General features: G+C 39.0%; 1 protein-coding gene across 2 annotated transcripts; it reads left to right on the top strand.

Annotated features, from left to right (window-relative positions):
- Positions 1–22816: 22816 nt before the first annotated feature.
- Positions 22817–137718, top strand: g6pd (glucose-6-phosphate dehydrogenase). Of its 2 annotated transcripts, none has more exons than XM_051933644.1 (13): positions 22817–22947; positions 24088–24224; positions 56889–56926; positions 66054–66162; positions 68317–68534; positions 91303–91461; positions 91579–91704; positions 92005–92098; positions 103591–103777; positions 104195–104430; positions 118347–118423; positions 131945–132037; positions 134755–137718. In XM_051933644.1, the coding sequence occupies exons 1-13, from the start codon at positions 22902–22904 to the stop codon at positions 134843–134845; spliced, it is 1611 nt and encodes a 536-aa protein (XP_051789604.1). In that variant the 5' UTR covers positions 22817–22901; the 3' UTR covers positions 134846–137718. The 2 variants fall into 2 exon arrangements, with proteins under 2 accessions (XP_051789604.1, XP_028669262.1); XM_028813429.2 differs by lacking the exon at positions 22817–22947 and adding an exon at positions 22954–23102.
- The last annotated feature ends 6461 nt before the right edge of the window (positions 137719–144179 follow it).

The following is a 144179-nucleotide window of genomic DNA, read 5'->3' as shown; positions in this document are numbered from 1 at the left end:
CCAAACTGGCCATGTTTGAATATGATTTTGAGTGAGCCTACAAGTAGCCATTGTGATGGACTGACACCTTATCCAGGTCTGATTCCTTCCTTGTAGCCTATGTTGCTGGAATATGTTTATTATACACAACATCTTTCATACTGAGTGAAGTAGTGGTGCAGTGGTTAATGCCAGCACTGGATCCCATCTATATGGAATTTGCATATTCTCCCAGTGGCTGGATGGGTTTCCTCCAACACCCCTTATATAAGACATTAGGTTTATTGTTGACTCTAGGTATGTGCATTCATGTCTCTTGTGATGAACTGTTGTCCCATGCAAGGTTACTTCCTGCCTTGTTGCCAATAATCAAGTTTAGTTAGGCTCTGGCCGCTGCTCTTCTGAATTAAATTAAATGGCTTTGAAAATGGATGGATGAATAGATGATATTTTAAATTGATTTCAATCATGTGTCTAAGTAATCAAAGCAGTAATACAAAATGCTGCAGTGTGATTCACAAAAAAATGGCTGGGGTGGTGTTTAAACCAGTTTTCCATTTCAATAGAGGGCAGCACAAACGTGGTGTAGACATATTTTCTCTGTGAGGTTTTCTGTGCTTCCTAGCAGAACCCAGAAGTCATTCTTAGTTATGTAAGACTGGCAACAGAAGTACTTCTGGGATCAGACCTTAAAATGACCTCTTCTTCACTCACAGCCCAGAAGCCTCATGTATAATCAAGCGAACACACAAAAATGTTGCTTACGCTTGTTTCCACACTCACTTCGAGATGTACAAAACTAAACTAGGCATGACGCTACGCACATTTCTGCTTGGTTTTGTAAGTGGGCGGCACCCAGCATCAATGCAGTGCTGTTTGTGTGGTTTCCCTTTCTTTTTTAGATTCACAAAATTGTAAGTTATCTGTATGATATAACATATAACATAGGTGACAGCGGGTACCTGCTGAAGACGTGGCTTCTCACCCTGCTCGCCAAACCACTGACTGAACAATAGCGACGTTATAATGACCTCCACTCTCAGGCTCTGGTGGTGGTAATTTGCTGGCTACAAGTGTCTTGCCAATAATTGCAGAAGCTGACAAATGGTGTGAGCCTCATAATTCTTCTACCTCCTCTAGTGATGTTGACACTCAGATGGTGGGCTGTGACTTTACTTTGATTACTTTGATAGCAGACCACTTCTTTTTTATCTTGGACTCGGTGCCATTTTCTGAACTTGAAATTCTGAGTGCCTCCACCACGTTATGCCACTCCATCAATTTTCTTTTGTTGTTTGTATCATTGCTTAAGTCACCATTAAATTCTTCCTGGCCTCCACTTCACTGAGCAGGACTTCCATTTCGCATTTGGTGAAATGCTTCTTTTGTACATGTGCTCTTGCCATTGTCTTTTAACAAAATACTGAACGAGAAGGGTTATTGATAGTGATTTGCATATTCAAATTGGCAAATTTCTGTGAGGAGACAGGGTGGGGCTGTAGCCTCATGCACTTGCGTTTAATTTCATGTTGATTGGGATTTATAAAGGGAAAGTGTGTAGAACTTTGCTTACGCAGTTTTATGTAAATTAATTTTCTGTGTGCATGCACATTTCTGCTTTTGTCAGTACGCCATGTTTTAGTGTGAATTCTATGTAGAGAAAAGCCAAGCAAAATGACACCTTTTATTGGCTAACTGGAAAGATTACAATATGCAAGCTTTCGAGGCAACTCAGGCCCCTTCTTCAGGCAAGATGTAAGGCATTCAGGAGGCCCCAGGTGAACATGTAGTCATGAGGAAATCAAAGGATAAGGCTAATTTGGAGTGGAGAAAATGGAGGTCAAAGAGGCTAATTTGGACTGGAGAAAATGGAACTCAAAATAAGACAAGGATGGTTAAGGAGGTGAGAAGATGTCTTGTAGGTGCTAGGTAGGGCACCTTTGTGTTTAGTTAAGGTGAAGGGGCATAGTGTTTGTTGTTTTCCACTGTGTAAATTACCTGTTTATTATCTTTCTGTGAAAACATTCTGGTATTGTCATTACTTCATCAATCTTTTTTGTTATTTGGACTTTGGTCAGGTCTGGTGGTTGTTCCGGATACACTGTGTGCTCCTATCAATTACATTAGGGACACCATAAATCTAATGTTCACTGGATGTGTGTAGCACTCCTGTAATAGTTTGCAATTTAATTTTATGTTCTGTGTTGCTGCTAGGGTAAGTCAGTTTCCTTTCAAGGTTCTTTCTACAGTATGTACTAGATAGTACAGTAGATATTTAAAGGGGAAAATGTAAATTAAGTAGTTACTATACATTAAATGCAGCAACAGAAGTTTTAATTTGATGGAAATGCTCAGGAGACACTTCAAAGGAACGGATACCCTAGGATGGTTAGAGAAAAAATTTGGGAGGTTCAGTGTGTATAACTTCTCTCAACAGTGCTCTCCTGGTGTGAGTGTTATACAGGTAACAGGCTGAGTGTGGCAGAGTAACATTCCCCATCTTTAGGTGCTATCAGGGACTTTAAAAATTAAAACATCTTGGAGTAGTGTTTGGCTAGGTTTACCACTGGCCATTATTGGGTGACCACTGACTCAGGTAATACATCTGAAAACATTGGAGATATTTTGTTTACAGTTTCAGTAGGTGGTAAATGGAGGAAGCATTTAAGGTGCAAAATCACAAGAGGTAAAAGAGAGTTTAAGGAGATGAGACAGCCTCCGTTGTCACAGTGAGTGACTGCACTGTTCGAGAAAGGCTTTGTAAATTATACAACCCTTTTTATTCACTACCCCCCCATAGAGTTTGTATGTGTGAGACAGAAAAGGAGCAGGAGACCTTCAGACCATTACACAGTCTGTACAAAAAGTCTTCTTCCCCTTTTTATATTTGAAATGGGTGCAATAGTCATCAGAAGGAACCTTTGATCACAGCACTTCCAAATTTGCTGTCTGTCCCTTGGCATATACTTTTTAACATATTTTAATTATCCAATAATACTGACATAATTGGTCTTATTGGAATTATCTTTATAAGGATTTTGTAATTTGTGTTTAATGTGTTTGTAACAAGCACCTGACTTACAACTTACATCTGCAAATATGTGGTGGATGTATTTGATGTAATACACATTACAATTACAGTTCATAAAACCAAAAAAGAATTAATACTGTTTTTTGGTTTCCAAGCTGGAAAGTCTTTAAAAGACTACAATCATTTCCTTTTAACAGCACGTTCGTTACTACATCATGGCTGCTTTCTGGGCTTAGATTGATTTGCTGCCCATTCCTGCATTTTGTTGGTTTTACTTTTAACTTTAGCCTCACCCTTCTACAACACTTCACAAAAATATTCAGCTGAATCTAGTTATTTCATATTCTGTAACTTTAAAAATTGTGTATACATTTTTTAAACAAAATCGAAAACTGAAATCAAAAGATAAAAATTAATTTTTTAGTCAATTAATCCAAATGATGACTTCTGGAAGCCAGATGGTGCCTAGGGAAGACCTTTTGCAAAGCAGGCAAGAATCTTTTGAAGTGCAGGAAAGGTCTGCAATGATCACAAACTGTATTTAGGTAATGCAGCTTAACTAAACCTGGTGCATGAAATCTTCAGATTCTTGTCAATCTATCACATAAAATAACCTTCATTTCTCCAATAATTGATTGGCATTTAAACATAATTAAGTTTACCTTTAGGATACTGTTGAACATAGGGATTTGCAGACATATGTAAATAATAAACTAAAAATCTGTCATTTCAAGCAGCAATGTAATTTGCAACAATAGTAATGTCTTAGCTGTATTTTAGAATCAATTTTACGTTATGATAATAAGTGTCAGTTTCTAAGAAAAACATTAAACTGTCTGGGCAATTTCAAACTTCCAGATACTAGTATATGTGTATATAAAGTCACACAGGCATGTGGCGAATCTGTAAACTCTACACAGGCTGTGACTCAAATACAGAACTCTGGAGTTGTCAGGCAAGAGCACTATCAACTGTACCACCATTTTAAAAAAATGACATTTATTTAAATGTGATTGGAGCCTATAAATGGGAATTGGGCTAACGGTCAAACTAATGGGCTTAACTTCACAAACCATAAAGATAATGCTGTTTTGCTTATCTTGTTATACATTGCTGCAGTTACTTTCAAGGACATATTAATCTGGCTTAATATTAATATTCAGTTCATGATAGCAGAATGCCAGGGCCCTATTCTATAGCAGCAATGTGCACAAGACAGAAACAGATCCAGAACAGATTTCCATCCAGGGTATACACAGACACATATGTTTACACATTGGTGGTAATTTTGACTCACTAACATGGCTTTAAACCATGAAATAAAACTTACATTTTCAGTTGAAGGCCACAGAACACAGATAACAATCATAAGTCAAGTCAAGTGCAGCAAGGTGGCATAATTTTGGACTGTGCTGGAATGCTGCATCTACAGTCAGGTCTATAAATATTTGGACAGAGATAACTTTTTTCTAATTTTGGCTCTGTACATTACCACAATGAATTTCAAATGAAACAACTCAGATGCAGTTGAAGTGCAGACTTTCAGCTTTAATTCAGTGGGGTGAACAAAACGATTGCATAAAAATGTGAGGCAGCTAAAGCATTTTTTAACACAATCTCTCCATTTCAAGGACTCAAAAGTAATTGGACAAATTAAATAACTGGAAATAAAATGTTCATTTCTAATACTTGGTTGAAAACCCTTTGCTGGCAATGACAGCCTGAAGTCTTGAACTCATGGACATCACCAGATGCTGGGTTTCCTCCTTTTTAATGCTCTGCCAGGCTTTTACTGCAGCAGCTTTCAGTTGCTGTTTGTTTGTGGGCCTTTCTGTCTGAAGTTTAGTCTTCAACAAGTGAAATGCATGCTCAATTGGGTTAAGATCAGGTGACTGACTTGGCCATTCAAGAATCTTCCACTTCTTTGCTTCAATAAACTCCTGGGTTGCTTTGGCTGTATGTTTTGGGTCATTGTCCATCTGTATCATGAAACGCCACCCAATCAATTTGACTGCATTTAGCTGGATTTGAGCAGACAGTATGTCTCTGAACACCTCAGAATTCATTCAGCTGCTTCTGTCCTATGTCACATCATCAATAAACACTAGTGTCCCAGTGCCACTGGCAGACATGCACGCCCAAGCCATCACACTGCCTCCACCGTGTTTTACAGATGATGTGGTATGCTTTGGATAATGAGCTGTTCCACGCCTTCTCCATACTTTTTTCTTGCCATCATTCTGGTAGAGGTTGATCTTGGTTTCATCTGTCCAAAGAACTGTGCTGGCTTTTTTAGATGTTCTTTAGCAAAGTCCAATCTAGCTTTTCTATTCTTGAGGCTTATGAGTGGCTTGCACCTTGCAGTGCACCCTCTGTATTTACTTTCATGCAGTCTTCTCTTTATGGTAGACTTGGATATCGATACGCCTACCCCTGGAGAGTGTTGTTCACTTGGTTGGCTGTTGTGAAGGGGTTTCTCTTCACTACGGAAATGATTCTGCGATCATCCACCACTGTTGTCTTCCATGGACGTCCAGGTCTTTTTGTGTTGCTGAGTTCACCAGTGCTTGCTTTCTTTCTCAGGATGTACCAAACTGTAGATTTTGCCACTCATAATATTGTAGCAATTTCTTAGATGGGTTTTTTCTGTTTTCACAGCTTAAGGATGGCTTCTTTCACCTGCATGGAGAGCTCCTTTGACCGCATGTTGTCTGTTCACAGCAAAATCTTCCACATGCAAGCACCAGACCTCAAATCAACTCCAGGCCTTTTATCTGCTTAATTGATAATAATAATAATTCATATAATGACATAACGACGGACTTGCCCACACCTGCCCATGAAACAGCCTTTGAGTCAATTGTCCAATTACTTTTGAGCCCTTGAAATGGAGAGATTGTGTTAAAAAATGCTTTAGTTGCCTCACATTTTTATGTAATCGTTTTGTTCACCCCACTGAATTGAAGCTGAAAGTCTGCACTTCAACTGCATCTGAGTTGTTTCATTTAAAATTCATTGTGGTAATGTACAGAACCAAAATTAGAAAAACGTTGTCTCTGTCCAAATATTTATGGACCTAACTGTATACTGTATCTAACTGGTTCTACATTTATATTTGAATTACATATATTTCTATTTTAATCTAAAATATACTGCACATCACATCTTTACTAAAATTGTTTCCAATAACAGTACTACAGTAGTGGCCAAACGTTTTGGCAGTGACACAAATATTGTGTTTTGCAAACTTTGCTGCTTCAGCTTTTTCGGCTTATTTTTTTTTGTACATGTTTATATGTTATACTGAAGAACAATTATAAACATTTTATAAGTTTGAAAAATTTTATTGACAAATACATCAAATTTATGTAAAAAGTCAATATTTACAGTGTTGACCCTTCTTCATCATAAATTCTGCAATTCGCTCTGGCATGCTGGATATCAGCTTCTGGGCTAAATTCTGACTGATGTTGATCCATTCTTGCCTTTTTAGTGCTTGGAGTTGATCACAATTTGTGGGCTTCTGCTTGCCCACCTGATTTTTGAGAATTGACCACAGGTTCTCAATGGGTTTAAGACCTGGGGAGTTTCCTGGCCATGGGTCTTAACATTCAATGTTATGATCTCCGAGCCACTTCGTTATCACTTTTGCCTTGTAGCATGGTGCTCCATCATGCTGGAAAATACATCATCACCAAATTGTGCCTGGATTGTTGGGAGAAGTTGCTCTTGGAGGACATTTTGATACCATTCTTTATTTATGGCAGTGTTCTTGGGCAAAATTGTGAGTGGGCCCACTCCCTTGGATTAGAAGCAACCCCACACATGGATTGTCTCAGGATGCTTTTTATGCCTTTTATACATGCAAGTCACTTTCCTGCAAAGACTAGTGTGCACGTAGAAAAGAACTGAAAATCTCATACTGACCTTTAAGTATTTTGCACACTGCACTTTGACATTCATCTATATTACTAAACCACAGTTAATTTATGCGCGGCGGACGCACCGAAGTGCATGCGCACTGCAGCGTGGTGCCCCACAGTCAAACACAGCGGCTTCGCTTTAGTTACAACGCGCTTCACACACACCAGAAGCAAAGACATCATGGCTCCACAATGAAAGAGCTCAACTAACGGAAATACAAAACGAGCCCGTATGGATAAACAAAATTAACTGTGGTTTAGTAATATAGATAGGGTTATTGAATTAAATGGAAACTTTACCATGCCTATGACCTGTGAACTAAACCTGCGGTAAAGCGTGCATGCCAGGTTCTACAGCCGCCCGGACGTGACCGCCCACACCACCACATATACGACGACACAGCCATAAAAAAACAAAAACGAGACTGCATGAAGAAAGACAATAACAGAACCGCGCTGAAATGAACTGTCCCAGGACGCACCCACCCTCCATGATATTTCATCACGCAGTGGCTTCCCACCGAGGCGCATACGTACTGTGCTCCACTCTGCCAGCAGTCGGTGTCAGCAAAGGCAACGGAATCACGTCTCCACAAAACGAAACCGCCATAGTACAGATATGCTTATTTAATTAAATGACATTTCCCCAGACGCACCCACCCTCCATGATATGTCATCCGTCCAAATATCGGACAGAACAGAAACTGATTGCCATTCTTGGATTTACGATTCTCTAGAGAATCGCGGGATTACTTGTTCTTTGATATCCTTCTGCTGTGAAACATTCTGACCTGTCATTGTTTACACATATCTTAAACAACTATTATCATACACTGATAATTTCTGTATTATCTATATCAATTATTTTATTATAGTACATATTTATTGACTATATTCATGTATCTAGATTGCATAATACCATATATTGCATCAATGTTCATATTGCTTACTACACGTCAATATTGCTACTTTTTTGTCTTGTCTTTGCACAATGTCTTGTTTGTGTTTTCATTTTAATTCTATTTTTAATTTAATTTTAATTTTTTATTTGCACTTTATGTTGTTACACTGTGGACCCTGAGCTTCGCAATTTCATCTATCTGTATACTTGTATATGGTTCGCTTTGACTTTTGACTTTGTTGGCACAACACAGGTCTCATGATAGAGTTCGCCTTTTTCCTTCTATGGACAATAGATTTTCCAGATGTCCCATACAGTTGGAAGGAGGATTTATTCAAAAAAATAACTTTGCACCAGTCTTCTGCTGTCCAATCCTTGTACTTCCTGTAGAAGTTCAGTCTGTCCTTGGTGTTTTTCTTGGAAAGAAATGCATTCTTTGCTCCCCTTCTTGACACAAGACCATTATCCAAAAGTCTTTGGCTCTCTGTGTGAGCAGATGCACTCACACCCACCTGCCAATATTGAGCAAGCTCTGTACTGGTGGCAATGAGATTCTGTAGCTGACTCTTCAAGAGGAGATGGTCCTGGCACTCGCTGGACACCTTTAACTGATCATTTTGAGCCAGGGCCAAAATAAGTGTAAATGAATTTTTGTGATAAAGTTAACTTTTTATGCTATTAAACCTCTTTGCAATGAGTTAATGTGCATGTGATCACTCCGCACAATAATATAAAAACAATGTGAATTGCCATCACAAAAACTGAAGTCGTAAATTTTGCAAAACACATCATTTTGAGTTAATGTGCATGTGATCACTCCGCACAATAATATAAAAACAATGTGAATTGCCATCACAAAAACTGAAGTCGTAAATTTTGCAAAACACATCATTTGTGTCACTGCCAAAACTTCTATCCACTACTGTAGACAGTTACAGTAAGTGACTTGATCAGACTGACAAAGTGAGCCAGTGGAGGAAGATGAATTTTTAGCCTTATAATTAAGAGTCCAGTTTATTCTCCACTAGGCCACAATGCCTATAAAAATTACAGTGCATGTGTTGAAATTACAAATAAGTTTAATTGTATTGGAATGTGAACATATTTTTTTAAGGAGGAGCCATCCTTCTGCATTTTTCATACCTTTCTCTTCCCTGGTTTCAGTTTGGGATTTATAGTTAGGAAAAAATGTATTTACCAAATAAGTAAAAAGGAAAGAAATGAGACACAAGTAATAAAGCTGACTGCAAATTAATATATAATCGTATTACTGTACAGTATTTAGTTCAGGAAGACCAGAATTTATCTGGGAAAGCCAAGGGGTTCACTTCTTAACAGTGACACCTTACAGCGTTTAAAATTCAATTCCGAGTCAAGCCACTTAACTGAATAAAATCAATGGTTTCTCCCATTATGTCAATATGCAGTTTCTCCATGTGTTGTATCGACCCCCACCCCCACCCCACATTTCACAATACAAGATGGTTAGATTAATTAGTGACTCTGTTTTAGCCTTTTAAAGGAATGGTCCCTGTTGTGATGGTTTGGCTTCCCTTCCGGGGTTGTTTCTTGCCTGCCACTTTTTTTAATAAAAAACATTTTTAGTGAAAGGGATGAATAGGTAATACTGTACTTTAAACCCAGAAACAAAAAAAGTCATCTTTTCATTTAATAAACAGTTTTTCATGTCTTTTGGCATACTATTTCATTAAAGTGCAAAAGGCAGTGTTTTTGATTTTTTTGGTTGATTGTTTGTCAATTTCATGCAAGGAAATGCTGTCAATAATAATAAAAATTCTACTCTAAACAAATCACATTGTTTTGTAAGCCATCCTTTTTGAAAACTGTCACCGTAAGTTCGGCTTCTGTAAAATTATCCCCAGATTCAGAATACATTGTTTTTGAATGCTGTAACTTGCAGTCTTTGAATTCTCCCATATTAATTTACTCTCTTGAATGTTGTAGCAAACTGGAGTCCCCTTTAAAGTGCCATTTTTCTGTTCATACATTTAACCAAAAAAGTCAAAATTCCCAAATTGACAAATGTGCACAAACACATCACAGTTTAATATACAGTAAATTTATAGTATAAAGTTGCATTTGCTGTCCATTGTGTTGAAAACAAACTTACATTAAATTTTACAGTTTGCAACGAGAAAATAATACACTTTGTGACTATGCTTTCTTAAGAGAGATTCAGCTATAACTCTGCATAGTAAGGTATACGTAAAAATAATTTACTTTAAGACTTACATACAATAAAGGTGAGCAGTCCTTTCAGTTTGCCCGAGTGAATTCCTGCATCAGCTTTCAAGGTCATGTGTTATGTTCAGATTTAATTGCATTGCACAGCTCAGCAAGAAGGGTGAGCAAAACCTAATAACATAATCATCTTTTAAAAACATATCAATGACAAATCTAATACTTAAGAGGCTTCCAGTGTTTCCCGCATTCCATTTTCATTGATTTCCAGACCTGCTTATTCAAATACAGGAATATGAGAAGCCAAAAGGTATATTGTGGGAACACTCTGGGACATTTTTGTTTCAATCTAATTTAGGCATTAAGTGCATTGTTATTATTTTTTGATATGCATAAATGTAGCAAGGGTGGCTTACAAAAGAAGTGATTAGCACTCCTTACTCATAACACAGTGTTGGGTTCAAATCCTAATCCAGAAATTTTCACAACCTCCTCCCATTGAATATGAGAGGAGAGTATCTGTATCACAAAGATGTGTTTATTAAGTTGATGGGTGATTCTAAGTTGATTGGTGTGGTATGTGTGGAATGCAATATTCTGGAATTCCATCCAGGATTGGTTTGTGCTTTGCAGCACATGTTGCTGAGACATACATTTTTCCAGGTAACCTTGTAATGGAGATGGTAAGTCCAAAATATGAAGGATGTACAGTCTGTATATTTACATGCTCCTTTGCAAGTGCACATAAGTTCTCCTTCTTATTAAAAAATGTAGAAAAAAAAAGTTTAACAATAATTCTAAGTTAGTGCTGCTGCAATCTATTTGTAGTCTACACATTTTCCCTGTATATCTGCATTTGGTTTCCTATTCCATTAGGTTAAATACCAACTCAGTATTGCTAAAATGAGTGTGTATGTTAGTGAGTAGATCCTGCAATAAACTGGAAACCTGCCCAAAGCTGTTTTTTGTGCCTTACACTGGATAGGCTGTGGCCAAAGACCCTGAATAGGATTAAGATGGTTTAAAGATTAAGTTACTGATACATTTTGTAATAGTGGATCCTCTAATATTGATTAAAGTGTGAAGATTTATGTTGTGTAGGTGTCCTGATGGGGTACAAATTTCAGACAACTGTGGATATAAAACAGCCCTGACAGAAGTACAACGGTAGGCACCTGAAGGTACATCCAATATCAGGCCAGGATGGTGCACTGAATACTACTATGCCCCAGAAGTAATTATGCTTGGGCACATTACTAGACTCTATCCTTCCTGCTGCTTCTGGCAAAATCTCCCTCCTCCTTCACGTCAAAGAAAAAACTGTGATACTTTAAGCATCTATAAACATCAACATGTAACACTTCAATTTATATTCTGGAGAAAAGAGAGAGTGTGTTACCTATGGTAATAGGGATGCTGCAGTTTTTTTGGATGGTGCCTTTTTGGACATAGTGGAGACAGTGAAGTTTACCTGATGGCATTTTGTTGGATTGTAACATGGAAAATGACACCTGGCACTTTAATGAAGATCCCAGAGGAAACAGCCCTATTCATAAGACCAGTCCACTGCAGGACTCACTTGCACACACACAACATGCTCACACTCACACAGAGTCAATCTGGAATTGCTAATTAACCAAACATTTAGTCTTTGGTGATGGGTAAAGAAAACCAAAGAGCCTGATAAAAAAACCCATGCTGACATATCAAGATCTTGCAAGCTCAACAGAGATAACCAGCTGTGGGATTCAAACTCAGGTTGTTGGATCAACGTATAAAGCATCAATGTTAACAACTGCAGCACTGTGCAACCATGGCTGAAACAAAACTCAGCTGGTTTCTGGGGATGACTACAATTGTTTTTGAGTTCTTATGTACTGAATAAGGTTGTTTGCCCATGCACCCACCAGAATGTACCACACAGTTTGCTGTATTCTGCTTGACCACAGGTATTTTATTCTCTTTCCAGTTTTCTCTTTCGCCTGTTTAGGTCAAGTATTCCTGTCAGCCAGTGGATCATCTGTCCTCTAACATCCCAGTACAATATTATGGTTTTGAATCGAGACCACAACTCTCTCTTACCCATATCAGTGCTGCTTCCACAAAGCCTGAAAAGATGCTGAGTACACCACCACAGATGATGCCCTTCTTCCTACACTAACAAGATAAAATTCACCATTACTACCTGTGCATGCTCCCCTTTCTCTCCAAAAAGTCTTCCTGGGTCTTGCCTCTACCGTATGCCACCCTTTACAGTTTTAATGTCCTTCAGCCGACCTTCATAGCCATATCATTTTAGAATTCTTTTTCTTCTTTCCCCCCCGAAAAAACTCACACTCAGATTTCTGTCCATGCTTTTGGGGTAGCAGAACTTGTTAGTATTGCAAAGGTTTCTGCAGCTGGCAACTGTTTGTCAAAAGCAAGGGAACCATTTAGGAAACACAGGATATCCCACACATACATATTATCCACTAATGAGATGGAAAAAAAAGGCAAAAAAAGTATTTTGCATAAAAGTGTGAAAATGTTTGCTGTGATAAGGGATGGAATATTCTGTCTGGACGTGCAGGGTCCATACAGCAGGAATAAAAGAGTTGTACCCTGTTGTACAATGTTTCAGCAGCACTTTAAAGGTCAATCAGCCAACCAGGTGCTGGGGATTCAGATGCCTCAATTCAGAGTGAGTGAAAAGTCAATGAAGGATGGTAAGAGCTTCTAAGACCTACTGGCTGCTTTAGAAGAGAGACAGGCACCATAGAGGTATGGTAGGAGGCCAGAAACTCTCCAGCCTCTTACAAGGAAAACTGCCCTGGTGAGAAAAAAATAATAATAGCAGCCTTCTGCCTTTCTTCATACCCAACCTGCTCTAACTATTTTATATTCCTATACTTCAATATTTATATTCATTTCAGCTGCCTTTCTTGCACATAAATTGCTGCATGTGATGTATTTTGTGATGTATTTCACTTTAATATTTTTTTAGAATTTAGTAGTAAATTCAATGGTAAACGTAATAAGGCCATCTTTCATTAGTTTGACACACCAGTTACTGAGCTTGCCTCTATACCTCAAGAATCTGAATTAGATTCTTTACTGGGTTACTGATCCACAAGGGAATTCTCCAGTTTCTCCCATGTCAATCTGTTTGGTTAACTAGCCATGCCAGCTTGAACCAATGTGAATAGTAAGAGTCTGAACACTGCTACTGCTACTCCATCCATGACTGCTTCCTACTTTGCTATCTGCCTTTTCATGAAACAAATGCACTAGGAAGTTATTCTTTGTCTCTTTTCATTCATAATATAACTAAATGTTTTGCTTCAATTTCTGTTATCCATGTATCTTTCTGTCCTCCATGCTTCTTAATATTATTTTTCACTTCTCATCTTGCTTATTTTACAGTCTAGTTTATTTGCCTCATGTTTGCTATGAGCTACACTATTTGTCACAAGACTCCCTGTAGACATGGCTATGAAGTCTGAAAAAAAGCCACTTCTTTTATCATGCCTTCCAGTCAAGCATGTAATGGAAACACATGGGAGGTGTAACATAATTGACTCTATACTACACAAAAACAACAACCATTGCAGAGGCCTAATGACTCCATGTAATCACAATGGTTATCACACGTGGCTATCCAATTTTTCTGGAGCACCAACATTTAATATTTTACTTTCCTTTCAACTGTGGCAACTTTAAGATACCAATTTTCAAGTGCCTGCTCATCTCATACTCACCTCTCAACTTTAAATTGAACAAGGCAGGTACTGGCTTTTTCAAAAATTGTAACGAATTCATTATAGAATTTTAGTTTGCAGAAAATGTTTTGAGGGGACTACTCTGTATTACTCTGATACATCTTTGTACACATATTATAATCATCACCTATTTTTATGTTTTAAAATATCAACAATCACTGCTCCATGGCTACTATATTTGCCTATTAAACTTAAGTATCTATGACTCTTTTTATAGGCTTCACAATCACAATGAACTTTACTAAAACAAAATAAAATATGTAAGTAGAATATTTTCAACTTCGCCCCCTTGAACCTTTGCATAGGAGGCATCACGTCTATTTTCTAGTCTTACTTCAAGCTAACTATATAAATAAATCACCCAAATATGGAATTGTGCCCATTGTCCAGTCAGGTGTCTCCTGGTCATCTCACTTATATGGCTCCACAGCAATCAGTCCTTTTTGGTTCCTGTTTCCCTGTAAGGGACCCTAGCACTCCCTTTCTGAGCTTGGCTCTACTTCTTTAGCAGCTCAGTTTTATAAAAATTTAACAAAGATGTGTGTTTCATATATAATATTGTATTTTTCTTTGTGCACTAAAAGAATTTTGCTTGCTTATTTCTTTCTAAGCATTTCGTTCATGTGACCAACAGTACAGTCATCCAGTTGCAGATATGACACAATCCATATTACTAACCGAGAATGCTAAACCGGATGGACGCAGGGACATCCGGCCATGGGCCGTAGCCGCAAAAAGACGTACTGCGCAGGCGCCCCAAGAAATGAGGCGCCGCGAGAGGTGGACAAGACCACAGAAAAAAGGAGTCAAACGCAGGCGACGCACACAGCGCCGCATGAGCAAAACACACACACAAAAGCAACGGACGGGACACACACAAAGAGGACGATTCAACAAGCCCCTGGCACACAAAAAAAAAGAGCCCGCAAACCCCCCCCGCCCCCACACACACACACACACAAGCAACGGATGGGACACACACAAAGAGGAGGATTTAATCCCATTGCACACGAAACGGGACGCACACAAAGAGGAGGATTCAACAAGCCACAAGCACACAAAAAAAAGAAGCCGCGAGCACCACACAAAGCCAATTGGACACGAAACGGGACAGACTACGGACATAGCACACGAAACGTACACAAAAACGACGATTCAGACCCACGACCACAGTAACATAAATAACAAATGACACACAAAGCCCCATTTCTAAATGAACCGTCCGTATTAAACATACGTCATCTCAACACGTTCTCAATATGCAGCGTATGTAGATGTCATTGCAATGAGGCACTATTAACCGTTCAACCACAGAAAAGGCTCCATATTAACAGTGAGTGCGATCCTTCTTAGTACTTATCCATATTTCTCACGCTCAAGAACAAACAAGTCATGAATTCACGATCACAGGTACAAAACGATACCGCTCGGATAACGGGACCAAACACAATTCACACTATGCAGCATAGGTGGATCTCATTACAATAAGGCACTATTAACCGTTCAACCGCAGAAAAGTCTCCATATTAACAGTGAGTGCAATACTCCTTATTACTTATCCATATTTCTAGAAGAAAAAATGTCTCGGCTCCAAAAACGCAAAGCTCAACTAAAGCTTCTAACTAATGATGTACCTAAAAGTTAAAACTTTATGAACTGCATTAGATCCTACAATAGTTCATTTGCTTTTGCATCTACCGGAGTAAATATCAGGCCACCAAAAGGCAATGGCCCATACTGCTTTCGCATATGTGCACAAATACTGCATCGCATTGGAACAGTGCACCCTGAAACAAATCAACAACGCAAATATGCACAAATCTACATCCTAGATCCACATGACGCAATCTATCAATCAAAGTGCTGCATCGCAACAGGCACGGATTCAAAACAAAACACCTCCCGTCTCAGACATACGTTAACGGCAAGGAAGGCTACAACGGGCGTCTCACACAGCACAGGCAAATCGATTACAGCTCCAAAACAACACGTCCCAAATACTACACATGCAACAACGCGCCTCTCAAATGGCACAAGCAAAACATACACCAGGAAAATTCATTCGGATTAATGAATGTCATTTGCAATCATTGTCATTCAGTTCAATTCCCTGAAGAAACAACTGGCAATACTGTACAAGTAATACATTTACACGTTGTTGTCAAAAGGGTCAAATTAGAAGCTTCTGTAGATATTCAGGATATGAATGTAAAGGAGGCAGTCTAACTAACGATGTACCTGAAAGTGAAATCTTTATGAACTGCATTAGATCCTACAAATCGGTATCCAATATGAACATTAACGGTGGCACTGCACGTGACATCCGTCTTGCAAAAATGTTAATTATTGATGAATGTACAATGGCATCCAGTCACTTACTCAACACCATTCATAAACTTCTACAAACATTTATGAATAATAATATTCGCTTTGGAGGAAAGGTACTTTTATTAGGAGGAGATTTTAGACAGTGCTTAGCTATTCTTCCACATGCCATGTGCTCAGCTATTGTTCAGTGCACCTTAAAATATGCAGACAATTGGCATTGCTTTCAAAAGATACAGTTAGTAAAAAAGATACGATGTCCAGAACCAGATCATAACAATTGCTTATTACAACTGGGAGATGGTACACTCACCAATACAGATGGACTTCACCCACATATTATTACAATTCCTCAAGCCTTTATCTGCGACGACTTAGTTACAGACAGATTTGGAACAGCAATCTCATTAGACCAAATACCCCTTTAAACACAACGCACTATATTATGTCCAAAAAATATTAATGTGAAAAACATAAATACCCAAGTCATTCCATTACTTCCTGGAGAGACACAACTCTCTAAGCTCTGACAAACTTGACTCTGATCACAACAATAACCATCTTCATTAACATTACAAGTTCTGACCTGGAATTACCTTTTACACTTAAACGGCGTGTACAAAGAAATTTTCCAATAAACCTTTACACTGTGCAACACACTTTATTGTTTGCTTTCTATTTGCATCATCTACACCTTCACACTATTCTATATCTCATTCATACATCACGCTCTTTGTCATTCCCAACACCAGGGGTTGGCGAGCGAAGCGAGCAGGGGGCGGAGCCCCCTAGTAAGTCAGAATAGATTATTGTTTGCAATTATGTTTAAACCCTGATAAAATTACAGGAAAAGTAAAGATAGTGATGTCTTAATAAGCAAGTGAATTCAATTAATGTACATAAAAAGGAAAGGGTGACTTACAGCCACAAATTATGTGCCAGAGAATCAGTATGTTAAATGTGTTGTGTGAGATAACAAGAGTATGGGTGTGTGATTGGGGACTCTTTTGGAATTACTCAGCTCATGGTTATGCTTGACCTCAAGAGCCAAAGAAGATACAGATAAAGAAAAGCGTTCTTGTTGAAAATAAACACTTCATTTCTTTAGTCTTTGCTTTGACCTTGGCTGCAGCAGTATTAGGAACTGAATATTCTTTTACTGCACACATGGTCAACATAAAAAGAAAATATGAGTGAACTTATTGCAGGAGCAGTATCATGACCACTGCACACTTAATGTTTTTGCTAAAGGTGCTTCTTTGCTTTAATGTGCAAGGACTAGTGTCAGGGGATGGTTCTAGTGAGACACCCAGGTATTCTCTCTGTATATAAAGGGATATGCCATCCATCTGTCCGGCGTCTGTACCCCTGCCCTGGCATAATGTCATCCAGCATCTATCTACAAGGAGGTGGCAGTGTCCAGTGAACAAAAGCAAGTGACTAGTGGCATATGTCCAACAAAGAAAAGCAACTAGAAGCACAAAAAAAGAGGGATGCAATTCATATCCGGTGAACAGAGGTTCATAAATGCACAAACAGATGAACTTACTATTGTACCATTAAGCCCGTTTTAATAATAATATTGCCACATGCCAGACCAAGTTCCTTTATGAATCTCAAATCTACTTAAAACTGTGCATGTAAATGCAAATAATGTATAAAACCATGCTTAATTCCACTCTAAAACTTTGCTCAGAGATAAAAGGCAAAAATAATGTATACACAAAAAAAAAAATCAGATTTATAAACAATAATAACACCACATGCCAGGACAAATTCTTTTACAAATCTCAAATCTACTTAAAACAATGCATGTGTGCATGCACTTATTGCGAGTTTCTGTCACTGCCTGCCTGTAATCATATATGCCACAAAAATTGCCTTTTTGAATATTCACAATCTAATCACCATATGAATTTGCCCATATTCCTGATCCGCCTCTGTAATACAAACTATGGAAGAACACAGGAACAAAATGGAAGAAAATAAAACTGTAATGAATTTAAACATGAGCTATTACTGACTGACTGACCATTCTTTTCACTGGTCTCTCTGCAGGAGTCACAAATAAAAGATAAAAACAACAGTGTGTGCAGCTGACTGGAGAGAGCAATAGCAATGTGCAATTAGAGCCCAGACATCACCAGCAAACATCAGAACAGCAAGATATTCAGAGAATTCTTTTTGAACAAAAATAATTTTAACAAGTAAATATTAATGTTGCAATACTAGTCTCTTTATAGTCAACGTTCAACATCCAAATGTCTTAGAATTGCCACTGCACTAAAGTTTCAGAACTATGCTTTGCAGTACAGCACAAACCATCACAATAGAGCAAACCTTTGTGGGGCTTTGTGACCCTGAAGTCTACTTCACACACTACTATTTGATAAAATAAAAAGGTTGAGCCACACAACAATGTTAATGACACATTTAGTATATTAATTGAATGAAAGTGCTTTTTGTTTACAGATCATTATGTGATGGTACCTTTATTGCAACATGTATGCAGTCAGTTGCACAGATTACATTAGAAAAAATCAGCTCAGTTGCACAGATTACATTAGAAAAAATCAGCAATTAATGACACATTTAGTATATTAATTGAATGAAAGTGCTTTTTGTTTACAGATCATTATGTGATGGTACCTTTATTGCAACATGTATGCAGTCAGTTGCACAGATTACATTAGAAAAAATCAGCAATCACTGAAAATTGACCTTTGCTCTCAAGTTGCTCACCCTTACTGTAAGGGCATTGCATAAATCTGGGTAGCATCTTAATTATATTATCCCATACAGATGGCATGACAAGGCTCTGGGATGACTGTCAGATTACTGACCAGCCAGCCAGTTCACACTGAAAAGCACACATCACCAAATACCCTACGGCTATTAAAACCTATAAGGGAACAGGGATTGTGTGATTTCTGCATGATAGTTTCTGTAATATAGGCTCCAATTCAGTACACAACTCAGATGGTTCATCATCATGAGTAAAAAAATCATCCAAATGCCTTAACATGTCATTGGCGATATCCTCCAAAAGAGCTAACACTGCCTTTGCCACTTACAGTATATTGTACAACACACAGTACACTCTTTTAAGTGACAAAATAGACAAGCTATACATATAGGCTACATACTAAAAGCTATTAGAATTAAGTGCATGAATTAGACATTATTACCTATCAACACTAAATACATCTGTATTCAGAGAACATGTTGGTTAACTGTAATATATTGTAATTAATTTGAGGATATCAGAAAGTTACAGAAATGTCTTTGAAATGTGCAATAAAATAAGATTTTCTCACTTAATTGTTCTACTGCCTAGAGTCACTTAAATGCCAATACCAAAAAAGTCTGTGTAGGCCTTATAAATCGCTGAAAACTGACAAAACTTTAAACTAGTTTCCATGCCAGGTTTGTGTTTTATAAATCCTGACTTTTGCATAACAAATGGCTTACGCATGATTCCAGGCATAAACACATTTTATTCATGAGGCACTTGGTTCAAAAGTTCTGCTTTTTTGTGCAGCAGTTAACTGGAAAATTGATTTCTGTGTTTTTAACTGGTATTCTTATCCTTACTGCTTAATTTTCAAATCCACCACTCTACAGTCATGTCAATGTTATTTACTTATTTTTTAATATTGGAGTACCTTCAGTCCATCTCTGATCCAAGATTTCACTGTTGGACCAGGGTGGTCTTTTTATTGATACTAGGAGCTAACAGGAAACAAGTTTGAGTATAGCAAAGATAGATAGATAGATAGATAGATAGATAGATAGATAGATAGATAGATACTTTATTAATCCCAATGGGAAATTCACATTCTCCAGCAGCAGCATAATGATACAATAAATAATATTAAATTAAAGAATGATAATAATGCAGGTGAAAAACAGACAATAACTTTGTATAATGTTAAATGTTAACGTTTACACCCCCGGGTGGAATTGAAGAGTCGCATAGTTTGGGGGAGGAACGATCTCCTCAATCTGTCAGTGGAGCAGGACATTGACAGCAGTCTGTCGCTGAAGCTGCTCTTCTGTCTGGAGATGATACTATTTAGTGGATTCTCCATAATTGATAGGAGCCTGTTGAGCGCCCTTCGCTCTGCCACAGATGTTAAACTGTCCAGCTCCATGCCAACAATAGAGCCTGCCTTCCTCACCAGTTTGTTGAGGCGTGAGGTGTCTTTCCTCTTAATGCTGCCTCCCCAGCACACCACCGCGTAGAAGAGGGCGCTCGCCACAACTGTCTGATAGAACATCTGCAGCATCTTATTGCAGATGTTGAAGGACGCCAGCCTTCTAAGGAAGTATAGTCGGCTCTGTCCTTTCTTGCACAGCGCATCAGTATTGGCAGTCCAGTCTAATTTATCATCCAAAGAGTGATTTTATAGTGAAGGAAGTAAGCTAGATCAAGACATATCAAAAACCAACACTGGAAGAGGTGCCAGGCTATTGCAAAGGTCACTGAGTGTTAAAGAAACTCACTTCTGGGGTAGTTTTAAGTATGTCTACTAGAGACCCAGGCCTGTTATTTGCGATTGGGAGGCAAAAATAATAATAAACAAATACTATTAAGTAGTTTGTGTGGAAAAGCAAATTTTGCAGGTGTATTTTTTCAGATGAATAAAACCATATTAATTCAGATTTCATGCTAAAGTAATTACTAACAGAAACAGAAAAAAAACAATAATTGTGATATACAGTTTATCGGTTTTAATCTACTACTACTTTATCAATAAACACTGCAGTGCAATTTTGTAAAATGCATGGTTATTTTGTATTTCTTCAGGAAGTACATCATGTAGGGAGGCAAAGCACAAAGAGGGCTGTAATCAGTTCAACATGCTTCTTAACAACACAGCAAAAGAAAAGTCTGAAACAAAAACTGACAGGGGTGCAGTTGACATCTTTTACTGCAAGCACAACCTGCCCTTTCAAATAAAGACAGAATTCATGAGGTTAGCTTGTGATTGTGCTGTCTTCCACCAACAACACATTCATCGACACACACTGTTATATATTTGCACTTTATTTTTTTTATTTAAGTTTAATTCCTTTAACATTCATGCCCTAATGTTTTATTCATGCCATACAAGGGAGTGTCTTGTATGGGATTATATGTATGTCTGATTTTTTTATCTTATAATCATTTGTAATCAGGGAAGTACTTTGTGCTTGTAATTGAAATGTACAATATAAATATTATTATTATTGCTACTGTAGGATTGAAACAGAGCTTTTCATTAAAGAATTTGGATTGCAGCATGCCTACCCATTTGTGAGATTAAAAAAATACAATGTCAGAACAATTAAGGGACTTTTAGGATCAGATGATAGTCCTTCGGATTCTGATGAAACCCAGAGTTGCTGAGCAGAAATTGTTCATCTTGCAACAACTGTACCACATTCTGTCATTTTTTTCTTTTCCCTCAACATGTTGAATGATGGGCGGCACGGTGGCGCAGTGGGTAGTGCTGCTGCCTCGCAGTTGAGAGACATGGGGACCCGGGTTCGCTTCCGGGTCCTCCCTGCGTGGAGTTTGCATGTTCTCCCCGTGTCTGCGTGGGTTTCCTCCGGGCGCTCTGGTTTCCTCCCACAGTCCAAAGACATGCAGGTTAGGTGGATTGGCGATTCTAAATTGGCCCTAGTGTGTGTGGGTGTGTTTGTGTGTGTCCTGCGGTGGGTTGGCACCCTGCCCAGGATTGGTTCCTGCCTTGTGCCCTGTGTTGGCTGGGATTGGCTCCAGCAGACCGCCGTGACCCTGTGTTCGGATTCAGCGGGTTGGAAAATGGATGGATGGATGTTGAATGATGCCTACCATGCCATTTGCTTTGGCTATAAATTCCTGCATACTTTGTGACATAAGTGGCCTGTGAAGAACAGAATGAAGACCTCTATTGCACAAGAAAACCCCAAGACCTTTATCTCATGACAATAGAATGGCTGATTTTTGCAGGCCTTGACACTGACAATATATCTGACAAGGCTGCAGGGAGCAGGGAATTCTTGCGCCACCTACTGATTTTTGAGGCATGGGTAAAACCATCTTTTACATGACATTTTTTGTGATGTCTATAGTGCTGCATGGGTTGGCGTGAGATTCCCGGACCGAATTTTAATCCCAATCCGGCTGTGATATTAGAAATTTATGGACGTCGTTCAAAAATAACAGTACATTACAATACAGTATTAGGTCTACATTGCAGAATTCCAATAAAGATAGTCTTGACAGTTAACTTTCTAAAGTTTTGACATTTGCTGTATACGATGGGCAGTCATCCCATTCATGGTGGGTTCTTTTGTTGAACCGGACGAAGCTCTCATACAACTCCAGCAACCCTGAAATCGACTGAGTGCTTTCATAAAAGGGGTCGATGTATGAAACGCTTTTTTCGTAAAACTTTGAAATATCTTAAAATTAATTAACTGTAAAATCTGATGTTATATTAACGCATATTGTTAGCCTGGCTGTACAACATTCTTACCTAAAACCTTGGGCCGTCTTTGAAGTTTTAACAGAAGCTGACTTTAAGACAGGGTCGTTGCTTCCGTGTTGTTTGCTTCAGCGTCCACCCCTTGTGGATGATTGGTGGATCTGATGTCTCACTTTCTCCTCTTGATCTGGCAAATCTTACTATAAGCCCGCCTACCGCACACTGTCATTTGTCTGCTTCCCTGCGATTGATAATAACTCTAACATTTGATTGGATAGTGGGTTGGTTGCCCGACTGCACTGTTTATTCTTTCTTGGCGGACCCTTTATGACATCACTGAAACCACCCAAAATGGGAAGCCGCGCCAGTACTGGTGAGTTTCAACCAATGATAAAAGAGGTAGGTTTGTTACATTTTTGCAAGTCAGAAAGAAGGCAATTCTTCGAAAAAAAGGGAAGTCCAGTCAGGCATCTCAGTAGAAGAGCCAAGCTTCGGCATTGGTTTGGAAAGGTACTTAATAAGGCGCTGGTAAGTGTCGTTATATAATGCAACTTATACATTTTACGGTAATTTTCATAAGTATTTCGTTTTCTGTTTTTGCGAACGCTTGTCAGATGGCGTTTGCCTTCTAGTGTGCACTTTTTGCCCCATGCGATCCTCCTTTGCTCTCTATTCTTGCCAGCCTTGGGGATGGGACCAACCATAAAACGCAGCAAAGACGCAAAACCTAAGAGTTGCTTTTCAAAGGTGAAATCGCCATGGGGATTTAATTAATTGTGTAAATTTGCCTCGTCACCGTGTCACCGAGTAGCTCTGACTTAAATCTTTTACTTGTGGTTCCTTCCATCTATTCCCTGAGTCCTGTCATTTAAGAAATGTCCTGGACATACTTTTAAAGCAATAAGGAATGGAATTAGAAAGGATTTACACTATCCTATTAGTGTTTTATTAGCCGCTCTCATTAGGCTTTCCTGACTAATTTACACGTGAACCATGTACAATCCTTCTTAAGCAGCCGTGCAAGGGTGAATGTCATCCAAACTATCATAATGTCTCAAATGATGCTCCCTAGGTGATGGAGTTTTATTTACATGTAATCTATATGGCCGTATGATTGTAGTGCTTTCAATAGATTGGGCATCACTTGGTTTATCAAAAATTATACCAAGACAATGTGAGCCTAAAGACCGTGCATAACATGTCTGATTTATTTTCAAGCAGTACTGTATCTGGCAAATCATCAAATTACAGTTTTTGTCGGGGATTAAATGACCAATGATCTGCCTTGTCATTATGATGCAATCAGACTGATAGTTGGGACATGTCATTGCAACAGTCATTTAAGCTGATAACACTATACTGTAGTACAAAATTAATTTTCTTTTTTTCCTTAATCCCAGTTTTTATAGTACTTAGAATGCACTAATGTTTCTTGCACAGTATGATTTTAATTTTAGGTTTATTTTCACTCTAAGTGGCAAAATGTCTTTTTGATTCTGGTTTGTCCTTTCAGAAAGAAGATCTAATATGTCACTGGAACAGCCTCACTTGAGCCGCTCAGAACTTTTTGTACAGCTAAGAAAAGAGCTCTATGATGATGAAGAGTTTCGACAGTCTGACACCCATGTTTTTATTATATTGGGTGCTTCGGTGAGTACATAAGCACATTATGTAACCACAAAGGACATTAATTCATCAGAGAACATGTACCACTTTTACGCTTGCATTTTCTTTTTTCAGTTTTAAGCAGTTATGAAACTGTTAGATCATTTTATTTCTTAATTCCATTAATATTTTCTTCCATCTCCATTATTGAGTTTATTTACACCATTTGTAGTATGCATGTCCTCCCAGTTATCTTCTACCTTTACTACTTGATGCCCAATTCATATATTCATTGTTCTGACTTTGCTCATTGTGGTGTGCCATCAGAAGTAAGACAAGAACCAAACCAGAACCAGGATGACAGTCGATTGGAGAGCACACTTGCTCAGGAGCCATGACTAAAAACACAATTCAACTTAACCTACATGTCTTGTAGGGTGTGAAGGAAGTTAAAGTTCCTATTAAGGCAGTGCTTCTGTTTTTTTGTTTTTTTTTTTCCTTACCCCATTAAATATTAGAGCTGTAACCTTAAGTTAAATAAAATGGCTATGTCCTCAAGAAAAAGTACACTGTTCCGTACACCTTCTGTGACAATAAAAAAAGGTTTCGTATCACTTTTCATGATGGCACACTTACTCTGTCTTTAATTTTGCATACGCTGAAACAGAATTTGTAAGGGTTAAGCTAGGTTGGAATCAAATAAGGCTGATATATGGTTAGCTTGAATTACAAGAGGTGTATAGAAGTGTGGATGTATGTACAGAAAATCATGGTTCACTCCAAGCCAAACTGAAAATTTTAATCCTGTTTACAGAGCTTATAGTGTAAACAAGTCCTAAGCCTGACCTGGAAGTCTTAGAGCCAAGGCATAAAATAACATTTCCAGTTTTGAATGGCCAGCCTGTCTTTGGGATGTGAGAGGAAAACCCTTGCAGATATGGGTAGAGCATTCCAACTCTGCAAACACAGCAATTCGTTTTGGGATTCCAAATCAGAATTTTGAATTTCTGTCAAGTAAAGTCAAACTTTATTTATAAAGAACATTACATATATATTATAATTTAAAAAAATCCTGGGATGAGACGTGACTTTTTCAGAGAGATACTTTCATGTCCTGCAAGACGAGACTTTGTGCCAAGAGATTTAACCACACCTGGGGCTGGAAATAAAAGACAAAGAGTAGATGACAAAGTAGAACATCGTAAAGAATGAAAAAATTTTGGCGCAATACACATGCAGAGCAGGTTAGAGATAATGAAAGTACTAAAATCTGAAAGTCTAAAAAAAAAAAATGATAGTAAAGACTGCATTAGCGCAAACAAACAGAAATTATTACTCGGTACAATAACGGAACAGCGAAAAGAGATTGAATATATTGTTCGGATTTAAACTTTAAGTCGGAGACTTGTAGATTGTCTAATTTGTGTTGCCATTAGGGAAAAGTAGTGTTTCTTCCCAATGAAGAGGCGTATCTGCGAGAATTAAGATTTGTTGTTTGGTGAAAGTGAAATCCACATATGCGAGTGGCAGAGACGCAAAGTGGCTGGAATGTAGCACAGGCCGGGTGGGTTGGTGAGAGTGTGTGTGCATATATATATATATATATATATATATATATATATATATATATATTGTGTGTGTGTGTGTCGAAATACCCACACATAAACATAACTATGTATGTACATGAACCAACATATACAAACATAATATTTATCCTCTTACAGGATCAAAAGAAATGTCTTTAATGATGTCCTAAAAGTAACTAATGTCGGGGAAGAACTAAGCTATTCCAAAGAGAGGGAGCAGCTCCCCTATAGTGTGATGCACTAGTTGGCATGTAAACGTGAAGAAAGAGGGCAATTCCATTCAAACCTTTAAAAACAAGTAACAAGATTTTAAATTCAATTCTGTAGCAAAACTGAAGCCAATGGAGCAAGGCCAATATTGGTAAGTTGTGATCACGCTTGCGAGAGCCTGTCAATAGGCAAGCAACAGTATTCTGGACTAGTTGCAGGCATCATGTCGATACCCGATCAATATCTACATACAGAGAGTTGCTATAGTCCAAACATGTATGTATGTCATAAAAGCATACATGGCCTTTGCAAAACTACTAAAATAAAGAAAGGCCTTTACCTTAGCTAAAAATCTCAGCTGGATAAAAACTATATTTAACCACAGAGTATACCTGTTTGTCAAATTTAAATGAACTGTCAAAAATGATGCCAAAGTTCCACACTGATGATTTATGTATGGTGACTGATCCAAGAACATCAGGGATACACAAACTTCTGGGCATCCAAACATCATAATCTTTGCTTTGTTATCATTATATTATTTGCCAGTTCAATGCCATTCATGTATTAAAATCATGTAATTACACATGGAGAGACTATATTGTCTTTGAACCACTGTGCAGCTCAACATTTGAATATTTATTGGCAATGAACAATATTTATTTTATATAAATCATCAAAGGGCATCCTGTTTGCATTTCCCCAAGTTACAGTATGTGTGTCGTCATGTCTGCAAAGTGTGTTCCTGAAATAACAAGCCAGTTTCATTCATCCATCCATTATCCAACCCGCTATATCCTAACTACAGGGTCATGGGGGTCTGCTGGAGCCAGACCTAGCCAACACAGGGCATAAGGCAGGAAACAAACCCCCAGGCAGGGCGCCAGCCCACTGCAGAAGTTTCATTCAATACACATTGAAATGAAACACTAACTCAGGTTAATAATGACTAGGTTGAAAGGAGCTGGAATACAGCCTGGGCATTGTGGATAGAGTAAATCAGGCTTTGAAGCACCCTGTATCATTTCACAAATTATACTCTTACATCCAGGTTTCCTCTAAAGAAGGTATGAGATGTGCATATTTAGATTAGTTTAACTCTGGACTAAGTGTCTGCTTTTGTTTTTTGCAAGCACTAGTAGTCTGGGTTGTGGTTGTCCAGTGGACAATATGCTTATTAGTATAAATTTGTCTCCAGATTAACTATGTCTCCTTATGGTTAGTGTCTATATGCTGTGTGTGTGTGTCTATGTAACATACTAATATATATATATATATATATATATATATATATATATATATATATATATATATATATAATATTGGGATGGTGAAGGTTTTTACCCCCATGCAAGTATCAGAGTAATGGTTACACTGTTTGTTTGATCCACCATCATTGCAAAAAACAAAGTGCTTAGATCCTGTGAAGTGATTATTATTTCACAATAATGTGCATAATTTGAATAGCTAATCTAAGCTGTGTACTATTTCTTACTTTTTTTTTTTTTTTTTGTAGAATGCTTTATCATTTTTATGTAATGTGAATAATTGGATATGAATCATGTGGGCTGAATGGAACCTATTTGTTGCAGCTGTGCAAAACTGGCAGCTTTTGAAAGGAGAGTATTTTAACATCCCAGACTTTCAATTGTAATTTAACTAGGCTCCATTTCTATTCTCTGTCCCTGGAAAGAACTGATAATGCAACTGATGAATAGGCATATTATGGTATGTTGTGGTCTTCAATGAAGTATTTTTGGCTGAGCACATTAATTTAGTATATTATGTGACAAGGCGTATTGAGCATCATAAGGAAGGATGGTTTTTATTAGTTTTTGCTGTAGTTAAACTGCTTGTTCATGGGTTACACAGAATCAGGAACAGGAAATGAACTAGCACACTTGAGATTTAAAGTCCACGGTCTAAGCCACCACACTGCAGTGCCTGCTTATTATTAAGTCAGTGTCTAATTTTTGCATTTAACAAGCACATATCTATAAAGCAATTGCCTATCTTCTTTTTTTTACAGAAGATGCAGGGTCACAGAAGATATCTTAACACATTAACATGAAAGAAAATCTTCTATGTCTAAGTCTGTGGAATACATTGGATGGGCACTAGGCCTCACCATATTTGTTTTGCAGAGTCATAGTTTAAAGAAGTTTAAATGAACAAAGTCCCATGTTCTTGTCTATAGCTGATTGAAATAGCTGAACTTTTTATCAAAGACTGGTTTAGTTGGTACAAGATTCTTTCTGTATTATATCAGATGTTGATTTGGTCTTTTTTAAAATGTTTATACTGTAGAAATAAAGTCTAGAGTGGTTTAGATTAAACTTAAAGTAGTTTTATGACAAAACAGAATGCAGTAAATGTAATTTAATAAAACCTATATCCAAGTGTCTCACGTCTTACATTTTATTCATCAGTTTGGCTACTTTTAAGTATTCACAGCAGCACACAACCACTCACAGCTCCAGCTCCTAGTTACAACTGTTCTCATATAAGTGGGTAGTCCTTTTCGATATAAATGGCACAATACTCAAGAAAAACGTTCTTGTCATATTACAAGACTTTATACTACAGATTATCTGGAGGCTATTTTTTAGTATACTTTACAATAGGCAGTTGAGGTTATCAAAACCATAAGGGAAAGCAGATATTACAAATGATGTGGCAAACATTCCTAAACAGAAAAACATTTACTTGAACATAGGTGATTTTTGTCCTCACAAAGATTCTTGAGTGCTTTGGGTTCTACCAATTATCATCTACTTTCTAGAGTTTATGAATGAGAGTTTACATGTGCTTTCCTTACGATGGGCTAAAACTGTGTAAGGAAATTAGATTCTGGCTTTGTATATGGTTCTGTGGTCTTGGGACTGGAGTGGAAAATCGGTGAATGAGGGCTTTGGTATGTACATCCTTTTTTACTACCATTTTTTATGTAATAGGAGTTGTAAGAGTTCTGTAAACCATTCCTGGAATGCATGTAATTACACCTAAACTTTTTAACACTGGCTAATACTTACGTACAGTACGTAAAGCAGTATTTTAACTGTAAAAGAAGACTGACTGAATTGATTCTGAAAGTCCAATTAAAAGATCCATTTATGTACACTTATATAATCTCACTATACATTCTGGTAGTATTCAGTTTAGTTTGTTATTTTCTTATACCAAAACTTCCATAGTTTTTCAGTTGCAGAATATACAATTTGTTGTTTAAGCAAACACTTTACAAACTTGATTTGAAATTATTCCATTCCATTTAATAATAGGTTTCCACACAGGATTAGCTAGTAAGAATGGGTGCAAGAAGCCATATCACCTTAGGGCTGTTTCCCATGTTGGACATTCAGAGTCCTTCACATTATGCAACATTGCCATATCAGAAACTTCATGGATAAAATAATGGTGGAAAGACCAGGTAAGGACTGATGACCCACTGTTCTAAAAATCACAGAATGAATGATATTTCTTTTTCCCCAAAACATTGTATGGGCTTCTTAACCTTTAGTTTATGATTCATATGTGCAGTTTACTTACATTTATGTTCTTTTGTAACAACATGTGCTTTGCAGCTAAATATTTGTGCAATATTTTGAGCATACCTTGTTCTGAACAAAACTTTGTGAAATTAAAACTAGATGGAATCTTATTTGGTAGCCCTTAGAATCCTAAACCACTGTCTGCTGCAACATTTTTAATATGAGCACCAGAGCCTTTTTCATCTTTGAATAGGGTGTAGATGACTTCTAGGTATCTCCAAATGGGATACAACATATCATATTTGCAATCCGAATGGCTTGATTGGTTAACAAGTGTGTTATATGTAGTGCCACGTGCAAGTCTGGGATGCCTGTTTTTTGTTTCTGATTTAGGAAATATTATTTATCTACATAGAAGTTGGGCTTATTTAGTGTTTTGGGCTGTTTCCAACTCTTGCTTCTTAAGTAACTCTTCTAGGATTTGGGTATTTTTATTGTTCTTTTCTAAAGAGTGTTGCGCAAGGTTAATGCATAATATGAGCCTTAAGGTGTGTTCAGACTAGGCATGTAGAGTTTTTATTTTAGTTGATTGTTTTTTGTAGAGTAGTCTACACATGCCACTTATGTAACCAAAAGATGAAACAGCTATACATAATACTTAACTTGTATTTTAAAGCATTTGCACTAATTCTGAATTGCTATCTTGCTGTTCATTTGTTCTGTACTAGTCTCTCCATATGTTTTTATGTACAGAATGAGATAGGGAGGGCAATTTTTAAAATGTTGGGCAACCATATTTACACATAATGCTAAACAGTGTTTTAGTGTTTGTGCTTGTTTTGGGAAACGTTAACAGTAACACAAAGGCAGATGTGAAGCTATTGAAATACCTCTGATCTTCTTCTTCCGGCTGCTCCTGTTAGGAGTCGCCACAGCGAATCATCTTCTTCCATATTTTTCTGTCCTCTGTATCTTGTTCTGTTACACCCATCACCTGCATGTCCTCTCTCACCACATCCATAAACCTTCTCTTAGGCTTTCCTCTTTTTTCTTTTGCCTGGCAGCTCTATCTTTAGCATCCTTCCAATATAATCCGCATCTCTCCTCTGCACATGTCCAAACCAGCGCAATCTCGCCTCTCTGACTCTGTCTCCCAACCGTCCAACTTGAGCTGACCTTCTAATGTTCTCATTTCTAATCCTATCCATCCTTGTCACACCCAATGCAAATCTTAGCATCTTTAACTCTGCTACCTCCAGCTCTGTCTCCTGCTTTCTGTTCAGTGCCACTGTCTCCAACCCATATAACATAGCTGATCTCACTACCATCCTGTAGACCTTCCCTTTCACTCTTGCTGATCTTGTTGAAATACCACTGATATGCAACTAATATCTGGAGAACATTGTCCATTACTTCTGTTCTTTTAAATGGTTAATTGAACTTGAGTTGAGGTGAAGGGTTGATTGAATTTGAATTTGGAAAGAAGGGGAAGGTACTTAGTAAAATCTTGTTAAATATTTTAACTGTGTACTTTTTACTTAACTGCAAATCAATGGTTTTAATGGTAACTGAAGTTTGTGCTAATGATCATACATTTTAGTAGCATGTTGAAGAAGTAGCACCATAGAAGAAGTATAAGATAAATAATGAAATATAGCAGTTATGAAGAAATACATAGTACTTTATATTTGGTTAGTTCTTTTCACATTACACTATGTATGTAGAGCTTCTGTATGTTTCGTCTGTGGATTGTTGAAAATATTAACATAAAAAAACAGAGTTTACCATTATGTGTGATCTTTTCTTTTTGGAATGACTGATCTTAGTTACTTAAACTTAATGACTGTATATGCTAGATCTTGTGTCCTTGAGGTTATCAAGATTACATGACTGGGAATCGCAGGGAATGACCAATTGCACGACTCTGTGCAAACTTTTGAGCACAGTTTCAATTTTCCAAAGTACTCCAATTTTGTCAAATTGGGTCAACCAGTAGCATGCTGACTGACTGCGCCAGTGCTTGTATGAAGGCTTTCTCCACTTATGACTAGTTCATCCGCAGTCTTTTTCCCTTTTATTTTGCTTTTTCAATTCTGTCTTGGTAAAATAAACATGATGTATCAGACCGATCGAGAGACTTTTCTTTTTGCACACTTCAAAACGCTTGCTATTCTTCCTTCCTTGGGACTGCATTATACTTCTGGATAAATGCTACTTGTAAACACAAAAGATCACCCCTATGATTTAAGACTTAAGAAGTGAGTCACAGATTATGTAAGTAAACGTTTGTGCTGAGAATTGCTAAAAAAGTCATATTGTGTGATGGAGGATTAACATGATTTTGTAAACACCAATGGTTAGAGTATTGGGGGATTTTATGCTGTATTCCACTCCTGAAAATACAGTAAGTCTGTACTTCTGCCAAACTAGATACAACAAAGTTGGGAGTGCTGTGTGTCAAGTTTACTAAAAGACTGGAGTAGCCACCATTTAGGTAAATACTCGGGTGTCATATCCGATCGTTTGGTAGAGCAGAGTCTTGTAGGTGAAAGTAAGTGATAAAAAGTTGATGAACTGATCCCTTGAGAAATGATGGCAAGGAATGCACAGTGAGATAGATAACTGTGTGTTTTTTTTTTTTTTTTTTGTTACTAACATAATTTGAAGCATGTTGTGCCAGAAGGTGCCTTTTTGATGGAGTTTATGTAGTGTCTTCTTGTTTGTTGTGTAGGTTTCTTACACTGGCCCTTTTGAGTGAGAGTATTTTATTTTTGTGTTTTGTTATGGACTGGATTGATTTTGGTTAGAAAATAAATAAATTAATGGATGGATAGTAGAGAAACTTGCGCTTCAACTATGTTTAATATTTTTTTATTCTGCCTGTCTGGTAGTTTATAATAGTTAAGAAGCAACATGTTAAAGTCTGTAATTTTATTACAGAAATCACTTTACTAAAAAATATAAATTCTGTTTGTTTTGAATTTGTTTTTTAAATCTGTACACACTGTTGAATTGAGATATGAGCACCCTAGATATGGAAATATTTAGAAAAATACTTTTTATTCGTTTTTAAAAATGTATTTAGTAAACATAAAATATTAAATGGAGGATATCAACATTGTACTTTTCCAGTCAGTTTTCAGTGGTGGATAGCATTGCTGATTATTGTTTGGCTGCTCTTTCATCTCAAGGTGCAGAGAAATTACAAATGCTAATGGGAACTGTGACTTGACCCTTAAAAACACAGTCTTTGTTGTCAAGGTGCATATTGGTATACACAAAATTATTATCAGCAATATTAAACAGCCAGCCCTGGTGTTTTAGTAATAGGTGGTGTTGTAACTTTTTTTTTTTTTTATTTACGGTGTATCATGTGTAAGAATGACAGGAACTGACTAGCTACTCATATTGGATCTCATTAATGGCATGTATCCAAAAGAAAATGTCCACATAGAACTAAATGAAAGAAAATACGTAATAAGCAAAACACTCCACAAAAAATCTAATTTAAATGTTCAGCAAATACTGTAGTCCTGGTGAAAAATGCTTTCTCCAAATCAAAATACATTATAATAGTAAAACTTTTTAAAATGTAAAAATAAGTACATTGGAGTAGCAAAATTTCATGGAGGATTACATTGATTTTTGTAAGATCATATATTTAAGATTATATCAAACATTTAGTATAAAAAAGTTAATCTCCTCCTGTATACATGGTTTCATATTAAGTGGCACAACAACCCAACTGAGGTCCTGCTTTATGCCCATCATTACTTCTGGTTCAAGTTTCAGCTGTGCTATAGCCACATGAAAGATATATCAATAGGGATATGAAGTTAGTTATACTTGACCCCCAAAAAATTTGAATACCGAAAGTATATGATGCAGTGATCAGAGATTTCCAGACTTTGATCAAAATGAGTACCCTTTCAGAGATACAAGACATGGTTTCTTTCATATTAGGAAAGTGGAATTGTTGTCAAGTAGTTTTGAAAATTTTTTTCAGACATTACGCAATGCAGTGTAAAATGAGTTAAAATATATTTCTGTTGCATTTTATTGTTTCTCCTAAGATGTTTATAAAACAGTGGCATAATCCATTAAGATTGGCATGACATATTCCCAGCACTAGAAACAATGCTAGGCGCAATGGTTCATTTTGCATCTTGCATCGGTATATTAAATACTTGAAATGCTGGTGCATTTTTTTTGGCTGGACAGACCATATATCTAGCCAATGTCCTTGTTCTTGAAAGGTCTTTATTTGTTCCCATTTATTAAATAAATAACAATGTTGTCATGAATGTTCAAGGCTTTTATTTCACCTCCATTAATTTTTGTATATTTTGGATTTTTGCCAAAATATATATATATATATTTTATTAATTTTGGCAAAACCTCAATATATAAAAAGTTATGGAGGTTGATGATCTGACTGGTTGATTATGATTTCATTGGGTAACATTACACTGGGAACATTATTTTCTCACTGAAAATCCCCAAAAAAAATAACTAAAACTGATTGCCAGTCTTATACACTGAGGATTTAAAAAAATAGCTTTAATAAGCTTGTTGGATATCCACCTGAATAAAAGGATAAGTGTGTATGTGTTTGTCCGATTGTTATGTCTCAGTCATTCCAAAAGATGGCACATGACAAAATTTTTTAGTAATTCATTGCATTTGTCATTCCAATAGATGATTATTCACAAAAAATTAACACTGCTTTTACAAATCCCTTACCAACTGGCAAATAAAAGATGTATGCATTGCATGAGGCACAGCGAAAGTTAATGAAGAGGTCTACATTGATTAGAACACATCTTAAATGGGTAGCACACCTATGTCATCTATAAGGTGGTAGTACTGCCCTACAATGAGTTTATTCTGTCCTGTTTCCTTAGGTAATATGATTTATTCCTTTTAGCTAGGTTTTGTACTTTTTGACACCTTTTAGCAAAGGGTCTCTAAATACGGAATGCTAGTATTCTAAATCTTTACTACAAATTATCAATTAACAGTTTCTCCAGGCTGCACCTCCTGCATTTTTTACTATATGTAATCGTATTGATCATCAAAAATAGATAGATACTTTATTAATCCCCAAGGGAAAATTCACAATTGTTTATTAAATAAGAGTTTTCATGTATACCTATGCAAAGCTTGAACCCTGATGCAGTTTATGGATGAGGCTGGCTTTGAGTTTGTCAGAATCCTGCAAATACATGGGGAAAATATCATTGTTCCATGATTCAAAGACAAGCTATAAAATTAGTTGGTCACACTGAATTAAATTAGAAATTGTGTGACTTGGCTTTGCAGTAAAAGTAATCATTGCATAGAGGGATTATTGTTACTCGTAATAGATTATTGCAAATTATATGATGGCCTGCAAACGGCAGAAAGATTATTGAGGATTAACAAATGATATATTAAAAAAATGATACGTCCTACATAATATTAGGTATACAGTTTCTGGCATCAATTTAGTAGTCAATTTGATAAATGTAGTTTGATTTAAGCTAATTAATTCATCTTCATGGGAGTGCAACAAAATCCAATTATGGGAAAACAATGGGAGGTCAGTGTACTTGCAACTTCTGTGAAGGCCTTCTGCAGTGCTGTACTATGCTTGGGTATTAAAGCTAAACAAATTTTAGCCCCACAGAGTCATGATTCTTGGGTCTGAATGTGTAGTGTATACTGGTAGATACCAATTATTTAACTTTGTAGTTAATAGATAAATGATCAATATGTTCCCTTAAAATTATTCTTTGAAGAGTTTTACAAATACATATTTTGTATTTGCACAAATATTGAGCTTACATTTACAAACATTTATAAAATAATTTAGCTTACATTTGGAAAGACAAATGAGAATCAACATTTACATAAGATGATTAAAAGACGAGGGCCGCACGGTGGCGCAGTTCACTTCCCGGGTCCTCCCTGCGTGGAGTTTGCATGTCCTCCCCGTGTCTGCGTGGGTTTCCTCCCACAGTCCAAAGACATGCAGGTTATGTGCATTGGCAATCCTAAATTGTCCCTAGTGTGTGCTTGGGGTGTGTGTGTGTGTGTGTGTGTGTGTGTGTGTGTGTGCGTGCCCCCTGCCCGGGGTTTGTTTCCTGCCTTGCGCCCTGTGTTGGCTGGGATTGGCTCCAGCTGACCCCTGTGTTAGGATTCAGCAGGTTGGAAAATGGATGGATGGATTAAAAGACAAAGTTAATTATGCTACTTCTTGCTAGCTATGTACCACATTGGCTTTCCATTTAAGCACTGAGTTGTTGGAATTTGTTGATTTTGTCCACCCTTTGGAAATCTTTTCTCTGAAATGAGCCACATAGACACTACTGAAGAATTTTTGGCCTTTCTGGAAACTGACACAATCACTTTTCTTTCCATGATGTTCACACTCATTCAAGAAGTTATCATAGTGCTAAAAGTCAAGCGAAGTGTTGTATTATTATTATTTTTTTCCCCTCTGAAGGTCAAGAATTTTGTCCTTTTTTCGTGTTTTTCAAGCTTTATATGAAAGGAATAACACAAAATTGGCTAAAGCTGTGATATGAAAGAAAATACTTTTACAAAGTGTGTGCTTCCTTCCAAATACACACTTGCAGATGCCGTTAATCTGTTCCCTAGCTGTCTGCAACTCTTGAGCTAACAGAGCACATGCTGTCTGGCAACAGACCGACAAATTTGTGTTGTTGCATACAATTGAGAAGCATTTCATACAGACCAAAAGAGCTGAGGTTTTATCTATAGTAAAAGCTAACACTTCCTGAAAGAATGACTGCTGAAACATAATGACAAGGCACTTTTATTGAGGTGCTATGAAAGGAGTGTTTATTCATTCCAGCTGACGTAGAAGAGAGGGCTGCTCTGGTTAATGAAACCTGCTTTATGTGGAACTGTAAAATCAATGGGTGTTTACAATATCGTGCAGTATCAGTGTTTTTTGGAGTTACCAAGGCTTCAACCTTTGTCAGAAGTCACATGTCGTCTAATAGAATTTAGCTTGATCATATTTATTATTTGATGCATGTATTGGATTTTAAGACGATGATTAAAATTAAATGAAGACAGCTTTACAAATGACAAGCATCTTTATTTTTATTATTAGATCATTTTTGATCTATACCAGAGTTTTTTTTTTTTTTTTTTTTTAACCAAGAAAAGAGGGGGAAAAGAGGGTACTGTAAGAATTCTGTGAAGGACTATTAAAAAATGTGATCCTGTTACATTTTAAAATAGATGAGCCACAACCAAGGGGTGAGTTGTCTACAACACCCATTTTGTAAGTGCTTGTTCGTTCTCATGCCATCCCTTATATAAAACGCACAAATCACAATAGCTTGAGGAAACATTTATTTTTAAATTCAGTGATTATTTCAAGATGATTCCTTGTGATTGCAAATGCATCTCTACATTATTCTTTATGGTATCTGCAATCTGATAGTTCAGGCTTGATATTGTAACATTCACTATGTGGCTTTCTGTTTAAAAGCAAGCATCACCTTGCTTTAAAAATACATATATATCTTTGAAAATGTCAGTTTGCTTTGTTGGCATTCTAATTTGTATATTAACACAAAATATATAATCAAAAACTGGGCTTCTTCCTTTTATTCATGACATCGTTGTGTGGTGCATGCTTCTCAACCTGACCTGACTTGACCTGACCTGATTGACTGAAGAGGAGAAGAAAACTAAAAATTCGTTTTTACAGCAGTCCTGGAGAAAATAACTTTCTGTCACACATAAATGATTATACATCCTCCACTTTTTTCTGACACAGGCAAATTGGTAGGTGGCCACCCTCTTCTCCTAGAAATTCTTTATTTCATAAGCATGTGGATTGTGAGGATCCATTGCTGTTACTTGAACAATTCTTTTTTTTACCTCAAGGAGACACTAAGATTAATAGTGGTAGTTTTGGAATGTATTGTATGTTGGTAGATTTTGCAGTATACATTATACACTGCTAATTTAACAGAATTGCAATCTTGATTTCTGCAATAGCAAGGCATATTTATTTTAACCTTTTCTTTCTGTTATATGATTCACTGTGTAGCCTATGACTGAGGCTTTCTAGATTTTTATAAGAGCACAGTCTGGGCAGCCAGTGGTATTTTATAAGACACTTTTATAAAACAAATTTGTAGTAGTAGGGTATTGTTCCATTTTAGCCATTAATGGTGCAGTGAGAAGTCAAGCAAAATGACATAATGTATTGGCTAACTGAACAGATTACAATATGCAAGCTTTGGAGGAAGCTATGGCCCCTTCTTCAGGCAAGTTGTAATTCTTGCCTGAAGAATGGGCCTTGGCTGCCTCGAAACCTTGCATAAAACAAATTTGAAATAATTAGAAATGATATTGTCTTGAATACAAGATAAAATGACGTTTATTTCCTGCTACATGAATAATATTTATGCAGGAGCACAGTTATACTCTTCTGGAGTCTTGTTTTAGTGCTTTTAGATTTTTTTTTTCTTTCTAATGTAAGCATTTTTAACTTTTTAAGTTTTTGTACCAGCAAACATCATGCTTCTCATTAAAGCCAAAAGTTCTGTTTTGGACTCCTTAATCTGCAGAACATTGTCCCAATAGCTTTCTGGCTTATCCATGTGGTCTTTAGCAGTGTTCTTGTTGGGGAGTAGTGTTTGTCTCCTTGCAATCCTGATGTGCACACCATTTTTGTACAGTGTCCTCCTGATAGCCGACTCATGAACAAAGACATTAGCCAATGCAAGAGAGGCACTTAGATCCTTTCAAATTACCCTGAGATTCTTTGTGACCTTTTGGAATATTGCACACCTTACTTTTGAAGTAATATGTGTTGGTCGACCATTCCAGAGGAGACTGAAAGTGGAGTTGAATTTCCTCCATTTGAACATGATCTGTGTGGCAGAGTACTGTTGAAGTCAAAACTCATCAGAAGTGTTTTTATAACCTTTTCCAGTGTGATGAACATCAAAATAATTATATATATATATATATATATATATATATATATATATATATACATACCTACATACAGTGGTGCCTTGTACTTTAAACATAATTAATTTCAGTAGGCCACTTGATTTCTGAACTGTTCAAAGTCCGAATCAGTTTTCCCCACTAGAAGGAATGGAAAGTGAATTAATCTTTTCCCAAACCTTAAACAATACCCATTTCAATAAATATAAATAGAAAATACAGATAATTTAAGGTAAAAATAACACAATTAACTGCCATAAATAATAAATTGAAACAATAATGATATTCTGCTGGGCAAATAACATCTACAGCCAGAACAATCTCCTGAAAATAGGACTGTGCAGTGAGTGGACTTTTACAGCTGAGTTTCTCTGCTTCCACAACAGCCTGGCAGACATTGCCAGGTGTCAGGGCTCCCCACAGATTACCATCCCCACAGGTAAGAGACTGAGGTGGCGCAGGGCTGGCATGCTTGCAAGGCTACGGAGGTGGCCACACAATCCGCCTCTTCCCAGTATTTCTATTACCAACACAAGTCCCCTCTCAAATAAGATGGAGGAATTGAAGCTACAGGTTGCAGTGAATAAGATCATTCATTAAGGAAAGTTGCATTCTGCTAATAACAGAGGCATGGCATCATTCACTCATTCCAGATACAGCTATTGAGTTAGCAGGCCACACAGTACACTGGCAGGACAGGACCAGAGATTCCAGTAAGAGAAAAGGGGATTATGGATGTATGTCAACAATAGTTGGTGGACTAACAATAAGACTGTACACAACAGATGACATTTATGCTCGCTGCGCAAGTGCCATCTGTTGCTTAATTTCCTTTACTGCGCGCACAATTCACACTTAGAAGTTTTGTTTGAACTCCGGATCACTTTCTACATGGGCACAAGCTGTTAACAGATCACTCCTGGTGGGTCGCTTGGGCAAGGGTGTCTTTTGAAAGACCTGAAACACTGAAGACCCCAGGTTACATCGATAGATATAGGTTGTAACTAATGCAAATGTTTTAACATGTCAAGGAAAATATTTCTGTCAGTTTAACATAACCTACCGTAACTAACAAATGGCTCTTGCACTGACTGTGATAGTGAAGATATAGAATTATGGTCTTTAAACAGAACACTCACACCTGATTGTCACTCCATTAATTTAAACACCTGACTCAAGTTTCCCCTTCAAGTGAACTGATAATTCTAGAGGTTCACATGCCTTTTTGCACAGAAAAATGTAACACTGGATCAGGACTTGCAATCAAATCTGACCATGTTTTAGATCATATTTATGTGTGTATGATTTATGGCATTTGCAGATGTTGCTTTGTGCTACAGGTAGAGGGATTTGTATAAGGCTGTTAGGTGTATAATGGAGAAGGGTCAGAGTTTGAAAATAAAATTTGAAGTGGTGATATGGACAGTGGTACAGCCAAAAATGCTGAAAATTCTTTAAGGAACTTAAACTGGATAATGTTGTGAGGGAGATTTTGTGTTAGGGAGAGGGTGTTTAGACAAGGTTTGTCACAGACAAGGAAGTGTCCAAGGCCAGACTGTGCACAAGTAGACAATAAGACGTGTTTTGGGAGTGCAGCTGGGCACAAGCATTGTGGATGGATATGGTAGGATTATAGTTCATTTTGAGAGGTGTGGGTCTAGTAGGGAATGGTAGAAGCTCAGAGAAAGCCTTTTTGATATACAGTGTAGTTAACTATTAGTTTTGCAAAGAAGAGAATACAGGATGCCAGATGTATTCTGATAAAGTTAAATGTGACCAGACCTGTGATTGTACAAAAGAGTTTGGAAAATGAGCTAGAAGGGAAAGTAAAGAGAGATTAGAGAGATGGAATGGTTTGTGGATATTGGGAAATAGGGCATTTATGGTGAATTTGTTTTTTCATCTAAGATAAATGTACCGGAATGTAAAATGGATACAGCTCCAATATATTTGAAAGATGATGATTTAAGTTATGAAAAGAAAATAAAGAAGAACATTTTTCTGTAATGGAATAAGGTATGCTATAGTAATTGTTATTCTTTTGAGGGTTATGATGTGGGAGATTTGAACAAGAAAATGTTGCTTTGTGCTTGTATTTTGCTTTGTGTAAATTAAAATTTACTTTTATAAAATATATACCAACTGTTCTGATAGACGGGAACATTCACATACTTCAGAAAAACTTAGAGATGCACTGTAGTGTATTAGCTTGCTTATTTTTATAGTTTGTGATCTCTTCCTTTATATACTATATTGCTACAATTTTTATTTTTTATGCAGCTGGCCTGATTGGTGTCATTTTGAGTTATGATATTACTCAAGTGCATCCCCTAGTGATCAGAAAGTACTTATTTTCCACATAACTCATTTATGTTGCTGATTCTGAATTCAAAAACTATCTTAAGACTTGCTAAGTTTTGTTTTTGGTGGCACTAGTGCTGGGTGGTATACCGGTTCATACCGAAAACCGTTTTTTATTTTTGTTATGATATGGATTTTTCTTATACCGCAACACCGGTTTAAATTGCCTAAATGACGTTTGGAACGTGACGCAGCAGGAAACTGTTCAAGTGGGGACCTTTTTCACGGCTACACCGCTAAACACAGACGTGTTGCACGGCGGCTCTTTTTCACTGCTATGCCGCTAAATAGGTGTGGTAGTTGTAGGTATTGCCCAGTCATAAGTTATATAGCACATTAAATGCTTTGTGTTAAGTGTTCCCTGAGCTTCTTAAACTGACTCCCTCTGCACTAAGAGGAGGCACCGGCAGCGATCGCCGCACAGAATAAATTCATTTCATGATATTCCTGCTCTCTGAACATTTAGAATGCTAAGATAAATACTTGATATAATTTTTATGGTGAAATACATTAAAGCATGTATTAATCATGTGGGGGCACGGCGGCGTGGAGGTTGCACTGCTGCCTCACAGCAAGGGTGTCTCGGGTGTACCCTGCCTTGAGTTTGCATGTTTTTCTGGTGGGTTTACTCGGCGTGCTTCAGGTTCCTCTCAAAGTCATGTAGGATGTGGGGTTTTGTTGTGCTATATTGACCCTGCTAGTGTATGTTTTGCTCGTATTCATCCTGCGATGTGCTGGCGACTTGTTCAGGGATGGGCACAACCCTGAATGGATGTCGTAATTAAACATGTATAACAAAGATATTTTTAAAGTTCTGAACACTCCGTGGGCTAAGTTTATAATTAGTTTTAATTTCACAAAGACATTTATCGTGTGGTGATTGGTTATGTGGAGAAAGAAAAAGGAAGGATAGGAATTGGTGTTTTGGTACGTCAGATAGATACAGCACGCGTGCAATAAAGAAAGCCTGCTCAGAAGAACATCCACTGAATTCTGTGTTCGTGTCTCCGACCACCAGATCACAAACCCAACATTCACACAATATTTAAGTTAAATCTGTGTGATACCCATTCATACATCCAGCTTTTTGGAGCCTCGTCACACCTGATATAAAGTTCTCTACACTGAACATACACCTAGGGACCCCTTACTGCGAGGGAGCAGCACTTACCGCCACACTACCGTGCATGTTTAATACCTGCTTTAATGCATTTCATCATGAAAATGATATCAAGTATTTATCTTAGCATTCTAAATTTTCAGAGAGCAGGAATATCATAAAGTGAATGTATTCTGTGCGGTGACCACTGTCTCCTCTTAGTGCGGAGGAAGTCAGTTTAAGAAGCGTAGTGATTAACAACTGGGTCGGGGAACACTTACCACAAAGCATTTAATGTGCTACATTAACTTATGACGGGGTTTGAGAAAATCTAGTAAATTAAACAATGATTTTAGGATGAAGTTTAGTTTACGACATTGTACTTTAATTATAAACTACTAGCAAAATACCCGCGCTTCGCAGCGGAGAAGTAGTGTGTTAAAGAGGTTATGAAAAAAAAAGGAAACATTTTAAAAATAACGTAACATGATTGTCAATGTAATTGTGTTGTCATTGTTATGAGTGTTGCTGTGTTTTATATATATAAAATACACACACACACACATATAAACATATATATACATATACATATACACATATATATACATATCTACATATATTACATATACACATCCACATATCAATATATACATATATACACACACACACGCTTTATGGGTGATGATTGTTTTACTCTTTTTATCTTTATTTTATTTTATTGTAGAATCAACTCCTATCTGCGCACAGCAGGGCAGCCGTGGGCGGATGCGTATGGTGTATTCACTCCATGTTATCGTGCATTGCGCTGTCAGTGGTATTTTGATAAAAGAATTTGAACAACATATAAGAAGCGTATAAATTATTAAACAGTAAAACATTAACATTTAAGAAGTAAAGTTACATTAAGTACTACTGCAGTGCCTTCGGGTATACCTCATTTTTTGTTTGCCCATTACATGCTTAAATGTATACATTTTTTGGTGCACCTACCCGAGAACACGCGACATATAACCGAGCGTGGGAGAAGCATGGATTTTAAACACGCGTTGAGTTCATCTGCTGGTCTCCCTCGTGGAATAACTGGTAATGTTTGACTAAAATCTACAGCGAGTAAAACGACATTACCTCCTATTTTTTTTTTTACGATCTCTGAGATCTTGCTTTTTTCGGTTCAAGGCTTCATAAGCTCTTTTATGTTGTATGGTGTACTTATCCCAAACCATCATCTTTGAATGTTGCAAGACTTTCGCCTTGTATGTAGATCGGGGTAATTACATTCATTGCATTCCTAGTCTGAATCACAATCTGATTGTATGGGTGGTTACCTGGCACTGTAGGGTTGCCACCCGTCCTTTAAAATACGGAATCGTGCCGCGTTTGAGAATGAAATTGCGCGTCCCGTTTTGAATCAATACTGGACGGGATTTATCCCGTATTTTTTTTATCATTTTTTTTTTTTAAAGCAGCGTCTCATGCAAATCATCACACACGCATTTTATGAAGATGCCTCCTTTCCTACTTTTGATTGGGTAATACTTGATGTCATCGTTAGTTTGATTGGTGTTTTTAACTGTCCAGTGAGGAGGGCGTGTGTTTTAAGTAGAGTCTGCAAAGTGTTGGCACTGAGATGTGGCGTCAGCGCCATAGTTGAAGCCCCTAACGTTGCGGTCAGCAAGTCGGCTAACATCCGCCATGTGCCGTCTTTCAGTTGCGAGAAGCAGATCATAGAATGGTTGAAACTGTTGCCCCTAACGTTGCGCCACGGCGTGTGGTTCGTTTATACCTCGTGTCTTCTCATTAAACTTTTATGTCGCGAATATGTTATTGCAATCCGCAGCGGGAGCGTTTCTATAAACTTAATTTAAACTTACGTTTTACACCGTGCTTTGTTTCCCTTATGAACATGCTTGTATGCTTAACTCACTCCGTTCTCAATTGTTTAATTAATTTTTTGCTCTTCGCTGTTTGCGGCTCTTCCTCCATTTCCCCCTACTTCGTTGTTTTATCTCGCGAATATGTTATTGCAATCCTTAACGGGAGCGTTTCAATAAACTGATTGAAAATAGTTTTGCATTTACCTTTTTAGTAAAAGGCGAGTTTTTAAGCCTGAGAAATCACCCCGTAAATGCACACGTTTAATTGGACATGTGTTAATATGTATGGTTACACAGTATTAAAAGACAGTGAACAACGTCAGTTACCTTTGTTCCCGCGTTTGATAAAAGGTGAGCTTTTAAGCCTGAGAAATCACCCCGTAAATGCACACGTTTAATTGCACATGTGTTAATATGTATGCTTACACAGTATTAAAAGACAGTCAAAAATTAACGTCATTTACCTTCGTTCCCGCGTGTGACTCGTGCTGTAAATGTCTTCCTTGTTTTTAGTTCACGTGATTATGTAGGAGGCGTGATGACGCGATACATGACTCCGCCTCCTCCATTACAGTGTATGGACAAAAAATATGTTCCAGTTATGACCATTACGCTTTGAATTTCGAAATGAAACCTGCCTAACTTTTGTAAGTAAGCTGTAAGGAATGAGCCTGCCAAATTTCAGCCTTCCACCTACACGGGAAGTTGGAGAATTAGTGATGAGTGAGTCAGTCAGTTAGTGAGTGAGTGAGTGAGTCAGTCAGTCAGTGAGGGCTTTGCCTTTTATTATTATAGATGAGAATAAAGTGGAAATGTCGACTTTAATCTCAACATAAACATCGAGAATAAAGTGGAAATGTCGACTTTATTCTCGACGTATAGTTTTTTTTTTTTTCTTCCCTGTGTCCGTTTTTTTTTTTTTCTTCACTGTGGCCCTAATGCGATTCCGTAGGGCTATACCAGAAATAGCATTATAAATGCAAGTTGCAGTTTTATTATTTATGCATATAGCTTAGCTTGAAGCAAGGTCCATATTAATGCAGTTTGCCTAAATGATGGTTCAGTTGGTAAAGATGTCATCACCAAGATTGCACTTGTTTTATTTTATTTTAATTTGGTGAATACTGTGTAATGCACCTGAGCTTGAAGCCTTGAAGTAATAGTGCAATTATCAGTAATAATACAATTATTTATTTTATTGTAATTATTTATTAGTTTAAATATTATGCAGTTTAATGATGGTAAAGTTGTTTAAAAAGTCACTTTAACGTGTCAGTGGACGGAGATTGTTAACATTAACAGAAAGTGTAGTTGTTTTACAAAAAATATTTACTATTTATTCCTTTTCTAAGACATGTTCAGTACAATACAACTTTTGAGAAGCACTTCTGGATATTTTACTAAGTCTAAATACCTCTTTGGATGGTTGAAAATATGTTGTCAAAATTATAGTTTAAGTTTTTGCAAAATTTGTTCAATTAAAAGGTTTTATATTTTGACTGCATCTGTCATGCAATGTGATTTTCTTCTCTTCATTAGTGCCACCCCCTTGAAAACTATAACTTTATGAGGCAATGCAAACCTGTATTAATACTTGTGTGCACATTAAAATGTTTTTTTTGTACAATATACAATGCTCATGACAGTGGAATAGATTATTCTTAGCCAGTAATTGCAGTGGAAAATGTGGTTAACATCCACTCATGCATGGGAAAAAAATACCGTCAAATACTGTGAAACCGGGATAATTTAGAAAAATACCGTGATATAGAATTTTGGTCATACCGCCCACCCCTAGGTGGCACGGTGGCGCAGTGGTAGTGCTGCTGCCTCGCAGTTAGGAGACCCGGGTTCACTTCCCGGGTTCTCCCTGCGTGGAGTTTGCATGTTCTCCCCGTGTCTGCGTGGGTTTCCTCCCACATTCCAAAGACATGCAGGTTATGTGCATTGGCAATCCTAAATTGTCCCTAGTGTGTGCTTGGGGTGTGTGTGTGTGTGTGTGTGTGTGTGTGAGTGTGTGTGTGCCCTGCCCGGGGTTTGTTTCCTGCCTTGCTCCTTGTGTTGGCTGGGATTGGCTCCAGCAGACCCCCGTGACCCTGTAGTTAGGCTATAGCGGGCTGGATGATGGATGGATGGATTGAAGGAAATTTTGTTTTTTGTTTTTTAAAGCAGTATAATGGTATAAGCCTAATTAACACAATTACTTTTTATAGTAGATGAAACGTCACAATTTTAAGCATGTCTTGACAAAAAAAGTGTAAAGCTTTTACTGTAGAAGTAAAAAAAATAAAAATACACTTCCATGTTGCTGTATGAATTTTATATAAAATTAACAGTTCAGGTGTACCTTTTTAGAAGGCGTTTTTTTTGTTTAAAACCTTCCAAACCAATACTCCCATTAGTATAAAAATACAGTCCTCATTGCAAAAAATTCAGCAAAACCGTAACCTTTCTCAACAAAGGCAGAATATCCAGGAAGTATGATACCTGTTTTTCTTGGCTATCTCAGGCACAAGTTGCAGTTGTCCAGTGCTTTACCAGTTATCTCTTTTTTTTTTTTTTTGAATGACTGGATATCTGCTATTCAGTTCTCAATATCACCTGTTGCTCTGCTTTGGAGTGCCAGCTGTGCACATTTATTAGCAGACAATGAAATAATCTAGGTAAGCTTTTTCTTTCATGGAAAGACCAAATGTAAGTGCATTGTTTGTGCTTAACCCAAATGGAAATGACTGATTGAGATACAGTGGATATGAAAACTTCAGCCATTATTTGAAATGTAAGCATTTTTGTAAAGACTGAAATCATTGGAGATTATATCAGACCTTTTTACTTTAAACTACATGTGTTGGTAACAAGATCTTAAGTGAAAGGCAAATACATTGTTTTTAGGAAAAAATCAATTTTCTTTAAAATACTATCGGGTAGTGGCACAGTGGTGTGCTACATCGTGGAACAGGTGTCCAGATTCTGCTCTTCTTCATTGTTTGTAGATTCTTCTGTGTCTGCATTGGTTTTTATTTGTGTATGTGTTGTGTGTGCGTGTCTGTGTATGTGTGTGCATCTGTGTGTGTGTGTGTTTCTCTTTTTTTTTTTTTTTTTTTACAAATGAATGTTTTAATTGGTAATTTTAAATTGGAATCTTGAGCGTGTGAGTGTGAGTGGGCTCTATGAAGCAGAGGCACCGTGTCCAAGATTGGATGCAGCTGGTATAGCCTTTGGCCCCCTGCAGACCTGAATTGTGTTAACATTACCTGATATTCTACAATTTGCTTAATGTTCAATAATGTGGTTATGTAAATGTGCAGACTATTTAATTAATACTTTATGTGTGCACATTTTGCTTTGATTACCAAGGAAAAATCACTGTACAATCCTTTTAAGCCAAGTCCACAGAATTTATGTAAGACTGACATCTGTCTGGGTCATTCCATTCCTCTTTTTTTTTTTTTTTTTTTTTTTTTTTTAAAGGTATTCATTGGTTGAATTGGCTGTGTGCTGTTCTGTAATTCAAAATTCTTGTACAGTGACTCCTGCATCATGAGAAATGTTGCATATTAAAAAATGCCTGTCAGGGGCAGACAGCCTTTTACCCTTGGTCAACAAGTCTTTGTATTCGTTGACTACTGAAAACTGTGGGCACTTACAGTATGTTTTTGCCAGAAATCTTTGTTTTCCTCTATTCAGTTGCCATCTGACCATTGCTCTTGCAACATAACAAATTACTGACTCCTTTACATCAACATTGATAAGGTAAATTGGCAATTGGTAATTTTGAACAACTCTAAAGTTGTTAAATACTTTGTTATTCTAATCATTATTATACTTTTACTAGTGACACATGTGGACCCACAATCCTAAAGTAAAGGTGGTTCATATAGAGTGAGCTGAGCTTTTCTGTTTTGGCAACATATTCTTTTGTTTTGAGCAAGTATTTATATAGCTTCACAGTGATCACATTTGTGATTAAACCTTCCTACACAGTACTCGCCATCTGTGATATGTGTGACTCTCAGCAGATGTTTCTGTTCTTTTTCAGTCTTCCTATTGTGTGTGTATGTACTATGTCCTGGGGATTTATCAATAGATGGACTTGCAGGGACAATGCTTTTATTACAATAAATTCTTATGCCCATCTCTAAAGTGGCCACCAGGTTGGCACAACTTTTTTTTTTTTTCTTCTTTGAATTTCCAGAATTTATCCAGCTATATGCAGGATTGCTTGTTGCTTATGTGTTTGTGTCGGCATCCTATCTGCCTGTTCCTTGATCTTGTCTGGCTGCCTGTCTATTATTTCATAGTTTGTCCCAATGCTGGTTTTATATAGACAAAGGGTTTATAAATAATCACCAAAAGTTGGCACTCCAGTAGGAATTGTTTGCATCAGCTTTCAAGACTTAATTAACTTATTTGTTCCTTGAAAAACTGAATATTTACTTAATTTTTCAGTTTTTGGTAACCTAAATTGTTCTGTTTTGTTTACTGCTTACATTTGGACCATTTCATGTCATTCACTGGAGATCGACCACTAAAACGTTTGACTGGTAGAGTGTGTGTGTGTGTGTGTGTGTGTGTGTGTGTGTGTGTGTGTGTGTGTGTGTGTGTGTGTGTGGGTGTGGTTTGGGGTCAGGTATGTGTAGTATCTGTTTTTTTTTTTCTTTTGTATATTTAGAGCTAGGTGTTTCCAAAAAGCTATAGGAAGAAAAAGCACATTTTGCTTAGTACAATAGTTCAATACTTCATTCCATGTTAATGAACTCTGTGGCATATATGAATTCCCATGTTTGCAATGCTGAGGCTTTTTAAAGCACACAAGTGTGGCTTTCATTAGGAATGATAAACCTTAAACTGATGTATCTCTGATAATTTATGAAAAAAGGTCATATTTAACACCATGTCCAAGTGTAGCATGTAAAAAATGACTTTTTTTTTTTTGAATACACATGTATGTTTTAAATTCAACATAATGGAAATTTTATTAAAAGCAAGTGTTCACAGAGTATGAGATTTTTCTCCTGGGACATGGACATGCAGGCTATACTGTGGAATGACACTCTTAAAATTAGATTGGTGTGGCCCATATCATAATCCTGCCTTGGACCTTAATGGTATCAGGATAGGCTCTTTCCCTTTGACCATGTAGTAGAAAAAGTGAGTTTGCAAAATTTAAATGAATGAAAGGTTTCATGAGCAAAATATTTTGTGTGAAATTGTTACTGAAAAAAAAATACCATAGATTTGTTTTGGGAATGTTGTGTTGTGTTTTTTTTTTCCCCCAAAAGTGACTAGAAGTACTTGAGCAAGTAAATACATTTCCAAAATCATGTTGCACAAATAGCCACTTTTTCATAAACTGCTTTGTTCTCAATACAAATATTATTTCCTTTTAATTTTTATTTATTAATTAAAATTTTAATAATAAATGCATTTATTTTCCTAATGGCTTTGTTTTACCAGGTTTAACCACTAGAGGTCACTAGACGCTCACTGTAAAGATACAGTGTACTGTTCTTGTATATACCAGGGTGTCGAACTCCTATCATAGAGAGCCGCAGTGGCTGGAGGTTTTTGTTCCAGCCTAGTTGCTTAATTAGATGCCAATTCTCATAACATTTAATTTCATGGCATGTTAGTGTTTTAACTCTACCATGTCACTTCATTCTTAAATCATAGATTTTTTTTTTCCTTTGTAAAGATACATGTATTATCCAAGTGATCTGAAGCCTAAAATGGATGAGTAATTTTCAGTTCTTCACTTTCTCTTCAGTTTCCTTTTGAGTACTCAATTAAACCAAATGGAGAATGATGAATACACATGGGTAGAAAAGGAGGCAATCTAGATGTAGAACTGCTGGTTCCTTTGTCAGTTGCATCTTATTCCTAACTAGACATTAAGCCCGTTACAATAATGGACGCTAGAACAGTAGTGCATTAACATTAGTAGGAACAGTCTATATTAAATGGCAAGGGACCTTGACCTCATTCTGTTTCTTGTCTTAATTTTTTTTTTTTGTCAAAAATATTTTTGTAAGAAGCCTTAAGTAAAATAATAATAAAAATAAAATAGAAACGTATATGACAATACAGTAAGTATAATTAATATTACATTTATCCTCTCCTCTGTGGCTTTTGATTGATAAGTTGTTTCCGTTTGAAGATCTCCTATCCTGCCTCTCTTTATTTTAGCTTGCTGTGGCGTCTCTCCAGCAAGTACTGTGCAGTTCCCCAGCAAGTATTTTAATCTGTGCTGGCGTGCAGCTGATTATTTTATGTGTGGCGTCTCCCCAGCAACGGATTTTATGTGCGCGAAAATAAATCTACTTTTAAAAGTCATCCTATTGTAATATCATGAAACTTCGTATATTTAGGAAAACCCCTTCAACGACTGACACTTTACACTTTACTGGGCCAAGCTTCTTAATCGCAAATCTGACATCCTCAGAGTGAACACTTGCACAACAACAAACACTAATCCCACCTCTTTGGGGAAGCTGGTCTCCGCGTCTCAGTACCCGATTGGATTTTTCGTGCCTTATGTTTTAGGTGTTACCTCATTTACCGAAATCCGATTGGATCGGCCACGCGATATTTTATAGGTCCCGCCCACTCTGTCTTGTGTGACGCGTCAGGTGGCCTTTGAAGCATCTGCTTTGAAGCGTCGCACTGCGCCCCGCACATGCGCACTTCACCAGAAGACACACACAAACGGACACATGGATGCACACAGGGATTTTATTAAAGAGGATAAGGAGCAGTTAAAACAATGAATACAGCTGTTTTAGACTAAAATAAGCAATTAAGGGTTCATCTTAACAATCGAAAAAAATAAAACAGAAAAATGTCACTTGAATGATTTCTTATGAAGCAGTTGGGTTGGAGGACAGCACAGTGGCGCAGTGGTAGCGCTGCTGCCTCGCAGTAAGGAGACCTGGGTTCGCTTCCTGGGTCTTCCCTGCATGGAGTTTGCATGTTCTCCCCGTGTCTGCTCTGGTTTCCTCCCACAGTCCAAAGACATGCAGGTTAGGTGCATTGGCGATCCTAAATTGTCCCTAGTGTGTGCTTGGTGTGTGGGTGTGTGTCCTATGGTGGCCCGGGATTTGTTCCTGAATTGGATCCAGCAGACCGCCGTGCCCCTGTGTTAGGATGTAGCGGGTTGGAAAATGACTGACTGACAGTTGGGTTGGAACAAAAACCTGAAGTCACTGTGACCCTCCAGGACTGGCGTTGCTCATCCCTGCTTTAAGTAAGTTAAGTATTAACAAAAACTAAGAAATTAAGAAAATAGAATAAAAACCTGCAGCCCCTGTAGTTCTCCAGGATTGGAGTTGGCCACCCCTGGATATACTCTGTGTGTGTGTGTGTGTGTGTGTGTGTGTGTGTGTGTGTGTGTAAGTGTAATCTTTTCTTTAATCTTACTTTTTAAGGACAAATCTCACTAAGTTTTAAACACCAGCTTGATTAGATGCAGGAACATTTTTCTTTGTTAATTCTTTGTCATGTATAGCACACTTTTTAACTTGCTGTATTTAAAATCCGGGTAGTAATTTAGCCATAAAACATCGTTGTTCCTCTGCTTTGAAGTTTACATGCAGCTGTTTATGATGTCCGTGGTTATGGCACATGGTTCAGACCATGGGTTGTAGCAGTGCTATCTATATTAATCACCATTTTTATTAGAGAAACATCCCAAATATTTTTTTTACTTGTTACTGATTTATAGTACCTACCTTAAACTTTGACATCCAGCATTTTCACATTTCAAATATGGATGTATATTCTGGTTCAGTTTCCCTTTAGTTTATCTTTTTATGTAATCTTAAACTATGTTTCAGCATGCAAAACAAAATGAGCTTTTTACTAGTGAAGTATATTTCATTAATTTTCAGTTTTGTGAAGGAAAATATAGCCATAAATCTTACAGTACTTACCAGTATTGTAGACTGTTTCTAGCCACTCTTCATGCAAACAGTACAGGATTTTCTTTCTTTTTTTGTGTATAACATATGAAATTACATTTTTAAGCTGTCAAGACATTTATGTATTTGTTTATTTATTTATAATTCCCAGTGATGAGGTAAATTTTTAAATACAATGCACATTAGCTACTCTTTATTTCATATCTGGCAACAGTAATAGCAAATTTACGTAGCATTTATAAAACAAATTAGTGCTATTTTTGTAATCAAAGTTTGGTGTGCATTCTCTCTAAGATTCTATATTAATTTCAGTATTCTCATATTTATAAAAGAGTGCTCATATAGCCAGAGTTTTGAGGAAGCAACCTGTGAATATTAATTATGTAAGTTTTTATTCAAAAAGTTATCTGAGCTAGGCAGACATTGCAGGTAACATGCAAATGTTGGCTACAAGTGATGTTTTAATTCATGACTCACCAGAGCCTTTAAATTTCATATGGTTGCCAAAGACTAGGAGTACAGTGTGCTGCCCATCACCCATATCCCCTGAATATGTCTCTGATGGGATCTTTTATTTCTTCCCAAACAAGGTGTAACTGAGGCCCCTGGTGAAGTAATTCTTGGTCCCCTCATTGACTGATACAGGTGAAGGCTGAGGGGGGGAAAGAAATGATATTTTCCTGACAGTATCTTTCAATTTTGTGTTATAATACATTTTAATGACCAATAAGAGTTGGTAGGAAATAGAAATGGCAGGTAACATTTTTCAGTGTTGGTGTGTTTTGTGATGGGGAGGGAGGGTAATCTTTCAAATGTTGGCAATAATGTAATGATATGCAATTGACTTTTTCTTGGTTTAAGGTACTGTCATCCTATTTTCCAATAAGTTCAGTGCATAGAATCAGCCTGTGTTTCGCATCTTTAGATTGAATATGATTACGGAGTATTAGTTTTACGTTTGGGCTACTGTTTTCTAGTTTCCCTTTTTACACCTACCTGTTTATAAAGACTTATAAAGCAAATTAGGGTTCAACATTTCTATGATTCAGTTTGTTTTGCTCTGAGGAATGCTTTGACCTTCCAAGTACTGTAATAGTTTATTAAAAGAGTGTAAATCAGGAGTTGCATTAATTTTCTACCCATGAGATCGGGTGCTTTGTGACCAATTTTGTTTCAAGTGTCACCTTGTAAGTAAATGTTTGCCGGCCTATGATCTAATATGACCTAATTATTATAAAGTATGTTTTGAGATTTTTTTGAGTAAGGAAGACAGATTTTTGAGGTAAAGTCGTTATGCTTGTGTAGCGCCTGAGTGGCAATCAGTTGCATGTTGATTAGCATATGCAAGTAAGAATTTTATTGTACTCTGTATTAGGTTAAGAATGAACCAATAAAACTGTAATGTGGGTTTGATCATTTTGTACATTTTGGATTTGGATGCCAAATATAATCTTACTATAGTCAAATACATTGACCAATACTCTTATATAGTGTAATGGTGCACACTCACACACAAAGATTGAACTTAATGTGCATTTGTTGTTAAGATGTATGTAATCGATAATGAATAAAGCTTTAGTAAGAGGTGAGTGGTTGCTGTAGTAGTTTGCCTCATCTGTGAACCACAAATATTAAAGTCTAGCACTTTTCTAATATATTTTTTTTCTATTGTCTTAAAAATGATGGTCAGTGCTTCTTGACATTTTATGTGTGAGAAATAGTGCTGTAACATTTGTAACAATACATTACTGTTTCATGTAATAATAAATATAAGTTCAAAATTTAATTATTAAAACATCACTTTTGTGCTAAATGGCTTTTGAAATTGTTTGCAAGTCTCTAGTATTCTTCTGTATTTTCTATGTCCAAGAGATCTGGGATGGATTGCTAACGTATGAATATCTGTCTGGTGTATGTGCTGAATTTTATTTGTATTAACCATCGTTTCTAAGTGATGTTTACATCTGAAGCGCAAGTTGCTTCAGTAAGTGTCCATATGTAATTTACCTTATGAAAACTTGTTTCTCTATAAACAGTCGTATGAAAAAGTTTGGGAACCCCTCTTAATTCTTTGGATTTTTGTTTATCATTGACTGAGCTTTCAAAGTAGCAACTTCCTTTTAATGTATGACATGCCTTATGGAAACAGTAGTATTTCAGCAGTGACATTAAGTTTATTGGATTAACAGAAAATATGCAATATGCATCATAACAAAATTAGACAGGTGCATAAATATGGGCACCCCAACAGAGATATTACATCAATACTCAGTTGAGCCTCCTTTTGCAAATATAACAGCCTCTAGATGCCTACTATAGCCTTTGATAAGTGTCTGGATTCTGGATGGAGGTATTTTTGACCATTCTTCCATACAAAATCTCTGCAGTTCAGTTAAATTTGATGGCTGCCGAGCATGGACAGCCTGCTTCAAGTCATCCCATAGATTTTCGATTATATTCAAATCTGGGGACTGTGACGGCCATTGTACGTCTCCCTGTGCATGAATGCCTTTGTAGATTTCGAACTGTTTTGGGTCATTGTCTTGTTGGACTATCCAACCCCTGCGTAACTTCAACTTTGTGACTGATGCTTGAACATTATCCTGAAGAATTTGTTGATATTGGGTTGAATTCATCCGACCGTCGACTTTAACAAGGGCCCCAGTCCCTGAACTAGCCACACAGCCCCACAGCATGATGGAACCTCCACCAGATTTGACAGTAGGTAGCAGGTGTTTTTCTTGGAATGCTGTGTTTTCCTTCTGCCATGCAAAGCGCTTTTTGTTATGAGCAAATAACTCAATTTTTGTCTCATCAGTCCAAAGCACTTTCTTCCAAAATTAATCTGGCTTGTCTAAATGAGCATTTTCATACAACAAGCAACTCTGTTTGTGGCGTGAGTGCAGAAAGGGCTTCTTTCTCATCACCCTGCCATACAGATGTTCTTTGTGCAAATTGTGCTGAATTGTAGAACGATGTACAGATACACCATCTGCAGCAAGATGTTCTTGCAGGTCTTTGGAGGTGATCTGTGGGTTGTCTGTAACCATTCTCACAATCCTGCGCATATGCCACTCCTGTATTTTTCTTGGCGTGCCAGACCTGGGTTTAACAGCAGCTGTGCATGTGGCTTTCCATTTCCTGATTACATTCCTTACAGTTGAAACTGACAGTTTAAACCTCTGACATAGCTTTTTGTAGCCTTCCCCTAAACCATGATACTGAACAATCTTTGTTTAAAGATCTTTTGAGAGTTGCTTTGAGGATCCCATGCTGTCACTCTTCAGAGGAGAGTCAAAGGGAAGCACAACTTGCAATTGACCACCTTAAATACCTTTTCTCATGATTGGACACCCTCTGTCTATGAAGTTCAAGGCTTAACAAGCTAATCCAACCAATTTGGTGTTGCATGTTATCAGTATTGAGCATTTACATGCATTCAAATCAGCAAAATTACAAGGGTACCCAAATTTTTGCACAGCCAGTTTTTCACATTTGATTTAAGTTCATACAACTAAATACTGCTTCACTAAAAATCTTTGTTCGGAAAACACCCCAGTACTCGGATGTTCCTAGGAAATGAAAGACATACCACGGTTATCTTTTTTGTTAAAAGTAAATTATTATGCAGGCTGAGAGGCGTTCCCAAACTTTTTCATATGACTGTATATATATATATATATATATATATATATATATTTCTACTTAATTCATTCTTATGTAACACAACAACTATTCAGGTATATTGAGAAAAGCTGCCTTTTCTAATTCAGTCAAGCCATAAAGCTTCTTCTCCATTCTGCCAGACTTGCTAACACTTTTCGAGACTGTTTGGTAGAATTCACTTAGATTACAGTCTGAGGTTAAACAGTAGATTGTGCAATATTATTTTTGTTCTTCTCATCAACAAAATCCACAAAAAGTATTCTAAATATACACCCTAATGAAAATTTCAACACTATTCTCACTTTTAGTTTAGGCTGATTGCAAACTGAACTGAGAGGGGATAAGCACTGTGCGGTCATGGTCCTATGCAGTGAATACTTTTGATGAACACTGGAAATATAAGCATTTTGAGCTAAAATCTTGAATGCAAGTCATGTTTTATAGAGTATTGCAAAGTGATGATTCATCCTGATTATAAATAAAATGGCCAGAAAATGTACAATAATTTGGTGGGGCATGCCCATTAGATGTAACGAATATGCTGAAACGAAGGCAAACATTCTTTGTAGCCAGAAATAATTTTGGGAATTCCTCAGTAAACGAGAGCATGTGTTTAGGTTCCTTTAATATTATTTATTCATACCTAACTTTTATTTGCATCTTTTTTTATTTTATCTCTCTACTACAGAGCAAAGCAATTGGCTCATGTCTATGAAAAATAAACCTCTAGGCCATTACATTTTCTTATCAGCATTTCCCGACTATTGCTGTCTACTGACCTTGGGTCTTTTTTACACCACAGAAAACCTTTAACTCTGTCCAGTACCCATTTGTAAGTGATAATTTAGTAGGTAATAAAAATGAGTGCTTTACGCCACTTTATGAGAGGTGAGTCTCCTTACCATTGAGTATCTGTGCATCCAGACATGTAATTATTTATACATTTGAACTTGAACTACTATGATGACTATATTTTGGAAAAGAATACAAGCTATTAGATATTGAATAACATCCATCCTACTGATTCTGACCCCCCCCCCCAATATCCCCTAACTGGCCCTCTGCAAGTTATCTTCGTTAACATTCAGTCCGCCTCTCTGAGGGCCCCTCCCATGTATAGCTGTTCAGCTGTGTTCTTTGGATTTGGTATAATAAGCAGATAATTCACATGTGGCATGGATGAATCCACAAGGCAGTTTTGCATCTGACAGCTGCTACAAGTAGGCTGAAACTGGAATACAGCACAATGACATGTACTGAAAGTGCATATGGCTTCAGTACAGGACACATTTGTGATGGTGTTGCTTGGTTCTTCGGTGAGTCATCTATGACGTGGACGTGTGACAGGATCTTCCGCTGTATATTTGTTACTGGTCTCATGATTTTAGTTTTTGTTCAGTTTGATTATGACTAGTGAGCTTTCCTATTTACAGTATGTAGCTGTCCAAGTTCTCACTTTTACTTAGTGCTTTTTTTTTTGTGCTAATACTATTATATTTACCTTTTTTTTGTTATTTCCAGGGAGACCTAGCCAAGAAAAAGATCTACCCAACATTGTGGTGAGTTCAGATATGTTGTTAAAGTCTTTACATCTACTCAAATTAGCTCTGTGAAACCGTCTTAAGATTAATCTGCTTTTCAGTGATATGGCTTATGTAAATTCCTTATGCTCTCTTGTTTTAGGCAGTAAGCTTTGGTACCATTCAACCTGTAGGTGTAACATGTCATTTCAGAGGTAAAACTGAGTTGATTCCATTACAGCTTAACTGTAACCTGTTTGCTGATGAGGTTCACATGATTGTGAACTGAAAAAAGGATAGATACAAGTAGTGTGCAGTTTCAAAAAGGATATTGATGCTCAATAACCTAATTGCAATGTTCTGCAATCTCCATTAATATGCACTTTTTTTTCTTTTTTCTAATTTGAAACCATGGGAAACACAGTCATTTGTATCCCCAGGCGCTCCAGGTCAGTCACACAAACAAACAAGCACCAGGCCAATTACCATTTACTAGCTTAAATAATAAATCAATGCCTGCATTTCAGTGATGTCAGAATTTCAAACTGGTTTCAGCAAGACTCCCATATTAGTCTATAAGTCTACCATTCATGTTCAGAGAAACCTTGAAAGCTACTGTTCTGCATTCAAATAGCTCAGACAACAAACTAATTGAATAACCATCTGGTTGTTTACATATTAAGAGCCTATTCCGTCATTATAAATTTGGATTCTTGTTTTGTTTTAATGGATGAGAGTATTTGCACAGGCATAAATGACCACAGTAAATGGCCATACTAAGGGGCACCAGTGGAGCTAAAATGGCATTAGTATATGCCAGTAAATTACCATTTGTCACTGAGATTTTTTTTTTGACCATCTGAATGTTAGTAGTATCTTTGTGATATTATATCAATACACAGTATCAAGTCATTAAGTCATTTTTGTATATACATTTTAAGGTAAAGCTGATCACATTTTTGTTTATCTTTTTTACATTAAAAGCAAAAATGCTGATATTCCTAAACAGTTTAAGTCATTTTAATTCACAGACCACTTTAGTCTATAAAATTGTGTTCTTTTCTAAATGGATTGTTTGCTTTGTTGTTTTTCTTGTAGCAGTTCATACAGTGTTCTGTTTACATGTTGAAATTTATACAAAACTGCATGTACATTTGTGCTGTTGGTTTTGTGAGACACTGTTCATTCTGTTTTTTGTAAAATGTAATTTATTTATCTTTAGTTTACTGTCTATGATAAGATACTTGAATTCCTGTTTCACATCTTCAAAATAAATTGACTGGTGTATTTTGTTACTAGATTTAATGCATTGATGTATTTCCACCCATAACAATCAGTTACAGTTTAAACTTTTGCTGTATTAAAAAAGTCAAAATTTAATTTCAATATTGAATATATCACAAAACATTAAAATATTACAGGATTAGTACAGTGTATGTCAAGGATCATGGTAATACCTACTGCTTCTTGCCAGAGCAGCTCCAAATAATCTGATCCAACACAGCATCTGAATCAATGACTTTTTTAGTTTTAATTGTCACAGCAGACATAGCTATGTTTCTGCTGCAAGACTGTGAGCTTAAACAATAATTGTAGATTTATCGGGTAATTTTTGTCACATGCTTTAAATAAATCTTAATTACAACAGTACAACTTTATTGCCATAATATCAGTTGTATGATATTTCATTTCTTCATTGCATTGGGTGCTGTGGGCCATGTTGGACAATTTTACCACAAATCTTTTTTTTATTTTATTTATTTATTATGAAAGATGCTACATAACAGAGAACTAGTAAATATACATTAAGAGAAAGAATGTGTCCTCTCAGCAGTGCTGGTACCCAATATTTAGAAAAATACCAGAGGCAGATAGTTTTTAGTGACTCTAAGGCTGAGTTCATACTTCACGTGATGCATGCTGCAGTGGACGTTCCTGCTACGCAAGCATTGTACTGTTTTATACTTGTGTGCGTACTTTACGTAAATCTGGAGGAATCTACCAGGTGGCAGTGCGAGATATCCGTGAGAACAGGTTCGGCTTCATTGTATTGTGAATTGCCTGGAACACCCATTAAATTCTGATGACACCTTACCGCAATATCTCTGAAAAGCATGTTTAATGTTTAAATCCATCAACCCAGGGATGTGTCCATTCCAGCTAGCATTGGGCACGAGGCAGAAACAATCCCTGGATGAGGCATCAGCCTCATCGCAAGGTGAATACAAGCGCTCACATACACTAGTGTCATTTTAGTGTCACCAAATCTGCCTATCTTTGTAAGGAAACCGGAACACACTGTGGAAACCCATCAGGACAATATGTAAACTCCAGGCAGGGAATATCAGCAATGTGAATCCCTGCAAGACAGCAGCGCTAACGCTCCGCCACCATGTCACCCCCATATGTGTAATTATTAACATTGTTCATTATTTAAACGAAATTAACAATTTATCTCTAAAATGTAACATACATACTTTAATGCATTTCGTCATGAAAGTGATATCCAGTATAAATCTAAGGATTCTAAATGTGCAGAGAGTTGGAATATCATACATATAATGTGTTCAGTGTGGCGATCTATTGTTGTTTGCCGCTGCTGTCAGGTGAGGAGGGAGCCCCAAAAAAAAGACGGCACAAAAGATGGTATGTGAGAATTTTAAAATGTATCGTGTCATTACGATCGGGAATATGCGACATAAAAGCACCACAAATACATCTGTATGTCGTCATTTTGCTTCACCACATCGAACCATTCATCAAACATCGAAGCGCGCACATCAAACCTACTAGGATCTGCATAGAGACTTTCTGTCACATGTAGATAGTAAACAGAGACTCTGACGTCACGTTCCAACTTTATCACACTGCGCCCCACGACTTTTTGCTGGTACTGCAACTTGCGAACGCATCACGTTAATTTCTGAAGACCTGCTCAGAGGACGCGTCAAATGAATGCTGGGAACACGTGGCAGACATGATGCATGTGTGTACACGTTCTGAGCGTGACACTGTATGCCCTAAGGATGGTAAAGTTGATTTATATCCCCACCTGGAGTTACTTTAGAGGCTAGTTTGTGGTACTTACAGGGATGCTGCTCAGTCTCTTTCAGGCCACAGTCTTTCCTGAAGGCTCCCAGGCTTATTAAACGCCGATCCCAGGCCTTAGTTACTAAAATAAATAAATATCAGCTTACTCAAATTTAGACATTTTGTGTTTTCATTATTTGAAAATGCCTGGCAAGCACAAACCATACTCTGACCCTGTTTATGTGGTAAAGAAACATGGTGCGGCAGATTTTTCCCCATACTTCAGGCTTAAGCCAAATGCCAACCTTAGACGAAAGCTATATCTGCATTAAAATACACCAACACTGAGACGTTTTATAGACAGAACTGTTTTATTTAACATTTTTGTCATTTGTATGTGGGAGGAAACCAGAGTGCACAATACTATTTAATTTCTATAGCATGTTTTCATATAAAATATGTACTGTAGCTCAAAGTGCTTCACAAGAAGTTAAAAATTTACAGTTATAAAGGAAAATTAAATAAAATACAAAATACATTTACAAAATGCAAATAAACAAACAAGTAAGTAACAGAGAGAAATGGTCCTTAAATATGAATTTAAATCACAAAACTAATTTTACTCCTTCTAATAATAACATACCAGATACAATTTATTTAAAAATCGATACATAGAAAACAAAAAGAAAAATAGAAATGCAAAGAAAAAAGCCAAACCAAGATTCAACCCTCACCCAAGAGAAAACTGAGAAAGAAGGGACACATAAGTAAAAGAAATCCCCATCTGACATTTAAATACAACAGAGCAATTATCATTAGAGAGTCAATCACAGGCCCAACATGCTTATTCTAAAATGTTAACAAGCTCTTGCCATGTTTTAAAGTTTTGGACATATCTTCTAAGAGAGAATTAGATTTTTTTCTAAACTCCAATAAAACAGAATGTCTCCTTCCCACTGAAAGATGGGATGGGATTTGGGATAGGAAAGTCTGCATGCTAGTAATGTGGTATAGGATATAACAATCTATTTATCCCTGTTCACCTTAACGCCATCATGGAGTAAACCAAATGTTACCATTAATGGATTAGTAGTAATTGTGACAACAAGAAGTAAGTATGTGAAGATTATTGTCCAAAATGATGTTAATTTAGCGCATTCTCAAAACATATGGTCTTGTTATGCTAGAGCTATATGGCAACATTAACATGTTTGATCTTGCCTTTGGGTACATTTTAGCCTTTTTTAAAAAAATGATAACTGTGATGAATTCAGGTTGTTTTTTTTTTGTTTTTTTTTAAAGTTGTATTATGGAATGCTTGGCATATATAGAACTAGAGTATAGCTTATGTATGGTCAAGCTCCACTCCTTTTCTGAAATGCTAATTGAGAGGTCTGTTTCCCTCCATTCTGTAGGATCACTGAAGTGTAGATTCTTTGAAATATTTCCCTATATATTGTTTGTAGTACTAGGGTGTTGTACCGTGTTAGCCATTATGACTGTAGTGAAAAGTCAAGCAAAGTGACACCGTTTATTGGCTAACTAAAAAGATTACAATATGCAAGCTTCTGAGGCAACTCAGGCCTTCAATGAAGAAGGGGCCTGAGTTGCCTATATATTGTTGAAATGCTAAGTTGTCATCTAGACTAATTGGTATAGCATCTGGTATAGATATGACCATGAGATACGTAAATGTTTTTTTCTTTAAATGTCTCTAATAATTGCCAGAGAGTCGAGATTAGTTGGTATGGGTAGGCCTATGTGTAGAGGAGAGATGGTGCAATATGAAGATATGGAAACAGATGATCCAGGGTGGCAACACTGAAGAAGAAGAAGATCATCAAGTAATGTGCAATGTTCAGGGTCAAAGGAATGCTATCAACATCCCTGAAAATGCATTATGTTTGATTATAAGGAGAGAAAGATGCCTGTTGCATGCATTTAAGTATACTTTTACAATAAAGGCTTCATTCTTTCATTTATTACTAACCGGGTTTTTCACTTCAGTGTTTTTGATTCAAAGCTTATTCTGACACCACTGGACACAACATGGTAATTAACAGTGGGTGTGGTCTTACACCCACACACACCAATATTCACTCATAAGCAGTCCGGTTTAGAGTATTAATTTAAATTTAACCTTAATTTCTTTATAATGTGGTAGAAAAACTCATACAGACATTGGGAGAGGGTGCAAGGTTACCACAGGTAAGACAGCAACACCTTGCCCTACTTTGCCACTTCGCAAAGATATAAATTAAATATTTATCTCAGAGTCACCGTATACTTGAAACAATGAAGTCATCTAATAGAGATGATGGGATGGAAGAAAGATAAATGCATGGGTCCATCCACACTTACTTGCACAATGGTCAAATGAATAGTCAATATATAATCTAACCATGTATAATACTGGGGGTTTGGGGGACTGAAGTACATAGTGAAAAACTCATTATTCCACACATGGAGAGAACATTAAACTTTCCATAGAGACAGTTATGGAGCTTTAAATTCCACTCTTTAAATCTATGAAGCAGCAGTGCTAATCATTGCATTACTGTACCACACAACATACATTACATAATGAAATATTGTATTTTTACTTAGTACAACAGTAGTAATGGCTAAACCTATTAAAATGAAATTCAAACCTATCTAGACAAAATACAAACATTTGTAAATACTGTAAGCAGCATAAATACAATACGCAAAATGCCTAAATCAAGTTAATATCAAATAAATAATTAGCCATTTGTTTTTTACTTTCAGAAGTACTGGATCTTGTAAGCTGCTTGTTGCAGCACCTGACACACGTGGGTTATTGTAAGTTGTATTTGTGGTCTGATAGTGTGCTGAGGTCATCTTTGACAAAATAGCAACAATTGACTTATCTAAAAAAAATCCATGTTGCTGACAAAAGGAAAACAATTTAGGAATTCAAAACAATAATTAGAATGAACAAATAATGGAACATGCTTGTTCGGTACTACTTCTCACTGCTGTTGAAATTATATAGTTACATAGTGTTACAGTTTTAAAAATATTGTGACAGGCTGACTGCCAAAAAGACTCTAAGGGCAAATAAAACACTTAAGATAATGAGATGGAGAAAGGGCTGGCAGATGTTATTTAGAAAGAGAAGACCACACTAAGGAATCCTGCTTGGTGTGTGTGGTAACAGGGAAATCTTGGCTCTGTGCTAATGTCGGACCATTTCAGTGAACATTACAGAACTTGGCTTTGAACTTCATACTGACAGGTTAGAAGAGCTAAGGTTGTGAGTTGCCACAGAGCAGTGTGAGCAGATGCTTTATAGGCTCGTCCTTGACGCCAGGTTATAATTTAAAGGCTAAAGTGGGTCAGAGTCTAAATGATCCTAAACTTAAGAAATAAGTTACTCAGTTGGAAGGTACATATAATGAAGATGTCTGACTACTGTGATTTCTTTCAGAATCCTAGCTAAGAACCTGTTGTAGAATGGCTCAATGGGAAAGCTTGGGTTATATTTCTCTTCAGGTTGTTAAGTCTGAGTTTTATCACTCTTATTCATTCCTCTTTTTAATCTTGATTAATACCTTCTCTCATTGACATATATTTTCCAGTTTCCTTATTATGTTTTTCTTGGTAAGTTGCTACCACTGTTACCATATTCACTGTAAGTCTGTATACAAATGTACAGTGGTAGCAGTTCCTCACGATATATTCAAAATTACTGAAATTTCTTATATCTCTCTCTGTCTGTTTCTTTTTAATTACTTTAACCCAGACTCTATTTTGTTATTTTTTATTTTTTCAGTAATACTTTTGTGTGTGTGTGGGTTTTTTTTTTTTTTAATCTTTTAATTCATGGTAACTTATTACAGCAGAAACTGCTTGCTTCATCAACCATGAGTATTTGAATTGTTAGACTCTGCTTAGGAGGAGGAGGTTAAGAGCAAACGCTGATACACCGCATTGTCATACCCACCACATGACAAACCATTCTGCTTAAATGAGCACAATTTGCCAGAACACAGCAAATGCTTGATTTGTTTTAGGTCTAATAAAAGTGGGAATACTCTTACTATTAATGAATATGACATTTAATTAAACACTCTACTAGGCTATCAAACCTCAGCAATTGACATCTCTTATATATATATATATATTTCTCTTCTGGTTCGTCCTGCTTCCTGTTCAAAAGCGGTCCCGCCCACACGCAGCCGACACAGCATTTCTCGATTGCTATTCGTCCTCTTCCAAACCCTTCCCCACACTGCCTGGGGCCTCCTATACACCCCCACCCAGCTTTTCTCGATTCCTATTCCTCCTTCGGACTACCGCGTTCCCCGCTCCTCTCTGACCCCATTGGTGTCATGTCATCGCCCTATATCTAGCCTGACCGTGTGACCTTTCACTTTAGCCATGTGTGAGCCTGGGAGTCTTTTCTGTAGCCTGCTAGAGAAAGGTACTCTGTCAACCATTGACATTGGTTTCGCTCCTTCGTATTTTCATTATACTGCGACGGTTGTTACCTAAGCCTTTGTTATAAAATGAACAACAGTATCTTCTCTGTCGACGGGTTTTTGTACAACGTCCTCTCTATTCCGGGATCCGGCAACTGCCTGTTCCAACAGTGGGTTATTTCTTGACACAAACGGTTGACGAAGGCAATGCACTCTCACTACGACATAGGGCAATAGATTTCATTGCATCACATTGAGACAGATTTGGAGACGTTCTTCCTGTTGTTCTTTCCAATGCAAGTCGAGACAAGACTCATCGTTACTCGAATGCATACAAATATTATTGAGTGCAAATTGATCGCTATCCAAAATTCTGAAACAGAATCTCTCTCCTTCCTTCCGACACCAATCTTCCTTTTAAATTTAAACGCACACAATTCCCACTCAGACTCACCTTCTCCATGACTATCAACAAGTCCCAAGGACAAACATTTGCAAAGATTTGCGTTAATCTACAACAACCAGTCTTCAGCCACAGTCAGTTGTATGTGGCTTTTTCTAGGGTTTAGATCTTTCGACTCATTATCTGTCGTCTCCACCAAAATACCTATTCACAACTGCGTCTTTCAAGAAGTATTTATTTCTTTTTGATTTCTGAATTCCTTTCTCACCATTTTCCGTTCCTGTTCTTACACAGCCGTATGCTATGGTGGGCGTCGGCTAGTAGTTAATTAACATTTTAATAATTGGCTTTCATTAAGGAAATTGTTGGAAACAAAAATTTACTGCCATAGTGGCCCTCCTGAAATGGAGTTTGAGACCCCCACAAAATTAAAAAAAAAAAAAAAAAAAGTAAATGAATCCCTTTGAAAAGTATTTTTTTCTAAACAAACTTTTGGCTGTTTCAACAATTACTATTTTGTGTTGGTGTCGTGGCGCTGGTAGTGTTGCTGCATTCTACATGCTTGGACCATATTGGCATATGTGTTGTGTTACTTATTTTACTAACAGTAAATATACAGTGCTCTCTCCAATTGCCCCACTCTTTCTATAACCTTACTTTACTATTTAAACCAAGTGATGATGGAATTGGATCTGACATCCCACAACCTTAAAAAGTCTGTTTAGAGATGTGTGGATGTCGTTGGTTGTCTTTCTTGAACTGATCTTCCAAAGATTTTGACCCTGTGTGTGAATTTTGTTTTCCTCCATATATGATCATACAGTGACATTCTGCTGTCTATTGAGCAATATATAATACTGCTATAAGATTTATTATATAAACCATTGTTCATGTGTCCTGGATTAAATGACAGTTATATTAAGAGAGTGCATCCAAAGGAAAGCGTCATTCATTACAAGATGTGAAAATTGTTTTGTGCACACTTAATATTGTTGTGAATTTTATAGACCTACTGTTCTCCACGTATGAAAATAAGAAATGGTTTATAAAGTAAAAATTACAGCTGGAAATCTTAACACATATATAAAAAGCGGTATAAGCTGTCAAGATACTATAATCAATATAATGTGTTTCCTGCAAGAAACTGTAAGAAAACTGTCGTTCTGATAATGTACGCATGGTTTTCTAATAACAATTTCATTTTACTTGGTTCAGGTTTTTACAATTGCTTTCATGCTGTATTTTTTTCATTTTAATAACACAATAATTAATGTGTGTATTTTTACAGGTGGTTGTTTAGGGATGGCCTTCTCCCTGAAGAAACCTACTTTGTTGGGTTTGCCCGTTCCAATCTGACAGTTGGAGACATTAGGAAGCAGTGTTTGCCATACCTTAAGGTAAGAGAAATTGTATGAACTTTCTGATCAAGTCAGCCCAAAGTCCTGTTTATACTTTTCATAGTGTAATTGTAGCTTAACTGAGCATATTTAAGTAAAGTGAGATAAATCATGCTACCCTCTTTAAATCAATTAAACATTAATAAAATTAAAGTATGCTTATCCAAAGCTGGGTCAGGTATCTGGTGATTATCTCAGTACTTTAAAAAATACACAAGTACATATTAAATTGATGTTTCTTTACATGAATTGGTGAGCAAAAATCCAATCTCTGCTTGTCTAGTCAAGGATTTTTTGACCAATTGTTGAAATAAAAGTTTAACAAACAACCTTCTATATAAGGGGTCTCCAACACGTCACTCGCGAGCTACCGGTAGCTCGTAACCCCTTTCCAAGTAGCTCGCCAAAGGGTTAATGAATCCTACATAAATTTGAAAACTTGATTAGTCAAATTAGGAGTGGGCAATCTTTCCAAAAAATCATTTCACGGTCCTTTTAAGTGGCTACACTCCACCATACACCACTCTTGTTGACTCCATGTAGTGCCAGTCATCTGACTAACTAAAAAACACATCACACATGCAACTGGAAATGTGAATACTCTTGTGAAGTGAAATAGTGACATGTAACAAAATGACAAATGAATAAGTAATATCTGTGTATTTGTAATTGCATTGTTTTGTTTTGACAGCATTCATGTTTTAATTCAATAGTGTGAGATACACTAGAAAATGCATACAGAAATACAAAATGCACTTGCAGGTGAACTAAATTATTTTTTGTGATGTTTTAATGCAAAATGTGAGTTGTGGACACCAACATTTTGTAAATGTTCAGGCAAAACAAGCTTATTCAGTTATTGTTGGAGACCCCTGCTCTATATAGTCTGGATCACTTGGCATATTAAAAAATACATTTTGGTATCTTTTCATTTTATTGTACATTCAGACATGTTGTGTTTGGGGTAGATGGCTTTTAATTTTATGATTGTAGTGGGCATGTTGGAGACTGAAAGATAAGAACTAAGAAGTTCAGCATTGTTGTAAATGTAGAACCTTCTTTAACATATGTCTTTTAGCATACATTGGAAAACTGAGTCAACCAACGGGTTCTTTGTGTGTTTGTTTTACTTATTTTTAATTTTTTTTTTTTACTTATTTGGTGCCTACAATCAAATGTCATCATAACCATATTCTATTATATTACAGTGGTGCATAATCCTTTTACACCAGTGTTTTTCAACCAGTTCACGAGTTGATGTCTTTGGAACAGAAGCTCATTGGGGGGAAGCTGTTTTAGTGGCTGACAAGCTTATGCTTTACCCACCCCGTTATATCTGTGTGATGCTTAGAGAACAGACTTAATAATAATATCCCATTCTAATCAGGTTCACTTCACCAAGGGGAACTTCATCTCCTGCACCCCACCCCCCATTCCAAAAAAAATAAAAACAAAAACTGGGCCAAAAACACTGAGAAATATACCACCTGCACACCACCTTTACATATACAGTGGCATTAGAGAGAGTAGTTGTCTATATTGAAAGGCTCTGTTCTTTCTCCAAAATGTATCAGAAATCCTTGTTAGAAGAATCCCTTGGTCTAACCATTCTAAAGGTATTTTTTTGTGTAGTTGTACATCTTTGTTTGTAAAGTAAAAGTAGTTTGATAAAGAATATCATAACAAATATTTAGAAATGGATCTTGGTAGATACTTTAGGTAGTATAAATTCTAACGGTAGCACAATTGTTTGTGCTTCCACTTCACATGCTCAGTGTCCTGGGTCTTGAACCACATGCACTGTCATTTTCCAGGGTGGAGTTTAAATGTTTTCTCTATCTCTGAGTGGGTTCTGCTTTGGATACTCTGGTTTTACTCCCTCATCAACAAAGATTTTTCAGTTAGGTAAACTGGCGATTACCAGTTGGTCCATGCATAAGTATAAGTGTGGATGTTTGTTTTAATCAGCCCTGCAATGTATTCATGCTCTGTCCAGTGCCATTTTCTTCCTTGTGCCCAGTGCTGCTGGCATAGGCCATGGCCTGCCTTGAATTATTTTAAGCAGGTTTAAAAATGTGAATAGTAACATTTGTGTGTCAGCAATCATATCAAGATTCCTAACCGTTTTCCCTTTTACACGGTGTTATCTCCCAGGTAAGTGAAGAAGAGGAACAAAAATTGGACCAGTTTTTTTCTCGTAACTATTACCTGTCTGGAAAATATAATGACCGTTCAGCTTTTGAGGCACTACATGAGCTTATCAACAAGCTTCCAAATGCTGCCAGAGCCAACAGGCTGTTCTACTTGGCACTTCCTCCTAGTGTTTATGAAGATGTGACTCACAACATCAAGGAGGCCTGCATGAGTAAAATGTAAGAAAATTTTCCGTGTTCTGTCTTTTTTAAGAAATAATTTTTTACCTGTGAATAAATTATATTCTTTCCTTCCATGTCCCAAAGACATACAGTACTTGTTAATTAAATTTGTGATTTTTAGATTGGCCTGTGTGAGTGAAAGAGGAAGTATGTGTGAGCATCTCCTGCGATGATTTGGCACTCCATCTTCATTCCTTATACTTTCCCTGTCAGGATTTGCCCCAGTGACCTTGAATTACTTTAAACCGCTTTCATAATGGACAGATGAATGTTTTTCTCCTTAATGAGAGCTCATACTGCCCCTCTCCCCAACAATAGAAGTAATCCTTATACCATACAGTTTTCAAAATGAATATGAGTAGAAACTTTTATTTAAATTACATATGTATTCAGTTTTGGCTTAATTCAATGTTGCAAGGCAATGCAAGGTTGTTTCAGGACAAGTGCTTGAGTAACCAGGAAATACCTATGTTTATTTAGTGCTTGCAATTTTTTTTCAGGCATGGATAAAATTCAGTAGGAACAAAATATCTAATCTGTTAATCAGCATAATTTAATATGACTCATTATGATTTCTGAACATTACTCTGCATTTAAATTGCTCATCTTGTTCAATCAGTGTACTAGAATATTTTTATGTTGTTCTAAAACTAATACCTCCTGCCAAATGTGAATAGATGTCAGTGATTTAGTAATGCATATGTAAGAACAATGACTATCCTAAATAGTTTTCCTGTGTAAGTTATGTGTAGGTCTGTAGTCCACCAATGTACTGATAAACTTAATTATGAATTCTAAATACACAGGGATTTAATGTATGTCCTGCGAGAGTATCAATAGGGATTCCCATGGATGCAAAAGAGGGGTTGTTGAGTATATGCCTTAAATAGTTTCATCTTGCACTTCATGAGGAAGTCTTACTGTCTTTGAGTACATGTTGTTTATATAGCAGTGTTTTGTTTTGCCCCTGAAAAATAGTGCTCCACAATGAGCTCATATGCAATCCAACTTTCCAAGCAGTGTTCATCTAACAAACTTTAATGTGAGGCTGTAAAAGCAATGTTTGTATCTGAGTGGGAATTCTGAGGCATCATAGCGTGAGCCATCATGAGACACTGTAACTTGGGTCATGCTGTTGAGGGTGATGCCACCTTTTGAGGTAACAGCATCCAGGACTTTGTTTTGGTTTAGGAGTGTCTGACTTGCATGTGAGATGAATACCATCAGCTATCCTGTCCAATGTAAGTTGCTGTTGTGGAGTTTCTTCATACATAGACTGCATGCACCTCTTATGAAACATAGCTCTCCTGGTAACCCTGTCAAGGTTACTGTAGTGTTGTGTTGCTGCTGAGTTTGTTTTCGTGTCAGAAATGCAGTGTGATTACCTGGCTGCTGTTGATATCAGCAGTGTCGCAATGCCACTGTTGTGGCATTTCTGTCAGCAGCAGATGTGCCATTGAATTTCCTGTTATCTGATGCATGCTGCCACATCTGTGTTTGCTGTGAGAAGGAATGAAATTCTAATTTTGGGGCTGTCATGGTGCACATGTCAAATTCATGGATCATATTGTGTATGTTATGGCATAGGCTATTGATTATGACCAAGACCAAGCTTCAAGGTCCAGAGGTGTGTGAATATTTGTGTATTTTATGTATAAAATGATAGAGGTTGCTATCATTTTATACAGAGATAGCAGAACATCTGAAAGGCTTGATTTCACTTTTTCAAGTACAGCATATTAACATTTTAATTTTTGGGACCTCTAGTCTCAAATCAGAAGCACTTTTGAGTACTCTTAAATACAGTATAAAACTACTATTTGTGTAGAATAGTAAAAAGTGTGGTTTCAGTCTGTGCTAATTTTAAACCCACATAGAGTGTCTTGCAGCACAGGTGACCCCAAGCTTACTGCATTGTAATTTTTTTTTTTTTTTTTTAACGAGTCTTAGGATGTAATTCTGTTTCTAAGTCGAAATGAGTTTATCACAAATAGTTGCACAGGTTTTTTGGCATTTTATAGAGATACTTAAATAACTGATATACCAGTAGGTACTGGTTGGATATGGTGACTGATAAGGCTGTGGCATATAGATACCATCTTTGTCATGCTCATTTAAACTATTTGGCAAATACTAAGGTGCAGATGGAGCAAAGTTTATTAATCATTTACTGTTACATGTACTTGAGCTATACGTGTACTTGTGCAGTGTTTTGATGTTCATTGTAAAGTATGATTCTTTTGATCATATCACACTCTCCCATTTGTCAGAAAACCATTATCTAACACAGGGGTGGGCAAAGTCGTTCCTGGAAGGCTGCAGTGCCTGCAGGTTTTTGTTCCAACCCAATGGCCTAAGAAGAAACACTTATTGCTCAAAAAACACTTCTGCTTCATTTTAGTTGACTCACTCATTAAGATTTTGAACCCTTATTGCTTATTTTATTCTTAAACAGCTATATTCTCAGTTTTTAATTGCTCCTTATTAGAAATAAAATTAGCAAATGACTGAAGAAAGCAGCAGTTCTCCATTCAGCTTGTTACCATTTGCACCTCTGTGTATTTATCATGCACTATTTGGTTTAATTAAATACTTGGAAGAAAAATGAAGAGAAAAAAGTGAAAGACTGAGAATAACTCCTCCATTTTCGACTTCAAATCATTGGATGATATCCTTAGAAAGAAAGAAGGATATGAGAATGACCTGACACGACAGAGTTAAAGCACTAATAAGCCATGAAATGTAATTATTGGCAAGAATTGTTTTCTAATTAAGCAAGTGGGTTGGATCAAAAACCTGCAGCCACTGCGGCCCTCCAGGACTGACTTTGCCCACCCCTGATCTAACATGTATAGCCATATGTATCTGGAACTATTAGGTGTAACACTACTGCCTCATAGAGCTTCTTCAGTTTGAATTCCTTCCACAGGTAAACATATACACACACACACACAGCGTATTTTTATATTTATATATACTAGGGGGCATGGCCCCTGCTTGCTTTGCTTGCCAACCCCTGTGCTTGCGCTACTTGCTAACCTTTATGCGGTTCTGCCACTCGCATATTTTACATTACAGCGAGTAATTAACCATATTAAAAAAATATTAAAACTTAATAATTTGAATGTAAATTATGTTTCATGTTGCGTTAGAGTTATTCATTGCATAATAAGATTTTGTTCTGTTTAGCTTTGAAATTAACAGGCAAAAACTTTTTAAACTTACACTTTTACTGTAAAAACAATTTTTTGAATAAAATTTTCGTCAATATCGCATTGAATTGTGATTCTGTGTTTGGACTTTCGTCGTGACCATGCCACATATAACTGCACGTGATTGAATTTCATTTCTTTCTCTCTATTAAAACAACTCTTTCGAATGTTTGGCTGTGAGATTTGTAAATTGTCTTTGCAAAAGCTATTCTAACAGTAAACTGTTAAAGTTTTAATACGAATGGCATATCAAGATCTCCTTTGTTGTCTGACATTATCCCCTGAAGTTATAATACATTACCTTTCTTGGATACATCCTTCTTTCTACAGTAATTCGTGTGGAGGAAGACCAGACGGTGTTAACTGTTATAGATATTCTTCGGAATATTGTAAGTTGATGTTTTCATCTTCTGCACGATCATCACCAACTGTTTTAGCATAGTCTATTGATACGCATTTAACCAGTTTTCAGTGTAGCTGATCATCATTTTTGGAGTTAATTTGTTTGACTTCGTTTCTCGGTGCTAGGATTGCCCGTGTACTCATTTTTACTGTTGATAACCCTTTGTGATGAAATGTCTCGTGTCGTCGGAGCAAGAACTGTGTCTGTCAAAAGCATTCACGTAAATGAGAGGTGAGAGTACTGTGTGAGTGGTTTTCTATGGTTGAGAGGAGGGCGTGACTTGAAACATCTCATGGCCAAAGTCTTGACTCGCAGGACTTGAAAGAATCTTCCAAAAAGTCTTGTCTTCCAATAAGTCTTGTCTCGTCACAGGATTTTTTTTTATTATAATAGAGAGATTTATATTTATATTTTTTTCCCCACCATGGTTGCTTAAGAGTTGTATATATACATATCCTGCATTTCTAAAAAAGAACACATTCCCAGGGAGCAAACACCAGGGTGTTTAGTAGCAACTACCAGGCTTAATTCAGCACCGTTTAATCTTCAGTCTAGCCATTGCCTCAACTGAACTGCATATGCAGCAGCAACAACAACAACATTTATTTATGTTGCACATTTTCATACAAATGATGTAGCTCAAAGTGCTTTACAGAAAGAGGAAAAAAAGACAAAATAAATAAGAAAATAGAATTCGGGAACAATATTTAACATAGAGTGGGCGGCACGGTGGCGCAGTGGGTAGCGCTGCTGCCTCGCAGTTGGGAGACCTGGGGACCCGGGTTTGCTTCCCGGGTCCTCCCTGCGTGGAGTTTGCATGTTCTCCCCGTGTCTGCGTGGGTTTCCTCCGGGCACTCCGGTTTCCTCCCACAGTCCAAAGACATGCAGGTTAGGTGGATTGGCGATTCTAAATTGGCCCTAGTGTGTGCTTGGTGTGTGGGTGTGTTTGTGTGTGTGTCCTGCGGTGGGTTGGCACCCTGCCCGGGATTGGTTCCTGCCTTGTGCCCTGTGTTGGCTGGGATTGGCTCCAGCAGACCCCCGTGACACTGTGTTCGGATTCAGCGGGTTGGAAAATGGATGGATGGATGGATATTTAACATAGAATAAAAGTAAAGTCCGATGGCCAGGGAGGACAGAAAAAAACCAAAAAAACTCCAGATGGCTGGAGAAAAAAAAAAAAATCTGCAGGGGTTCCTAGGACTTTTGCACTCACACCTACACACACACACCCACCCTCTGTTGTTACCTGTTTTAAAATGATCTTTTTATAAAATGCTATCACTGACAGTGCAGTTAAGTGCAGTAGAAACGTGATATAGGATTTTATCTGTTTAAAATCTCTTGTATTTAAATGTGTTTTCGTTATTTTTATAATAATAAATGTATTTACATCATGTTGTAATTGGGGCCATGTATTTGTCACTGAGTATCGCAGGCCATGAATTATTCTTTTACATTTAGCTGACATTAACTTAATGGTGATGAAAAGGCGTAAACAAAAGGTTAAATGTACAAGGCAGAAAAAGTCTCTACTTACCTGAAAGGCTGTTTTAATAATCTGTGATTCGTGTAACAAAGGAAGGTGTGTTACATGAACATGTGCTCTTGCATAATGTTGTTCTTGCTACTGTCACACCTAGTTGTTTACTCATTTTTTCAGCACTTATAAAAATGAATGTTCTTCTGTTCACAGCAGCAGTGAGTGTGGTTTGTTTTGCCTCATTTCTATGGAAAGACATGGGTTAATTCTAAATGCATGATGATTTTATTCTGTAAAGAACATAAATTCGGATGAACCTAAATAGGCAACATATTGTATTAATACCAACTTGGCATCACTGCAGCTTTTGTTTGTGCACCATGCCAGTACTTAGATCATGGCAAGTAAAAAATATTAATATATAACCATACTCATTTCAGATTGTTTTGCTGTTTTTTGGTAAGATGTTTCAACAACTGTGCACTCAATTTGCATGCATAATTTTGGTAGAATGTGGTATGGAGCATTCTGTCACGTTTTGTTAGGCTTCTTGGTATGAAGCAGAATGAACTAGGAATTCACTAATGTATAATTTTAAGGTTACGTTTTCTCATGCTTTTCTCCACCTTCCCATAAGCTTATCCATGTGTTGACAAAATTAAACTTATCATTGAGCATATCATAGTTCTGTAAATTTTTAATAAAATTCCTTTTTCCTCCCAGCTGGTCCATGTGTTCCTTTTAATTAAATTTAAATTTAAATTTTAATTTATCAGTGGTGTAAGATTGCCACATCAGACACAATAAAACACATACCCACTCTTTTTCCTTATTAAACACAGACATAACAGATGCTTCTGACAAAAGTGCTTCAACAGTAACTCTCTGTAGTTATATTAAGTTTGCCTTGAATAAGTGCTAGTCACATGAAAATAGGAAGGCCTATTCGGCCATGCCTGCATACAACTCTGAGCATGGCAGTGGTTCAGCAAACTCGGTATCCATATCTTTCCTGGTGTTACCTGCTTTCAGGATAGTTTGTGCCCCTCATACATCTGAGTGTTTATACCTCTTTTGTTAAAACTGTTTTAATACTGAGTTAATCTTCAATAGGAGATAAGGAAACAAAGAGAAAACAGAGAATTCGTTCAGCTCCTTTTCAGTTGACTTAAATTCTTACAGTTACTGTTTACATAACTGAAGTCACTTTTCATGTAATGGTTGAGTCACTTGTCATAATCCCAAACTTTCTCCTTGCCATGAATTACTGCATCTACCCATTTCCTAACCAGTTTTTCCATTGTAGGTTAGAGAGAGCCAAAACTTAGTTAATGTATCTTACAACCCAAATCCGGGAGGAATAAACTGGGAGGCCCAGTCTCATGCATACCAAAACAGAAAAATCCAGGCAAGTCTAAGGTTGTCGGCTAACCTTATAAGCATGTCTTTTGATGTGGGGAAAAAAAATAGAATACCTTAAGAAAAACCTGCCTCATTTCTGATAATAACCAAGTGCAATTTCCAACATCTTGCCTGAAGAAGGGGCCTGAGTTGCCTCGAAAGCTTGCATATTGTAATCTTTTTAGTTAGCCAATAAAAGGTGTCATTTTGCTTGACTTTTCTCTACCTACATAAACACTATAAACACTTAAAAATCAATACTTTAAACAGCTACATTTTCTTTTCTGTCTGTCTGTCTGTCTGTCTGTCTGTGTGTTTAAAGGTATTTTCCTGCTTTATTAAGATAATCTATTTCAAAGATCATATGTGTTTTGAATATATTGTAACTCTCCATTACAGGATAAGAGAAATTTAGAGTGTTGATAGTTGCTGTTGCTATTAGGATATGCTAGTTGTTCCTGAAAGAATTTTAACTTGGCCTTTATGAAGTGTGGGGTTTTTGAAGTGACATTTATTTTATATGTGCTTAGAGATAGGAGTGCGAGATGCGTATCATCTATGATAATATTTTAATTGTTTTTTTAATGATGTGCAAGCTGCAGTTATTGAATATATAACTCAATTTGTAAAAAAAACATCAAAAACACACCTTGAGAGTCCATGCAATCACTGCCTCATATAACCTAACAGGATAGACTACTGCGCGTGTGTGCATGGTCAGCGCACCCAGGGCTGTCTTAATGCATGGGCACACTGGGTAGTTGCCCAGGGGCCCCACGAGCATAGGGGCCCCAAGCTAATCTTTGTATGCTGTGACTTGCTGAGTGGTTATGTCCAGTGCACTACTTTGCCCGGGGGCCTATAATGCTGTTAAGATGGCCCTGAGTCCACCACAAGTGAAACTAAAACTGAGTATGCAAACCACGCCAGGGGTACTGAGAAAAGCGCTATATAAATGTAATGAATTATTATTATTAAAACAGCCTCATAATCTACGTCATTAGAGTTAATTGCAAGACGTGGATCATCTTTACTCTTGTGGAGGTGGTCTGACTTTGAAAAGACTGATTTTGCTTAATACTAGAATCCCTGAAGCCTACCAAAAAACTTGGTATTACCGACCCACCTTAAATTCCTTTGCACCTCTCCATCAGCATTTTTTGTTTAGTAAATGTGTCGATCAGCACAAGCAGCCTGCAAGAACAGCCCTGATGATCTCAGGCAAAAAGTTCTCCCAGCTCAAGCCAAGGCTCCTTATCTGTGTGTGATGTGCCTGGAGTTGTATAGGGTAAATGATATAGTATATCATTATTTCGAATGCATGCATTTCATGTGTATTCTGTATCTACAAAGATCTGGGTAAGTGTAGGATGAAAGGAAATGCAAGAAATGCTGAACGCATACCTAAAGCAAAAACGTTTTCCATGTTATACTAATAATGATGTGAAGTGTATAATTGTGAAGAATTTAGTCCAAATATCAAATATAGTCCAAATATCAAATAAACACATGCACTTTTCAGATCAAGAATATATATCTTTTTATATCAAGAATATAATAAGTGGGGAAAAAAAACAGTTTACATGTTGTGTCAATGAGTTACAAACCCAAGCTGAAATGTCAATCGACAGAAAGCTAATACATATTCCTGGATGATGTAGAGGTATGAGCTGCTTCCTTATAACCGAAATGTTGCTGGTTGATGATTGGCTGCTCCGCGCTTTCAGTAGTGAGCTGCTATTATTATTACAGTAATATAATAAAAACATACATTTGATTTAAGTCTGTAACACCCGGTGTAAATTTTGGCTACTTCTAAAAGTTAGCACTTGTTTTTTTATTATTCAGTTTTATTCTCTCCGTGACATTCATATGATGCAACAAACTTGCCTCTCCCTCTCTGAGTTTGGGGCATTTATCTCCATTCTTTTCACAAGAGCAGCGATGACCACAGTGGATGCTGTGGCTGATACCTGTTTAGAACTGTTTGTTGTACCAGCAATCAAAAATATGAAGGCCTGTGATTGCTATCAGATTGGACAAAGGCAGGACCGTAACAATAGACAGCTTCTTCAGAGCTTTCACTGTCTAATAGACTGTTGTACCACAACATTGCACTGCTTGGCACCATAAAGTAGAATGGGACTTCAGTATGCAAGCAATTTGCCATGGTATTGTTTAGATCTGACAGTGTCATGCTGAAGGTGTATGCACCCAAAAAGAAGAAGCCTTTGATTTCAGTCTGTAACAGCCGGTGTAAAGTTTTGCTACCTGTAAAATATATCGCTGAAGGGGTGTAAGCAGACACACAAATGCTGGTGAATCATGATTGCTTGGTATCTTGCAGTCACTTGAATTTTTTGTTATTCAGTTTCATTCTTGAGTAAAAGCACACTTGTTTCATTACACCTTTGCAGAAGTGTTTATTTTATATTCTAGTAACCACCTGAATGAGATTGAATCTGTCTCTGCCTCTCTTGCACACACATACACACACACACACACACACACACACATTCATAAATGAAAATGTCACTATTTGAAAACACTATGCCATTTGAACATGAGTTGTCAATTGAACATGGCTTTTTTTTTTTTTTTTTTAATTCCTGATCTTGCCTGTACTGCAAGAAGTCTTTCCGCATTTTCAGTATCATGCAGTATCATGCACCATAATGCGGAGTACAGGCAAGATCGAGGAAAAAAAAAAAAAAAAACATGGATTCTGTAGTTAAATGATGACAATCTGTAAACTACATTGGAAATTTGCTGATAAGGACAGCTCAACAACTAACTTGTTTCACCATCTGCAAAGTGAAATTGTTCTAGTATGGAGTCCCGTGGTGTCAGGCAAAAAAAGAACTGTTAGAATGAATTAATTTGTTCAAACAAATTACGTAATTCATTCAAATGGATTATTTTTATTTATGTAAGAAGCATATCCCTATTGGGCGAAGTTTATTTCTCAAGCCGTCTTGGCTGGGGGTCCTTAACTGTTGTTTCCATTAGTCTCATCAGTAAGCTACAATCCATATTACTAACCGAAGGTTATGGACGCAGGGCGCATCGAAGCGCACGCGCACTGCACCGAGCCTGCTTTACCATGGCTACAACCTGTAAACTAAACCTGAGGTAAAGCGTGCACACCAGGTTGTACAGCTACCCGAACCACTTCAGCACGCGAATCCGCCGCCGAGTCAAACGCGGCGGCTAAAAACAATGAACGAAGGTGCCCACACAAAGAAACCGCTTTAGTTCAAATGTGGGTATTGAATTAAATGGAGACTTTACCATGCCTACGACCTGTGAACTAAACCTGAGGTGAAGCGTGCATGCCAGGTTGTACAGCCGCCCGGACGTGACCGGCCACACCACCGCATATACGACGACACAGCCATAAAAAAACAAAAACGAGACTGCATGAAGAAAAACAATAACAGAAGCGCGTTGAAATGAACTGTCCCAGAACGCACCCACCCTCCATGATTTTTCATCACGCACCGGCTTCCCCCCTGGGAATGGCCCATACTGCTTTCGCGTGTGTTGACAAATATTGCATCGGATTGGAACAGTACACCCTGAGCCAAATCATCACCGCAAATTTGTCCATATGTACGTGTTACATCTAGATGACGCAGTATATCAACCACAGAGCTAATAATGAGAAACGTAGCTGAAGTCATAAACAATCATCCATTAGCTAACTCTATAAAATTGCTACATGAGGTTGAAAAGCAAGCCAATACAAAAGCAGAGGCGAACGGTGTGGCACCAACTACAATTGCCTTAGTGCTAATAAAGGACAAAGAACAGGATCCGAGACGATACAACGTTCCCATCGTTAATGAAGTGGCAATTGTGTTTCAAAGTGATGGCGGTGAGCCTCCGTTTCACCGCGATATTGTCATGCATTTACATCCTGATGGAAACAAAGCGCCTACAACGCGCTTCTGAAACACCACAGCCACATGAGTCACAGCTCCAAAACGAAACCGCTTTAGTACAAATATGTTTATTTAATTAAATGATATTTCCCAGGACGTGCCCACCCTCCATAAGGTGATTGCCATTCTTGGATTTGCGATTCTTACGAGAATCGCGGGCTTGCTGGTTAATATCATATCCTGACCAAGCTAGATCAAAAAGACTTTTACAAACAGCATTTTAAAGGATGCAAAATATTGTCTAATTATCATTATTGTTAAGTCCCAGAAAAGAGAGAGAATTTTTTGCCAATATCACACACTCCTAGTTAATATCTTATGGTGAGGAGAAGTACAGTTTTCTCCTGTTTGAGACTTGGCCATATGGTGATGGGCTATCTCTTAATTTTTCGCTCAGGGTAGGCTTGGATCCTTCCTAAACTATTCAAACATAAGAAATATGACAGATTCATTACTATTGGCTGAACCATTTTTTTGTGAAAATGTGGTTTTTGATTTGTGCACAGCAATTGCAACCCTATTTCTATATGAAACATTCAAAAGGCCACAAACTGTAGATTTCAGTGTGTATAAACAATACTATGCATGCAAAATTTCCTAAACTTCAACTTGGTCATTTTTGTCAGAACCCCCTTTCATCTATACTTCCTGATATAATTTTTGAAACACCTTAAGGCCAAGATTTTAACTTGGATCATCTTTATTATACATGCACAGTTTCATTAAAATGGACATTTTGGAATAATATTAAATTTTTGGGTTGCCTCCCCATAGCATCTTCCATCCCAGATGAAACTTTTTAAAAACCCATATTGTCAATATTTCAGATTGGAACAACTGCAACCTTTCGTAAAATTGGTTGAGTTGTTTTTGTGTGAGTGTCAAACGAACAGACAATATGCTATACATCAGGACGAAATGAGATTTTTACTGAGCTAAATCGATTAAATGATATCAAATAAAGCCAACAAATTCAAAAAGACAGAAGAGAGTTTTCTGATTTTATTTATGTTTTCCATCCCATGAGTCATTATTGAATCCACCTAAACTACCAGACTCTAACCTGACAGCATCATGCACGTGGCAGAAATAAAACCAGGCACAAAGTTTATTTCTCAAATTAAATTGTGCAGGATCTCTGGCCAGTTGTCCTTTTAAATATGACATATCTGAAATATCTTATGGAGAGTTCAAATCTATGTTGAAGTCTGCCTGTATAAGCAGTTGACATAATTGCAAGTTTCAGGCTGAGCTTGTCACTCTGCTTGTGTTTCAGTAACTTGCACTGGGAACTTGTTTTTCTGTCAGAAGCAGCTATTAAAATAATCTTTACCAAGGTGAATTTGAAAGAGTAATGTACACATGATCATAATGACCCTATAAATTAGTTAGTATTTGAGGATGCACAGAATGTTTTTCTTTTTTTAAGACAGATAATGTGAAACATTCACCAGAGGTTTTAAATAGAAATGTATGAAATTTCAGCATGTTGCACAATGTCTTCTACTTGAGATCTTTATGACAGTTTAATTTTCTCTACAAATTTCTTGAAGGTTAAGTGTACGTAATTTCAATTAAATTGGTTCACAGGAAGCAGTGTTTTATGCATATGGACAGATAGAAATAGTTACTTTGTATTTTATGCAAAATACCTAGTAAAATACAGTGCATCCGGAAAGTATTCACAGCGCATCACTTTTTCCACATTTTGTTATGTTACAGCCTTATTCCAAAATGGATTAAATTCATTTTTTTCTTCAGAATTCTATACACAACACCCCATAATGACAATGTGAAAAAAGTTTACTTGAGATTTTTGCAAATGTATTAAAAACAAAAAAAATTGAAAAAGCACATGTACATAAGTATTCACAGCCTTTGCCATGAAGCTCAAAATTGAGCTCAGGTGCATCCTGTTTCCCCTGATCATCCTTGAGATGTTTCTGCAGCTTAATTGGAGTCCACCTGTGGTAAATTCAGTTGATTGGACATGATTTGGAAAGGCACACACCTGTCTATATAAGGCCCCACAGTTGACTGTTCATGTCAGAGCACAAACCAAGCATGAAGTCAAAGGAATTGTCTGTAGACCTCCGAGACAGGCACAAATCTGGGTAAGGTTACAGAAACATTTTCTGCTTTGAAGGTCCCAATGAGCACAGTGGCCTCCATCATCCGTAAGTGGAAGAAGTTTGAAACCACCAGGACGCTTCCTAGAGCTGGCCGGCCATCTAAACTGAGCGATCGGGTGAGAAGGGCCTTAGTCAGGGAGGTGACCAAGAACTCGATGGTCACTCTGTCAGAGATCCAGAGGTCCTCTGTGGAGAGAGGAGAACCTTCCAGAAGGACAACCATCTCTGCAGCAATCCACCAATCAGGCCTATATGGTAGAGTGGCCAGACGGAAGCCACTCCTTAGTAAAAGGCACATGGCAAAAGGCACCTGAAGGACACTCAGACCATGAGAAAGAAAATTCTCTGGTCTGATGAGACAAAGATTGAACTCTTTGGTGTGAATGCCAGGCGTCACGTTTGGAGGAAACCAGGCACCGCTCATCACCAGGCCAATACCATCCCTAAAGGGAAGCATGGTGGTGGCAGCATCATGCTGTGGGGATGTTTTTCAGCGGCAGGGACTGGGAGACTAGTCAGGATAAAGGTAAAGATGACTGCAGCAATGTACAGAGACATCCTGGATGAAAACCTGCTCCAGAGCGCTCTTGACCTCAGACTGGGGCGACGGTTAATCTTTCAGCAAGACAACGACCCTAAGCACACAGCCAAGATATCAAAGGAGTGGCTTCAGGACAACTCTGTGAATGTCCTTGAGTGGCCCAGCCAGAGCCCAGACTTGAATCCGATTGAACATCTCTGGAGAGATCTTAAAATGGCTGTGCACCGACGCTTCCCATCCAACCTGATGGAGCTTGAGAGGTGTTGCAAAGAGGAATGGGCGAAACTGGCCAAGGATAGGTGTGCCAAGCTTGTGGCATCATATTCAAAAAGACTTGAGGCTGTAATTGCTGCCAATGGTGCATCGACAAAGTATTGTGCAAAGGCTGTGAATACTTATGTACATGTGATTTCTCAGTTTTTTTTTTTTTTTTAATAAATTTGCAAAAACCTCAAGTAAACTTTTTTCACGTTGTCATTATGGGGTGTTGTGTGTAGAATTCTGAGGAAAAAAATGAATTTAATCCATTTTGGAATGAGGCTGTAACATAACAAAATGTGGAAAAAATGATGCGCTGTGAATACTTTCCGGATGCACTGTAAATAACAATCCTACAAACATTAATTTGCAATCATTCTAATTAACAGCAGCTCAAAACAGCTGTTTAAAGCTGATCCTCTGGCTAGGACATTGGATATCTCTGGGCATGGTTCCTGCGGCTGATCCTCCATTTAGCTGTGAACCACCCTATCTCACAGAGATTGCACAGGTGGTGAACCAGCTGAGGGTAGGGAAGGCTTGCAGGGATCTGTGGTATCCAGTGTGAACTTCTTCAGGCTGTGGTAAGGTTCTCCTCCTGGCATTACAAGCAATCTTTGCTTCCATTTGGGTGATGGGCATATTCCAACTGACTGGAAAACAGGAATTGTCATCCCTATCTCGAAAGGGAAGTGTGATCACCAGGATTGTGGCAACTACAGGGAGATAACACTGCTGTCTTTGCCGGGTAAGGTCCTTGCTAGTGTCATCCTGAATAGGATCTGTGATCACTTGCTCACCTACCAGCGACCGGAGCAGTCTGGTTTTACAGCTAAGAAGTCTATCATCAACTGCATCTTGGCACTGAGGGTTCCCATGGAATGTAAACGCAAATATCAGCAGAGTTTCTTTGCAGCTTTTGATGATTTTCGTAAAGGGTTCGAATCAGTTGATCGTGCTTCCCTGTGGGACATCCTGAGACTTCACGGGATCCCCTCAGGGTTGCTGGATATCATGGCTGGCCTGTACACTGCTACTGTGAGTGCTGTATAGAGTGGAGTCAGAACCTCTGTGTTTTTCCCAATTGATTCTAGGGTTTTTCAGGGGTGTGTTCTTGCTCTTACTCTGTTCAGTACTTGCATCGACAGGGTGCTGGGTAAGTTCGTGGGGTCCAGCAGTTGTGGAGCATCTGTTGGTGAAGAAAGATTCACTGATCTTGACTTTTCTGACGATGCTGTGATCTTCGCGGAGTCAATGGAGGCTTTGATCAGGGCTTTCAAGAGACTGAGTGAGGAGTCTGAGTGTCTGGGCTTGCGAGTGTCCTGGATAAAAACCAAGATCCAGGCCTTTAATGACCTCTTAAGCACAGCCATCAGCAGTGTGTCTGTCTGTAGAGAGAGTGTCAACCTTATCGAGAGGTTTACTTACCTTGGCAGTGACATTCATCTTTCTGGTGACTCTTCCTATGAAGTCAGTAGGTGGATTAGGAGAGCATGGGGGGTCATGAGGAAAGGGGTGTGTGGTTCTCCCAATTTCTCTGTAAAAGGACAAAGGTCCAAGTCTTTAGAGTCCTGCGGCCTCATGTATAAATGGTGCCTACGCACAGAAATGTTGCGTACGAATGTTTCCATGCTCAAATCGCAATGTATAAAACCTAAACTTGGCGTAAAGCCACGCACATTTCCACGGTAACTCATACCTTGGCGTACGCAATTTCTCCGCTCGGTTTTGCAGACTGGTGGCACCCAGTGTCAAAGCATTGCTACTGTTCCTGTGTGCTCATCCTTTCTTTCTTAGCTTCACATTCCTGACGTGGCTTTATAAATACACTGAAATTAACTGCATATTGTTTATTAGTGTAATGCATCTGATTGTAATTAACCTGTAGCAATATAATGGTCCAGGGAATAGCCATAGTATTCCAAATACCATAACTGCTTTAGCATTGTTACGCTCACTGCATCTTGTTCTTCTTTTTGCTGCTCCCGTTAAGGGTTGCCACTGCGGATCATCTTTTTCCATATTACTCTCACTGCACCACTCGGAGTATTTATATCACTGTATCTGAGTGTGAATCACAGCAGCAGCTGATCGGAAAGAGAATTATCGGTATACAGTTTCAAGTACACACTACCTCAACCCTCAACCACGGCAAAAAGCGTCAAAGCCTTTCCTGTACGGACCTTGCGTTTCAGAAACAGTTTCATCCCAAGAACTATAAACGCACTCAATCAGTCCATCAAGTGCTCCTTGTAGAACTGTTTATACTTATAAGTACAATTACCTCACTGTAAACTTACACTACAGTTATAATATTGCACAACCTGCTCTACTTTATAAAGTGCGTATAGTGACAATATCTTTTTTTAAGATGAAACGCAGCAAAAAATGTTGCTTATAGTATACAGATAAAACTTTAACTTCATTTAAATAATCTGTACTGTTAATAATTAAACATGTGAGGACACGGTGCCGCAGCATATAGCTAGTTCACGGATAGCTCCTGCCTTGCGCTGTGTTCTTGCTGGTGCTGACGCGACACTGGAAGGATAAACGAATAGAATAATTAAACATGTACTACAAAGATATTTCAATGTTCCTTAAAAGTTTTAAAGAATCGGCGTTCTAAGCTTACAGATGGTTTAACGTCTATTACAGAGCTGATTGTGTGGCGATTGGGTATTTGGAGAAAGAAAAGTAAGTAGAGGAATTGGAGGTTAGTACGTTTGAAAGAGACAGTACTTCTGTAATAAATTATTTCATCGAAGGTCGTGCATGGTGCAGCAAGCCTCTTGCGTGAGATATGAACAAGCACTGTGCCACCGTGTTCCCATGTTTAATAACATGCTTTCATTCCTATCATCATGAAAATGATATCACGTATACGTCTCAGTATTTTAATTATTCAGAGAGCTGTAATATCTCGAATGTAATGGATTCTGTGTCCTGTCAGAGAAAGAGAAAGAACGGAAGCACGTAGTGATTCACACACACAGAGCACATAGAAGATCAAATACAGAACAAAGCATTTAACATGCTACTTGAGAAACTAGTAAAATAAACGATTTTAAGATGAAGTTTATGATGTTCTACTTTAATGGCAAAATAAACTATGTGATTAAAGTGGAAATTTCGAGATTAAAGTTGACATTTCGTGCGTTTTTTCCCACTGTGTGCCTATTTTTTTTCTCTGTAACCTAATAAGCTTTCATATGACACTCAGACGGTGGGTTACGACTTGCCTTTTCACGGCGACTTTAATATGTGATTTCTTTTTTATTTCGGGCACTGTGCGACTTTGCGAACTTGATCTTTCGAGTTTCTCCGACACTCTGTCACTCGATCAACTTTCTTTTGTTGATTATACCACTGTTTACACCAACAAATAGTATGTTTTTCCTTTGCCTCCACTTGGTATTCACTGAAATTCTTATATTTTCCCCTGTGCTTTTTCCATTGTCTTTTCACAGAAGGCTATTTATATTGATTTGCATATTCAAAGAGGCGTAATTCTGGGAGGAGTTGGGGGCGGGACAGAAGGTGCGTGCACGTGCGTTACTTTTCACGCTGATCGGGATTTATGTAGTGGAAGAACGTGAAAGTTTGCGTGCGCACAGATTCCTGCATCTAGATTTTTCTGTGCATACGCACAATCCCGCTTTTGTGCTTACGCCATGTTATAGTGTGAGTTCTACGCACTGCGTTATACATGAGGCCCCTGGTGCTTCCTGTCTTGCTGTATGGTCGAAAGACATGGACGCTGTCCAGTGACCGGAGACAAAGACTGGACTTCTTTGGTACTGTGTCTCTTCGGAGAATCCTTGGGTACCGCTGGTTTGACTTTGTGTCAAATGAGTGGTTGCTCATGGAGTCCCAAATGAGGCACATTACCTGCATTGTGAGGGAGTGTCGGTTACAGCATTACAGCCATGTGGTGCGATTCCCCGAGGTTGATCTGCCTTGCAGGATCCTCATTGTTGAGGATTCGAGTGCTGGACCAGGCCAAGGAGACACCCATTTAACACCTGGCTGCAGCAGATAGTTGGCCATTTCCGGAGATTGGAACTGGACCATGTATCTGTCTGGGGGGTTTCCAACCAGGATCCCAAGCTGTTTTGTCATGTGGTACGTGCTGCAACACGCTGTACCAGTGCATGCTCCCCAACCTGACCTGATTCTAATTAGATTGAAAAATTGTCATGTCTTCAGTCATCATGTTCCTGCTAGAATGATACGTAAATAAGTTTTGTTGTAAAGAATTCAATATAATATAATTATACCATACATCGCAATTATATGCAATTAGTATTTGTTGCTCCTGATGAGACGGCAGATGGTGTCCTGGGTGATCTCCTCCCAGATCTGGATAAGGACATCAGTGAATTACTGGATAGTCTGTGGTGCTACTTACTGGTGTCAGATGCACTGATGCATAATGAGAAAAGCGCTATATAAATGTAATGAATTATTATTATTATTATAATGTCTCAGAGGTTGTCAATTGGATTCAGGTCTGGGGAACAGAATGCGGGCTAGTCAATGGCATCAATGCTTTCATCATCCAGGAACTGACCAAACACACTCAGGCCACATGAGGCCGGGCATTGTCCTGCATCTGGGGGAACCCAGAGCCCACTACACCCAACGTAAGGTCTGACAATGGCTCTGAGGATTTCTTGCCGGTACCTAACAGCAGCCAGGTTAATGTAGCCTACCACATGGAGGTATGTGTGACCCTCCAAGGTATGCCTTCCCAGACCGTCACTGACCAACCACCAAACCGGTCATGCTTTATGATGTTGCAGACGCATAATGTTCACTACGGCATTCCAGACTCTTTCACATCTGTCACATGTGCCTCTATGAAGAGAATGGGGCGCCAATGTCAGAGCTGCCAATTGTTGTATTCTCTGGCGAATCCCAGTCGAGCTGCACGGTGATGGGCTGTGAGCACAGGTCCTACTCAAGGACATCTGGCCCTTATGCCACCTTCATGGAGTCTGTTTCTAACAGTTTTGACAGAAACACACTATTAGCCAGCTGGAGGTCATTTGGTAGGGCTCTGGCAGTGCTCCTCCTGTCCCACCTTGCACAAAGGAGCAGATACTGGTCCTGCTGCTAGGTTGGTGCCTTTCAATGGCCCTGTCCAGCTCTCCCTGTGTAACAGCCCATCTCCTGGTATCTCCTTCATGTTCTTGAGACTGGGCTAGGAGACACAGCAAACCTTCTTGCGACGACATGTATAGATGTGCCATCCTGGAGGAGCTGGACTACCTGTTCAACCTGAATTGGTTGCAGGTACTTTCTCATGCTACCAGTAGTGACATGGACACTAGCAAAACGCAAAACTAGAGGAGAATCAGTCAGGAAGGATAAGGAGAGAGCAATTGTCTGTGGTCACCACCTGTAAAACCATTCTCTTTTTGGGGGTTGTCTTGCTGTTGCCTCTCCATTGCACCTGTTGTCACTTTTATTTGCATCAAAGCAGGTGAAACTGATTCACAGTTGCTTATGCTTCCTAACTGGATAGATTTGTATCCCTGAAGCTCAACTGACTTGGTGTTAGACTATGATGATTAAGAGCTTCAATCATTTTTTGAGCTGTGTGTGTGTGGGGGTGTGTGTGTGTGTGTGTGTGTGTGTGTGTGTAAAATTACCCCAAGGCCACTGGGAACTCCTTCAGGAACTCCCAGAGGATCCCAGAACAACATCCAAAGAATCGCCAGCCTCTCTAACTGCATCTAAGGTCAGTGTTCATGACTCCATGATAAAAAAGAGACTGAGTCAAAATGGGATTAATGGGGGAGTAGCAAGGTGGAGATCTAATTTTTCCAAGACTAACATTAGTGCTTATCTCACGTTTACTTAGGTGAACTCCTTTTGGAATAATGTTCTATGGACAGACGAGTCAAAAATAGACCTGTATGGATGACACAGATCCTACTATGTCTGGCATAAAGCTAATGCTGAGTTTGACAGTAAAAGCATCATACTTACTTGGGGTAATTGTGTGATGATGATGGGGAGGTGTTGCTACCTCAGGTCCTGGAAGACTGGCTGTTACTGAAGAAAGTATGAATTCTGCACTGGACCAGATAGTCTCTTTAAGAATATTCTGATAATCTGTCTGTGACCAAAAAGTGTAATTGGTTTATGCAATACGGCAATAACCCAAAACAAAATTGAAGTCTTGAAGTGGCCTAGTTAAAGTTCTGACTTGAAATTATTAGAAGTACTGTGGAAGGACCAGAAATTAGCAGTTCACAGACACAAAAATGCCAATGTGTCTGAATTAAAGCAGTTCTTCAAAGAATAGTGGGTTAAAATTCTTTAACAACATTGTGATTCTTGCTGCTAAAGGTGCTTTAATGAAGTTATGAAACTATTGTGGCAAATACTTTTTCACATGGATAATAGAAGTTCTTTTTAAGTTTGTTCCTTAAAAATAAATATTTAAAAACTGTATTGCATGTTCACTTTAGTCCTCTTTCTCTAATGTTACATTTTTTCTAAAGGTCTGAGGCAATTCATTGTGTTAAATACGCTAAAACAGGATATTAAGAAGGGGCCAATACTTTTTCACAGCACACTCGTGGAGTCTTGATCACAGATGAATCATTTTGACTATATGTGAATTAACGGATACATCTGTTTTTGAGTCTGCTGATATGGCATTGAATTTTACAATATCACCTTCTAGATGGGTTGTGTTGGAATCATAAATGTCTTCGTAAGGATGGGAAGATGGCTGTAGTAACAGACTAGTTAGTCTATTGTGACCACTCTCTACATGTCCTTCCAGTCGGCCAGAAAGCCATTGCTATAACAGATTATAATGCTGCTTAGTCAGTGTGCTTTCCATTGTCCCTGAGAAAGTTATCAAAAAGTGAAGGCACCATTCAGCTATTTTAGCACAAGTGATGGCATTGAATGGACCATGAACGATCCTCAATGATGTGGGCCTCAAAGAATTTAAAGCTGGTCATTTTTTCCATAACAATTCCTTTTATAAGCATATGACCCCATCTGAGTCTATTGAAGTCCATAAATCAGCTTAAAGAGCAGATTATTTTACATGCAGTGGTCTGGTTTTGAAATTGTGACTGGTAGATGTGTATTTCCCAAGAAATAAGATCTTCCAGTGAGGAAGTCCTGTATCCAGTTACACAATGACTGTTATTCAGTTCCAGGACATTAAGCTTTGTTACTAGTTTCAGGGAGAATGATGGTTTTAAATTCTGAGATGAAGTCAATAAATGGATTTTTGCAGAACTGTGTTTTTTGCCATGGTGGACTAGTGTAGCATGGGCTACTGTGAGAGCATACTGAATGTCTGTCTTACAAAGCATGTAAATTGATTCAAGTTCAATGTATCAGAAATACTTGACTTCATTTGTGCCATGACAAATTGCTTGAAGCACATCCTAATAATTGGGGTGGCCACCACTGTCCAGTAGTCATTCAGATATGTGTCCTGAAGCAAAACGGGACTGTAGCCTAAGCTAGACACATGATGAAGGTACCTACTAGCTAAGCGATAGGTGATCCAAGTCGTGGCAGTGGATGTCTTAGACAATTTATGTGAGAACTTCATCATCTTTCAAGGTGGTGTACAGCTGGCTGTTTCTGTGTTTGTTTTTATCCAGCAACACGCAAAGCTGTTAAAGTCATTTGGCAAGGAAAGCATTAGTGTTACTATATACTTTTGCTGCAGAGCATTAAATGATTATAGGTTAAAACTTAATATTAACAATTAATTTTTACAGTGCTGACTTCGGTACAGCTTCCTGCTTTGTTCTGGAGGGGCAATGACTGCACAACTGGTGTGTTTTTTTTTTTTCTTTTTTTTATTCCACTTGCTTCTTCTCACCATCATCATGGTTAAGCATTAATTTGTTTATAAAACCACTATGCACAGGAATGACAATACACACTTATAGCCATTGATTTTTTTATTTCTTGGATGTCTTTCTGCAATCTTTACTTTTTCAAAAGCAACCTATATATTTTAATCATTAGAGTTCCCCTAATTAATTGTACATTAATAATCAATCAGAAATTCTTTGCAAAGGTTTCTGTGCAACACAAAAGTTAGTTCCCTCAGAACAGTTCTTCTGCTAAAAGTTACTCATTGTTTCTGACAAGAGTTAAAGTGAAGAAGTGGGAGAAAATATTTACACTGAAGAACATTTCATAGGTGGCATTCAGTATCACTCAAATGCTGCACTTCCAGGCACCCCTTACCGGCAAAATGATTGGAGAGAATAATAAAAAATAACTTCATAAAGATGACCTATGTTTATATAGGATGTTAGCGTTGCTCAGTTTTGATAACCATTGATTAGTATTCTTTCAGATGCACAAGGTGACAGTTTAAGAGTTACAAGTTTCCAGCCCCAGCATAAATATCTGACAAAGGGTGAAAATGCAGCTGTGCCCCAAACAAAACTAGCAAGTACATTTAGCACACTAGTCTATTGTATTTAGCTTGCCTATGTACTGAAACATTACTGCTTATGAGTGCATTGAAGTAAAATAATGGCGGCAAATGACGAGTGCATATAGAAAAAAATGTATCTCTTCTGTCTAAAACAATATTGTGACTTTTGTCCAAATGGTGGTGATGCCTTGTCATGTGCTATACTCTCAGCAGGCCTCCCATTCAGGTGTTCATGCATTGAGCAAGTGCTATTGTGGGATACCATCTCTTTTTTGAACAACCATTTTCTCAGACTTTGAAGTGAAATACTCCCTTACATAAGAAAAATTTGATGGAACTTTTTTCCATAGTATGTAGTGCAGCTGCAAAGAATGTAATGCAAAGAGTTGTAGCATGCTGGCATGCATGCAGTGTGAGGAAGCAGCAGAGAAAAACTAGTTGATTAAGAAAATACAATTCTAATGAAACTTTAAGCTGATTAATTGGCTACATCAATTAATCATGACAGCCCTACTGTTATTATTTTCTAAATGATAATCCATCAGTCTCTCCATTCAAACCTGGTTTGTCTAGTTCAGGGTCACTAAGTACCAGAGTCTTTCTTGGAAACAATGGTCACAAGGCAGGAATGAACACTGGATGGAGTACCAGTCCAACGCAGGGTTCAACTTTTACATCCACCCTTACTTGCACTAGACAAATTTAGTTATCAGTTAAATTTAAAATGAGGGTGGAAATCCTGAGAAGGAGAAAAATGAATGCTGACATGGATAGAAAGTGAAAACTCCACATACTGTAATTTGGCAAAGATGTTATTCAAACCCATTGTTCTGTAGTCCAAAATAGAAAAATCTTAGACATCTGGTGAAGACTGCTTTTGAATATGCCATATATTAATTTGCTGATGTTACCATTGTTGGCCTATTGTAATTCACTGATTAATTTTATTTTTAGGGGCTGGAGTCGTATAATTGTTGAAAAGCCATTTGGAAAGGACCTAGAAAGCTCTAACAAACTATCCAATCACTTGTCTTCACTTTTTAAAGAGGATCAGATCTACCGAATTGACCATTATCTTGGCAAGGAAATGGTGCAGAATCTCATGGTTCTCAGGTGAACTGTGCTACTTGTTAACAATACTATGTAATGCTCAAGATAATGAACTATAGCAAATTTTAAAGTAGTGTAAAGTTCAGTTTCTCTTCTTAGATCAAATGTTATTCCTTCCAGGTTTGGAAACCGCATTTTTGGCCCCATTTGGAACCGGGAAAGTATTGCCTGTGTGGTATTGACCTTTAAAGAACCATTTGGCACAGAGGGCAGAGGAGGTTACTTTGATGAATTTGGCATTATCAGGTTAGATTTTAAGATTTAATCTAGCTACTGCAATTCTAATTATATTTTAAAATTTGAGTCATTGATGTTGTCAAAATGCAAAGAGCCCACACGCAAGTTAATGTTGCTGGTATTTCCCTTGACTTTTTGGCTTATGTGGGAATATTTGATGTTATTACAGGTACTAGTGTATTTTTCTTAAAGTATTCTTTGTAATGCAGCTAGGTTTCTGTTTGTTGGGTAAAGATGCACTTTTTCATTCTCACTCTGATCAGATTGTGTATCTTTCTTATAAGCCTCTTCCTGTTTTCTTCTATTCAGAGATGTAATGCAGAATCACTTGCTTCAGATGCTTGCTTTGGTTGCAATGGAGAAGCCAGCTTCCACAAGTTCCAATGATGTCAGAGATGAGAAGGTAATACAAGAACTTTTTGTCCTCTATGAAAATATACACTGTAAATTCCCAGTAAAACAGACCCAGCATGCTTTATAGTTAAAGCTGAATAATATGTAACTGTGTTTAAAACACAGGAAAGACTTAAAACATTTTTAGGAAGATGCAATGTTACAGTGAAGTACTTTATGAGAAGAGGAAAATGCACACATTTCAGAAGATGAACTTTTGGTTTTTACCACTGCAGTATATCTTGGCAGTTGCTGTGTTTTAATATTGTTACACTGTAGCAAATGAAGTACATGTTGGCAGTATTGGATATTAAGTGTTCATAATAGCAGCATTTATAGAGTCACTAGGGGGCTCCGCCCCCTGCTCGCTTCGCTCGCCAACCCCTGGCGTTGGGGCATGACAAAGAGTGAGATGTATGAATTAGATATAGAATAGTGTGCAGGTTTGGATGATGCCTATAGAACTAAAAAAATAGAGTGTTTGGCATAGAGTAATGTTTTATTGGAATATTTCTTTGTATACAACATTAGTAGTAAAGATGGTGTCTTGTCCTTGAATGAGTCTTCCTTGGCATGGATCATTTATAACTTTAACGTCAGATGAACGTCGAACACGTGAGAAGGCAACATAAAGTTGTCCATGTCCAAAAACGGGTTCAGAGAGGTAGATGCCAACCTTGTCCATGGTTTGTCCTTGTGATTTGTTGATGGTCATGGCAAATGCAGGTTTAATGGGGAACTGTCGGCGTTTCAATGTAAAAGGTAATTCTAGGTCAGAACTCGTAAGGTCAATTCTAGGAATGAGAACAGTATTGTTAGCATGTGATCCTGTAAGAACTGTTGCTTGAATAACATTGTGTGTCATGGTGTTGACGACTAACCGTGTGCCATTGCATAAACCCTGTTTAGTGTTAAGGTTTCTTAATAGCATGATTATTGTTCCGTTTTTAAGGGTAAGGTTGTGTTGTGGTAATCCGGCCGGGTTAATAGTGTTCAAATATTCTAAGGGGAAATTCAGATGTTCATTGTCGTCATCAGAGTCAACTTTGTCCGAACTTAGAAAGAGCCGTGTCTCTCCAGGAAGTAATGAAATGACCTGGTTATTAATGTGATTAACATTAATATTTTTTGGACATAATATAGTGCGTTGTGTTAAAAGGGGTATTTGGTCTAATGTGATTGCTGTTCCAAATATCTCCGTAACTAAGTCGTCGCAGATAAAGGATTTGGGAATTGTAATAATATCTGGGTGAAGTCCATCTGTATTGGTGAGTGTACCATTTCCCAGTTGTAATAGCCAATTGTTATATTCTGGATCTGGACATCGCATGTTTTGTACTAACTGTATTGTTTGAAAGCAATGCCAATTGTCTGCGTATTTTAAGGTGGACTGAACAATAGCTGAGCGCATGGCATGTGGAACAATAGCCAAGCATTGTCTAAAATCTCCTCCTAATAAAAGTACTTTTCCTCCAAAGGGAATATTATTATTCATCAACGTTTGTAGAAGTTTATCAATGGTGTTGAGTAAGTGACTGGATGCCATTGTACATTCATCAATAATTAACAGTTTCGCAAGACGGATGTCTCGGGCATTGCTACTGTGAATGTTCATAGTGGATACCGATGTCTCTGTGATTGGGACCGGTATTTTGAATAAGGAGTGACATGTACGACCATTTATTAACAAATTTGCTGCCACTCCGGTTGTAGCAGATGCGATAATCAACTGTTGTTTTGCAGCAAAGAAATGTATAAGTGTTTCATAAAGGTATGTTTTTCCGCTTCCTCCAGGGCCGTCAAGAAAGAAGCATTTGGGTATAGGGCTGTTGTCCTCCGTGGCATGAATAATTTTGTGAAAAGCAGCAGATTGTAATTCATTTAAAGAGGAAAGCATAGTTTGTGCAATTTGTTCTTCTTGTTGGAGATCAATAGTTGTGGAATTTATATCCGGTAAGGAATCCAGAACATTTGGTAAATGGAAGTTATCCAATGTATACCCAAGGAGCATAAGAGCTAAGCGAATGTTGTTTAGTGCATAGGCTTCACAGTCGATGCAGGAATCATTTGTCTCATGAAGCTTGTGGCAAATATCTTCAATCATTCCCATTTTGTTTGTATTCCAGAGGGTGAAAGGATCTGATGGGTTTGAGAAGGCACAGATATAAGCAAATAGTTGTCGAACTTGACATGGCATTGAATAGGATATCGCATCGTGTATAGTTTTTTGCCAAATTGTATCATCTAATAAATATCCTTTGTCATTTACCGCCTGTTGGAATGTCTGACAGAGTTTGATGGTGCAGCCATCTCGTACAGTTTTAATGTCGTGAAATGATGTAGCTCCGGTTTCATGTTGAAGAAGTAATCGAAGGTAAAACCTTTCAGGTTCTTTAATACTGACAGTGTACATTCGGCCTATGACATTATCACCGTGGTGATGTCGTTTTCTCCAGAAAGTGCCATTGTCAATCCAAACATAGTGAAGAGGAATTTCCCAATATTTCCAACGGTGAGCGTTGGGATCGTTTTGATTGAGTTTAAACCACGCGGTTAGTTTAGTATCTTTTATGGCTGCTCTCTTTGCCGCTTGTAGCTCATCACCTGCATGAAAACAGACAGTTTGTTCGTGCTCCAAATGAACTGGCAAGCGACATATTGTGTGGCTCTGATGGTGCATAGGAAAGCAAAATATTCTGCAAATGGCCTCTGGAGCTCTGACGTATCGTGAATCAACATACATTCGAGTTTCATCGTGAGCATTCGTTTCAGATATGGAGACATTAGCATAATCGTGTCCCTTGTATACGTATTTGAATAGATATTTAACGCTTTTTACTGTAGCGCAGATCTCCACATTTATATGGCAGTTGTAGCGTAAACATAAATAAGGATTGTATGGTATGACCCAGCTATTGTCAATTGAATGACCTGGACGAATTTGTAATTGACTTGTCTTTTGTCTTCTATATTTAGGGTATCCATTTATATTACCAAGTGTAACGTCTTGGAAGTCTTTGGGGAAGCCTTTTGAACATTTGCCATTAAGCATACATGGACTGTTTGGATTTGTAGCGCCACATGGTGAATGAATCATATTTTTTATAACAATTTGAAAGAGGCGTGGAGAGGTGTCACGGTCTGGAATTTCAGCTTTGACTATTTTATCGATGTCAGATTCAGTGCGTATTTTTGAATCCTCAGCAAGTATTATTAATATATGGGCGTGTGGTAAACCTCTCTTCTGAAACTCGATAACGTGGATAATGGCTGTGACAGTTCCAAATAGAGATTTTTGTTTGATATCTTGTAGCAGGTTATTCAGTTTAAGTCTAAAGACTCTTGCAACTAAATCAGGACGATGTTCGACTCTCTGCCAGGGCTTAAGATTAGTTGTAATTTCTGTCCATTTAGGATTGCAGGTCATAGTGATAAACAGATCAGGTTTTCCAAATCTTCTTACGATAGCCATGGCATCTTGGTAATGTTGTTGCATATTGCGTGGGCTGCCTTGAAAGGATGATGGTAGAATAACAGGTTTTCCAGCAGGGTGCTCCATGACGTCAGCATCACGATTAATGTAGTCCATCAGTGATTTGTATTTATCGGCTCTAAGTGAAGGCTGGTTGTTTTTTATCCACTGCAGATCATTTGATTCCGCTCGAACATAAACGTCAACGATGTATTGTTGAGTCAGCTTTCCTGCATTGAGTAATGGATTAAAGTCGTCCCTTACTGAGAGTCTGTAGGAGAAATATTCTTTCATGGATACACGTGATCGTTTCTGTGCCTGATGTTTTTTAAATCTTGAAATTGTAGCACTCCATCCTTCCTGTCCAGTTGGAAATAATATGGGGTATGTTAAAGTATCAAGAAGCGGAAAGCAAATGTCTATGCGTTGGAATGTAGGTGTGTTGTTTTTATCAGGACTTAAATGTAGAACAATATCTCGGTGAAATGGAGGCTCCCCATCTTTACTTTGAAAGACAATTGCCACTTCATTAACGACGGGAAGATTGTATCGTCTTGGATCTTGTTCTTTGTCCTTTATCAAGACTAAAGCAATTGTAGTTGCTGCTATACCTTCTGCATTTGCTTTTGTATTGGCCTCCTTTTCAACTTCATGTAGCATTTTTATAGACTTAGCTAATGGGTGATTGTTTATGACATGAGTGATGTTTCTCATTATAAGCTCTGTGCATTGTTTGTTTTCAGGAAGGTTCATTCGTTGATAGATTGCCTCATCTGGATCTAGGATGTAGATTTGTGCATATTTGCGTTGTTGATTTGTTTCAGGGTGCACTGTTCCAATGCGATGCAATATTTGTCCACATATGCGAAAACAGTATGGGCCATTGCCTTTTGGTGGCCTGATATATACTCCGGTAGATGCAAAAGCAAATGAACTATTGTAGGATCTAATGCAGTTCATAAAGTTTTTACTTTCAGGCACATCGTTAGTTAGAAGCTTCTGTAGATATTCAGGATATGAATGTAAAGGAGGCAGTCTAATCTGCCCCTTTTGACAACAACGTGTAAATTCATTATTTGTATTGCCAGTTGTTTCTTCTGGGAAGTTAAGTGAATGACAATGATTGCAAATGACATTCATTAATCCCAATGAATTTTCCTCAATAGTGGACTCATTATTGAATGCGTTGTCAGCCAACTGGCGTAAGCGTTTAGCAGGTGTCTGGCGTTGATGTCCGCGACGGGCATGTTTTGCTTGTGGCGTTTGAGTACCGCGTTGTTGCATGTCCATTATTTGTGACGCGCTATTTTTGAGTTTTAATTGATTCGCCTCCGCTTTGCGAAAAGTCCGTTTCAGTCTACATCGTGCATTGTTTGTATCGAGTCTTGTCCGTTTTTGTATGTCGGTCAGTTGATCTTTCTGCTTTTGGAGTCTTGCTTGCTTGTTTTCTGGCAGTTCATATGCGCGTTGTATACGTCTGCGTTCATTTATTCTGTCTCTTCGCTCCCTTTTTTGTATGTCTGAGACGCGAGCTCTTTCGGTTTTAAATCGTGCTTGTTTCGATGCAGCACTTTGAGACGCGCGCTGTATGCGTCTACGTTCATTGTGTCTGTCCATTTGGGCACGTCTCTGTAACGGGGTTACTTGAGCTTTGCGTTTTTTGATCCGAGACATTTTTTCTCCCGGAGTTTCCGAAGCGCGTTGTATGTGCCGCCGTGTATTTTGTTGTTTCATTCGGGTTCGTGTGTTTGGTCCCGTTATGCGAGCCGAATCGTTTTGTACCCGTGACCGTGTATTCATGACTTGTTTGTTCCTCAGCATGCGAAATATGGATAAGTAATAAGGAGGATCGCACTCACTGTTAATATGTAACCTTTTCTGCAGTTGAACGGTTAATAGTGCTTTATTGTAAGGAGATCCACCTATGCTGACACCTATGCTGCCTAGTGTGAAGGTTTTGAGATGACCTATGTTTAATATGTACATTTCCTTTAGAAATGTGGCTTTGGGTGTCACTTCTTATTGATGTGGGGGGGGGGGGGGGGGGTGAGGATTGTTGTTGCGCGAGCGTCTTCTTTCTTTTTGTGTTCCATGGGCTTGTTGAATCCCCCTCTTTGTGTGTGTCCCGTCCGTTGCTTGTAGGGTGTGTGGGGTGGTTTTGTGTTCTTTTTTTTTTGTGTTCCAGGGGCTTGTTGAATCCCCCTCTTGTTGTGTGTCCCGTCCGGTGCCGGGGGGGGGGGGGGGGGGGGCCTTGCTGTTGTGCGCGAGCGTCTTCTTTTTTTTTGTGTGCTAGTTTCGTGTGCAATGGGTTTCGTGCGGCGCCTGCGTTTGACTACTTTTTTCTGTGCCTTTTTCTTTTTTCTGTGCTCGCGGCGCCTCATTTCTTTGACTCCTTTTTTCTGTGCTCACTCCTTTTTTCTGTGGTCTTGTCCGCCTCTCGCGGCCCCTCATCTGCCTCTCGCGGCCCCTCGTTTCTTGGGGCGCCTGCGCAGTACGTCTTTTTGCGGCTACGGCCCATGGCCGGATGTCCCTGCGTCCATCCGGTTTAGCATTCTCGGCGCCTCATTTCTTTGACTCCTTTTTTCTGTGCTCACTCCTTTTTTCTGTGGTCTTGTCCGCCTCTCGCGGCCCCTCATCCGCCTCTCGCGGCCCCTCATTTCTTGGGGCGCCTGCGCAGTACGTCTTTTTGCGGCTACGGCCCATGGCCGGATGTCCCTGCGTCCATCCGGTTTAGCATTCTCGGTTAGTAATATGGATGTTATTGTGTACTTTTGCTTTGCCTATTTATTAATGTTTAAATTAATGTTAATATGGGATTAATTGTACATATGTATAACATTTAATATATGTTGTATGTAATGGACAAGGGACCTATCAGAGTGACACAACACAGGAGTAATTTTTCATACAAATCTTCTGGTGAGAGAAAGCAGCACACTAACATCAGGCAGGGATATGTGCAAGCCATTGTGAGAACACAGAAACCGTTAGGTGGTGGTAAGCTTTGTAAACGTACTAGGATGCTAGAGGGCAGAAAATCCAATATGTGAAAGATGAACCAACCCTAATATGAAACTTATATTCTACAACACAAAATACACCACACTAAAATAAACTACTATTACAGCTGTTTAAAATATACTAAGTTAAAGCAATGTGTATATTTTTCCCCTTTATTCACTGGTGGATTTTTGTTTGTGTATATATAATATATATTTTTTTATAGTTTTCCAGAATGTTTCATTTATATTTAATCATTCTTATCACCCAAATGTTTAGGCCTGCACAGTTGTTAGTGATTTCCTGCTTTTTGTAAATGGTAGTGTGTTCAGGTCAGGTCACGTCAGGTTGGGAAGACTGCACTGGTACAGCGTGTTGCTGTACCCACCACACAACCAAACAGCTTGGGATCCTGGTTGGCAACCCCACAGACAGACAGTCAATGGTAGACTTCTTAGGTGTAAAAGCAGACTGCTCCGGTCATTGGTAGTTGAGCAAGTGATCACGGATCATATTGAGGATGACCCTAGCAAGGACCTTACCCAGCACCGAGTCGGGTGTTATCCTCCTGTAGTTGCCGCAATCCAGACGATCACCCTTCCTTTCCAGATAGGGAAGACAAGTCCCATTTTCCAGGCAGTTGGGATGACCCCCATCTCCCAAATGGAAACAAAGATTGCTGGCAATGCCAGGAGGACAGCCTTACCACCACCCTGGAGAAGTTCACACCGGATACCACAGATCCCTGCTGCCTTCCATACCCTCAGCTGGTTCATCACATTTGCAATCTCAGTGAGACTGGGTGGTTCACAGCTAATTGGAGGATCAGCCTGAAGAACCGTGGACCCAGAGATATCCAGCATCCTAGCTGGAGGATCAGCTTTAAACAGCTGTTCAAAGTAGCTAGCCCAGCAGGTCACAACTGCAGTGTCATCCATAAAGACTGTTCCATCAGCTGCCCTGATTGGGATTCTCCGAGGAACAGATTTGGAAGTGTGAAATGCTTTGATTCCTCTGTAAGCAGGACCTGGGTTACTAGAACATAATTGGTGTGACACTTGCTCACAGATTTCTCTAACAAACACCTCCTTATCTGCCCTCTGAGCCCTCATAGCCATCCTTCTCGGTTCCCGGTATAGACTGGAGTTGCCATCAAACCGTGCGCAGTGACTCCTCTAGATGATATCCAAAGTGCCCTGCAAGATGAAACACCTCTTTCTGGGAACACTGGTAACACCAACACAACCCTCAGCAACCTTCAGGGTCTTGTCACAGAAGGTCTTCCACATTAAATTAGGATCGTCAGTCCGAGCCAAGTCCATAAGTTCCTCAAACAAACTGCATGCAAACTCTTCAGAAACAGCCTGATCTTGTAGTCTCGCCAGGTCCAGCCTCATTTTCCTAGTATGTTGTAGCCTACTGGACCTAAGCTGGATCTTCAGAGTAGCAACAACAAGTCTGTGGTCAGAATTAAGAAACTGGGCACTTCTATAGACCCTGCAGTTTTGTAAGATCCTCCAGCATCTGCCCACGAGGATGTGATCGATCTCCTTTACCGCACCGCCAGTATTGGAGCACCAAGTCCAGGAAAAGGGTACAACGATCCATAGCCCCTGACCTTTTGCAAAGTCAAGGAACATGGAGCCACTTTCACCACAGTCACCAGACCCATGGGGATCGAGACAATCCTCATAGCCAGCCATGTCAGTGCCAATGGTTGCATTGAAGTCACCCATAACCATAGGAGTGTCACCTTGTGGACACCCATCAACCACTGGACAACGTTGCAAATAAAATGTCTCCCTCATCGAGACATCACTCACCATGGTCCGAGCATACACTAAGACAACAGACAAGGCACCTAAAGAGTGCTGTAATTTGAGTTTCATAATATGTTCATTGAAAGGAGTGACATCAGACACCATTGGAAGGAGCCGATCCACTACAGCAACAGCTACTCCCTGAGTATAACAGCTATCAGAGCGACCAGACCAATAAAAGGTGTACCCACCTACAGAGATCTCACCAGTCCTAGGTCTGCACATCTCAGAGTGCCTCCACTGAAATGCAGAGTTTATGCAGCTCTTCCAACAACAGTAGAAGATGATCGTCATGCCAGAGAAACAAGACGTTCCCCTCACCTACCTGGATGGCCACCTCAAATTGGGACCAGAGTGTTGCCGTGCAGCAGGTGACACCTCAGCACCACACCAGTTCTGATCCCCATCAGGCCTGACCCCATTGGCTCTTTGATGGTTTTGACTCTTCCAGGGATGGGGCTCCTGAGGGCTTTCCCCCCATCTCCTTAATAATGTGAGCAGCCGCTGCAGAGCTACTCCCGCGGAAAGCAGAAAAGAGTCCTGTCTGTCATTTCAGAGATGCGTGAAGTTTTTTTATAGTGGTTGGAGTGCCATTCCTGCTACCAACCCCCAAGATTTCCCTGCACGTTGAAGAACCGCTTGCAGGGCCGGATGCAGTTTAATGTCATACCCAGGACAGTGTGTTCTAATTGTAAAAGGCGCTATATAGCGCCCGACCCGGCACAGACTCACGCAGAGGCACGTACTTTAATAAAAGGTACTTTATTTTCTCTTCAGCCGTGGGGCACGCCTTCCCCGTGTCCCACAGGCCCAACACAGTCCCAAAAGCACTTCAAATCCAAATAACTCACACTTCTCTCCACCTCAGCACCACCACTCCTCCTCAGGCTTAGTCCTCTTCCTCCCGACTCTGGCTCTCTGAGTGGTGGTGGCTGGCCCTTTTTATATCCCACCCGGAAGCGGTCCAGGTGCTTGGACACCTGGTCCTAATTGCCCTTCCGGGTGGGGCTGAAGGTATGACCAGCCAGGCTGCTGACTCCACGCAGCTCCCCCTGGCGGCCATCCGAGCCCCCAACCAGGCTGTGAAGGACTCCATCTCCCATGGAGCCATGCGCCGGGCTGGGGAATCATTGGCTGCCAGGGAGGCTGCCACCAAGCGTCCCGGGGGAGGTATTGAACAGTCCATGGCTGCTCCCCCGGAACAGATGTAGGAGAGGCGTCCCTGCCGGGCATGGGACGCAGCTGTCCTTTACATAATATATTTTTTTTTAGTTTGTTCATTTCTTAAACGCACCCTTTGTGATTTTATAAGTTTACACAGCAGAACTGTTTGAAAGGGTTGTAGTGATTAATCTTGGTGTATATTAAGAGTACATATCCAGGGACATGCGGTGCAACAGAATTCCATATCAAGAATTTTATTTTGACGTTATTTTGAGTCCCATGATATTTTTCCTAATCTTGGATGCTCTCTGATACATACATACATACATACATACATACATATGAAAAATTTGGGAACCCCTCTCAGCCTGCATAATAATTTATTCTACTTTCAACAAAAAAGATAACTGTGTATGTCTTTCATTTCCTAGGAACATCTGAGTACTGGGGTGTTTTCCGAACAAAGATTTTTAGTGAAGCATTATTTAGTTGTATGAAATTAAATCAAATGTGAAAAACTGGCTGTGTAAAAATTTGGGTACCCTTTTAATTTTGCTGATTTGAATGCATGTAACTGCTCAATACTGATTACTTGCAACATCAAATTGGTTGGATTAGCTTGTTAAGCCTTGAACTTTATAGACAGGTGTGTCCAATCATGAGAAAAGGTATTTAAGGTGGTCAATTGGAAGTTGTGCTTCCCTTTGACTCTCCTCTGAAGAGTGACAGCATGGGATCCTCAAACCAACTCTCAAAAGATCTGAAAACAAAGATTGTTCAGTATCCTGGTTCAGGGGAAGGCTACAATAAGCTATCTCAGAGGTTTAATCTGTCATTGTAATCTTTCTAGTTAGCCAATAAAAGGTGTCATTTTGCTTGGCTTTTCTCTACATTCATAATGGCTAACACGGTACAACACCCTAGTACAACTGTAAGGAATGTAATCAGGAAATGGAAGGCCACAGGCACAGTTGCTGTTAAACCCAGGTCTGGCAGGCCAAGAAAAATACAGGAGTGGCATATACGCAGGATTGTGAGAATGGAGGTGATCTGTGGATTGTCTGTAACCAAAGACCTGCAAGAACATCTTGCTGCAGATGGTGTATCTGTACATCGTTCTACAATTCAGCCCTTTCTGCACTCACGACACAAACAGAGTCGCTTGTTGTTTTCCAATATTCATTTAGACAAGCCAGATTCATTTTAGAACAACGTGCTTTGGACTAATGAGACAAAAATGGAGTTATTTGGTCATAACAAAAAATGCTTTTCATAGCGGAACAACACCACATTCCAAGAAAAACACCTACTACCTACTGTCAAATTTGGTGGAGGTTCAATTATGCTGTGTGGCTAGTTCAGGGACTGGGGCCCTTGTTAAAGTCGAGGGACCAATGAATTCAACCCAATATCAACAAATTCTTCAGGATAATGTTCAAGCATCAGTCACAAAGTTGAAGTTACCCAGGGTTTGGATATTCCAACAAGACAATGACCCAAAACACAGTTCGAAATCTACAAAGGCATTCATGCAGAGGGAGAAGTACAATGTTCTGGAATGGCCGTCACAGTCCCCTGACTTGAATATCATCGAAAATCTATGGGATGATTTGAAGCAAGCTGTTCGCCATCAAATTGAGAGATTTTGTATGGAAGAATGGTCAAAAATACCTCCAGAATCCAGACACTCATCAAAGGCGATAGGAGGCATGTAGAAGCTGTTATATTTGCAAAAGAAGGCTCAACTAAGTATTGATGTAATATCTCTTTTGGGGTGCCCAAATTTATGCACCTGTCTAATTTTGTTATGATGCATATTACATATTTTCTGGTAATTCAATAAACTTAATGTCACTGCTGAAATACTACTGTTTCCATAAGTCATGTCATATATTAAAAGGAAGTTGCTACTTTGAAAGCTCAGCCAATGATGAGCAAAAATCCAAAGAATTAAGAGTGGTTCCCAAACTTTTTCATATGACTGTATATTTTGAACAAGTGTATGTTAATTGGTTTTTGTATTTTTGTTTTTTGTCCCACACATAGGTAAAGGTTTTGAAATGCATTAAGGAGGTGAACGCAAAAGATGTTGTTTTGGGTCAGTATGTTGGCAATCCTGATGGTGAAGGAGAAGCTAAAAAAGGCTACCTTGATGACCCAACTGTGCCTAAGGGCTCTCACACAGCCACCTTTGCTACTGCAGTACTGTATGTGCAGAATGAGCGCTGGGATGGTGAGTTGACAGCAGAAATTCTTTATCAGTACATATGTGCTTATGGATGTAAATGAATGATTAGCCACATTTAGTTTGTGATGCTTTTATTTGTCATAACTTAGTACTGCTATATTTGTGAGAGGCAGCGGTGTGACTTTGTTGCTCATGAAGCATAATTGCACACTGAGGCAATATAGTTATCTTCTGAAAAGATTAGTGTATTTTATATGTTTGTCTTTTCATTTTAGTTATTCATTTCTAAGTATTAAAATTAAACAAAGGTAAATTTGCTGTAATTTTTTTTTATACTAAACAATTTATTTTGGGTAGGTGAAAGTCTTTGGTGCTCATTAAGTATAGTTTGCACACTGAAGAAATATGGTAATTCATAAACTAAAAGTTACTGTATATTATTTCTTTATATTTGGGGTTTAGGTGTGCCTTTTGTGCTACGTTGTGGTAAAGCACTTAATGAAAGAAAAGCTGAAGTTCGTCTGCAGTTTTCTGATGTTCCAGGAGATATTTTTGAACGACACTGCAAGCGCAATGAGCTAGTAATAAGGGTTCAACCTAACGAGGCTGTCTATGCCAAAATGATGACTAAGAAGCCAGGGATGTTCTTCAATCCTGAGGAGTCAGAGCTTGACCTTACTTATGGAAGCCGGTACAAGGTGGGAAACCCTTCTAGATCTGCATAGAAAGGCACATACCGTGTTGTTTTAAGCTTTGACAAAATGCACAAAGTATACATCTTCATACATACCTTAAATGGTTTTTCTTTTTGTTGTGAAGAGCTAAATGAAAGTTTAATGTACTCTTCAGTTTTCAAGTCTTTGAAGCCTTTGGATCATTTATATAGGGATGAGCAAAAGTAAGTTCACAGATATTTGCAATGACAAAGTCATGCAGGTAAATGATTATTACAACAGATTTATTAACTTAATAGCTTTAAGAAGAAGACACATAATACAAATAAATAACACAATGAATAAATAAAACAAGAATAAACTCTGTTTTGCGTACTCACAACTGTAAACATAATTTTGCCAAACCTTGTATATTCCTGTTCTGTCCTAATGACAAATGTTTTCTGATGGCACACATTGGGAGTGACCTATCTGACAACTGCGTAATTAGATTTGTTTCAGTACTTAATTCATTCACACCCTTTTCCACTCAATTAAAGTAGTGTTAGTTTGTACCCCCTTGGTGCTGTCTCATTAGATACTGTAGACAGAATTTTTTGACAGTGATTAATAATGGTTTAAAAATAAAAGTTAACACAGTATTTGAAATTTCTTTTGATTATTTGATGTAACTGAACTTTTCAAAAGTCAAGAGTTTTTTCTTCTCTCGCTCGCTTTAAAATAGGAATGGACTTTTCACAAACATGCCATAGTACAGTTTATCTTAAAACAATTATGTTCAATTGCCATGTTTTGGGTATTTTGCATTTTTTTTTTCTTTCTTCTAATGCATGCTTTAGGGGCACAAACCTATTTTTCCACTGCTTTCATTCTTGGCTGCCTTGTATCAGATTATAAGAATGTTTTGTATAGCTATACAGGCATCTGTCCTGCTAACATTGTGAAGATAAAATATGTTGACATTTCAAGTTGATATTTTTTTCCTCCTGTTAATATACTCAGCTTTGATAATATTATTATGTTTATTTTGTTCTCAAAGATTTCTAAGTTTTTTTTCATAAACTTAATGCTGTTATGTACTCCAGAAGTTCTTAATACTTTTTTCTAGAAATAAAACCCCCAGGAATTTAAATAGGGCGGCACGGTGGCGCAGTGGGTAGCGCTGCTGCCTCGCAGTTGGGTGATCTGGGGACCTGGGTTCGATTCACGGGTCCTCCCTGCGTGGAGTTTGCATGTTCTCCCCGTGTCTGCGTGGGTTTCCTCCGGGCACTCCGGTTTCCTCCCACGTTCCAAAGACATGCTGGTTAGGTGGATTGGCGATTCTAAATTGGCCCTAGTGTGTGCTTGGTGTGTGGGTGTGTTTGTGTGTGTCCTGCGGTGGATTGGCACCCTGCCCGAGATTGTTTCCTGCCTTGTGCCCTGTGTTGGCTGGGATTGGCTCCAGCAGACCCCCGTGACCCTGTGTTTGGATTCAGCGGTTGGAAAATGGATGGATGGATGGAATTTAAATATTTCAAAAGTACCAAAGGTTTTTTTGTTGTTTTTTTCAAATCTTAAAGAAATATCACCTTTAGGATTGAGTAACAAGAGTGTGGTACTTGTTTTCTTTGGGAGGCTAACAAGGTATTACAGGTAGTGCTCATGTGTTTGTGCGCCTTTCAATTTATCATACATTCACTTTGATGTATGAGTAACATTGTGATTTAATATTGAATACAAATTAGAAACCCTCAAATTTTCATACTTTTAATTTACAAAAAAATCTACACACAAAATCTATGCTTTAATTTCATGTGTGGCACAGAGGGTAAAATTTTCCATAGGGTAACAAGTTCAGGGTATATCTTTTTTTCTAAACTTCCAGGGATTTCAGGGTAGGATTTATAAACCAGGATATGATCATCATGAACTACCTGATTAATCTCACCACGTGCTTGTACTAAGTGTATCCACCTACAATTCCTCTCCATTAACTAAAAAAATAAACATAGCTTAAACTCAGTACTATAACATTCAAATGTTATGATGTCATTTCTATATGAACTAGTGGATGAAAATAATTCAGGGTATTTTCATTAACACATACTCTTTAAGGCTGCTTTTTATAGCAGCAACTTTTCAAGCCAGGCTTGTCAGAAAATCATTTTATCAGGTTTGTGACATTTGTCTCTCTGTTTGTAGGAGACATAAACTGTTGAAGAACATTTACAGAAGAGCAATATTTAATGTAAAGTCAAATTAACTCAAATTTCAAATGTCACAAGCTTCCGGTTCTTTAATTTTCCATGGCTTTTCCTCTTTTAGATTTGTTGCAACTTTAAGAGCACCGTTATTAAGTTTAATTGTAATACATTTTATTATTAGTTTAAAATATAATAATTTCCGAATCCTGTAACAAAACCTTTGTTCTGTTTTTTTATTAAATGACTAGTTGATTACCCAGTGGCTTCGCTCACCGAGTGCAAGGGGAAAAAAATAAAATGTAGTCTATAAGTTATTAAACAGTAAAACATTAACATTTTAAGAAGTAAAGATACATTGAGCACTACTGGAGTGGTTTCGGGTAAACTACATTTTAAAGGCGGTATAACACAACAGGTAAGTAGTACTAACTGCAGCTAAAATGTATTTGGATCATCTTTCGGTAGTAGATCCCTTTTGAAAGGTGCTACATGACGGCTGTGGTATAGAAATTACATTTTCTATGTGAACGTCCAAATTTCTGTCTGACAACCTTGCACTATGTGCCTGTGATTTAAGAGAAACATAATTCTGATAAATGTGGATGCTGCCCTTCCGTGCTTTACGGGCAGAAGGTCCAAACAATTTGCAAGTCCAACACTTTACATTAAGAGGTCTGTACATCTTCTTAGATGTAAACTCTCATTCCGCGCATCCCAGTGTCCACTTAATTCTCACGACACCTCGCCACTGAAGGTGGTCTCGTCTTCACGTTGTTTACAGCTCGGCGCAGTTAAAAAGTAGAAAGACACAAAGCTGTTTTCCTCATCTCTTCTACTATCAAGTACTGCCAACTAAAAAAAAGTTACAATGTGGCAGTTTCTGCGACAGTCACGTGGACGAATAAATAAAACTTCTCTGTCAGAACGCGCCTGACGATTGGTTCCTGTATTGTAATATGCTCTGTGGTCATACGTAATTTCCATATCGCGTGGTCATATGTAATTTCAGTTTCAAACGCGAAAAGAATTTTATATATATAGATTTTATTTAAGTTGACTCTCCTCTGTCTGTTTGTTTGTCTGGGTCAAATCTTGCAACTGATTTTAAACCCACTTTTGGTGAAGCAAATTTCTTCAAATTTTGCATACGTGTTCAGTATCGATGACAATATAATAATCCATCAAAACCAATGCAATTACATAACAAATTTCACCGTAATCAATGGTTATGCGATTCCAATTAACGCACACACAACAATGTCGGAGAGAGAATATAGTGAGATACTGTATAGGAGCATACAAGTGAGAGACACATCGGACTGCCCCAACTTGCCTCTACCAGTGAATGGAGTGGGTAAATATGCATGCGTACTTTACTTGTTTATTCTTGCGAAGGACTAGCCTTGATGATCACGGTGAGGAAGTATTGCCGCAAGCTTGTCTTTCTGTCGTCAATATTTTTTTTTCGCAGCGACCAAGCGCTAATCCCATAAAAGCCTAAACAGAAAACTAGAGACCAAAATATAATTATTTTTAGTATTCAAATAATTCTGCAAAGAATATATATTTTGTAATACTTTTAAAGAAGCTTCTCATTCATGAAAAATGATTAAAGAAAAATCATTTGCAAAATACTCCAAAACTAAAAAGTAAAAAATAAAATATATAATTTTTTTTTAAGTAAAACTATTTTATTTACTTTAATTTTAAATGCACTAAAAAGCAAAAAACAAAATTTTCTTTAACCACAATTTTCGTGGTTACATGTAACTAAATAAAATCATGGGGCGCACATAAATAAATTCATTCAATCAACTAATATAATAGCTACTTTCATCATATAATATAAAAAAACAACATTTTAATTCACTACCATGCTAAACAAGTTTCAAAAATTGTTTAAATCAATTAATTTATGTGTGCACCACGATTTTATTTAGTCACATATAACCACGAAAATTGTGGTTAAAGAAAAAATTATTTTTTGCTTTTTTAGAGCATTTATAACTAAAGTAAATAAAATTGTATGCAGCAAGCCGCTGTAAATGTTCTAGTCCAGGCATGTCAAACTCACTACCATTGATGGGCCGCTTCGACTGTCATACGTGCATAAGCGGGCCGCACTGTAACAAATACTATTATACTATTATACAAAGTTACTGCAGCTTTATTTTCAATCTGAAAACTTTAAAACTGTAACACTTAGTTTTAGTTTAAAGAAAAGCCATTTATTTCCATACAATCTCCGTACAACAGCGTACAATTAGAGTCTTACCCTCTTAGATAGGTCCTTATATACAGTGCATCCGGAAAATATTCACAGCGCATCACTTTTTCCACATTTTGTTATCTTACAGCCTTAATCCAAAATGGATTAAATTCATTTTTTTCCTCAGAATTCTACACACAACACCCCATAATGACAATGTGAAAAAAGTTTACTTGAGGTTTTTTGCAAATTTATTAAAAATAAAAAAACTGAGAAAGCACATGTACATAAGTATTCACAGCCTTTGCCATGAAGCTCAAAATTGAGCTCAGGTGCATCCTGTTTCCCCTGATCATCCTTGAGATGTTTCTGCAGCTTAATTGGAGTCCCCCTGTGGTAAATTTAGTTGATTGGACATGATGTGGAAAGGCACACACCTGTCTATATAAGGTCCCACCGTTGACAGTTCATGTCAGAGCACAAACCAAGCATAAAGTCGAAGGAATTGTCTGTTGACCTCCGAGACAGGATTGTCTCGAGGTACAAATCTGGGGAAGGTTACAGAAAAATTTCTGCTGCTTTGAAGGTCCCAATGAGCACAGTGGCCTCCATCATCTGTAAGTGGAAGAAGTTCGAAACCACCAGGACTCTTCCTAGAGCTGGCCGGCCATCTAAACTGAGCGATCGGGTGAGAAGGGCCTTAGTCAAGGAGGTGACCAAGAACCTGATGGTCACTCTGTCAGAGCTCCAGAGGTCCTCTGTGGAGAGAGGAGAACCGTCCAGAAGGACAACCGTCTCTGCAGCAATCCACCAGTCAGGCCTGTATGGTGGAGTGGCCAGACGGAAGCCACTTCTTAGTAAAAGGCACATGGCAGCCCACCTGGAGTTTGTCAAAAGGCACCTGAAGGACTCTCAGACCATGAGAAAGAAAATTCTCTGGTCTGATGAGACAAAGATTGAACTCTTTGGTGTGAATGCCAGGCGTCACATTTGGAGGAAACCAGGCACCGCTCATCACCAGGCCAGTACCATCCCTACAGTGAAGCATGGTGGTGGCAGCATCATGCTGTGGGGATGTTTTTCAGCGGCAGGGACTGGGAGACTAGTCAGGATAAAGGGAAAGATGACTGCAGCAATGTACAGAGACATCCTGGATGAAAACCTGCTCCAGAGCGCTCTTGACCTCAGACTGGGGCGACGGTTCATCTTTCTGAAGGACAACGACCCTAAGCACACAGCCAAGATATCAAAGGAGTGGCTTCAGGACAACTCTGTGAATGTTCTTGAGTGGCCCAGCCAGAGCCCACTTGAATCCGATTGAACATCTCTGGAGAGATCTTAAAATGGCTGTGCACCGACGCTTCCCATCCAACCTGATGGAGCTTGAGAGGTGCTGCAAAGAGGAATGGGCGAAACTGGCCAAGGATAGGTGTGCCAAGCTTGTGGCATCATATTCAAAAAGACTTGAGGCTGTAATTGCTGCCAAAGGTGCATCGACAAAGTATTGCGCAAAGGCTGTGAATACTTGTGTGATTTCTCAGTTTCCTTATTTTTAATAAATTTGCAAAAACCTCAAGTAAACTTTTTTCACGTTGTCATTATGGGGTGTTGTGTGCAGAATTCTGAGGAAAAAAATGAATTTAATCCATTTTGGAATAAGGCTGTAACATAACAAAATGTGGAAAAAGTGATGCGCTGTGAATACTTTCCGGATGCACTGTAGGAGTCTTACAGTGTGAGATCTATTTCTTTTGTCCCGACACTTGGCATCTCTTATTAGTAACCAGTTTGTCAATATCAGGCTTGAAATCTTGTGCGGGTGCAACTTTTATGAGGGATGAAAGGTACTCGACAGCAAGTCTTAAGCGATGTGGGGTTTTGGTAGCTTTCATTAACGAAAACAATTGCTCACAAAGGTAAGTGCTTCCGAACATAGACAGTATCTCTCGATGCCAACTTACGGATCTGCACATACGAGGGTGGCAGGTAACAACAACATTTATTTATATAGCACATTTTCATACAAATAATGTAGCTCAAAGTGCTTTACATGATGAAGAAACAAAAGACAAAGTAAGAATTAAAATAAGACAACACTAATTAACATAGAGGCGGCACGGTGGCGCAGTGGGTAGCGCTGCTGCCTCGCAGTTGGGTGATCTGGGTACCTGGGTTCGCTTCCCGGGTCCTCCCTGCGTGGAGTTTGCATGTTTGCATGCTGGAGTTTTTTTTTGTTTTTTCTGTCCACCCTGGCCATCGGACCTTACTCCTTTTTATGTTAAATAAGGTTGTCTTATTTTAATTTCTTATTTGTCTTTTATTCTTCTTTTCTTCATTATGTAAAGCACTTTGAGCTACTTTTTGTATGAAAATGTGCTATATAAATAAATGTTGTTGTTGTTGTTGTTCTCCCCGTGTCTGCGTGGGTTTCCTCCGGGCGCTCTGGTTTCCTCCCACAGTCCAAAGACATGCTGGTTAGGTGGATTGGTGATTCTAAATTGGCCCTAGTGTGTGCTTGGTGTGTGGGTGTGTTTGTGTGTGTGTCCTGCGGTGGGTTGGCACCCTGCCCGGGATTGGTTCCTGCCTTGTGCCCTGTGTTGGCTGGGATTGGCTCCAGCAGACCCCCGTGACCCTGTGTTCGGATTCAGCGGGTTGGAAGATGGATGGATAATTAACATAGAATAAGAGTAAGGTCCGATGACCAGGGAGGACAGAAAAAACAAAAAAAACTCCAGACAGCTGGAGAAAGAAAATAAAATCTGCAGGGGTTCCAGACCATGAGACTGCCCAGCCCCCTCTGGGCATTCTACCTAACATAAATGAACAGTCCTCTTTTTATTTAGGGTTCTCATGGATGGACTTGAGGATGATGGTCAATCTATCAATGTAGGAACATCTTGGTGCTTTGATTAGGTGGTGGTGGCGCAGGTCGCCACTACAGAAAACCAGGAAAAAAACAGAAGAGAGTGTAGGGGTTAGTACGGATTTTAGAGCCACCATGAATAGTTATGATGATTAATTGAATATACAGAGCATCAGGATTAAGCTAAAATGAACTTATGAGAAAGCCAATGTAAAGTAATGAGTTTTTAGCAGTTTTTTTTAAAGTGCTCCACTGTATTAGCCTGGCGAATTCCTATTGGCAGGCTATTCCAGATTTTAGGTGCATAACAGCAGACGGCTGCCTCACCACTTCTTTTAAGTTTAGCTCTTGGAATTCTAAGCAGACACTCATTTGAGAATCTAAGGTTACGATTTGGAATATAAGGTGTCAGACATTCCGATATATAAGATGGAGCGAGATTATTTAAGGCTTTGTAAACCATAAGCAGTATTTTAAAGTCAATTCTGAATGACACAGGTAACCAGTGTAGTGACATCAAAACTGGAGAAATGTGCTCGGATTTTCTTTTCCTAGTTAGGATTCTAGCAGCTGCATTCTGCACTAGCTGCAAACGATTTGTCTTTTTTGGGTGGTCCTGAGAGGAGTGCGTTACAGTAATCTATTCAACTGAAAACAAAAGCGTGAACTAATTTCTCAGCATCTTTCAGTGATATAAGAGGTCTAACTTTTGCTGTGTTTCTTAAGTGAAAAAATGCTGTCCTAGTGATCTGATTAATATGTGATTTAAAATTCAGGTTACAGTCAATAGTTACCCCTAAATTCTTTACCTCTGTCTTGACTTTTAATTCTAATGCATCAAGTTTATTTCTAATAACCTCATTATATTCATTATTGCCAATCACTATAATTTCAGTTTCTCTTTATTTAGCTTGAGAAAATTACTATTCATCCATTTAGAAACACAAGTAAGACATTGTGTTATTGAAACAACAGAGTTGGGGTCATCAGCATAGCTGTGGTAACTCACGTTATACCCCGAGATAATCTGACCTAACGGAAGCATGTAGAGCAAAAAGAGCAGCGGACCCAGGATAGAGCCTTGTGGAACACCATATAGAATATCATGTGTCTTTGAGTTGTAATTACCACAACTAACAAAGAGTTTCCTACCTGCCAGGTAGGATTGAAACCAATTTAAGACACTGCCAGAGAGGCCCACCCATTGACTAAGGCGATTTCTAAGAATATTGTGATCAATGGTGTCAAATGCGGAACTCAGATCTAAGAGGATGAGAACAGATGAATGGCCTCTGTCTGCATTTACCCACAAGTTATTTACTACTGTAACGAGTGCAGTTTCTGTACTGTGATTTGTTCTAAAACCCGACTGAAACTTATCAAGAATAGCATGTTTATTGAGATGTTTATTTAGCTGCATAATGACTGCCTTCTCTAGAATTTTACTTAAGAAAGGCAGGTTAGAAATGGGTCTAAAATTTTCAAAAGCAGAGGGGTCAAGATTATTTTTCTTAAGTAGGGGTTTAACTACAGCAGTCTTAAGACAGTCTGGGAAGACCCCCGTATCTAATGATGAGTTTACTATGTCAAAAATACTATCAATTAGCATGCCAGAGCACAATATATGAATAAAGTTATGAAGAAAGCCTGATCCATCACAGGGTAAACCCTGGACACACTAGACGCTGTTGTGGAAAAGAGGATGATGGCAAAGTTGGATGCCATCATGAAAAAATGACCCTCCATCGTCTCCAGGAGGCGTTGTCCTGGAGCACTTTTAGCCACAGGCTCATTCCACCATGGTGAGCTAAGAAGCACTTTTGGAGGGGTCTTTTCTGCCCGTTGCTATGAGGGTGTTCAATACTTCTACCCAATGTACTTGTTAAGTTTATTTATTTATTGACTGATTGATTGATTGGTTGTATTATCAGTCCAGTGAGTCTGTATTCTTGTTTTTTATATTTCTGCTGCTGTATGCATTTAAATTTCCCCATGAGATTAATAAAGTTTATCTACAACAAAATCAAATTGCCCCTCCTCGAACCGCCACCTTATCGTGGTGGAGGGGTTTGCTTGTCCCAATGATCCTAGGATCTCTGTTGTCCAGGGCTTTATGCCCCTGGTAGGGCCATCTAAGGCAAACTAGTCCTAGGTGAGGGATGAGACAAAGTGCGGTTCAACAGACCTTCTATGATGAATAAAAAATTTGGACGACGTTTCCGCAGCCCCCCTCTGGAGCCAGGCCTGGAGGTGGGGCTCGATGGTGAGCACCTGGTGGCCAGGCTTGCACCCATGGGGCTCGGCCGGGCACAGCCCGAAGAGGCAACGTGGGTCCCCCTTCCCATGGTCTCACCACCTATGGGAGGGGCCAAGGAGGTCGGGTGCAGTGTGAGTTGGGTGGTGGCCGAAGGCAGGGACCTTGGCAGTCCGATCCTCGGCTACAGAAGCTGGCTTTTGGGACGTGGAATGTCACTTCTCTGAAGGGGAAGGAGCCTGAGCTAGTGTGCGAGGTCGAGAGGTTCCGGTTAGATATAGTCGGACTCATCTTGACGCACAGCTTGGACTCTAGAAACAATCTCCTTGAAAGGGGCTGGACTCTCTACCACTCTGGAGTTGCCCTCGGTGAGAGGCGCTGAGCGGGTGTGGGCATACTTATTGCCTCCTAACTTGGAGCCTGTACATTGGGGTTTACCCCGGTGGACGAGAGGGTAGCCTCCCTCTGCCTTCGGGTGGGCGGACGGGTCCTAACTGTTGTTTGTGCGTATGCACCGAACAGTAGTTTGGAGTACCCACCCTTTTTGGAGTCCCTGGAGGGGGTGCTAGAGGGCATACCTTCTGGAGACTTCCTCGTACTGCTGGGAGACTTCAATGCTCACGTGGGCAATGACAGTTAGACCTGGAAGGGCGTGATTGGGAGGAATGGCCCCCCCCGATCTGAACCCGAATGGTGTTTTGTTATTGGACTTCTGTGCTCGTCACGGATTGTCCATAACAAACACCATGTTTAAGCATAGGGGTGTTCATATGTGCACTTGGCACCAGGACACACTAGGCTTCAGTTTGATGATCGACTTTGTGGTCGTGTCGTCGGACTTGCGGCCACATGTCTTGGACACTCGGGTGAAGAGAGGGGCGGAGCTGTCAACTGATCACCACCTGGTGGTGAGTTGGCTTCGATGGTGGAGGAGGATGCCGGTCAGGCCTTGTAGGCCCAAACGTGTTGTGAGGGTCTGCTGGGAACGTCTGGCAGAGCCCCCTGTCAGAAGTAGCTTCAACTCCCACCTCTGGCAGAACTTCGACCACATCCCGAGGGAAGTGGGGTACATTGAGTCTGAATGGGCCATGTTCCGTGCCTCTATTGTTGAGGCGGCTGACCGGAGCTGTGGCCGTAAGGTGGTTGGTGCCTGTCGTGGCGGCAATCCCCGAACCCATTGGTGGACACCGGCGGTGAGGGATGCTATCAAGCTGAAGGAGTCCTACAGGACCCTTTTGTCCTGTGGGACTCTGGAGGCAGCAAATAGGTACCGGCAGGCCAAGCGGAATGCGGCTTCGGTGGTTGCTGAGGCAAAAACTCGGGCATGGGAGGAGTTTGTGGAGGCCATGGAGAACGACTTTCGGACGGCTTCGAGTAGATTCTGGTCCACCGTCCGGCGTCTCAGGAAGGGGAAGCAGTGCTGTCTCAACACTGTATATGGTGGGGATGGTGCGCTGCTGACCTCGACTCGGGACGTTGTGGGTCAGTGGGGGGAGTACATCGAAGACCTCCTCAATCCCACTAACATGCCTTCCAATGAGGAAGCAGAGCCTGGGGACTCGGAGGTGGGCTACCCCATCTCTGGGACTGAGGTCACCGAGGTGGTCAAAAAACTCCTTGGTGGCAGGGCCCTGGGGGTGGATGAGATACGCCCGGAGTTCCTCAAGGCTCTGGATGTTGCAGGGCTGTCTTGGTTGACACGTCTCTGCAGCATCGCATGGACATCAGGGACAGTGCCTCTGGATTGGCAGACCGGGGTGGTGGTCCCCCTCTTTAAGAAGGGGGACCGGAGGGTGTGTTCCAACTACAGAGGGATCACACTCCTCAGCCTCCCTGGAAAAGTCTATTTGGGGATTCTGGAGAGGAGGGTCCATCGGATAGTCGAACCTCAGATTCAGGAGGAACAGTGTGGTTTTCGTCCTGGTCGTGGAACAGTGGACCAGCTCTACACCCTTAGCAGAGTCCTGGAGGGTGCATGGGAGTTCGCCCAACCAGTCTACATATGTTTTTGTGGACTTGGAAAAGGCGTTTGACCGTGTCCCTCTGGGAATCCTGTGGGGGGTGCTCCAGGAGTATGGGGTACCGGACCCCCTGATAAGGGCTGTTCGGTCCCTGTACAACGTGTGTCAGAACCCATTTCCAGTGAGAGTTGGACTCTGGTAGGGCTGCCCTTTGTCACCGATTCTGTTCATAACTTTTATGGACAGAATTTCTAGGCACAGCCAGGGTGTTGAGGGGGTCCGGTTTGGTGGACTCAGGATTGGGTCACTGCTTTTTGCAGATGATGTTGTCCTGTTTGCTTCTTCAGGCCATGATCTTCAGCTCTCTCTGGATCGGTTCGCAGCTGAGTGTGAAGCAGCTGGGATGGGAATCGGCACCTCCAAATCCGAGACCATGGTCCTCAGCCAGAAAAGAGTGGAGTGCCCTCTCAGGGTTGGAAGCAAGATCCTGCCCCAAGTGGAGGAGTTCAAGTATCTCAGGGTCTTGTTCACGAGTGAGGGAAGAATGGAGCGTGAAATCGACAGGCGGATCGGTGCGGTGTCCGCAGTGATGCAGGCTCTGCATCGGTCTGTCGTGGTGAAAAAGGAGCTGAGCCGTAAGGCAAAGCTCTCAATTTACCAGTCAATCTATGTTCCTACTCTCACCTATGGTCATGAGCTATGGGTAGTGACCGAAAGAATGAGATCGCGAATACATGCGGCTGAAATGAGTTTCTTCTGCAGGGTGTCTGGGCTCTCCCTTAAAGATAGGATGAGAAGCTCTGTCATCCGGGAGGGGCTCAGAGTAGAGCCGCTGCTCCTCCGCATCAAGAGGAGTCAGATGAGGTGCCTCGGGCATCTGATCAGGATGCCTCCCTGGTGAGGTGTTCCGGGCATGTCCAACCGGGAGAAGGCCCCAGGGAAGACCCAGGATACGTTGGAGGGACTATGTCTCCTGGCTGGCCTGGGAACGCCTCGGGATTCTCACGGAAGAGCTAGGAGAAGTGGCCGGGGAGAGGAAAGTCTGGGCATCTCTGCTCAAGCTGATGCCCCCGCGACCCGACCTCGGATAAGCGGAAGAGGATGGATGGATGTATGGATGGATGGTAATCAAATTGTTCTCTATGATATTTTTATTTTAAAATGCTAAAATTTATTTTTTAATATGTCAATGTTTTATTCTATGAAGAAAATCTTAAAATGCAAAGGTGTACTACTGGTTATTGATTATTGACTTTACTTACTTGTTGCAGTTGGTAAATGATCAATGACCAATGATGAAGGAAAAAAACAATGATGAAATATACAGTATGTAGGCACTTTATACAAATGACAATCACATATAACCTGGGTTCATGGTCAATCAATTTACTGCTAATATTCATGCATGTGTATCATTTATGTACATTTAGTAAATGTGTGTCCTAATGTGAGGTCTGCTACATTAGCAGTGGTTTTCTACACAAGAAGAATGAAAATAATTAAGTGTCAGGTCAGTAGATTGAAGGCTGGAGAAACACAGTAAAGAAACACCTTTTTGACAAAAGGTGTTTAACCAGCAGAATCTGTTGCCAAAACATGTAGTTGCTAAGGTGACATAGGATTCCTGTTCAAAAGATGTTGCAATTCAAGTGCCTTTTGAATGACAACACTAAGACTCTCATTGTATTCAGTACTGGTTTTGCAAAGGCCATTTTATTAAGGGTATTCTGTTATATTTATCTACTACTGGAAATTGAACTTATGCTATTTCCTTTGTGCTGCTTATCAAAGACAGAATTTTTTTTTTGTTTACTCTCTTACCACTACTGAATTTAATACCATAATTCTAGAAACAGCAGGAATTTTGACAGTTTTTTTTTTTGTTAATTTTTGTTGTTTGCAATGTTTGCCGAAATACTTTAAATATAACTTTTAGTTAATTTATGTATTTACTTTGGTTGTGGTCAAAGTTAATCTATGGCATGTAAACAGAAGGTAATATTAGTCTCTTTTGAGAACAGAAGCTATTCAAAAGACTACTAAGCTGTAATTGTCAACCAGCCGTACTTTATAATTACATTTAATTCCTGACATGTATTTTTTTCCCCTTTGTTCAAGTGTCACAGAATCAGATTAAGCATTTCTGAGCCTCGTGTATAGTAAATATGCTTTGGTTCTGCGTTGACTATACTCTTAATCAAATTTTATTTCTGAGTAGTTCTGCTTGTTGTTTAGCTGCCATATAGTAATAATTTCCAAATACAATGTGCATAGGACATAAGTAACATTTAAATCATTTAAAAATCATTGCTTTATTTTCAAATAATTTTCCTTGAAGTTAATTGATTTGTTTAGGTATGTACTGCATCACATTTTCAGATAGTAAAACTTCACTTGATTATCTGTAATGAACACCCAAAAGCTTGCTGATGGTTATTATTCCAGACCCTGATCATGTTTTTTCCTTTAGGATGTAAAGTTGCCAGATGCCTATGAACGCCTCATTTTGGATGTCTTTTGTGGAAGTCAGATGCATTTTGTACGCAGGTGAGTGTTACTTATTTTAATTTAGGTTTAATGTGGTCTTAACAGTCAATAAACATTACTAAAGATGTTGCACAGATGGATCTTTTTTTGATTTTAAAATTGACATAAATATTGAAAAATTGTACCCAATATTGAGAAAACTGAAGATAGACCATTAGATAGTAGTTTGTTAAAAGTCCTCATCAGACTTTTATCTGACTACACTGTAAAATACTTAAATCCCAATTATTTCCACAACATTTCATTTGCATTAAGAAACAACCTTAAATTGGACAATACCATTCATCTATTAATCTTTCTTTTACTTGTTTAATTTAATTTCATGCAAAACCTAATATGGTGCCTATGTTATCTTTAAGTATTTAAGAAACTGAAATTCTGTTACATTTTAAATATTCTCATTGATTGCTTTGTTTATCACTGGCTGATTTCTGGTGGGATTAAAATTGACCTAAATTGAAGTGTATCTAAAATCAAACTAATATGAAGTGGAAGTCATTTTTACAGTGGATATCTGAGTGGGCCAATTCCTCCTTTGTATTCCAGTGCTGATACTCAGCCATCCAAAACATTTGCCCTCACTGTATGCAAATGACAGTTCCAAGCATGTAGAACTTAAAGCAGGATAAAGTATATATATATAAAGGTGAGAAGATAATTACCTGGAGAGGGGTCAAGTTTTATTGGGTCATAAATCATAATCTAGATTACTGTTTAAAAATACCCTCTCATCTTACCCTGAATTTCCCTTAGGGGATGAATAAAGTATTTATCGAACATAAAGAAATAATGTCAGGTGTGGGGAACAGCCCAGACACAGACAGGTAGACCTCGTTAAATGCACCACAACACGTTCATTTACAGCTAATATGTACAAATATGACACACACACAACCCAGTGCCGCAGCACCAATCACCCTAATGTCCAGGCCTGTTTCCTCAATGCCTTTCTTCACTGCCTCCACTCCTCCAAGCTCCGTCCTTCTTCCACCCGACTCCAGCCATTGAATGGAGGGAGGCGGCCCCTTTTATATCCACCCGGATGTGCTCCAGATGCCTCCCAATGAGCGACTGCCAGCATTCCCTGGTGTGGCAGAAGTGCCGGCTGTGCACCCGGAAGCACTCCGGGTGTCCCTGGTCTTCATCCCCCCCAGCACTTCTGGGTGTGACAGAAGTGCTGAGGGCCAGGGCTCCACAGGCATCGGTGCGCTCCCTGGCGGTGACCATGGGCCCCTATAGGGTTGAGCTTCTAAGCTCTATTCCTGTGGTCCCCAAAGCCACCAGGGTGGTCGCCCCCTCGTGGTCTGGAGGAGGCGTAAGCCTTCCTCCGGTCCTTCTGGGCGTCCTGGCTGGGTACCACCCCCAGCCGCTCGCCATACAGGATAAGAATTTAAATTATTATTAATATACATAAGAGATACATTTCACATGTGCAGGAAATGGGCTGTCCTACAAACATTAGTTCTACATCCTTAGGAATCATTTTAAATATTGTAGTAAAATGAATGACAGTGAATGGGACTTAAAAGTAAATTTACTTAAGGGAATGATGGTGCAGAGCAGAACTACTGTGCAATGTCTGTTAGTTCCATGTGAGATGCACATTCATTAGAGAGAGATGAAAATGAACCGACTATACTTCCTTAGAAGGCTGGCGTCCTTCGACATCTGCAATAAGATGCTGCAGATGTTCTTTCAGACGGTTGTGGCAAGTGCCCTGTTCTACACGGTGGTGTGCTTGGGAGGTAGCATAAAGAACAGGGACACCTCACGCCTGGACAAACTGGTGAGAAAGGCAGGCTCTATTGTAGGCACGGAGCTGGGCACTGAGCAGGCTCCTGTCAATCATACAGAATCCACTGAACAGTATCATCTCCAGACAGAGGAGCAGCTTCAGCAACAGACTGCTGTCACTGTCCTGCTCCACTGACAGACTGAGGAGATTGTTCCTCCCCCTCACTATGTGACTCTTCAATTCCACGGGGTGGGGTAAACGTTAACATTATACAATGTTATTGACTGGTATGTGAATTTCCCCTTGGGGATTAATAATCGATCTATCCTATCTATCTATCTAGCTATGGAAAATAAGATAATTCAGTTGCTGAAGTTCTTAACCTCAACTATTAGTGCTTGAGAAAGAAGAGAAAATATATGTTGTTGTTTTACTGCAATCTGTGAGATCCGCTTAATTTTCTCAGAGGATGGGGTGCTAAGCAGATAACAGTTATTTCTTCTACACTCTCCCTCCCAAAATATTTCATGAAATGCACTTCAGTGGAATAAAGTCATCTAGATGATGCCAATCTGATAAAAGTGCTTTGAGCCTTTTGTATTTGAGGTGTGCCGACTGAATGACAGAATTACAGTAATTAACTTGGTTCCTGGTTTTACTTAAGGGCAAAAATTATTTGTTAAATAAGAGGAAACTATTCATGGAGGAATACAGGAACTGAAATGATGATCAGCATTTTCAGGTTGCTACACCTTTAGACTTAAGGCAGTGCACTCACCTGAGGATTACTAGAAATTTCAAGTATGTCATTGGCTTCTCACATGAATCAGAGCCTCTTTCCATGTAATTACTTATGTGAGAATGATACGGTTCCATTTGAAGTAGCTGCTTTTGCCCTAAGATCTGGATGTCCGTTTTCCATACTGAACTTTTTCTACCTTATGTTCGGGTGTATGTGTGTGTGTATATGGACAGTGCAGGTTGCATCTGGGAAAGAGATACAGACTTGTGCTTTGCATATATGTGGACTTGACATATTGTTGTAGGGAGTAGTTAAGGTGGTAAAAGCTTGAAGGGCAACGACCTAGGATTATTAGGTTTTAAATACAATTATTTTTAATGGGGAAAATATATTTGTTAATTTTCAACACCTATTTTTGTTTTGGAATTTTGAAAAAATAAAAGTCATCAGAATGTCCCCAAAACACTGCAGTCCAGTTAATTATATCAGTGATCAAGTACATTAGTTGTGGCTGTTAGTATTGAGAATGGTCCTTTGTTTCATGTCATTTGGTTATTGGAATTATCAACTACTGATATTCTATCAAAAATACATTTCATAATTTTGAACCAGAGAATATGCCCCTCTAGTTCTGACATATATAAGTGGGAAATTGTAGATGCCACCGGTAATAAGAATTTATTTATTTTCTTTCTTTCTTTCTTTCTTTCTTTCTTTCTTTCTTTCTTTCTTTCTTTCTTTCTTTCTTTTCAACCCATTTTCAGGGGATAGGTTCAGTCCACACCACTAATGTACTCTGAGATCCTTAGAAAGTTGTTTAATCTGCTCCATTTTCTCTCATAAAATGAACAATACAAAAATTGACTCTTTAGTATTTTCCAAAAATTAGGCTATAAGCCTTCTCAGCTCCATCACTTACTGTTTTCTGTATTTTAAATATAAAAGAGAGAGAGCAAATTTTTAAATTTATTTAGTCGTGTACTTGCTCAGTTAATTGTCTTTACATATAGTATACATAGTTTGTTGTGTACTATGAGCAATGCTGTGAACAGCACATGAACTCTTGTACCTTTTATGTAGAGTTGGTGCATTTATTTATTGTTCCTGTGATTTTACTTTTCAGGTTTCATTGTGATTTTACTGTCATAAACATGACTTCACTTTGACTTTGAGGTTTCATTTCACTGCATTCTGTGTATGTGACAATAAACCTAACCTAACATTGTGTTAGACTGATCAGCAGCTCTAATTAGGATTGGTGTAAGTGTGGATGATAATAATAATAATAGGTTACATTTATTGAGCGCCTTTCACAAACCCAAGGTCGCTTTACATAGAGTAAAAAAAAAAAAAAATTTACACAGATGACAAAAGTTCGTAGAAGAGGAATATTTTCAGTTGTGATTTAAAAGTGCAGAAACAGGAGCAATCTCAGAGAGACTGAGGAAGAGAGTTCCAGAGTTGAGGTGCTATAGCACTGCCTCCCAAGGTGGAGAGTCTGATGCGTGGGACAGTAAGGAGATTACTGCTCAAGGACCTGAGAGGGCGACAAGGAGTGTAAGAAGCTAGTAGCTGAGTGAGGTGGAGAGGGGCAAGGTTATGTAGGGCTTTGAAGGTGAGAAGCAGAATCTTGAATTTAATCCTTGATGGAACCGGTAACCAGTGAAGCTGGGAGAGAACAGGGGAGATGTGAGCAAAACACTTTGTGTGGGTGAGGACTCTAGCTGCAGAGTTCTGAATATACTGTAGCTTCTGTATAGATTTTGCAGGGAGGCCAATGAAGAGGGAATTACAGTAATCAATACGAGACATTATGAAACAATGAACCAGAGTTTGAGCATCAGACAAGGACAGAAATGGATGGAGGCAGGCAATGTTACAGAGATGATAGAATGAAATTTTGGAAAGAGACCTAATGTATAACTCAAAGTTAAGTGATGAATTAAACAAAACACCAAGATTTCTGACAACAGGAGCAGGTTTGACAAGTGTACCATCAACAGAAATAGAGAAATTGAATGCCTTAGAAAGTTGGGATTTTGGACCTACCAGTAACACTTCAGTTTTATTGGCATTAAGTTGGAGAAAGTTATTTTCCATCCATAGCTTAAGATCAGTGATGCATTCAGTGAGTGTGCTGGGAGGTGAATCTGTAGGGGAGTCTGTACTAAGATATAACAGTATATCATCTGCATAACAGTGAAAGTTAAGGCCATGTCTGCGAATAATCTGACCCAAAGGAAGGATATAAAGTAGAAAAAGTAATGGCTCAAAGACTGAACCCTGAGGGACACCATGCGACACAGGTGAGTTGGAGGATTTATATCGGCCGAGTGTGACAAACTGTTGCCTATTAGAAAGATAAGATGTGAGCCATTGAAGGGCTAAGCCAGAGATGCCTACAGCAGAGAGACGTGACAGGAGGATTTCATGGTTAACAGTGTCAAATGCTGCACTTAAGTCAAGAAGGAGGAGAATATTAAGGGAACTGCAATCTGCAGACCGGAGAAGATCATTGACTACACGGAGAAGAGCTGTCTCAGTGCTGTGCTGTGTATGAAAGCCAGACTGAAAAGGCTCATAGAGTGTATTATCTTCAAGAAAAGCATGGAGTTATGTAGCAACCACGCGTTCCATCACCTTAGCCAAAAAAGGGAGATTAGAGATAGGCCTGTAACTGGAGAGAGAAGAAGGATCCAGGTCAGGTTTTTTAAGGATTGAGGTAACTGCAGCAGTTTTGAGGGCAGAAGGGACAGAACCCGAACTGAAACATGCATTTACCAATGAAGCAATAGGAATACTGATTATGGATGAGCATGTCTTAAGCAGAGAAGTGGGGGCAGGATCAAGCAGACAGGAGGAGGCATTAGACTTATTAATAAGTTCAGAGATGGCAAGAGAGTCAACAGGTGAGAAACAAGCGAGTCTTGATGATGGAGATGGCAGATCAGAATGAGTGAGTGACTGTGGAGTGGAGGGGAAACTGTGATAGATTTGATCAATTTTGGTATTAAAGAAATGTAAGAAAGCCTGATACTGTTCAGCTGTATTGGGGCATGCTAGAAGAGGGGGTTGGATGAGTTTATTAACAGCTCTAAAAAGAGTTCTAGGCCTAGACTTAGCACCATTTATAACAGAGGAATAATAGTTGGAGTGAGCAGTGTTAAGGGCATCCCTATATTTAAGTATGTGCTCAGTGTAAAGCTGTGAATGAACTATGAGGCCCGTTTTCTTATAAAGCTGTTCAAGACACCGGCTAGTGGCTTTCATACCTCTGAGCTCACTGTTGTACCAGGGACAAGAGCGGGAGGCTGGAACAAGCCTAGTCCTTAAGGGAGCAAAGTTATCTAACAGTTGGGAAACACAGCTGTTATAAAGGGAAACCGTGTTTTCAGGAGAGGGAAGACTATGCAATTCAGAAAAAGACGAAGACAGAAGGGAAGCCGCAAACAGACTTTTTCTTGACAGGTGTAGTGGTAATAATGCTAAAGTGACATTCAATAATCTTATGATCAGAAATACCAGAGAGTGAACCTGAGAAAGAGACATTATTCAAGCCATTTGAACAAAACAAGTCAAGAATATGACCCTGAGTATGAGTGGGGAAATCCACATGCTGTGTCAAGTCAAAACAATCCAAAGCTGAGATAAATTTGGCTGTAAGAAAGCAGTTGATGTCAACATGAATATTAAAATCACCAAGTAAAATTACAGCAGGGCAAAGAGATGAGATTACAGTGAGAAGTTAATTAAATTCAGACAGAAAGTTCACCACAGATTTGGGAGGGCGATAAACTAACAACAGCATTACAGGAGGGGAGGAAACCATTTGAACAGCAATATATTCAAAAGATGTGACTTCAAAAAAGGAGAGTTCCTTCGTTGTCAAGGTAGATCTATAAACCACATCCAGGCCACCCCTTTTCCTGTTAACCTGAGTTTAGATATGTGGCTATAGCCTGGGGGAGACAGCAAGTTTAAATGTAAATAGTCACCAGGTTGTTGCCAAGTTTCTGTAAGAAGAAACATGTCCACTTGCTTCTGGGAGATGAGGTCATTAATCAGCGAGGTCTTGTTAGTGATAGAGCGAGTGTTCAAAAGGCCGAGCCTAAAGTTGGAATAGCCAGGAGAGAAGGGCGCATACACTTCCTGAAGAGGACGAAGATGGCCCATGTTTATTCCTCGGACAGCCCTAGTGTTACGCCAGTGAACACGCTGAGATGTCAATATACTTGGAATAGACGTGTCTGAGCCACAGATCTGTGAGGGGCCTCTTTTAGACCGGTGAATATAACGAGGACGCCGAGTAATTCCAACTGGCAAAAACTATAAGTCAGGGAGACCAATCGTGGATGACAGTCAAGATTTTTAAGTTCATATGGAGAATATATGAGCTGTATTGCCAAAAACGTAGAAATGACAACACACAGCACAACTCCAAACCAGACAGAACAGGCTAAGAATACCCAGACAGTGGTGGACACCGCCAAGAGCGAACAGAATGCCACACAACACCATGCTAACTCCAGCTACACCCAAACCCAACCCAAATCTCACTGCATAAGAAAAGGAAAAGCACAGTGGGCAGGCTACAAATTTGCAGTTCAGACTGGCGACTGCAAACGAAGCAAGAGTAGATTCATACTCACCGTGAAGGCAGTAACAGGAGAGAAGGAAGTGAGTTTGCACAGGACTGAAGCAGATATGATCTAGGCAATTGCCAGTGGCATTCGTAAAAAAATTCTAAAAGAGCAGTCAAGTCCGACGTGACAAAACAAAACAAATGTAACGGCACCGGTGAGAAGCGGCAGCCAAACGCGCACAGCATACTCTCAACCAGAAGTGACCCTGTGACTCAGACAATGGATGCGTGTTACAGTTAGGCCCGATATGCTGGCATTCTTTTCAAGATCATTATATTTCGCTACCATACTGTATCTGTCAATATTACTCTTACAAGCAGAAAGGCTAATGCCCTTTTTACTACTTTTGTGTTCATACAGTACTTCCATTATAAACCTGAACATTTTGTCCAAAACTTATCATTTTTGTCCTATTACCAATTGTCACAATAATTGGAAAATGAAAACCGATATTGTGCCAGGAATAGCTTCATCACAAAGCCTTATAGAGACTATTCATTTGCACTAATCTGATATAACTACAGACAATCACTTTCCTTAAACTGGCTTGGCTACAACATGTCTTTTATGAAGAAATGCCGAACCCAATTATAAATAATAAACTATGTAATTGAATGTTGTTTGGATTGTTCAGCTGTCACCATGATATTTAGCAAAGTGTTGACTAGGCAGAATCATATACTATATGCGCATGTCTTCCACTGTTATTTTTCTTTTTACTTAATCATTTATATAAATACCAGCATAGTGACAATGGTAAAATGGTAATTCTGTCTGTTTCAATTGTGTCGTGCACTTACAATCCTCTGTTCACAGGATATGCTAGACCTTACATTCCTCTTTCTTTGTGCATGTTGTTGACTTTATTCATTGGACATTCTATCCCTTTCACTCATCATTTTCTGGGGTTTTTGTTGTCTTTGTTCATCAGATATTCTAGCCCACTCTGAGCTGTCTTCTTTGTGCTTCGGGAGAAGGTGAGACAGGCACTGGGTGGTAGTGAAGATTTACCAGACAGTTGGGAAACTACAGCAACTGTAGTAAGGGTGACAACAAGAAGGGTGCTTGGCATGACATCTGGACAGAGGAAGGAGGAAAAGGAAACCTGGTGGTGGAATGAGGAAGTACAGGAGAGTATACAGAGGAAGAGGATGGCAAAGAAGAAGTGGGATAGTCCGAGAGATGCAGATAGTAGACAAGAGTACAAGGAGATAAGGCACAAGGTGAAGAGAGAGGTGGCGAAGGCTAAAGAAAAGGCGTATGATGAGTTGTATGAGAGGTTGGACACTAAGGAGGGAGAAAAGGACCTGTACCGATTGGCTAGACCGGGGCCGAGCTGGGAAAGATGTGCAGCAGGTTAGGGTAATAAAGGATAAAGATGGAAACGTATTCACAAACAAGGAGAGTGTGTTGAGCAGATGGAAAGAATACTTTGAGAGGCTTATGAATGAAGAGAATGAAAGAGAGAGAAGAGGTTATATGATGTGGAGATAGTGAATCAGGAAGTGCAACGGATTAGCAAGGAGGAAGTAAGGACAGCTATGAAGAGGATGAAGAATGGAAAAGCTGTTGGTCCAGATAACATACCTGTGGAAGCATGGGGGTGTTTAGGAGAGATGACAGTGGAGTTTTTAACGAGATTGTTTAATGGAATCTTTGAAAGTAAGAGGATGCCTGAGGAGTGGAGAAGTGTACCAGTGCTGATATTTAAGAATAAAGGGGATGTGCAGGACTGTAGTAACTACAGGGGGATAAAATTGATGAGCCACAGCATGAAGTTATGGGAAAGAGTAGTGGAAGCTAGGTTAAGAAGTGAGGTGATGATTAGTGAGCAGCCGTATGGTTTCATGCCAAGAAAGAGCACCACAGATGCAATGTTTGCTCTGAGTGTGTTGATAGGAGAAGGCCAGAAGGAGTTGCATTGCGTCTTTGTGGACCTGGAGAAAGCATATGACAGGGTTCCTCTAGAGGAGTTGTGGTATTGTATGAGGAAGTTGGGAGTGGCAGAGAAGTAAGAGTTGTACAGGATATGTACGAGGGAAGTGTGACTATGGTGAGGTCTGTGGTAGGAGTGACAGATGCATTCAAGGTGAAGGTGAGATTACATCAGGAATCGGCTGCGAGTCCTTTCTTATTTGTTATGGTAATGGACAGGTTGACAGACAAGATTAGACAGGAGTCCCCGTGGACTATGATGTTTGCTGATGACATTGTGATCTGTAGCAATAGTAGGGAGCAGGTTGAGGAGACCCTGGAGAGGTGGAGATATGCTCTAGAGAGGAGAGGAATGAAGGTCGGTAGGAACAAGACACAATACATGTGTGTAAATGAGAGGGAGGTCAGTGGAATGGTGAGGATGCAAGGAGTAGAGTTGGCGAAGGTGGATGAGTTTAAATACAACAGTACTGAGTCATGGGGATTGTGGAAGAGAGGTGAAAAAGAGAGTGCAGGCAGGGTGGAATGGGTGGAGAAGAGTGTCAGGAGTGATTTGTGACAGACGGATATCAACAAGAGTGAAAGGGTCTACAGGATGGTAGTGAGACCAGCCATGTTATATGGGTTGGAGATGGTGGCACTGACCAGAAAGCAGGAGACAGAGCTGGAGGTAGCACAGTTAAAGATGTTAAGATTTGCATTGGGTGTGACGAGGATGGACTGGATTAGAAATTAGTATATTAGAGGGTCAGCTCAAGTTGGACGGTTGGGAGACAAAGTCAGAGAGGCGAGATTGCGTTGGTTTGGACATGTGCAGAGGAGAGATGCTGGGTATATTGGGAGAAGGATGCTAAGGATAGATCTGCTAGGCAAGAGAAAAAGAGGAAGGCCTAAGAGAAGGTTTATGGATGTGGTGTGAGAGGACATGCAGGTGATGGGTATAACAGAACAAGATGAAGAGGACAGAAAGATATGGAAGAAGATGATCTGCTGTGGCAACTCCTAACAGGAGCAGCCGAAAGAAGAAGATTTCCTTTGTTCAGTGGGCATTGCTTCCCTCTTGTGGATGCCGGATGACATTTATGCGTGGCCACAGACATCTTGATGCCAGACATTTTATTGCTTAATACTGTACTTTGTAATTAGTAGGGGACATCACCGAGCCCCAAACCCCAGACACAATCACACCAAACATAGTCACTGTTTTAAATATTGTCCCTGTTATTAATCACAGTACCTTAATAGACAGATGATCACAATCAAAGTACCAAAAACACAGAAGTATAGTTTCTCCTCTCTCCTTTTACTTCTCCAAAGAGTTTTGTCTTCTGCCTCCCAACATTGACTGCCTGGGCAGGATTGTGCAGCTCCTTTTAGCTAAGATCTGGGAGTATTTCCGGGACTGCAACATAGTCTGTCAGAAGCCCTTCTGGGTCAGATGAAAGTCCCATAAAATAGGGTTTATACATCCCTGCAGATTCCCCTGGCAGCATCCAAAGACCCCAACAGGGTTGGACCCCAGAATTCCCCGGTGCCCTGTGGGTATTCTGCAGGGTACTGAAACCCAGGGAAGATGCCACCTAGCATATCAGGGGATAAAGGATCCAAACATTGTGGTCTCCACCAGTGCTTCCATTATATTGGCCTCCCGACCCAGTAGAATTCCTGTTCCATCCTGGCTGGAAAGCCTGTCCATCCATTTTCCTTCATTTTGGCATCCCAGCCTCTCAAGGAATCCTCCTTTATCCCCTTTTTGAATGCCTGCCAATCCACTGTAGTACGCACAAAGTATATATAGAAATTGTTAAATAGCCATTTTAGTTTTTCATGCAACTTTTTGTACTTTTTGCTACTTTTTGTACTTAAACCTAAATAATCTAATTCAGAGTTGAGGCTCGCCAGACCCTGACCTGGCAGCACTTAATGTAAGGCAGGAAACAGTCTTGGAAATAGAACTAGTCCATTATGGGGTCCACTCATAAAAACACCCATTGTCACAATCAAACTGGGTCCAAGTTAGAATCACCAATTAGCTCAACCTGATGATTTTTAGAAATGTGGGAGCAAAACCCATGCAGACACAGGTATAGTGTACAGTCTTGATTCCTGGATGTGTGAAGCAGCTTTGTTAACTATGGTGCTAAAATGCCCCCAATACTTAATATGGTGCTTGAGATGTTATTTAATTTCAATTTTTTCCTTCAATTTTAAAAGAAATCTGCGAAAAATAAGGACTTATGCAACTCTGCATAAATCTTGTCCTCAATAATGCAGCATTACAGGAAATGTCAAAGCAGTCTCTTTGCAGCAATCTCCTGTCACTTGATTATGCTCAAAACCTAGATCAGAAGGGGAATGGAATTTTTTTTTCTTTTTAACAAAGAAAAATGGGCTTCTTGTCTCCTCAGGCAAAGCAAAGTCAGCAGAATGTAGTGATTTTTTTTTTCTAGTATTCTTTCTTGTAATGTTGAAAATGTGTTGAGGGATTTCCAAAGCTGAGTAGGAAGCACCCGCTGTGCTGTTTGGATAAGGCATTGATATTTTTTCTCACAATGTTACATTTAAACCTTCACAAGCGTAAACAATTACTTTCTTTTTATTTAGCAGGTGATCTTAATAGCATACACTTTGTACCTACCAGTTCTGTCAACTATTATTTTTGTTCTGTATCTTTCTTTGTTTGAAAGTTGATTAAATTACACTAGAAAAGAATACATACTTATCAAAAGCATCACTAGTATTTTCTTGGGTGAATGAACTGCCCAAAACACACTATAATATAAATATACATGAATATATTTATTTTTATATCACAAAATTTCATTATATTCCATACATTTGCAACTGGTAGGTTACAACTTTCCTTGACCAGCAATATAGGAGCAGCCTACAGGAGTGGTGGCTCTGAAGCTGGAGATCTGTGCCAGCAATCGGAAAGTTGCCGGTTTGAATCCTGTAAATGCCAGAAATTACTCCGTTGGGCCCTTGAGCAAGGCCCTTAACCTGCAATTGCTTCTTCCTGAATATGATGTTAATTTGCATCCAGGCCTGCAAGCAGGTCCTTCAACTTACAGTGAAAACTTGGGGGTTGGTGGCAGGATTGGCACTCCAGTGTGGTGGTGAGGTGTCACCCGCTGCACTCGGGTCCCAATCAAGGTGGTTTTGTGTGTGGTGAGCGTGGCAATGTGCTGTCAGTGCATGCTCCTAACCACTCTACCATCCACAGCACCTGATGATCAGATAAGCAAATGTCAGAGTCAGAAACATAATGTATTCAGTCCACTTTTGTTTAGAAGGAACCTCCGCATTTACCTCTGTGAGGATGTTGATATGCTTTGTTGCTCTGCTGTCTAATTTCTCATTGTGGTTCCATAGTCTCCAAGGGTGAGGACAAAACTGTTAAAAAAAAAAATATATATCCCCATTCATGACCCATGGCCATTTCTGTAAGGCATTCTGCCAAGTGAGTTGGATTTGGGAGAATATGTGAAAAGTAGAAATAAAAAAAGATGGTTTCAAAATGAAAGAATGGATGGGTTATTTTACATTTTTTTAGCATATCATTTGCTGAACTGTTAGTTGTCTCCAAATAGTTATTAATACAGTAGATTAAGTCAAATACTTAAGGTTTAGAAAAGGGGAGATAGAAATATAAACCTAATACATGACAGCAAGTTGCTCATTTTGGGAAAAATAATTCTGTATAAACATTCTAAAATCCAATCATTATAAGAATATCTTTGCATTATCAATAAATTACTGTGGAATCAATTTAAATTTTTTCCAAATATTGTACTTATTCTCATTATATTTGTTCTGAAGTAAGACACTGAGAAAGTCTGTTACTCATGTGTAAACATGTACCTTTGGGAGCAATCGCACGAGTTTTTTTTCGGGTGTTTTTTTTTTTTTTTTCATTTTTTAAGAACTTGTTAAGTAAAATTAGTTGCTTTCATTTTGAGTGTAAGACCCAATGTGCATTACTTTTTCTTCAGTTTCCTGACATTCTTCTTGTCTTTTCTCTTACATTTTTTAATTACCACTTTCCTTATCTGTTGCTTTCATTTCTTTCACTGTTGAACATGTTTTTCTTTTCACTTGTTTCATATTCTCTTTAAACTCTTAAAGGAAATTGTTTATTTAGCACTGTAGGTTTAACATTATTACTCATACCCCATGTTTTTTTGCTATTGTACAATTTTGGGAGAAATCCTTATGTACATATGCCAAGGTTTTTAATTACTCTAATACTCATCACTTGACTTGTCTTAGTAAACACTAGTCATTTCAAAGATGTCTTGGCATACATGTAAATTCTAAAACTCAGGCTAATGATAATTGAGCTTTCCAGTTTCATTATTTCAGACCAAAAGCAAGGTGTAAAATGCAAAGCGCAATTATCATTGGATTACAGTGCTATGAGAATACATTTTATATTTTGCTTTATTTTCTTTTTTGTTTAACAGTGATGAATTAAGAGAGGCATGGCGAATCTTCACTCCACTTCTCCATGAAATAGAAGCTGAAAAAATAAAACCTATCCCCTACATGTATGGCAGGTAAGGCAGACTTTTGTTATCAGCAACCTTTTTGAGGTTCCCTTCTTCTTCCTCTCAAATTTCTTGGCTGGTTAGTTTTGCTAATTTTTATCAGAGACATGCTGTTTAAGTGGTTGAGGTTTAGGTTTGCAACTTCATTTTGCATCCTTTAAAAACAAAGCAACTTGCAAATTTTACTGACTTTTCCTTGTTGGCTGATCACAAATGTTTATTTTGTCAATAAACATTTGAAACCGGACAGAAATTGAACAAAACCACATTATTAAAGGGTGTAATATTGTTCACAGATTAAATGGTAAAAAGTTAATTTTAAACTTATTTAATTATTGGTATCAAGTCCTCAGAAGTAGTAAGACTGGTTGGCCCAGCAGAGCAAGGAAAGCAACTACAACTGGCTGTATGCAATATTACACTGGTTGTCTTTTTTTTTTAAAGGCAGTTATTGCAGTACCTCCTAGCACACCTGTTGAACTTTACAGTTGACATTTATACTGTGCTGACGTACTTTTTTGGATCATTGTGACCCTTCAGCTTTTTTAATAATCACCCATGCTTTGTGAGGCAGCTTGTCTTTTCTGATGTCCTGCCATTCAAATATCTGCTTCAGGGGGCAGTTGTAATCCCCCCTCCCCCGGCATTTTACATATCTTATAAATGAAATTTTAATTGAAAAGATTTCAATCAAATCTGTTTAATAAAAAAGGCTTTGTGTTTTAAGGTTTGATATTTTGTGTTTTTAAATAAATGTTGCAAATTGACAGCCAAGTAGAAGAGTTAATCTTGTCTGTCCCTCTATTATTTTATAAGTGACTGAAGTTCATACTATTATGCAAATTGTCATTTTTCATTTTCATTCTGAAATAATAGCACCATACGTTTATTATCATCTGATAGATTATCCCATATACTGCTGTCCTCTGCCCTTCTTAGTGTGAAAGTTGATTCCTGTCTGAACTGAATCTAACCTGCTGTCACATTCATGCTTGACATATTAACATTTTTCACATCATTCATTGTTTGAGAATTGCAGAACAAACTGACTGATTTTCAGTATGGTAGTTTTAAACTGGCTGAGGCCAAATAAATCTGAAAATACTAGAATTATATCTCCTTGTTATCTTTCTTTCAAAGATCAGACTGCATAGATTTTGCAGTGTCTATACTGACTGCTTTTTATCTCTGTTGGAGGAATGTTCTTGGCTTTCTTTGGTTGTGAGAACACCTTGCTTATTAGGTTATAGATATCATTAGTGTCAGGTCAGATTAGAGGTCAACTCAATGTTACAAAAGGTAATGGACTGGCAGTGTACGAGGAACTTGAGCTGCTTCAGTCAACTTCCGTGGTTTCACATCATAGAAGGAATGATCAGTATTTCACAAGGTCATGTATAGTGTACACTTTGTCACTTTCACCTATCCTAAGATTCTAGGAGTTTAGGGTTGCAATGTGTAAAGCACACCCTTCCATTTTATAACTTGATAATCCTGTTCAGGGTTGCAAGAAACTGATGCTTCTCTCAGCAGCTCTGGATGCAAGGTGGATATTGGCTTTAGCCAGGGCCCAGGTCCATTGTGGAGCACACTCATTTGTACATACCCACTTTCATTTAAATGGCCCAGTTTGACATTTCCTGTCAAGAATTTAACCATTTGAAATTGTATCATACCACAAAAAAGGTGGTGAACTTTTTAATGAGTATTTTATGTTGACTGTATTCTATTAGAACTATCTCTAAATATGGCAGAACGTACTTCAAACCATTTCTCCATATTATAGTTTGCTTACATATATGAATTTCATATTTTATTGCATTAAAAAATAAGAAATGAAAAGTTTGACAAGGTGTTATGACTTTTCTTTAAACACTTTTTCATTTATTATCTTTCTTAGTTTAACCAGTTCAGAGTTGTGGAAAATTGGAGGCAATCTTGCCAGAAAAAAACTGTAACAAGAACTCAAGGAAGATAACAGTCCATGCTGTAATTTGGCATACTGATACAGATTGAGTGCCCACATACATACATACATACATACATACATACGTATGCATCTGTCGCATCTTTGCCAGTGAATGGTGATAGAATGTGAAAACTTGACAAAAGTTACCTTAGCATGGAGAGTGTAGGATGCAAGAGCTGTGAGGCAACTGCACATCCCTCTGTGCCACAATCTCTATTAAGACATGTTTAAAGCAATATTTTACCATTTTTAATAATCAAACAGTTGTATCTAGCAGTGTGTATACTGAGACTGAGAAAGAGATCCTGCTCAGCAAAGCTCCATCACAACTTAACAGCCAAATCTATATCTGGCTAATGGAGATCTTTTTTAGCTGAATAGTGGAATTGGCAACATTTGTTCTCAATGCTATGGTTTCATGTCTCACCTTCTCTGTTTGAAGCAGGATGACTGAAGAGAAAGTCTAGAACTGTCACCCTGAGCAGATCTTTCACTGTTAATACCAACGAACTACAAATATGTATTGTACTTTCTCCAAATATCTGAGCCTCCTTTCACATTGACTCACCTTAATCCTCTTTTCAAGTATCTAATTACAAAGAAACACTCCTGGAATTCAAAAGGTTTTGTCTCACATGTTGCACAGACAGGCTGACACTCCTGTTTTTGATTTGGATGCATTTTGTTTAAATTTACTCCCATCTCAAAGAAGTAATGCATTTCAAATTCTGACCATTTTCTACTTTGTCATTCACAGCCGTGGCCCACCAGAAGCTGATGTGTTGCTCAAAAAAGTCGGATTTCGTTATGAGGGGACATATAAATGGGTGAATCCTCACAAGCTGTGAATCTATGTGAAGACTGACAAAAAAGGACCAATGGCACAGAGCAAGAAATCAAGCAGAGCATACCCCATGTTAGATTCAAGAGAAAAGGCTCAGGTACACAGGCTGACCAAATTCTTGATCTTGATTAAAATTCAGTCATTTAGCCTTCAGTTCAGACATTCATTTCTTTAGTTTATTTAGAATAAATATTAAACATTTTAAAAACTTATATTAGTTTAGAGGCTTTAAGGAATTCTGAAGATGACGTTTGCAGGTTTTCCTTTTTCAACTTTTGCGTCCGTATGTAACAGGCAATTAGCATTGCTGTAAAACTGCTGTGCTATAGATAATGTGATTTTTTTGGTTTAGGAATCTTGGTGCTTGGCTCGTGCTAGATTGAGAAGGAACAGGTTTCCATGATGAGCTCCATTTCTGACTGGCCACCAAATTTTCAGTTTTCCTCTACATGTTTTCTATTTTGCTGATATTAAACACAGCAATTTTTTTTACATCATACCCATTCTAGATATAAAATACTAATTTTTCCTGTAAAGTATTGAAGGCTAAAATACTACTGAAAATGGGGTAGCAGGAGCTGTCAGTTAGCCTCCATAGGTCCCTTGAATACACTAGACAGAGTGTAGCGACCTGTTGAATGAGTGAGTGAAGAACTGCATTGAATGTGTTTACTGGCTTTTCATAAAGATCCCAGCTTTAAAAAAGTGTGTGTGTGTGTGTGTGTGTGTATATATATATATATATATATATATATATATATATATATATATATATATAATATATGGAAGAGAAGGTCTTTGATACGGTTTGCATATTTGCAGCTGGAGATCAACAAAGGGAGAAAAAATTAATCACGTATCATAAAGTAGTTTTTATTCCAGATTTATCTGGCCACAGAAACACTATTAATGAGACTGGAAAGCAACCCCACCATAGAGACAAGAACCAAACTGTCCATTAAAGACATAATGCACCTAATATCACTTTGCCAAAAAACTCACTTTCATTTCAACGGCAAATACTACACTCAGAAAGAAGGCATGCCAATGGGATCGCCGTTATCAGGATTTCTAGCGGAACTGGTAATGCAGCGATTTGAAAACATGGTTCTATCCCAGTTCACACCCAAAAGTTGGATACGTTACGTAGACGACACATTCGTTAAAGTAAAAATAAACCAGCTGAATGAATTCTACAACCACATCAACACAATATTCCCTGCAATCCAATTCACCATGGAAAAAGAAATGAACCGACACATCAGCTTCCTGGACATCTACATCAAAAGAAATAATGACGCCACCCTGAGCACAAGTGTTTACTGTAAGGAATGCTACACAGACAAGATATTATACTTCACCAGCAACCACCCGATACCTCATAAATGGAGCTGTGTTAAAATTCTATTCAGAAGAGTCCATACCCATTATAAAACGAAGGAAACAAAAATGAATGAGAGACGCTATCTCTTCCATCTTTTCACTTCAAACAGATACTCAAAAACATTCAATAATCGGAGCTTACACAGAAGATGCCAAAAAACTCAGCAAACAATCGACTTGAATCAGAAACCCCACCCCACTTGGCACTCACTCCCTTATCACCACAAGGTGTCTGAAGGTACAGCGCGCATCCTGGCCAAGTCAGGCGTCAGAATAGCACACAAACCCACGAATAATTTGCGCACAATCCTCTTTAATGCTAAAAACAAGAAATCGACAGCAGAAACACGAAACGCAGTTTATATCATTCCATGCAGTTCTTGCTCAGCAGTATACATAGGACAAACATCAAAAAGAATCACAACACGTATACAGGAACATCACAACGCCGTCAGAAGAAAGGACTCACTATCATTGATCTATACGCATACTAAATCAACAGGACATACATTTAACTGGGACAATGTACAAGTAAAATTCAAGGCCAGTACTAAAAGTGCCAGAGAGCTGGCCGAATCCTGGTTATCAAATGAGAACGCCATCAACAGACACTTGGACATAAATCCAGCATATGCAAACTTAAGAATAACATATTCATAATAAACTTTACACCCAATACGCCCACCCCTCCTGACCACACTGACATAGCAACCTCCAACCACGTAATTTTTTGCTATATATTGCCTTTGATTCTTGTAAGTTTAAGCATTATCCTCTGATGAAGACCCCTGGCAGGGGTTGAAAGCTCAGGAATAAAAACTACTTCATGATCCATGATTAATTTTTTCTCCCTTTGTGGATCTCCAGCTGCAAATAAATAAATAAATATATATTATGAATACAATTAAAATGTTGTTAACATTCAGAAATTGCTGAAGTCTATTATCTTGTTATGGTTCATTTGGTTGAAAATGTAAATTACTAACGTTTTGCTATAACAGGATGATTAATGTGCTGTGCAGTACATTTAAGAAAATATTTAATTGAAAGTATTTTTCTCGTTGCTTCATCATGGTGAAACTGTTAAGCTTTCTGGCAGCCAGACAGAAGAATGCTGCAATTCAGGTGGCTGTCACTGTATCTACAAGGTAAAAAGGCAATATTTTTCACCATTCCCTACTTTTTGTGTTCTGAAATCATGCTTTTGTCTGAAGCATAACATCACCAGAAGAATATATTCTACTGTAAGTTCGACAAAAAAAATCTCTTCCTGCACGAAGTGAACAGTTTTAAAAAAGAATTCACAGTTCTATAAAATTGTAAATATAAATATATATATTTGATAATAACATTTTTGATTCGTGTTTGTATTTCCTATAACACTTTGTCAGATTGAGAAGCGTTTTTCCACAGGATTTGTCTTAAACATTTGAATTATTGTGGACCAATGAGGGGTGTGAGCCATCATTTGAATAAAATTCTTTACTGAAGAAATGCAAGTCTTTTGCTTTTATTTATTTATTTATTTACTCAAACTACAAGAACATGTAATCAGAAGGTGTGCAATGTTGATGCAGTGGTAGTATCACTATCGAAGTGTATAACTGAAGCAGTTGGGTACGAAGTTAATGGCTGTTGTATTCTGCTGCATCAGTCATGCACACTGTAGTAACCTTTGTCGCATCTACGTGTTTAACCTGCGTGTGAGCCAAATAGATTGTGTGAATCTCAAGCCTGACGTTAAAGTAAAGACAATTTGAAAATTACACAGTAACCACAACAGATAGCAGCTGATTCGATAGCATATGTTTGTGATGAGATTATGGACAGGTTGAACACACACATTGCAGCGGTCTGCCATTAGTGTAGTTGAAGCCAAAGTCACATGAACAAGTGCAACAGAAGAAGCTCGATCTGGCTGACCATCAACATTGCGCATGCAAGCCCGTATTGACGTGGTGAATGCCATCGTCAGAGAAGTCTTATGTTGTTGCCTCTTTGGATATCAGCTATGGATTTGCACATGCCATAGTGCATGATGACTTTGGGGTACTGTAAAATTTGTGCAAGATGGGTACCCTAACAGCTTACCAATATGCACAAGCCAACATCCTTCGATGAATTTCAGCAGGTTTCACTGCCTCTGCCCAAAGAAATCTCATTACAGCACGTTGGTGCAATCCAACAGCGGAGCATCCATGTTCATTTGACATTGGCTTCAACCAGGGGTGGGCAAATTCATTCCTGGAGGGCCGCAGTGGCTGCAGGTTTTTGTTCCAACCCAATTGCTTAATAAGAAGCACTTATTGCTCTAGAAACACTTCTGCTTCATTTTAGTTATCTCCCTCGTTAAGATTATGAACCCTTATTGCTTATTTAAGTCTTAAACAGCTGCATTCTTGGTTTTTAATTGCTCCTTACTAGTAATAAGATGCAAATGACAAAAGAAACCAGCAGTTATCCATTTTGCTTGTTACCCTTTACACCTGTGTGTATTTATCATGCACTATTTGGTTTAATTAAATACTTGGAAGGAAAGAGAAGAGAAAAAAGTGAAGGATTGAGAATTACCCATCCGTTTTACACTTCAAAGTATTTGGATGATATCCTTAGAATGGAAAAAAAAAATCAAGGATATGAGAATGACTTGACATAGCAGAGTTAAAGCACTAACAAGCCATGAAATGTAATTATTGGCAAGGATTGTTTTCTAATTAAGCAACTGGGTTGGAACAAAAACCCGCAGCCACTGCGGCCCTCCAGGAATGAATTTGCCCACCCCTGAACTAGACTAATGGCAAAGCTCTGCGCTATCCTTGTTTAAACTACCCATAAGCTTACATGAACATGTTTTATTGCATCAGCTTCTATTCACGGAGGTTAATGTGTAATTTTCAAATTGCCATTACTTTTTGATTTAGCCTTGTAGAATGCAAGAATGACAAATGCATGGCAATGATCATGCAGAAAGTTCACTTTTATTTATATCTAGCCTTTTGATAGATCACACAATCTACTCCAAAAAAAAAGACAAGATGCTGAACCACATTGACAAGCAGGAAGTTGTCCTTTTTATAGACCATTTACACAACAGAGGAACACAAAAATGCCTCAGAGACAAAAATACACAGTGGTGATCGAGGAGATCAGTAATTACTTGAAACATCTAACAATTACAGTGCTATCAAAGCATTGCTTGTATATCCGTATGTTGAAGTTTCTTGCTGCCTGCAAGTTAGCAAACAATCAGTGATAAAATCAATGTTAGGCTGTATTTTTCATGTTGAAAAAAGACATATGTATTGCCAAAATAGAAGAGTCCTGCTAACTCTAGAAGAGCCACCAGAAGTAGTAAAATACATAGTGACTTCTAGAGGAACTGAAGGAAGTAACTGTTTAGAAACCATAACAACTATCAACGGATCCTTAACTTTAACTTGGCTTTTATTTGCATTGCATTTTAGGGCTGTAGGCTTGTGTGTTTCACTAGTAAGTAATAATTACATAAAATGTTTTCACATACAAATCAATTGTAATCCATGTTCTTAATCACATGCTCCATTGCACCTGTATTAAAATTTCATGCAGAAGGATTCTACTCCATCTTCCTGTCTGAGGCTGTGTGACTTTCAATGTAGTGCTTGCTGCCACTTTTGATTGAATGAGTACGAAGATTTAAGCCAGCGATTCCCTAATCACAATCCTGGTGGGCTTCTGTAGTTGCAGGTTTCTCTACTAACCAGTTTCACAATCAGTGAGTCATTGTACCTCTAAATAATCTAATTTTATTCATTGACTCATTCCTGTCTTTGCCTTGGTTTTAAACGCTCAACTCTGTTTTGTCATTTTCCTATCAATTAATCTTTCTTCTGTAGGGTTTGCTCACATAATTTTATCCTAATAATCACACATGGATCCCTGAGTGGGCAATTCAGGCTTAGGTTCAGGGGCCCAAAAGTTGGTAGTAGGAGTTACTCATGAAAAGTAAACCATTTAAGCCTTGGAAGCTGAGCCCAAGATACAGTGGTAAGGATTTTTGGGCCCACTGAAAGTTCAGTTTTTAGTTAATTTCGCCTTTCCTTGGCCCTTGTCTGCTCTTGGTACCATGAACCAAGAGCTTCGCCCCCTGCACGCTTCGCTCACCAACCCCCCTGCCTGCGCTACACACCAGCAACTTCACATCTCTGCTGCTCGTGTATGTGGATTTCACTTTCATCAATCAACAAAACTTTTAATTCTCGCAGATACACCTCTTCATTGGGAAGAAATGCTACTTTTCCCTGATGGCAACACCATCCATCCTCTTCCGCTTATCCGAGGTCGGGTCGTGGGGGCAGCAGCTTGAGCAGAGATGCCCAGACTTCCCTCTCTCTGGCCAGTTCTTCTAGCTCTTCCGGGAGAATCCCAAGGCTTTCCCAGGCCACCTGGGAGACATAGTCCCTCCAGCATGTCCTGGGTCTTCCCCGGGGCCTCCTTCCGGTTGGACATGCCCGGAACATCTCACCAGGGAGGCGTCCAGGAGGGATCCTGATCAGATGCCCGAGCCACATCATCTGACTCCTCTCGATGTGGAGGAGCAGCGGCTCTACTCTGAGCCCCTCCCAGATAACTGAGCTTCTCACCTTATCTTTAAGGGATAGCCCAGACACCCTGCGGAGGAAACTCATTTCAGCCGCTTGTATTCGCGATCTCGTTCTTTCGGTCACTACCCATAGCTCATGACCATAGGTGAGGGTAGGAACATAGATCGACTGGTAAATTGAGAGCTTTGCCTTACAGCTCAGCTCCTTTTTCACCACGACAGACCGATTCAGAGCCCGCATCACTGCGGACGCCACACCAATCCGCCTGTCGATCTCACGCTCCATTCTTCCCTCACTCGTGAACAAGACCCCGAGATACTTGAACTCCTCCACTTGAGACAGGATCTCGCTCCCAACCCTGAGAGGGCACTCCACCCTTTTCCGGCTGAGGACCATGGTCTCGGATTTGGAGGTGCTGATTCCCATCCCAGCCGCTTCACACTCAGCTGCGAACTGATCCAGAGAGAGCTGAAGATCACGGTCTGATGAAGCAAACAGGACAACATCATCTGCAAAAAGCAGTGACCCAATCCTGAGTCCACCAAACCGGACCCCCTCAACACCCTGGCTGCGTTTAGAAATTCTGTCCATAAAAGTTATGAACAGAATCGGTGACAAAGGGCAGCCTTGGTGGAGTCCAACTCTCACTGAAAATGGGTTCGACTTACTGCTGGCAATGCGGACCAAGCTCTGACACCGGTTGTACAGGGACTGAACAGCCCTTATCAGGGGGTCCGGTACCCCATACTCCCGGAGCACCCCCCACAGGATTCCCCGAGGGACACGGTCAAACGCCTTTTCCAAGTGCACAAAACACATGTAGACTGGTTGGGTGAACTCCCATGCACCCTCCAGGACTCTGCTAAGGGTGTAGAGCTGGTCCACTGTTCCGCGACCAGGACGAAAACCACACTGTTCCTCCTGAATCCGAAGTTCAATTATCCGACGGACCCTCCTCTCCAGAACACCCGAATAGACTTTTCCAGGGAGGCTGAGGAGTGTGATCCCTCTGTAGTTGGAACACACCCTCCGGTCCTCATCTTAAAGAGGGGGACCACCACCCCGGTCTGCCAATCCAGAGGCACTGTCCCTGATGTCCATGCGATGTTGCAGAGACGTGTCAACCAAGATAGCCCTACAACATCCAGAGCCTTGAGGAACTCCGGGCGTATCTCATCCACCCCCGGGGCCCTGCCACCAAGGAGTTTTTTGACCACCTCGGTGATCTCTGTCCCAGAAATGGGGGAGCCCACCTCCGAGTCCCCAGGCTCTGCTTCCTCATTGGAAGGCATGTTAGTGGGATTGAGGAGGTCTTCGAAGTACTCCCCCCACTGACCCACAACGTCCCGAGTCGAGGTCAGCAGCGCACCATCCCCACCATATACAGTGTTGAGACAGCACTGCTTCCCCCTCCTGAGACACCGGATGGTGGACCAGAATCTCCTCGAAGCCGTCCGAAAGTCGTTCTCCATGGCCTCCCCAAACTCCTCCCATGCCCTAGTTTTTGCCTCAGCAACCACTGAAGCCGCATTCCGCTTGGCCTGCCGGTACCTATTAGCTGCCTCCAGAGTCCCACAGGACTAAAGGGACTGGGTAGGACTCCTTCTTCAGCTTGACAGCATCCCTCACCGCCGGTGTCCACCAATGGGTTCAGGGATTGCCGCCACAACAGGCACCAACCACCTTACGGCCACAGGTCCGGTCAGCCGTCTCAACAATAGAGGCACGGAACATGGCCCATTCGGACTCAATGTCCCCCACCTCCCTCGGGACGTGGTCGAAGTTCTGCTGGAGGTGGGAGTTGAAGCTACTTCTGACAGGAGGCTCTGCCAGACGTTCCCAGCAGACCCTCACAACACGTTTGGGCCTACCAGGCCTGACCGGCATCCTCCCCCACCATCGGAGCCAACTCACCACCAGGTGGTGATCAGTTGACAGCTCCGCCCCTCTCTTCACCCGAGTGTCCAAGACATGTGGCCGCAAGTCTGACGACACGACCACAAAGTCGATCATCAAACTGAGGCCTAGGGTGTCCTGGTGCCAAGTGCACATATGAACACCCTTATGCGTGAACATGGTGTTCATTATGGACAATCCGTGACGAGCACAGAAGTCCAATAACAAAACACCACTCGGGTTCAGATCGGGGGGGCCATTCCTCCCAATCACACCCTTCCAGGTCTCACTGTTATTGCCCACGTGAGCATTGAAGTCTCCCAGCAGTACGAGGGAGTCCCCAGAAGGTATGCCCTCCAGCACCCCCTCCAGGGACTCCAAAAAGGGTGGGTACTCCAAACTGCTGTTCGGTGCATACGCACAAACAATATTTAGGACCCGTCCCCCCACCCGAAGGCGGAGGGAGGCTACCCTCTTGTCCACCGGGGTAAACCCCAATGTACAGGCTCCAAGTCGGTGGGCAATAAGTATGCCCACACCTGCTCGGAGCCTCTCACCGGGGGCAACTCCAGAGTGGTAGAGAGTCCAGCCCCTCTCAAAGAGATTAGTTCCAGAGTCCAAGCTGTGCGTCGAGGTGAGCCCGACTATATCTAGCCGGAACCTCTCAACCTTGCGCACTAGCTCAGGCTCCTTCCCCTTCAGAGAGGTGACATTCCACGTCCCAAGAGCCAGCTGCTGTAGCCAAGGATCGGACCGTCAAGGTCCCCGCCTTCGGCCACCACCCAACTCACACTGCACCCGACCTCCTTGGCCCCTCCCATAGGTGGTGAGCCCATGGGAAGCTGATGGCAACACAAATTAGACAATCTACAAGTCTCCAACTTAAAGTTTAAAGCCAAACAATATCTACATACTTCTGTCATATCACCTATGTCCATATATTCGATCTCTTTTCACTTTTACCTTTTTGTCAATATCACATTAAATTTTAATTCCGTGTTTGGAATTACATTGTGACAACGCAACGTTAACTGTCCGTGAGTGAATATCATTTCTTTCTCTTGACATGAGCTGTGTCTGACAATAGCATTCACACAAATGAGAAATGATTGAACCGTGTGCATGGTTGTAAATGTTTTAGCTGTGGGCAGATTTCCAAATCTTTTTGCATATCGTTTTGTCTTGCATGGCTTGAAATTTTCTCTCGCAAAAGTTCACTTTCTCCAAACAACAAATCTTTTAATTCTTGTGGATACTCTTCTTCATTGGGAAGAAACACTACTTTTCCCTGATGGCAACACGAATTAGACGATCTACAAGTCACCAACTTAAAGTTTAAATTCGAACAATATATTCAATCTCTTTTCGCTGTTCCATTATTTCACTGAGTAACAATTTCCATTTGTTTGTGCTAATGTAATCTTTACTATCATTTTTTTGAGACTTTCGAATTTTCGTACTTCCATTATCTCTAAC

This window comes from Erpetoichthys calabaricus, chromosome 11, assembly GCF_900747795.2.
Source record: "Erpetoichthys calabaricus chromosome 11, fErpCal1.3, whole genome shotgun sequence".
NCBI lineage: Eukaryota > Metazoa > Chordata > Cladistia > Polypteriformes > Polypteridae > Erpetoichthys > Erpetoichthys calabaricus.
Note: the sequence above shows the minus strand (reverse complement) of the source record. Positions and strands in the feature narration are given on the sequence as shown.

Coding starts and splice junctions, on each gene's coding strand:
- g6pd (XM_051933644.1), top strand. CDS start 22,902: ATGACATCACTGAAACCACCCAAAATGGGAAGCCGCGCCAGTACTG. Junction 22,948..24,087: donor GGGAAGCCGCGCCAGTACTG/GTGAGTTTCAAC, acceptor TTGTCCTTTCAG/AAAGAAGATCTAATATGTCA. Junction 68,535..91,302: donor GAGGCCTGCATGAGTAAAAT/GTAAGAAAATTT, acceptor TTTTATTTTTAG/GGGCTGGAGTCGTATAATTG.